The sequence below is a fragment of the Eublepharis macularius genome, chromosome 11 (genome assembly GCF_028583425.1).
Source record: "Eublepharis macularius isolate TG4126 chromosome 11, MPM_Emac_v1.0, whole genome shotgun sequence".
NCBI classification, from domain to species: domain Eukaryota; kingdom Metazoa; phylum Chordata; class Lepidosauria; order Squamata; family Eublepharidae; genus Eublepharis; species Eublepharis macularius.
This window is the reverse complement of record NC_072800.1, coordinates 90,116,320-90,259,373: the sequence shown is the minus strand read 5'-3', so window position 1 is coordinate 90,259,373 and position 143,054 is coordinate 90,116,320. Positions and strand designations below refer to the sequence as shown.

The 143,054-nt window shown below is 46.0% G+C and overlaps 4 protein-coding genes across 5 annotated transcripts; all 4 read left to right on the top strand.

Annotated features, from left to right (window-relative positions):
• The first annotated feature begins 25,227 nt into the window (after nt 1–25,227).
• Nucleotides 25,228–26,805, top strand: LOC129337928 (5-beta-cholestane-3-alpha,7-alpha-diol 12-alpha-hydroxylase-like). Its single transcript, XM_054991941.1, has one exon. It carries the CDS (start codon nt 25,228–25,230, stop codon nt 26,773–26,775), a length of 1,548 nt encoding a protein of 515 aa, XP_054847916.1. The 3' UTR covers nt 26,776–26,805.
• A 23,591-nt stretch (nt 26,806–50,396) lies between these two features.
• On the top strand, nt 50,397–62,478 carry HIGD1A (HIG1 hypoxia inducible domain family member 1A). 2 transcript variants are annotated; one of them, XM_054990764.1, is made up of 4 exons: nt 50,397–50,477; nt 55,918–56,025; nt 57,428–57,562; nt 61,462–62,478. In XM_054990764.1, exons 2-4 carry the CDS (start codon nt 55,923–55,925, stop codon nt 61,509–61,511), a joined length of 288 nt encoding a protein of 95 aa, XP_054846739.1. In that variant the 5' UTR covers nt 50,397–50,477; nt 55,918–55,922; the 3' UTR covers nt 61,512–62,478. The 2 variants fall into 2 exon arrangements, with proteins under 2 accessions (XP_054846739.1, XP_054846740.1); XM_054990765.1 differs by having other exon boundaries at nt 50,416–50,472.
• A 4,853-nt stretch (nt 62,479–67,331) lies between these two features.
• CCDC13 (coiled-coil domain containing 13) lies at nt 67,332–98,406 on the top strand. The gene is made up of 15 exons (XM_054991615.1): nt 67,332–67,640; nt 69,640–69,788; nt 75,301–75,443; nt 77,224–77,304; nt 81,436–81,546; nt 83,878–83,982; nt 84,910–85,071; nt 85,319–85,495; nt 87,009–87,203; nt 89,765–89,895; nt 91,396–91,470; nt 93,318–93,446; nt 94,383–94,537; nt 95,671–95,785; nt 97,862–98,406. The coding sequence occupies exons 1-15, from the start codon at nt 67,426–67,428 to the stop codon at nt 98,019–98,021; spliced, it is 2,103 nt and encodes a 700-aa protein (XP_054847590.1). The 5' UTR covers nt 67,332–67,425; the 3' UTR covers nt 98,022–98,406.
• A 14,913-nt stretch (nt 98,407–113,319) lies between these two features.
• On the top strand, nt 113,320–140,787 carry HHATL (hedgehog acyltransferase like). Its single transcript, XM_054991701.1, has 12 exons — nt 113,320–113,566; nt 119,945–120,086; nt 121,404–121,471; nt 124,345–124,458; nt 126,336–126,530; nt 128,941–129,150; nt 132,289–132,460; nt 133,981–134,125; nt 134,792–134,827; nt 136,260–136,461; nt 138,789–138,930; nt 140,485–140,787. Exons 2-12 carry the CDS (start codon nt 119,981–119,983, stop codon nt 140,604–140,606), a joined length of 1,512 nt encoding a protein of 503 aa, XP_054847676.1. The 5' UTR covers nt 113,320–113,566; nt 119,945–119,980; the 3' UTR covers nt 140,607–140,787.
• The last annotated feature ends 2,267 nt before the right edge of the window (nt 140,788–143,054 follow it).

Here is a 143,054-nt window from a genome sequence, read left to right as displayed (position 1 = left end):
CGACCTTCTTTGGGATCCCCCCCACTCCACTGCTTTCTTCCCTCTTGCTCTCAACATAATATTCTGACAAAATTCTTTACCAAAAAAAATTGTATACAAAGAAATCTTTTAACGTTGATGATTGATTGTTATGTTTCATGAAAAATAAAAAAATGATCAACTGTTTGCTAGAGCCCGTTGTATTTTTTCATACAACAGGCTTGGTTTCTAGTTGTTTGTAAATGTATTCTATGTAATCCACCTTAACTCTTCATGAGAGGTGGAATATAAATAATATAAATGAATAAACAAACCCCCTCCGTCCCACATCCTTAAGTCCTGATAATCACAATATTTATGACTACGGGTGCAAGATGCTCATCCATAGATGTACACACCATCTATTGCTTCTGTTTATGTAATAATAATAATTATAACATTCTATGTATATACCGGCCTTCAGGTCAACTTAACACCCACTCAGACTGGTTTACAAAGTATGTTGTTATTATCCCTACAACAAAACACCCTGTGAGGTGGGTGAGGCTCAGAGAGCTAGAAGCTGTGACTAGCCCAAGGTCACCCAGCTGGCTTCAAGTGGAGGAGCGAGGAATCAAACCCGGTTCTCCAGATTAGAGTCCCGCGCTCTTAACCACTACACCAAACTGGCTCTCCTGAAAACATGATTTTGATTTACCTTGGCATGCTCATTTAAGACTTCTTGCAACAATATTAGATAAAAGTGCCCAACTATTTCATGGTCAGATAAGAAACAGAACATTGGAGAGAAGGTGAAGAAAGGGGGAAAGGATAAGAAAAGGTAGCTTGTAGAGGGATGACAATGAGTTAATTTAATTACTAGGAAATGTATTACTTGTACATTCCACTCTTCCTCCAATGAGTTCAGAGTAACCAACACAATCTTCACAAGATTGACAACAACACTGCAGGGCAGGCTAGGCCAAAAGAGTCAAACGCTGTAACCACTACGCTGCATACTTAGTTCCATTTCTACCTTGCCCATTAATGTTATCTGGACTTTTTAAAAAAATCCCCAATACATGACAGCCATGTAGACCTTTTTTGTTTAAGGTTTATGATCTCTTTTCCTGTCCAGGGTGATCCAGAACTGGGAGGCAGAGGCAGGAAACGGGTGGGGTGGGTGGGAATGATACAATTCAATAACAATGACATTGTGGCATTATAATGTCATTAAGTTTCCTTCACACAAAAAGGCACATTTTAAGAAAGTGGGGAGAGTACGGGAGAACCAAAACAAAAATTCTGCACTATTGAAAAACCGACTCAAAAACACATTGAGAAAAACATCGGGGAATAAGCGCAGGTAGAAAATTCTAAAATAAACTTCGAAAACACTGCATTGAAATCTGAAGCATGTGGAATTCAGAAGACAACCTGAAGCGGTATGAGGCCAGAACCGATGACAATTGTCCATGCAGAAAAGGCCTTAGAAGTCTGTAACTCTCAGTCTCTCTACATGTTGTGAATTACCTGGGGACACTCAAGCGCAGGATTTTATGTGTGGTTCACGTGCTAGCTGTTCTTGCTCGGTACACGTGAATGCTACTTTCACGGGAGCTCCCTTTGTGTGACTGCATCTGCAAGTGTGTCCGGAGGGCAGAGCACCAATTCAGCTCTGTTTTCGCTGCCAGAACAAACACCGTAGGTTCCTTTGACTTGCCAATTTGCATTTCTTTAAGGTGTGAGAAAATGTCAAGATCTGCATTTCAATGTATGGATGTGGGAGGTGGGGGAAACTGGGATACTTCTAGCAGTGAAAGGATGAATGTATTCACACAGCACAAACTGAAGTGTGACTGTGCGAGGGAGTTGGAGGGGTGAACACTTGAAATGAAGTTCTCGTGAATATCCCTAGGTACTGCGTAATGTGTCAAGAGGCTGTTGTCTGCTGAGGATTCCAAGGTAAGAAAAGCAAACAAAAGCATTTCACGTGTGGCCTGCAGGTGGTGCTCACGCCTTGTTTTTAAATACACATCTAAGCAAGCGATCACTGAAACTGTCTTTGGGTGAATTCAGCACATGGATTATAATTATTAGCAGGCAGATTTATTTGTCTGAAATATTTATACCCTGGCCCTGAGGAAGTTTGTAAAAAATACTTAGGGTAGTAAAGGCAGCAACTGAAAATAACCTTGTTGCAATGGACTGATCGCTTGCGGGTAGCAGGAGAAGGGGGCTGTCACTTTCACACACCCTGCGCTGGGTTCAGCTGATCGGCTGAAGGCGGTGCGGGGTGTGTGAAACAGACAGGTGACTCTCGCGAACCAGGCAAAAAAAGTCATGGTGTTCGTGGAAAACGCGGCCCCATGAACCGTGTTTTCACAAACCACGAACCGGCCTGGTTCGTGCATTTTTTTGGTTTGTATTAGGATTCGTACCCACCTCTAAACAACACACATCTAAGCAAGTGATCACTGAAATTGTCTTTGGGTGAATTCAGCACATGGATTATAATTACTAACAGGCAGATTTATTTATCTGAAATATTTATACCCTGGCCTTGAGGAAGCTTGTAAAAAATACTTAGTGTAGTAAAGGCAGCAACTGAAAATAATCTTGTTGTAACGGACTGATCGTTGTTCATTTATGGATATTCAGAACTTCTGCGGCCAGGAGGGTGACCTACTAAAAAGGTACACCTTCAAAGAATGGTGGATTCAAGTCAGGGAATTTTCTACGGACATGGCTGACAGTTCTGTTGAGACTCTGAGTGAACTGTGGAACGTAGAGGTGACTGAGATTATGAACATGATTGCTCCTCTGTGTCCTTTCCCACAAATATAGCCACATTCAACCCTTGGAAACTTGTGTGTGTGTGGGAGGGAATGGTTACTGTGACAGTGGAAGAAGACTTGTTGCCGCAGCTGAGAGAACAACTTTTGCTAGAGCTTCACTTACAGGCTGCTTTAATGTTCCTACCACCTTTTAGATGGTGGTGATAAATTTGCAAAGCACTTTACAGATAAAACTGATAATATTTGATCCACTTTGGGCTCCATGTTAAATTGCAGGTGTCATGGAGGCTCCCAAGATTCCCACTGTTTTGGTGCCTCTGAGATAGCACCGTCTGAAAAACACGGAGATGTGAAATGCACATCTTTTAATCTGATGCTTGCCTATCATGGCAAAGGTGCACCAGATCCACTGATAGGAACATGCATTTGGCAAGAAGAGTAACTTTTATCCCATGCCCAGTTCATTTGGATCCTCTACTCCTGTATAAATTGACCGTCATTGCTGGTCTAGGACCATAATAATAAATTTGATTTGATTTGACCATCATTTGAGCTCCATGACGCAGAGGGGTAAACTGCAATACTGCAGTCCAAGCTCTGCTCACAACCTGAGTTCGATCCTGGCGGAAGCCAGGTTCAGGTAACTGGCTCAAGGTTGACTCAGCCTTCCATCCTTCCGAGGTCGGTAAAATGAGGACCCAGTTTCCTGGGAGTAAAGTGTAGATGACTGGGGAAGGCAATGGCAAACCACCCCGTAACAAAAGTCTGCCAAGAAAACGTCATGGTGCGATGTCCCCCCTGTGAGTCAGTAATGACTCAGTGCTTGCACAGGGGACTACCTCTACTTTTTGGGGACTTAATCTTTTATTGCACTGATCTGTTACTCCAGATTCCTGTCTGACTGTGTTTCAGCAGCCAGGGAGTAAGAGGAGAAACTGGTTAGGAAAGTGGTTAGATCATTGAAGAAAAATGGAATTAGAGGAGTACTAAAGGAGGATAGGTTGATTGCTGAGAAGCTAAATCAAGTCTTCTCTGTCTTCACTGCTGACAATATAGGGCAGATTGAATCATAGAATCCTAGAGTTGGAAGGGACCTCCAGAGTTGTCTAGTCCAACCCCCTGCATAATGCAGGAAATTCACAACTACCCCACCCCGACGGCCCCAGTGACCCCTGCTCCATGCCCAGAAGATGGCAAAGCAATATGTATTCCTGAACGGATGTTTTCAGGAAGGGAGGACTAGGAACTGGGATAAATAGTGGTGACAAGGGAGGAAGTTCTAGATCTTATAGGCAAATTGCAAACTAACAAATCAGTGGGACCCAATAATATCCACTCCCACCCCAAGATCCCTACTTGGTCTGCCATTGCTAGCTCCAATCTCATGTGTATATGTGAAGTTGGATCAAGATAGGTAGCCATGTTAGTCTGTCTGTAGCAGTAGAAAAGTGCAAGAGTCCAGTAGCACCTAGAAGACTAACAATATTTGTGGTAGGGTATGAGCTTTTGTGAGTCACAGCTCGCTTCTTCAGATACAGCTAGAATGTGAGTCTATCTGTCCTTGTATCTTGGAGAGTGGAGTGATTACAGAAGCTGAATGACAATAGCAGGTAAGTGACAAAAGCCAATGAATGACAATAGCAGGCATGATTGGATAGGGTGGGGTATGCAGAGGGGTGGCAGCTGTGGAGAAATCAACATTGGTATGAGACAGGAAGCCTAGGTCTTGATTCAATCCAGGTGGAGGCATTAAGCTTCATTGTCAGTTGAAGTGAGGTTGGTCAGGCTAGTCCAATCTCATCATTCCATGTGTTTTCTTTTCCAGGAGAAAATATGTCGTCCCCATGGCTCTGACCAACAAAGAGCCGGATCGCTCCTTTGTTTCAAGCCCTTTATCAAGAGCTTGCCGCAAATTTCATCAAGTCTCCCATAGGTGTATTCCTTAGCATTGATTCTCCAAACACTGGTTCCTCATAATGAGGAAGCCAGCTCTTTGTTGGGCGATGTTAGGGACTACGTGTTTTCTTTTGGAAAAGAAAACAAAAAGCAAGAAGGACTAAACTCTTGCAGTATTGATTATTTATGTACTTACCTATGATAACTACCCTGATCTGGATAGTCCAGGTGAGCCTGATCTCATCAGATCTCAGAAGCTAAGCAGGGTCAGCCTTGGTTAGTAATTGGATGGGAGACCTCCAAGGAAGACCAGGGCTGCAGAGGCAGGCAATGGCACACCACCTCTGTTAGTCTCTTGCCATGAAAACCCCAGCAGGAGTCGCCATATGTCAGCTATGACTTGAGGGCACTGTCCACCACCACCATCTATGGTAACTATATCAATTGATTACTAATGGTGATTTGAATGCACCATATCAGGTCCATGTGAATAATGTCTTTTATACGTATTTAACCTCTTATTGCCTATTTATGTATTTATGGATGCATCAATATATTTATTCACTGAGCACTTTAAATTAGCATTTGAGGAATATTTATGGAGGTTGACTATTATGGAAACTTTTAAGCTCTTAGATAAATATTAACAATTGTATAGTTCTGCCTTTGAACTGTGATTTGCGAATAAGATGTCGTGTGATCAAGTTTCTTATTGCTTGTAGTTAGATAATCACAGTGGAGTTCCCCTCCGCCTTGTTACCGCCACCAGGAGGCCGGCAACCAACCTTGTGAGGAAGCTCCCCACCCCCACACACACACACACACAAGTGAGAGCACATTCTGTGATTTACATAAGGGAAAATCAATGTGTAGAATCAGCTAATGAGCCACTGACATACAGTTGCCAGCCTCCGGGGGGGGGGGGGCTGCAAATCACCCGAAATTAAAACTAATCTTAAAACTACAGAGATCAGTTCCCCCTGGAGAAAGTGGCTCTTTTGGAGGGTGCACTCTATGGCATTAAATCCCACTGAGGTCCCGTCCTTCCCCAAGCCCCCCCCCACAGCTTTACCCCCAGATATCCAGAAATTTCCCAACCCAGAGTTGGCAGCCCTGCACTAATGTGAGAACAGGAACTTCTCAGCCATCCAAGCAATGAAATTCTTCACCTCCTGAGATCTGTTTGCCCCCCCCCCCGATAAACAGGAAGCAGAGGTCCATCAGTGGCTCTTAGCCACAAGGTATAGATGGAACTCTCTAACTAGGGCAGTGAGGCTCTGTATTCTTGGTGTTTAGGGGGACAATCAGTGGGAGGGCTCCTAGTGTCCCTTCCCCACTGGCAGACCTCCCAAGGACACCTGGTTTTTTGGCCACTGTGTGACACAGTGTTGGACTGGATGGGCCATTGGCCTGATCCAACATGGCTTCTCTTATGTTCTTATGGATACCACTGCAGTGTTGTGTGTGTGTGTGTATGTATGTTTGTATGTCTGCTGCCTTCTCATCCTTCCCAAACATGTTTAGTTTCACCCTTCTTCCAAAGAGCTCTGAGGTGGGTGACTCTCTCCTTCCTCATTTTATGACTGCAATAACTCTATTAAATATCCTATCCAGTAATATTACAAAAGAACAGGGAGAACTTTTTAAGTATATGGTTGGTGACAGCTGCGAGAGTACAGTTTTGGCATGCGCAACAGAAGATGCCCGTTGTGACTCCTCCCAAGAACCTACGCCTGGCTTCAGTGGATTAAGAGGAAGGAAAGCAAGGGCCACACATTGAGAAACTATTAAAAGCAGTAAAAAGCTTTGAGAAATAAGCAGATTAAAACAAAACAAAACCAAAAAACCTGCACAGCATCGCTTTACTTCATCTCAGGACAGCATCTGGGGTAGGAGGGGCGGATGCCCGCCTCCAGTTCCAGCCTGTGGAGAATGGATCCTCCCAGAGAGAAACAAAATAAATAGAAATGAACAGAAAAAGAGAGGGGGGGGGGAAGCAAAAGAAACTTTCCCATGAAAATATTTTATTTTCTTAGAGAACAGGATACACCTGCGAGTCTTAACACCAGAGGGCTGCGGTCTTAATTCATGGATTAATGGAGCCCTCTGCTGGCAAGCGTGGGAAGTGCGGCCAGAAATTCTGAGCCCTCCCCCCACCCTCAAACTCTAGTCCAACCTGTGTAAGGTGTCACTTGTAGCTTGGCTCTTAGATAGGAATGTGAGGGCAGCGCCCAGCGCCTCTCTTCTCTGCTAAGAGTCATTTCCTTGTCTTGTCTCCTATTGGGCTAAACAGGGCAAGATCCTCCTCCTCCTTCTTCTCTCTCCTGAATCCACTCTCTCTGCTATGTAGTTATATAGCATCTATCTCTATCTCTACTCTTTACTATCAGATATGTAGTTCCTGAATAAACTCTTTTTACACCTTAAATCAGTACTGCGTAACTACCACTGCTTAGTTACCACTCTGCCAACAGTTTTGAACTGCATAAGGGAGTGGAGATCGAACAAATGAAACTCCTCTTTCTTTCTCATGTGGCCATGAGCAAACAGAGGTTGCATCAGCTTCTAATTTGCATTTTTTCAAAAGAAAGTAGGGTTGCAAACCTCAAGGGGAAGGGGAGCTAGAGTTCTCCCAGAATTACAACTGATTACAACTGATCTCTAGACTACAGAGATTAATTGCCCTGGAGAATATGACAGTTTCAGAGGGTGGAATCTATGGCAACAGATCTCTGCTGAGCTCCCTCTTCCCAAACTCTGCCCTCCCCAGGCTCTTCCCCCAAATATCCAGGAATTTCCCAACCCAGGGTCAGCAACCCGGAAGATCAGGAGACATGTGACCTGTTTGAGCCCTCCAGTTACTCAATAGCCAGGCACAAAGAACGCCAATGACAGCCACGCCAGAGTGGTAGGTCTGACAGCAGGTCATGAGGGATTTCACAGAGGAGGGGTTACCGTTTTAATGTTAGGATCGACAGAGTAGCAGACACAGTCACAGGAATTTCTGTCCACCTGTTAGGGGATTCTGAGCCATGCTTTCTTCTGTAGCTTCTTCCTGCTTCCTGAATGGCTGCTCCAGAAACTTTTGGGCTCGGTTTCTAATGCAGCAACAGATGCTGCAGTAATAGGTTTGCCATTCCCCCGCCCTGGGTGGGGGATCCCCTACTCCCACCTCCTCCTCCCCGCCACCACTTAACTGGCCAGCTGTGGGGGTGCGCCACCTAGGGTGCCCCCCCAGTGGCTCAGCGCCCCCCCATGCCTTGCAGTGGGCCTGTTTTAGGCCAAATTGGGCCCCGTGGGGGGGGGGACGATCCAGCCCTTTGGCAAGTGGAGGCGCACTCTTGGGCCACCCTTTGACCCACGTGATGACATCACTTCCCGGATGTCCACATGATGACGTCACTTCCCCTCCTTCTGTGTGTAGAAGGAAGGGAGGTAAGAGGCAGCATCCCAGTCTCCCACCGGGAGAGTGAAGGGGCCTGGGAACCTTATGCAGTAAGAATGAAAAAGGTGGGGGAGCATGAGCTCACGAGCAACTGCTTTGGACTCTTGACTAAATGTTAGTACCCTTCAGACCTCTCTCCTAACTCAGCAAGGTTGCTTTGAAAGTTCCCTTCCTTAACAGAACAAAGGAGAAAAAGGGAGGAGGAGGAATACCAGGCCTAATGGAAAAGTTGGACCAAGGCTAGGGTTCAAGGTTAGGAAATTCTGGAGATTTGGGGGCAGAGCTGAGCCTGGAGACGGGAGGGACTTCAGCAGACTTTGAAGCCATAGAGCCCACCCTCCAAAGCAGCCATTTTCTTCAGGGGAACTGATCTCTGTAGTCTGGAGATCAGTTGTAATTCTGGGAGATCTCCAGGCACAGTGGTAGAGCACTAGTTTGTTATTCAGAAGGTCCCACGTTCTAGTTGAACAGATCAGGTAACAGGTGATGGGAAAATGTGGGGCTGGGGAGAATAGACAAGAGTGATTTTGATAGACCAATGGCATGACTCCATAGGAGGCAGCCTCATGTGTGACAGAAAGAACTACGTTAAAACAAAGTCCATGGGGTTAGAAGTGGTATTTCTCAAAGTTGGATGTTAATTGACTTCTATATGAGAGATCAAAGAGTCCAGTAGCACCTTTAAGACTAACCAATTTTATTGTAACATAAGCTTTCGAGAATCACAGTTCTCTTTGTCAGATGCATGGAGGGCCAAAAGAAACTGGTCAGATATAGAGGAGGAGAGGAGAGGGCGGGGTAGATGCAAACATCTTCTGATATGCAAATGCAAACAGCTCCTTCTGATATGGAGATCAGTTTGCTTCTGTAAAGGTTCAGAGGAGTTAGCCGTGTTAGTCTGTAGTATCAAAATCAAAAAGAGTCCAGCAGCACCTCCAAGACCATCCAATTCCACTGCAGCACAAGCCTTCGAGAACCACAGCTCTCACGGCTAACTCCTCTGAACCTTTACAGAAGCAAACTAATCTCCATATCAGAAGGAGATGTTTGCATTTACCCCGCCCTCCCTTCTCCTCCTCTATATCTGACCAGTTTCTTTTGGCCCTCCATGCATCTGACGAAGAGAACTGTGATTCTCGAAAGCTTATGCTACAATAAAATTGGTTAGTCTTAAAGGTGCTACTGGACTCTTTGATTTTACTACTACAGACGAACACGGCTAACTCCTCTGGATATATGAGAGATGCCGCAACTTGCCTTATTCTGATAGACTTTGTCATTGTAACTTGAAAAAGATTGATTCCCTGTCCCATATGATTTTGGAATGCCCTTATTATAACTTTTATCACGACTTGTGGATTGCCCCTATTTTAACTAAACTTCCTCCCACTCTATCAAAAGATAATATAGTCTCCTATCAGTTGGTGGATACAGACCCAAGGACTACACTGGCTGTGGCCCAGTATCTCTCCACCATACTTTCTTTAAAGAAATAAAGACTCCTTATCCACTGCTCAAGATCATTGGATCAAAGGTGCTTGAAAGAAAAGGAAAAGAAAGTGATGTTAATCGGATTTCATATTGCGGGAGGAGAAAGCACAGCGGCTCTCTACTGTGGCTCTCTACTGATTTTCACTTTGGCAGAGGGGTTGCTGTAAGGCCCCACGCCGGCTTTGCTGACGCAGGCGATCCGGAAGGAGCAGACCAAACCCCAGGGCAGATTCCTGGCAGTGTAGCAGCAGTTGGAGATATCACTGGCCAGCGTCTTCCACTCTCCGTCTAGGCCCATGAGAACAAGAGGAAGGGCAAGTATTCAGAACCATGTGAGACTGCGTCTATCCATGCCATCTTTTACGGATAAATGATGCAGCAGAATGCGTTTAGTCAACAGTTTCCAGAAAAGGGAAACTCTATTTGGAGCAGTGTGTGGACTATTTCGGAGATGTTTTATCAGTATTTTAGGCAGAGTTGCTATTTGGAATGGGACGTCCAAACGAAGTTCCAGATATAGGCCGTTTCCATACATACGGGTTAGGTGCTGTTGGGAAGTGTTTTTCTCCCCTGCTTCCCCTCAACACTGCGGTCAGGGATCACTCATCTCCAACGGCCAGACGGGGTCCGTAAAAATACTGGACCCCCGAGAGAGGGGTGGGGCCAGCATACACTTTCAAAATTATTTTCATGCTTGCGCAATCAGATGTGATGTTATCACTCTGCGGCTACAAGCCGGCTCCCTGTTGGGGGAACGAAGCCGTAACGTCATCTAAACCACAGCTCATTCACAGGTATAATACATCCTGTTTCCAACTTATAATTAATTTTGTATCAGAAAACTAGTAACAGTGTAAATATGTTAAATAAATTTCCTCTGGCAAGTGGTTATTGCCTAACTGGATGTAATTTCAAGTGGGAGATTTCTCTGATTTACAGTGGGACTATAGTTAATGTTCTTCCATGGCCATTTTCACACTGCTTACCAGCCATAGCACATCATGCTGAGCTCCCGGAATGACAGCGTCTTCCAGGCGTGATTTCGCATGAGAACTACCCTTCTCGTGTGAAATTGCACCAGGAAGACGCTGTCGTTCTGAGAGCTCAGCGCAATGTTCTGTGGCTGGTAAGCAGTGTGAAAACGGCCCACGTTTTGGGGAAAAAAGGGAGACAAGAATAATTTTTCAGTTGTACCACTTTGGAAACTGTATAAAAATGCACTTTATAAAATGAATTTTGTTATATAAAATGCCTCAAGCTTTTGGATAAGTAATGTACTTGTAGTTAGTTTTTCACGGCCAATTTTTTCTTTTGAGATTTTGGAAGCGAAGCGGAGCTGGCCGTGGTTAGCACTTGGATGCAAGAACATCAAGGAAACCCAGGGTTGCTAAACAGAGGCAGGCAGTGGCAAACCGCCTCTGAATGTCTCTTGCCTTGCAAAGCCGAAAGGATCACCGTGAGTCAGCTGCAACTTGTCAGAACTGTACACGCACCTAACGTTATATACCATACAAAGAGATTAAATTGCCAGTTTTAAAAAAGGGAAAAAGTTTACTAACGTTAAATGTAAATTATTTAATTATTTAATACAGAGCCAGTGAAACCCACATGGGGAAGTCAGCCGCATGGAAGCCCCAAGTCCGCTGCGCTGCCCCACCTGGATGTTGACAACCCTGGGGTCGGGTGACGATAAGTCTTCGAAAGCATAGATCAAATACAGGGTAGAGCGTAACATTACGCTGCAGTGGGTCAATTTCAGCAATAGAATTTGAATGACGAGAAGAATTATTCCTGACGTTTTTAAAGCTTCTCAACAACAAGATCACAGTAATCCTGACAACAACGCTATGAATTAGGCCAGTATTAATACTTCATAGTGGAGCGGGGGTTGAGGGGGCTTGCCTGAGTGAGTGTGGCCAGTCAGTGAGTTCATGGCAGGGGCAAGATCTGAACGAGATGCCTCCTGGATCGCAGCTCATTCAAGCTCATAGCGACTACACACATCCGAGTTCCCCGTTACCTTCCTTCCTGCACAGAACAGTGTAAGTCACAGGGGTGTGGAGTTCCACCGGCTTCCAGGCCAGCTGCACTCCATCCTCAAGGATCTCTACGATATCAGGAGATGGAGGGTTGGACGGAGCCTCTGTCAGAATGGATGCAAAATCTGTTACTGCAGGAATAAGACCTTGTCTACACTTCAGATTTAGACTGGTTTATTTATTTAAAACATTTCTTTCTTCACTGCTTTTCCACCCAAATCGGGTTCCTAAGGTGGTAAAAAATTCAGTAAAACATATAATCACACAAACACAAAAAACAATACTACGAGGGAGGAGAGCCAATACGAGTTACTGGGGATACTCCAAACCAAACAAAAAAGTCTTCAAAGTTTTGGTGCCACAACCAAGAAGGCCCTTTCTCAGGTTGGCAGCTATCTAGCATCAGATGGTGAGGGAACCCGAAGCAGGGCCTATGAAGATGACCAGAGTGAATGGGTAGGTTTATATAGCAGGCATGGCTTCCCACAAAGTACCCTGGTGCTGGGACAAGGCGCTGGGAAATCCCAACTAGAGTTTCTTTTCCTAAAGCTTCCAGGATTTAATGGAAAAATAGAGATGTTATAAAATTGGTTTATGCCAGTAGTGTGGAAAAGCCGTACAAGAAAGCTTTCTGCTCTTTTTCCCCACTGACTCAGATCAGCCATTGTGTAGTTTGATTCATTTGTGCACCAAGTTTGTAACAAAGCAAAAGCATGCCAAGAGAGATCTTTTTGATGGCGGCTCCACAGCTGTGTGTTAACTCTTTCTATTCCGGAGACTCACCAAAACTTGAGAATGAGATGCATACATTCAGAATCAACATGTGATACAGCTTTCCTGCGATTGTATCAGGGTAGGGATCCCAGGTCCCCTGGTAGGGGTGGCGGATCCCTTGCTCTTACCCTCTGCCCCCTCCATCACTCACCAGGCCAGCAGGGGTGGAAAGTTGGGGGGAACGGGCCTCCCAGGTGTGTGCTCCTGGGGTGGTGAGATGATGTCACTCATGAGTGACATCACTGTCCCAAACTGAGAGCACTCCCATGGTCTCAGTTGGGTCCATTTGAGGCCCAAATTGATCCTCTAAGAAGCACTTGTGCGACCCTGCGCCTGCACGATGACATCACTTTTCAGAAGTGATGTCATCACGGGGGGGACTTCTCACACTGGAAGAGAAGGTGAACACCCCCCCCCCACCACCACCAGGAGGATAAGGGGAGCTGGCAACCCTATATCAGGCATTTGACTGGGGCGCAGGAAACCTAGTTTGATTCCAGAGAAAGGCAATAGATTTGTACAGGCAAACTAAATCAAGACAAGAAGGGATTAGGCAGAGAGAAGATTAGACAGGATTCAAGGCAAGAAGCAGAAAAAAGTCGAATTTTAATGGGGCGTGGATTTTGAGCATTTGATGTTTCTGTATAGGGCTGGGGCTTGATTATGTTATTATCAGGGCTTTTTTTCAGCTGGAACGCGGTGGAATGGAGTTCCGGCACCTCTTGAAAATGGTCACATGGCTGGTGGCCCCAACCCCTGATCTCCAGACAGAGGGGAGTTGAGATTGCCCTTCACGCCACTGTGTGGAGGGCAATCTAACCTCCCCTCTCTCTGGAGATCAGGGGGCGGGGCCACCAGCCATGTGACCATTTTCACCAAAAGTGACTTAAACTTTAAAAAACTTGTTCCAGCTGACTTGTTCCCCCCTTGTTCCAGCTGACCCCAAGTGACATCATTGTGCAGTCCTGGGAGCATGCACACTCTTTGTGCACACACATGTGGTACCAGGGGCACTACCTCCCACCAAGAGTTTCCCCCCTGTGCTGGCAACCCACTGGGTTCCACCACCTCTTTTCTCAGAAAAAAAGCCCTGGTTATTATTACAGTCTGCTGTGTTTAATTTTAGGTGATGCTTTTCTGTTTACTTGTGATAAAGATTCTTCTATGGTTGAAGTGGCGCATACACTCCTAAACACTCAAATAAGGCACCAGGTTAATTTCCCAGTTAGTGGAGGTTTCTAGAACACAAATCTTGGCTGTGGATATAAATCAGTATGGGAAGATTCAGTTTCGTTTTCCCGGCCATGTCGGATGCTCCTCTCAGCAGGTCTGGGAGGAAACGTCTGAGCAGCCTGACCGGGCGGTTGACCCACGAGGGTGAACCCCCAGGACTCCCAGTGAGGGAGCGAGGAGTCCGGAGCGCTGCGGGAAGAGCCCCCTGAATGCAATGCAGGGGGTAAATTGCCCGTTTGCTCCAACGGAGGCCAGCAGACTGGCGCAGTGCCTCGCGTGCTGCCGGGCCATGGAGAATGGCAATAAGCAGATTTAAGGTGAAAGCCTGTAAGTAAGCGAATCCCTTCTGATTTTTAAGCGTATGCGAAGGATTGGTGGGAGCTGAAGCTAAGAAGGCATGGATTTCTTCCCCCTTTACCGAGTTTCGGAACTCAGTTGGCGTCCCCCCCCAAAGATGGCGACGAAAAAGCAGAGCCCAGCAATGAGCAAATCGGTGATGGCGACGCTACAGGGGAAGGGGGAAACTTTGGAAGAGTTGGTGAGATGAGCAGTTTTCGATGCTGTGCAGCCCTTTGTAGCGAAACTGAATGAAATGGGGCAAAAGGTTGATTCAGTGGAGAGCAAGGTGAAAGCCATTAAAGAAACAGCGACCGGAGCAGAGCAGTCTGCGCACGAGAACGCAGTACTCATGAAAGCAACAAGTAAGGAAGTGAAGCTTTTGGAGAATCAATTAATAGGATTGCAAGTGGACCGTGCCCAAACGGTACTGCGTCTTCAGAACGTAAAAGAGGAGGAAAATGAAAATTTAAAAGATGTGGTGTCTGGACTTTTGGCGACATTCGCAGAGGCAACTAAAGAAGAGTTAAAAAGCGACATCTTGGAGGTCCGGCGGACATCTTCAAAGTATGTAATGAAGCGGCAGCTGCCTCACGAGATTATTATTTTCTTTTCATCTAGGAAGACTCGGGACACCATTTTATATAATTCGTACAATGTGGACTTGGATTATTTGGGCAACAAGGTTAAAATTTTGAAGGATGTTCCATTTTTGGCTCGTAAAAGAAGATTCAAGTATAAAGGACTTGCGGCTTTCTTGAGGAAATGTGATGTGAAATATAAATGGTTGTTTCCAGAAGGCGTTTTGTTTAGTTATAAGGATCAAACTTATAAGATTACATCGGAAGCCCAGCTGACAGACTTTTTGTTCAACCATCAGGAGTTCCACCAAGATGAACGTCCAAAGTCTGAAGGGGAAAGTGAGGGGGAGGAGAGAGAGGGCACAGCTGCTCCAGCTGTGCAGAAAGAATTGAGACCGAGACGCAAGGGGGGGGGGGGGAAGAAGATCTGATCCTGAATATGGCTTGTACTGTATAAGATCTACTAATCTGATCGCATGTTAGAAAGTTAACTTTTAAGAAAAATTGCAACATGAAGGGAATACAAGAGATGTAGTGTAGTGTTTATTGTTTGTATGTTGCTTTTCCCCTTTTCCCAGCTCCCCTCCCCTTTTCCCCCCCTCTTTCTTCCCCTCGTATTTTTGTAGTTTTTTGTAGTTTTCTATGTTAGATATTAAAAAAAAATAAAAAATATAACAAAAAAAATCAGTATGGGAAGATCAGTCGCTTGGGAAAGCTAACTGGAAAAGCAGGCTCTTCAAATTAGGCCAATCATTTATTAATTACTAATTATTCAACTTGTGGCTAGTTTACCTCCTGTTATTAGTGGTTTGAAACTGCTATCTATGAATGCTTGTTGCGTCAGTCAATACTTTGATCTGCAATAGCTAACAGCCAACATTCCAAGGGCTTGCGAAATAAATCATTTTTGTGTGCAGAACAAAAAATCCACCTCAAACGATTGATAATCTGCATTGAAAGTGCATTATCCAACGTGTGCAGAATCAGCTACTGTTTCTGCCTCGTTCCCACGCAAAGGATGGAACTATTATATTCCAGATTATTTTGAATAATCTGGAAGTGCACAGGGAGAGGGCTGCCACATTCCCATCTGTAAAAGCCGGACCCAGAGGGCAATACCAATGAAAAGAATTAAAGAGATTAAAGAGATTGTATTACAAAAAGTGTTACTATCAATATATAAAGTTCAAGGTGCTACAAAAACATAATATAAGCTCAAATACAGTATTATTATATTTCTAAATATAAATATAACAGAGTACAAAATTTACAAAATGTCCACAAGTCAGCGGCAATTACAATACACTGTTAATTTCCATCGCAGGTGCTGTGTAAAGCCAGCATAGAAAACAGGTAAGTAACAGGTAAGTACTTAAAAGGAATAATTCTTCAATAATCAAAATATTTTCTTTAAATATTAAAAAAAACAAAAGAAAGATAAAGAAAATATTTTGATTACTGAAGAATTGCCCTCTGCTTCCGGCTTTTTCTAGGTTCTCTCTCTGAGGGGTGCTCCTTTAGTTTGGACATTCCCACCTGTAGCAAAGGGTCCCAAACCACCAACAAGTGCTTCTCACCGAATGGTGGAAGGAAAATGATGGCAAAATTGGGGGGGGGGGAGTGGGCAGAATCCTGATGTGCTGACATCACTTCCTGTATGCCTGGAAGTGACACCAGTGTGCTGCCAGTGACATCGTTACATTGCCAGTGAGCCCACGCCCTGATAGTAAGTCTCCCCACCAGGTGCCAGGCTCAACCTGGCAAACCTGTAATGGGTCACTCTCCAGGTAGCTTCCTGCTTCTCTTTATGTGAGGAGGAAAATTCCAGATACAGCATGTGAGCCAATGAGTTTTCTGGTGCCCCATATTCCAAAGTGGGGTGAAGGGCAGTTCCTGACTGACTTCACAGCTTCATGAGGTTGAGGGATGGTTACATCTTGGCAAAACCTTCCTGCGTGTGGGAAGCAACATATTAGCGGAAGGCAAGGCCAACATGGATTAGTGCATTTATCTGGAAGATTGGCCACACTGGTTGTTGTGGGTTTTCCGGGCTGTATTGCCGTGGTCTTGGCATTGTAGTTCCTGACGTTTCACCCGTTTCACTCTCAGAGATCTCTGTCTTTTGGTGCTACACCTCGGAAGATGCCAGCCACAGCTGCTGGCGAAACGTCAGGAACTACAATGCCAAGACCACGGCAATACAGCCCGGAAAACCCCCAACAACCATCGTTCTCCGGCCGTGAAAGCCTTCGACAATACATTGGCCACACTGCTTGCATGTTTTACTCTGTTTACACAGGCTCACACCAATTCCAAGGCCTGGGGTTCTTTCACTTTTGGGAGGAGTGCAGTTTTATGGTTTTCTATGCTAACCTCCCACCATTCTGTTCCTGGCCTAGATTGGGAGCCCTGGAGAGAAGTGGGTTTTGCCTCATGAGGGAGATGTCTTGTTCCCTCAGCATCGTGGGAAACCAATGGGGCTGTCTCTGATTGTGAGCTCTCTCCCTTGAAAGAAACAGGTACTGCACCCCTGAAAACGGATTCTTTGGATGTCTGCTGTAACTGTTCCTCACTTGCCTTCTTTTCAGCTGATGCCAAGGGGGAATCTGATGGTTCAGTAGTTAGAATCATGCCTTCTCCTCCTAGAACCGCTGTTCCCATCTTAGTAGAAAGAGGTGGCTTAGGTTTCTCAAGTGAGCTTTCCTCTTTTCCAGGTTGCTGTGTTGAAATCACAGCTTTCTCTTGCGGCTGAACGTCCACGACTGAACTTTGCTTTCCACCCCGCTGCGCCAACAATACCGGTTGCTCCTTCGTAGTTATTTTTGAGCTGTCCTTTGCAGAAGTCTTTCCAAAGCCACCTTCGGAAAGGTGAGGCTGACGAGCTGCTTCCGTGGGGCTGCCCTGGGGAATCAGTTCAGAATCTTCCTCTTCGATGTATTGCTCCTCGGCAAAGCTCGCCGCTCGTATCCTATAATCGTCCAGAGAGCGGCTTCTGGTGGAAACCTCAAAAGTAACTCGTGGCGATTTCTGGGCGATATCAAAGGAAGCTGATTTGGTCAAGGGGCCAATTCCCCCTTCTCTGCACCTTCCAGTTTCCTCTTCGCCGGATAATCCTCCTCCTCCTTCCCCCAACTGAAACTGCTCCAGAAGAGGTTCACGCAGACCGCTTAGAGAGGACTTGGAATATCCTGCTTTCCTATAGGTTCTCTTGGCTCTTTCTAAATGTTTCCGATGTTCTTTGCCTGGAGAAGAAGGTACGTTTGCAAGGCTCTCTGACGGCTGGCTGTAGAATGTGCTTTTTATGACGCTGTGTCTGGGAACGCACCCAGGGGACCTTCCTACTTCAGCTTTTTTACCTTCTTCAGGTAGCAACAAACTGTCTTTTTCCTATGGAGATGGTGGGTGAAACACTTCTGCAGAGCCTGCCTCTGGCTGTAAAGCTCTCTTGTCGCCTTTTTCCAAGGAATGGCCCCTTTGCACTTCTTTTCGCTCCGGACAGATTCCCTCCACCTCTTGAACAAAAGAACTGATGAGTGGTTCTTCACTTCCGTGCAATCGCTTATCGCCCAGTTCCCCCATCACTGGTTTGTGTATTGGAGGCTTGAGTGCTGGCAGAAGTGAGGCTTCGGGGTATTTAGTTTCTGCTGGGTGTTGCGGGAATTCTGGATAATTTGACCCATCTAGCACAGACAAATGACGTTCTGGAACGGGACCGAAGTGTCTTTTCCCCGGAGGTGCTGAAAACTCGTTGTCTGAAGATGAACCGCTGCTGCTCGTTGAACTGCTGTCTTCCACCAGGTTTCGAGAGATGCCAAGAGAAGTGTTTTTCTGAGTTTTCTCCAGGATGTCTGGGATGGGTCTCATTACCAGCACAGATTTATAGCTCATAAGAGAACGCTAAGCATTGAAGAAAATACAGATTAGATATTTGAAAACAGATATAGGGAAGCAGATACAGGGTTTTTTAAAAAAAAACACCACTGCCATTATAAAGAGCCTTGAAAAAATACTCTGCTGTTGGAAACAGAATTTTTAATCCGTACACACTACCCTAAACATCTGCAATTTTTTAAAATCGTTTCTTAGCAACTATGGAAACCGAACAGTGAATCCATGGCCATCAGGAAACAAACTCTAATCGCTGACATCTAACATCTCTTTGCACATTCTGTTTTTCAGGAGTACCTCTAACATTTAAAAAATGTACTTCTGTAAGTATAGAGAGAGCTCTGAGAGAGCTGTGACTGACCCAAGGTCACCCAGCTGGCTTCAGGTGGAGGAGTGAGGAATCAAACCCAGTTCTCCAGATTAGAGTCCTGTGCTCTTAACCACTACACCAAACTGGCTCTCTATTCCATCATAATCAGCTAGTCTATTGTAATGGCCTATTTTCATATTGGTTTGCCAGCTTTGACCTTCTCTAGATAGTCTTGTCAATCTTTATCTGTTATGATGAGGCTTCATTAGGAGACAGAAATAAACTTTTCCTTTTAAAAGATAAAGTCAAGTTTAACACAGTTAAGGCTTTAAACCTGATTCTGGGTTTCCTGACTGGGGTTTTGCTCTGTTCTTACTGATTGAGTGTCCAGCACGGGACTGTGCAGTGATGGCGGCCAGTGAGGGGAGAAGAGAGCAGGTGGAGTAAGTGAGGGGGACAGAGCTATCAGTCCTCCAATCAGCAGCCTCATTTGCCTACCACCCTTCTGAGCAGTGGTGGGGAAAAAATTAAAAATTAAACAAACAAAACCCTGCTATCTTGGTTACACTGTGAGTGTGATGTCACTTCCTGGGAAACCCGGAAGTTATGTTGCAACAAAGCCAGTGTCACCTCCCACCCTTTCTTTGCCCCACTCCAGCCTGGCAACCCAGTGGGGAGGGACAGTGAGTACATGGTAGGGTGAGGAGACGAGGAGAAAAAATGTTGGGAATAGGATTGCCAGGACCCTATACCCCTGACCAGCATACGTGAGAGACCGCCTCTCCCTGTATGTACTTCAGAGAGCTCTTAGATCTGCAGGTAAACACCTACTGGTGGTCGCTGGCCCCAGGGAGGCTCAGCTGGCCTCAACCAGGGCCAAGGCATTTTCTATCCTGGCCCCAACCTGGTGGAACTCTCTGTTGGAAGACACTCGGGCCCACCAAGATCTTGTATCTTTTTGGCGGGCCTGTAAGACGGAGATGTTCCACCAGGCATATGGTTGAGACCAGCACTGGATCCATCTAATTACCGCCTCCCTGCTGGTTTCCTGTGAGTTGGGGGGGGGAGGAGCAGATGATCCATCTCCCCCCCCCCATGCTTGAGGAGTTAAGCGTTTCACCAACCCACACCTCCACCCTTTTCTTCCCTTGTGTACAGTGGGCAGGGAAAGGAGGAATGGTGCCCCATCTAGAATGCTGATATCCATGTTTGCATTGAGATGTTATTTTATTGGTTTTAGCTATTGTACCTTATTTAAGATTGTAACCCGCCCTGAGCCTGCTTGTGGGGAGGGCGGGCTAAAAATCTAATCTAATCTAATCTAATCTAATCTAATCTAATCTAATCTAATCTAATCTAATCAATCAATCAATCAATCAATCAATCAATCAATCAATCAATCTACCGGTGGGAGGGAGGGGAGCTGGCACTTACCTTGTGCCTATAGTGTGTGTGTCTTCTCTGAGAATTGGCCCCAAGTGAAGTGCAGGAGCACTCTCACGACCAGCATAATGACATCACTTTTGGAAGTGATGTCATCACATCTGCTGGGAGCACACATGCCACACATGTTTCCAGGGTACCTGCCAGTGGTGGGCATTCTCCGGGGGTGGGGGACTTGCCACATCCCACTGATCACTCCTGGGAGGCAAACCCCTGGGAGATTGCCCACCACTGGTGGGCAACTGGGAACCCGTTGGGAAAGTGAGTGACTGAAGGGGAGAATGGGAGCCTACGGAGGGTGCCCAAACAGACAGAGCACTAGGAAGGAAAGCAGTGAGGGAATGGATTTACCATCCCTGCTAGTCTTCATGGATCCTCCTTGTATAAGATATCTAACTAGTCTTAAAGGGTGGACCTTTCTCTTTGTCACACCACTTCCAAAACTTACCACAAACCATCTGTGGGAGAGGCATTCCCTGGCACTCGGTCTTGCCCTGTGAACACAGAGAAATGTGCGGCAACTTGTTAATTTACAGAATAAATGTGTATCCCGGCATCATTCAGATGAAGATATCACCATACTGGAAAATCCCACATGCTCCACTGCATCTTTTTAATAAGGGGGAAGCTGGTAAACCTGGAATGCTGTGGTGCACAGGTGTTGCAGCCGTCAACCTTTCCCTCGTCTTTCTCCCTCATCTACTCCCCTCAGTTCCCCCCACCATCTGATTCTGCTTCCCATCACACCCTGAGAGTTCCTACAGTAGTATCACTATTGCTCTGGGCATTGCCAATGAAAATGTTCTTTAGATTAATAAATGATAAGCAAACAGTATGTATTTATTACTTTTTTTACTCTGCCCTTCTTCAAAGGCACTTAAAAGGTAGCATACATGGTTTCTCTCTTTATCCTCACAACAATTGCTTGTGGGGAGAGCGGAATATAAATTTATTTATTCGTTTGGTCGTTCGTTCATTTATGTATTTGATTTCTAGCCCACCATCCCTGCAAACGGGCTCAGTAAAATGCTCAATGAGCACTAAAACATATAGATACATTTTTAAAAAAACACACCAGAAATACATACAAACTAGCATTTCGGATGGCGGGCCCCCTCCAATTTCTCCAATCATGGTATAAAACAAAGTAGAACAGAAGGGGTGGGGTGGGACCACAGTTTATCTGGTGACTGCACTTATAGGGAGGCAGATGATTACGTTTATTTATTTAATAAATAAAATAAATAAAAAACATATAGCTGAACATATGTTGAATGTAAAATATTTTAAGTAAGCACAGGGATTATGTAGTTTATGTTCTTTGATATATATTTTGTTTTTATTTATTTCTTTATTTCTACGTATTGCTTACTGTTTACTCTTCTTTTTTCATATAAAATATTCTTTTTTCAAATAAAATATATATTTAAAAATAATAATGATAATTATGAGCAAATATAAACATACAAAGTTGCCTTATATCAAGACCGAGCGCTTAGTAGTCCACCGAGCTCACTACTGCCCCCTCCCTTGGACTGCCTATGGCTCTCCAGGGCCCCAGAGCATAAACAGATACAATGAAAATCATGCATTTTAAAGTGGGAAAGCAGTGTTTTCTTTAAAATGCTAACAGGAGATCAAGGGAGCCAGTAGTGATGAGTGAAATCAAGCTGAAGTTGACCCTGACAATTTCTCCTCAGAGGGTTTGTTAATTTCACCTCTCTACAGAGCGGACAAAGATTGCTCCTCAGAGGGTTTGTTAATTTCCTCTTTGCCTCCCAGAAGGCTCTGTCAATTATTAACAAACCCTCTGAGAAGCGATCATTGCCGCTCTGTAGAGAGGTAAAATGAACAAACCCTCTGAGGAGAGATCTTTGCCGGTTCTGTAGAGAGAGCTGAAATTCAAACTATGCTTCCCGGCTAACACTGCATCTCCCTTCACTTGACCATCCTCGTGCAATTCATCTCGTGTAGTTTAACTCTGAGTCCTGCTTGCTCTCCAATGCCTGCAAGGTAAGTTAGGCTGAGAGTTTATTTATTTAGTTTACTTATTTGTAGTCTGCCGTTCTCATTGGAACTCAAGGCAGATTACACAGGGTAAGTCAAGGCAGTCAATAGAATGGGACAACCAATGGATAATGCAATAGAATTTGGATTGTAGGAATCTGGAACCAACCAGAAATATAAACAGAATTGAAACATAACAACAAGTATTAATGTGGCATGTTAAATGAAAATTACACGATAGGTGCCTACTTACAACTACAGACTGTAGAAATTATATGCCGCAGTACAGACTTCAGTCCTCCTCAACTTGTTCGTCAAGTATCTTTTTGAACCATTTGATGATGGCATGCCTTGAATATTTCAGTTTTGCAATGTTGCTGGAAAGCCACAAGAGTGGGAGACCTTCTGACCTCATCAGGTAGGCCATTCCATAAGGAGGGCACCACAATGCAGAACAACTGGCCTGGGGTCATCTAATCAGTTTCTTGATTGCATGGAGGTCTGAAAGCAGGTCTCCCAGGTCTTGTCCAGGTATCTAACTACTTCCCCACATTGGCCTAGATGACACAGTAAGCACTCTTTAAGCTCTTGGACACAGCATGGAGTCTCGGGATGCTGGAGTAGTGTTTGGCTGTAAGTACATTTTTGCAGGTACTTGTGAGTGTAGGTCTAAGAGATAGGGCAGCTTTCTCCCCTCTGTGCGCAAATGCATGTGTGCACACATGCGCGTGCGCACACACACGCGGCTTGCACAGCATCACTGGAAACAACAGTGTACTTACTCTGCCAAGTGTTGCAGTATCTTTCTGATAAAATCCTTTCCATTTGCGCTCAGATGAACAAAATCAGGAATGTCCCATGAGATCGTCCCGTTTTGAATATTCAGTAGGGTGGCTCTGTCATTTTCTCCAGCAAATGGAGACTTGCAAGTCAAGCTAATTGTTTTAAAAGGATGAAACAAACCAAAAAAAAGCGTTTGTGAGTGTTAGCAGTTAAACCCCTCCCTCACGCTGAAAAGTGCAGTTTATGGATATGGAATATAATAAACTCCTTCCTCATATGTCAGGAGCACATGGGACCACCTAGCAAGGCAGAACAGTTCCCAGCCCAGCCAGAGCTGGAAAATTACCAGAATGCGAGTCATAGGTAATCTGGCTAGTTGACGCCCCTACGCCCCAGATAAGGACACGTATCTAAGATCAAAGAGGTCTCCCAAGAACTCCCAGTTCCTCGACCCACCTTTCCTAACCAGAGCTATTGAATAAACCTGATGGTTCTGCCCATCCAACAACTGCTAGGTCATCAAGTTCTATTTATTCCTTGTGTCTAACCATTGAGCCTCTCCTAACATTGTCCCAACCTCTGGACAAGCCATCAAGCTATTGTCTCAGAGATAAGACGTCAATTTTGCCCCAGAACATGTATAGATGGAACTCTCTGTCTGGGGCAGTGATGCTCTGTATACTTGGTGTTTGGGGGGGGGGGATCAGTGAGAGGGCTTCTTGTGTCCCTTCCCCACTGGCAGACCTCCTGAGGACACCTGAGGGGTTTTTTTTGGCCACTGCGTGACACAGAGTGTTGGACTGGATGGACCATTGGCCTGTTCCAACATGGCTTCTCTTTTGTTCTTATGTTCTTCCTTCTTGACTAGCCTCGCTCTCTGTTGAAGCCTGCCTGTTCCAGGTGACTTTTTGGATTAGACGAGTTCTTACGGATTCTTACACTGGTAGAATACTCCTGAGCAGAGTCTTGCCAGTGCGGTTGTTTATTGGTTTTATCAAGCTGCTCTTTTTATTTATTTTATTTTAATACATACTACACATTTTTACTTTCTTAAGCTGCCTTGAATACTAAATAACGAGTACTAAATATTTATTTAATCAAGGTGGGTAGCTGCGTTGGTCTGTCTGTTGCAGTGCTAAAAGAGCAAGTGTCCAGTAGCACCTATAAGACCATCAGTTGCCAGATCTGAAGAAGTGAGTTGTGACTCACGAAAGCTCCTACCCTACCACAAATGTTGTTAATCTTATAGATGCTACTGGACTCTTGCTCTTTTCTATTTATTTAATGTTTGTGTACTGTTTATTTAATATTCAATGCATTTTTATCTAAGGAACTCAGACAAATGTACATGACTTTCTTCTCCTCCATTTTATCCTTATAAGAAACCTATGAGGTAGGTTAGGCTGAGGGAGAATGACTGGAGTGGCCCAAGATCACCCAATACATTTCACAGCAGGTGGGGAATCTGAACCGTGCATTCCTTGAGCCTAGGCCAACACTCTAACCACTATACAAAACTGTTGAAAGGTGGAGTATATGTATGCTGAATAACTTAATGCTTAATGCCTCAGGAAATGCTAGGAGATTTTGTGCATAGTGCCTGGGGAGGGGGGAGTTTGGAGAAGATGTAATGTCACTTCTGGGTGACACTCTGGGAATTTCCTCTAATCTCTGTGGTAAAGACCATAGAAACATGGGAAAATTCCTACAGAGGGATTACAGAGGCCATTTTCTGCCCCCGACCCTGCTCCTCAGTTTCTTGAGGGCAGGAGATTGGGGCTAAATGCAGAGGTTTACCCACCATCGGCAGGCGTATGGCAAGCCGATACCAAAGGTGATCCTCTTACGAGGATCTTAGCAGTTGGACAGGTTCATATGGAAGCAGGCCATCCTTCAGATACCCCAGTCCCTGCAGTAGCCATATTGTGGTGGTGCCCAGTCATCTTTCCCCAAATTGTCTTTAAATTACGAATGAGAGTTGAAGAAGTGTAGTTTGCTACTCTGGTAACGCACAGTATCTTGCTTGACTTGGCACTTTCTGTCTATTCTTCCAACTGGGGACGACAGAATCCCAGGCAAACAATCAGTTGCCAGAAACTGATGGATACTTAGAACAGCCAATGCATTGTTGTGACCTGTTCTGCTACACGCGCCTATTAAATGAACACACCCAAAGCTGTGGTACAAATTATTTATAAGCCTAAAGCCGGCAGCAACTCTCATTCTTCTCCTGAACTCTGCAAGAATGGCAGCCTGGGAGACAGTGCTGTTTTCTCTGTTACTGTTCCTATTTTCTGGACTCTATTTGATGGGAGCGTTCCGCAGGCGGAGAGCTAAGGAGCCTCCCTTGGACAAAGGCTTCATTCCATGGCTGGGTTATGCGCTAGATTTCAAGCAAGACGGTCTTGGAGTTCTGCAAAGAATGCGAAAGAAGCATGGAGATATCTTCACACTTCTGATCGGAGGCCACTTCATCACTTTTGTGCTGGAGCCTCATTCTTATGGAGCCATAGTGAAAGAATCCAAAAGTAAGCTGGACTTTGACATGTTTGGATCAGAGTTCGTCTCGGCTTTGTTTCGGTTTCATCCTGCTGGAGAGGACCATAAGCTCATTCAGGCATCAAGTGTAAAATATCTCATGGGAGATGGATTAGCCGTTATGAATCAGGCCATGGTTGAGAACTTACAAACTGTGATGTTCCATAAAATGGGCTCCAAAGATGGGAACAGTTCCTGGCAAGAAGATGGAGTCTACCACTACAGCTGCAACACCATTTTCAAATCTTCTTTCCTTAGTTTTTTTGGGCATGAGTCAAATGACCACGCAGAAAAGAAAGCAAAACTGACAGATCACGAAATTAGCCAGTTTGAAATGCTCTTTGAAAAATTTCAGAAGTTTGATCACTTGGTCCCCAGCCTGGTCTATAACACACTGGCTCCTGGGAAAAGAAAGGAAGCACAGCAGCTATACCATCTCTTCTGGGATATCCTATCAGTGAATAAGATACATAAGAGATACAACGTTAGTAACTGGGTAAGTGAACAAGAACGGACGTTGGCCGAAAAAGGGATGCCAGAAAACATCAGAACAAGATTCCTCTTTCTTCTTCTCTGGACGGTTCAGACGAATACTGGCCCGGCCTCTTTTTGGGTTCTTGTGCATCTGCTAAAATGTCCTGAAGCCATGGAAGCAGCGAGGAAAGAAGTAAATGGACTGCTAAAAGAGAACGGCCCGCAAGTGAAATTAGGTGACCCGTTGATGGATCTCACTAGGAAGATGTTAACAAAGAGCCCAGTTCTGGAGAGCGTGATTGAAGAGACCCTGCGCTTGAAAGTGCAGTCGATTCTGATGAGAGCTGTGGTAAAGGATATGGACCTCAAGATGGACAATGGGAGGAAATATGCTCTCCGCAAGGGAGACAGAATTGCGCTTTCCCCGTATGTGGCCATGCATATAGATCCAGAAGTCTACCCTGAGCCTCTGACTTTCCAATATGACCGATTTCTGAACTTTGATGGATCTGTAAAGAGCTTCTACAAGAATGGAAAAAAACTAAAATACCATAACATGCCCTTTGGAATGGGGCCATCCAAATGCCCTGGACGTTTCCTTGCCGTGACTGAAATAAAAACGTTCGTTTTCCTTATGCTGGCCTACTTTGACATTGAATTGGTTAATGGAGAAGAAGAAATACCTCCAGCTGATAAGAGCCAGTTTGGCTTTGGAACAATTCTGCCAGTCCGTGACATCCAATTTAGATACCGCCTACGCTGTCAGTTAGGCACAAAATAGAAGCTTTTTTGTTGTTATAGAATGTCTATGCATCTCCCCAGCCTTAGTTTAGCTAATGAAAAACACCTTCGCCTGCATTATGTTATTGCATGTTGGGACCCACAAGGAATGGCAAGGGTAGAAAGGAGCAAACTTTATGGGGGGAATATTTCCGTCTGTCCCCATTCACTTTTCCATTTTCCTTTGCTAACTGTCCCCCTGCACTTTCTTCAATTGGCCTAAGATGGCTCTGTTCAACCATCCTTGAAACAGCCCCTTTTTACTTGTAGGGTTGCCAGCCTCCAGGATGGCCCTGGATTTCTTCTGGAATTCAGCTGATCTCCAGACTACAGAGATTGGTTTGCCCTGGAGGAAATGGCAGCTTTGGCGTGTGGCATCCCTACAAATCCCCCTCCCCAACTCCTCAGGCCCTGCCCCTAAATCTCCTGGAATTTCCTAAGTCAGAGATGGCAACTGTATCTTCTAGCGGGAGTTAGGTTTTGACTTAGCAACAAGGCATGTTTTGGATCAGCGCAGGAACCCAAGTAGCAAAAGGAAAATAGAAGGATTGTTTGTACAACTAGCCACAAAGAGACGTTTTGAATGAAACTTTTCCTTTCTCTTTATATAAATGTACTTATGGTAAGGTAAGGTAAGGTTTAATTGTTTATGGCCATAGGCCGTCACAATACAGAGTTCGAAACAATAAAGGTAGGAATTGATCATACAAGCATAAAATACAGTTATTAAAATAACAAGATAAAATACAATTAAAATAGAGCCTTAATCAATCCAAATGTTCAGACCAGTATTAAAATACAGTACAATTGTAAGCATCTGAAATGAGACCAAATAGTTACAGAGAAAATTAGTTTTCTGAAGAAGCAATCTTGGCCCTAATCTTTTTTCCGGCAAAGGCAAACAAGAATACTCTGCTAGTGACAATAAACGTACTTGCGTATTCTTTTATAATCATCAAGAATACCCCTAGTTTCAAGACAAGACGAGAAGTACAGCTCAACAAAGAACTTGTGTGGAATTTTTGTTGTGGAAGGGGGGACTATTTGGGGGATTAAGTGTTTCAGTAATTTTCTTACAGTAAGTCTGTCTGGAGATGTTTGGGGGAATTAAAAATAATTGATTTTGCAACAAGTTGTAATTGCTGAATTTATTGTTTTGTTCTGGTTAATGTGTTCATATTTGTGGGTGGATATAGGGGAAAAGGTTTAATTGTTTAAACCGGCTGCTACCATTACATAAAGTATTTGAAAAAGCTGGGTGTTACAGAAATCAAATGTCAATAAGATGAAATGCTTAATGCCTAAGAAAGAAGCTGGGGTGTTTAGCAGTTATGCATCCAGGAAGGTATCTGAGACTGGGACAAGACTTTGAGTCAATAAGAGATTTTTTTGTAAAGTTGCCAACCTCCAGGAGGACCCTGGAATTCTCCAGGAGTAACAACTAATCTCCAGGCTACAGAGATCAGTTCCCTTGGAGGAAATGGCAGAACCAGAGAGCAAATTCTTTGGTATACCACAGATTATCTCCCCAAATTCTACCCTCCAAAGGAACCCTTCCCCTCCAATCTTTATGGATTTCCCAGGCTGGAGTTGGCAACCATCTCTTTTCTGTCTCTAATCAATGCTGGGTTAAATGGAAATTGCAAGTGGGAACAGTTAAAAGGAGAAAGGTGTAGTGATGGTGAAATGCCTTGGTAATATGTTGACCATAGGCATTAATCATAACCTTTTTTTTCTAGGAAAGGGAAAACCTCTTACAATTAGAGACGGGCACAAACCAAAATTCATGATGAACCAGGACAGTTCATGGTTCGCGAACCAGCCGTTCGTCAGTTCCCATTTCTGAAGAACTGCCACGAACTTTCAGCTGATTCATTTGGTCCATTTTTTGGTTCGTCATGGCAGACAACCTGGTGCCGATCAATCAGTTTCTTAGGCAACAGGGGATGGACTTCCTGCAGACCTTCTGCTGACCCAGAAGTGACTATTTTCTGACCTGGATGTGACATTTTCACGAACCAAATGAGCCAGTTTGCAAACTGGGGGCAGGTTTGGGAAAGTTCGTGGTTCGTGAAATTTGACAAACCATATGGTTCTTTTTTTTCCAGTTCGTGCCCATCTCTACTTACAATATTTGGGAGACTGTACTTTCCTTTTGGGGGCAAAGGGTGGTGGCGTAAAATTATCCTCTGAGCAGTACATAAGGTTTTGGTGGAAGTAGGGGGCTGTGACAACAGCATGCAAATAGTCTAATATTGTGGATGTTCACTTGGGGAGGCCAATTGTGACAAGATACCTCAGTTCAAGCACCCCCTAGCACTTTGAGAAAGTGATCTTATCTGCCCCAAAAGATGCAGAAAGACTGACTGCTGAGAGTTGTCTGAAGTATCTGTGGGGTGCAGGACCTCCTTTCCTCTCTCTCTCTGGGAATTTGATGTCTCCAAATGGATCTTCTTCCCTTGTTCTCTACCTGTTCCCTACTTGTAAATAAAGCAAATGCTACACAAATATCAAAGTCACCAGAGATCTATCCTTTGAAAGGAACCAATCCCCTTGGAACAACATATATGTGATAATAATAACATTCGATTTATAACGCCCTTCAGAACACCCTCAGAGCAGTTTACAAAGTGTGCTATTTTATCTTCATGACAATCACCCTGTGAGGTGGATGGGGTTGAGAGAGTTCTGAGAGAGCTGTGACTGAACCAAAGTCACCCAGCTGGCTTCAAGCAGAGGAGTGGGGAATCAAACCTGGCTTTCCAAATTAGAGTCCTGCCACTCTTAACCACTACACCAAACTGATACTGCCCTATGTGACTGTGGGCAGTACATGACAGTAAGAACCTAAGAGGTGAATAGCTAAATCAGATAACTGGCCCAGCATCCTGTTTCCAGCAGTGGCCAGTCAAAGGCTGGAGGGCAGCCCAATGGCAAAAGATTCAAATATTAAGTTTTTGGCCAGCTCTTACTACTATGCATGGTTGAGTGTTAAACAATTGGCCATGGCATGATGCCACTGCTTCCAGGTTGCACCAGAAGTAGTGTCATCAACCGGTTATGTGATCACACGTGCACCCTGGAAAGTTCCTGTTATAGCAGGAGACTTGCTCTACCAAGCTCTTGTGTGACCGCTGGCCTATACTGCTGGTCTGGGGTGCAGAAAACACCCCCACACACACTGTACCGATCTTCGGGCCCTTGAGAGTGTGCTTGCCATGCAGGAGCGTGCATCTGGGAGGCCCGTGCCTCCCCTGCCGGCCACGTAAGCAGGGGACTGGCAACCCTATCCTACAGGGTCAGCAAGAGGTTTGGCCCCCTGGCCAGTCTCATCACCAGCCACTGAGCTACCTCCATCCATCACTTACAAGGTTACTGTGACCGAGGGAAGCTTTGGGGAGCCCTTTGATTACTTCTGTACCAACCTGAATAGTTGGCTGCTTGCCTAGCAACCTGAGAAACGATTTTAATGAATGTCAATAGAACAGCATTCCTTTCATTCACCCAGAAACACTTGCTGTAAAAGGGTCAACAGGCAAAGGCTTGGACTGTGTGTTTGGGACAACTGAACAACCGAAGGATCCATCAAGATAAGATGGAATGATGGAATGCTATATGCAGCATTGAACGTAATTTAACAATAAAGAGAATATTTAAAAAATAAGAGAGAAGCAAAGTCTGGAACTTTACAATAGAATATTTATTTATTTATTTATTTATTTATTTATTTTAAAGGATCTCAACAAGAGGGTAGTGACTTGAGCTCTGGAGCAATCTAGATTTTTACTATCTCCACCACCCCTGTGATCTTTGAAATACAGCCTGTGACAATCCAATTTCATCAGTCTCGATATGTTTTGGTTTTCATCACTTTATCACAGTGGGAACATACAGGGAGACGGCTATCTCAGGGCCAAGCTAGAAGTGACGAATTACACTTGAATGGCCAGTGGACAGACCCACATGTATTCCTCCCTAGTGATCGAGTGGAGTGCAAGTGGAGCACAAGTGAACAGGGAGGAACACATGTCAGTCTGTTCACTGGCCATTCAAGTGTAATTCATCACTTCTAGCTTGGCCCCCAAAGATCTCCTGACAAAGCAGCATACTTAACACGTAGGAATCTACAATTATAATTGAATATTTTCCCCACTGCACCAGTGTTTTTTTGCATTTTTTCCTGGACTCCATATTGGAGTGGCCCTCCTTTCCTGTTTTTTTAATATATTCAATTGCCTTGTTTCCTCCCTGCTAATCCGTTTCTGTCTGGCTCTTCCCTTCTGCCTTGAATATGACGAAGACAAAAACTCTTAGAGACAGATCAAGATGGGTAGCTGTGTTAGTCTGTCTGTAGCAGTAGAAAAGAGCAAGAGTCCAGTAGCACCTAGAAGACTAACAAAATTTCCAGAAGGGAATGAGCTTTAGTGAGTCACGGGTCACTTCTTCAGAAACTCTTGCAGCTATCTTTGCCCAGCTGTTCTACTGGCAAGACAAATGACCTTCTAAAGAGGAGCCAACAAAGAGCTGATCGAGCATTTCACCTGCTTCGTTTCCTGCCTCAGCCTATATGGTCCCAACAGCAACACAGATCAATAATTTGTTCTTTTCTCACTGGCCATTAGTTTTAGCAAAAGAAAAGCTGCATCCGCATTCATGGCAACTGCCTGAAGTGTTTTTGGTTATGCTAGCTAATTTTCTTCTTCTAGGCGCTTTCCCCATCTGTAGAAATATTGCTCTAACTACAGAGGTATGATGCCCTTAAACTGTAATTAATGTTTATTATTACCAGGGCTTTTTTTCTGGGAAAATAGGTGGTGGAACTCAGTGGTGGAGCTCAGGACTGCACAATGACGTCACTTTGGGTCAGCTGGAACAAGGGGGGAATTTTTTAAAGTTTAAATCGCCCTCTGCGAAAATGGTCATATGGCTGGTGGCCCCGCCCCCTGATCTCCAGACAGAGGGGAGTTTAGATTGCCCTCCACGCTGCTGAAGCAGCACGGAGGGCAATCTAAACTCTCCTCTGTCTGGAGATCAGGGGGCAGGGCCACCATCCATGTGACCATTTTCAAGAGGTGTTGGAACTCCATTCCACCGCGTTCCAGCTGGAAAAAAAGCCCTGATTATTACCAATAATTAAATATATTTCTTCTGCAACACTGCAACCTCCGTCTCAGGAATTTACGGAGGTATGTGACTTTTAATGGTTTCTCTTATTCTGAAGATGAAGGTTGCGATGCAGTACAAGAACTGCACCCCAATACAGAACTATTTTTATTTCCAGAATTCTTTCCGTTTTTCTTTTACCCTACCTGCTCTCAGGGACAGTACCTTCTTCTTAACAATGTACAGAAAACACTCCTCTTTATTCATTTGGTGTTCTTTACAGCAATCAAAACACTAATAGTGGAACGTCTTACCAATTTTGGATCTCTATTGTCCTTGCAATCTTGCAAATTTAACTTCTTCCTATAACTTCCTACTTTCCTCTCATACATGGCTTAAAAACATCAGTTTGAATATATTGCCAGAAAACCTGTGTTGGCCTGTGTGGATGGAACCTGGATTGAAAATGTATGGTTACTTTGAGGAATTAACACCAGCTATTGCAAATGCCCTTTAACCTTAAACAGCATGTTATTTACACGAATGCACTACCTAACATGGACAAGGTTTGACAACTCAGGGTTGGGAAATTCTTGGAGGTTTGAAGGTATTACCTGGGAAGAGCAAAGTCTGGGGGGTGGAGTTCGGCAGGGATATGATGCCATAAAACCCTTTCTATTTTCTCCAGGGAAACTGAACTCTGTAGTCTGGAGATCAGTTATAATTCGAGCACTCCAGGCCCACCTGGAGGTTGGCAACCCTAACATTGACTCTGGGAGCAGGGGAAAAGAGGAAGAATCCAGTAGCCTCAATCAGACTAACAAAATTAGTGGTAAGGTAGGAGCTTTCGTGAGCCACAGCTCACTTCTTCAGATACTCTGGAAGTAGGGCCTGTAATAAATCAAGAGGCCAACTTTGTTCCCAAATACACTCTAATAACACAATCACTGACCTAACAACACAGCCACACCACCTCAGGTTCATTTAGTTGCCCAGAATCCATCATAACATATGCCATCAAGTGTCAACAATGTCCTTTCCCTTTCTATATCAGACAAACAGGCCAGTCCCTGCACAAAACATCCGTCTCACATTTAAAATCACAATACTCAGAAACCAGAGGGAGAACAGTTTGATCTTCTAGCCATTCCACTGCTGGCAGTTCTCCTAGAGAAATTTTAAAGGGAGATGACGATTATGAGAGAATGCTGAAACTGATTTCATTCACAGATTCAGAACAATGGACTGCCACCCTCAGGGCTGAATAGGGTCGTGGGATTCTTATTTCATTGCAGAAGCGAATGTTCTGCATTTTCTACTAGAGATGGGCACGAACCAAATATGAACCAAAGTTTGTGACGAACTGGGCCGGTTCATGATTCGTGAACCGGCAGTTCGTTAGAGCCCATTTCTGATGAACCGCCACAAACATTAGGCTGGTTCTTTTGGTTCTTTTTTGGTTCATCACTGCAGACAGCCTGGCACTAATCAATCAGTTTCCTAGGCAACGGGATGGACTTCCTGCAGACCTTCTTCTGACCCGGAAGTGGCCTTCTGCTGGCCTGGAAGTAGCCTTCTGTTTGCCTGGAAGTGATGATTTGCTGACCTGGATGTGACACCTTGAGCAGAGGAGGTCTTAATGATTCTGGGAGAGGGTTGCCACGTCCAGCCTGACAACCAGTAAGAGACCAAGGGGCTGGGGACATGGGGGACACTGTTGGCAACCCCCCATATCCTGCTTCCAGGAAATATCTGGAAGTGATGTCACTCCTCTCTAGGCTCTTCTGGATGCTCCATGGTAAAACCATAGCATTTTCATTGATTTCTAGAGAGGACTGGCATCACTGGGTTTTCCTTGGGGAGTGATGTCAGTCCTTTCTAGGAAGTGCCAAAAACTTTATGGTTTACCAGAGAACTTCTGGCAATTCCTTGAGAGGTATGATGCCACTTGTGGGTTTTTCCCAGAACTGACATCATACTATGGAGTTCTCATGGAATTACAACTGATCTCCAGATGACATTGATCAGTTCCCCTAGAGAAAATGGCTGCTTTGGAGGGTAGACTATGGCACACTTTTCTACTGAACTCCGTCTCCTCCCAAAAGTCTGCCCTCCCCAGGCTACACTCCCAAATCTCCAGGAATTTCTCAACTTGTATTTGACAACCCTACACACTGTTCTGGGACCAAGCAAGGAATGGGTCTTGTACCATGCAGTGTTGCCAACCTCCAGGTGGTGGCTGGAGAGCTCCCAGAATTACAATTGATCTCCAGGCCACAGAGATCAGCTCCCCTGGAGAAAATGCCAGTGTTGGAGGGTGGACTCTATGGTATTATACCCTGCTGAGCTCCCTCCCCTCCCTAAACCCTGCCCTCTCCAAGCTCCATCCCCAAAGTTTCCAGGAATTTCCCAACATGCAGCTGGCAACCCTAGTACCATGTGAAGTGTCTGAGAGCCCCCACTGCTGCCAGAACCCAGCTGCCTGAGCCCTAGATGGCCCAGGTGTTGGGAGCCTGTTCCTCTTTCCTCCCCTCATTTGAGGGTGTGGGCTGTGGGCACGTTTGGGGGGTTGGCTAAGCACAGGGCCAAGGGCAGCTGTCCCTCTTGCCCATTGGCTAAGACTGCTCCTGGCCTTGAGTCACCAGTGAAAAAGGTGGGTGATAAATGAAACAAGCAAACAAATAAATCAAGTCAACCCACTCTTAGGGAAAGAGGGGAAAGGTTCCTCCTCCTTCTTCAGAGATTTTTTTCATTTTCATAAGGTTCAAGTCCAGTCGCTCCTTAAAGACCAACAAGATTTTCCACAGTATAAGCTTTCAAGACTTAAGCTCCGTCCCTCAGATACTTGCTCCTCTGTTGCAGACCCACACAGCTACCTGCATGAAACTATCTTCATTTTCACCACTCCTCATAGTGCAGGAGGCAACGGAGCGCCAACGTTCCAGCGGAGTATAATCAGGTGAGCCACAGCACCAGTCCCCAGCTTTGCTTCTGGTGACATCCAAAGTTTCCTCCAGTCTGGGATTTGTCCCCTGCCCTTTCTCCTTCATCAATCCAGGGGCACGCCCCTGCCCAATCACTACACACTCAAAGGCCTGCCTTAAGGATCTCCACATGGAAAGATGGTCTAAAAACACAGTATAGAGATAAATAAAATATGCCATCGAGCCATTCAGAAACAATCCCACAAAGCAACCAGACTGGGACTGGCTGCCCAATTAAAAATAAATGTATAACAACTTAGACACACACACACCCTCCGCCAAGCAAAGTCTTCCCTTCAACTATCATAGCAGTTGGTGATTCATTACCACCATTTACTGGATATTTGATCAAGCGGCAACCAAAGGAATATAATTGGGCCTTCAGGTGGCAAACAATGGGATGCCCTCCAAACTTTGAAATGATGAGAAAAAAACACCTGTTTTTATATGGAGCTCGTTCACTTGGCTGGAAGATCAGAAACAGAGCCATGTACAGCTCCACCTTTTTCCAAGGTCAAAGGACAGGAGAGTAACTAAATTCTCCCCCCAAACCTATCCTCCTTTTCTTTAATTTCTTAAAAAATTAACATTGCAATCCTATGCAGAGTTATTCCAGTATTAGCCCATAACTTGGTTAATGTATTAAATTTATTTTAATAGGGTATTGGTAAACATTCTGGCAAATGCATGTCGTTATTTTATTAGGGTTTCAGAAAGTAGTTCCTTGGAGCTCTTTAGCTGGTTGCTCTAATGTGGGATCTTGATTCCCTAGCTCTTGAACTTTTCCTTTCTAAGGGCCAAGCTACAAGTGACGAATGATACTCGAACGGCAAGTGAACAGACTCACGTGTACTCCTCCCTCCACGTGCCGAATGACACTCGAACGGCAAGTGAACAGACTCACGTGTACTCCTCCCTCCACGTGCCGAATGACACTCGAACGGCAAGTGAACAGACTCACGTGTATTCTTCCCTCCACATAGTGATCAAGTGGAGCGCAAATGAACAGGGAGGAATACACGTGAGTCTGTTCACTTGCCATTCGAGTGTCATTCGGCACTTGTAGCTTGGCTCTCTGCCCCACAAACCGAAATGTGACCTCATTTGTATCTTTCCAGTAACTACTCCCATATTTGCATCTGTGTGTGCTTGAACCCTTGAAGAAATTTTAGCAACCATAATCTCCTTCCATGAGGTTGGATATGTGGATCTGTTCCACAGATGGTAGTGCTTTCCTCCATCAAAAGACTTGCAATTAGAATTCCTAAGTAATAGCAAGCTTCCCATAAATAGACAGGGTACCACAAATTGCTCATAGTCAAACTAACAAAATGACACAATAACAAAATAACACCTGTGTTATTAAAACACCATAATGACATTTGCCACATGGATGCCATGGTCTCATCCTCCTTATTCACACCTCTTTCTCCCATATACGTCCAACTCCCCGCCTCTTAAAGCCCATAAACATTTCTTCCATGTTCAGCTACATACCTTTGAAGTGATGTTAACAATTAATGCCCAGTTTATTTTGGGAGGCAGAGTCAACGTTCATCACGCTTACAAAATGGCAAAAATTAAAATATCAGCAGGGACAGGAGCAACATGTGCGAACAACTGAATTCCAGAAAATGTGTTTGTCGTTATTTAAGAGGTGAATGCAGGCACGTGGCAGACCAGCCAACATACTGCAAGTCACTTGACCTAGTTTTAAACTTGTGTGTTGTGCCAGGATTGTTTCCTTCCCTGGTAAAGATCTGCACTGGGCCCAGGCCAGTTAAGACCTGACTCTCAGCTGAATGTTAATCCTATACCAGCATCCAGACCAGTAGGTTACAAAGAACTGCCCATGGTGTTATTGTAAAGAGCTGGGCATGCGCACTGAAGCATGCACTTTGATGCTCAGCATATGCATTGGGAATATGAGGTCCAGCAGTTCTAGGAAATGCTATCAATGGATTGACAGAGGCACCCATCTTACCCCATAATGCCTACTGGCTCTCTCAACATGTATGTGGTTCAGAGAAATTTGGAAGAAATACGTTTTTGCAAAACTATAATGTTGCAGTATTTTACCTAAATGAGCCAGATGGCTACAGGGTGGCTACATTAATCAGTTTTTTATGAAGGCTTGTCAATCAAAGTCACTCCCAAGGGCGGTATATAAATCAAATGTTGTTGTTGTTATTAAAGGAAAAAGGCAATGACAAAAAGATGAACAGCTTCTTGAGAAAGTTTCTGCCGAACAATCAGATGCAAGGCATGCAATCTAACTTGGTTGCAAGAGACCTGGATTGGGAAAGAAAATTCAGACCAAATCATCCTACCTTTTCAGTGTAACATTGGCAGGGTTGACATCCCACCTGCAAATAATCTCCTTAGTTGCCCTGCATTGTATAAAGTCCTGGGAATAGCTGTTACATATTAATAGCTAATAACGAAATAATCCATGTCCACATGCGTCAGGAGACGCGAAAAAGAAAAAGGGGAGGGGGGTTAAACTTTCCTTAGGTTGATAGCCGCTTCAAACGGTTTGGAAAAAAAAGAGTTGATCTCACCCAGCTAAGGGAAACAAATCAGGAGAGTTCGCTGCTGCAGATCTTATCTTTGCGGCGCTTGTCAGTTTCACTCACGTTTAGGGGTGTGCAAGCCAAAAATTTTCAGCTATAGCCGAAAGTAGAAAGCCGAAAGAAGATTCTCTATCGTTAAAGCCGAAAGCCGAAACAAGAATCTCTTTCGGCTTTCGGGATTCTTTCGGCATTATTTCAGCATTCTTTCGGCTTTTTTTCTATGGGAAAATGCCTCCGTCTTCCAGGACGCCTGGAGGAGGCATTTTCCCACCGAATAAGCCCAAAATTGGTGGGGACCTTCCTCTAACCCTTCTCTAACAACCACCCAAGTTTAAGACAGATTGGACTTTGGGGGGCCATGTTATGGCCCCCCAAAGCAGGTCCCCCCATCCTCCCATAAGAAAGCGAAGGAGCAGCATATTGTTAGCATGCTGCTGCTACTCTTTCTTCATTATTTCCTATGGGGAAAAAATGAAGAGGCAGGCTTCCTTTGCCAGGGGTGGCATTTTGCATGCAAAATGCCCCCTTACCCTCAGGAGCCCTTCTCCCACCCCTCCTCCCACCCCCCACCAAGGCTCAGCCTGCTCCCACTTGGGGGGGCCATTTCATGGCCTCCCCAAGTAGGTGCTCTAATCTCTACCACTGACAGCTGGGGGAGGCTTGTGTTGCCAGGGGTGGCATTTTGCATGCAAAATGCCCCCCAACCCTCTGGGGCCCTTCTCCCACCCCTCCTCCCACCCCCCACCAAGGCTCAGCCTGCTCCCACTTGGGGGGGCCATTTCATGGCCTCCCCAAGTAGATGCTCTTTTCTCTACCACTGACAGCTGGGGGAGGCTTGTCTTGCCAGGGGTGGCATTTTGCATGCAAAATGCCCCCCAGCCCTCAGGGGCCCTTCTCCCACCCCTCCTCCCACCCCCCACCAAAGGGCATGGCAGCAGTATCTTACACAAAAATAACACAACTCACTTAACATCAGAGAATCACCCCAAAATATTGCTGTCAAAAGCACTTTATTTCCTTAACTGCTTTAGGTTACACAGTAGGAAGGCACAACAGGGCATGAAAGCAGTGTACTACATAAAAATAACACAACTCACTTCACATCAGAGAATCACACAAACACAACTGCTGTCAAAAACGGTGAAGTGGGTTGTATTATTTTGTGTAGTACACTTCTATCATGCCCTTTGGTGCGCCCCCCTGCTGTGCCCACATTTGTGGCACCCCTGGGCTGTGCAGAATTGCCCAGGGAAAGAGAGTTTAGAAGTTCCCAGCATAGGGAACAAAGGGAGAGGGCTGGCCTTTGCCAGCCTGTTCCTGGGGTTATGGGTGTGGGGCAGGAGGGGGTGGATTTGGGTCTGTGAGGGGCTAATGTGGGGATTTGGGTCTGTGTGTGGCAGCTGGGGGGGAATTGGGTTTGTGTGGGGCTGTAAGGGGTGGACTTTAGGGGCTGAGAGGACCTACTTGGGGAGGCCATGAAATGGCCCCCCAAGTGGGAGCAGGCTGAGCCTTGGTGGGGGGTGGGAGGAGGGGTGGGAGAAGGGCCCCAGAGGGTTGGGGGGCATTTTGCATGCAAAATGCCACCCCTGGCAAGACAAGCCTCCCCCAGCTGTCAGTGGTAGAGATGAGAGCAGAGCACCTACTTGGGGAGGCCATGAAATGGCCCCCCCAAGTGGGAGCAGGCTGAGCCTTGGTGGGGGGTGGGAGGAGGGGTGGGAGAAGGGCCCCAGAGGGTTGGGGGGCATTTTGCATGCAAAATGCCACCCCTGGCAACACAAGCCTCCCCCAGCTGTCAGTGGTAGAGATTAGAGCACCTACTTGGGGAGGCCATGAAATGCCCCCCCCAAGTGGGAGCAGGCTGAGCCTTGGTGGGGGGTGGGAGGAGGGGTGGGAGAAGGGCCCCTGAGGGCTGGGGGGCATTTTGCATGCAAAATGCCACCCCTGGCAAAGGAAGCCTGCCTCTTCATTTTTCCCCCATAGGAAATAATGAAGAAAGAGTAGCAGCAGCATGCTAACAATATGCTGCTCCTTCGCTTTCTTATGGGAGGATGGGGGGACCTGCTTTGGGGGGCCATAACATGGCCTCCCAAAGTCCAATCTGTCTTAAACTTGGGTGGTTGTTAGAGAAGGGTTAGAGGAAGGTCCCCACCAATTTTGGGCTTATTCGGTGGGAAAATGCCTCCCCCAGACGTCCGGGAAGACGGAGGCATTTTCCCATTGAAAAGCCGAAAGAAAGCCGAAAGAATCCCGAAACGTTTCGGCTTTTTTCTTTCGGCTACCCGAAACGTTTCGGCATTCCCCGAAACGTTTCGGCATTCCCCGAAAGAAGCCGAAACACTTTTGTTTCGGCATTCTTTCGGCATTCTGAATGCCGAAACGCACATCCCTACTCACGTTGTTTCTGGAAGCTCGGGCGTTGCCAGCTAATGAGCCATTAAAGGCTTCCTCTTCGTCTTCCTGCCAAACGAGCTAGCCGGGAGTCATCAAGCTGAGCCGCCGCTCTGCCCGTGGCCCCCTGCCGTGCTCCAGCTTTCGCCCCCCTCTCGGGGGGGGGGGCTTAGAGTCTCGGATCCCCGAGACTCATGGAAGATTAGAGGATCAAGGTCCTGAGCTCTCGCTCAACGGACCTGACCATGCTGCGCCATTTCCGGAAGAAGAGTCTTTTTGGATCAGGCCAATGGTCCCTCTGTTCCAGCATCCTGTCTCACGTGGAGGCCAAGCAGTTTCTCTGGAGGGCCAACATCAGGGCACAGAGGCCAAGGCATTCTTGTTGCCTCCTAGGGCTGGAATTCAGAGGTTTGTTCCGTCTCTACACCTTTACTAGAAACTGTTGATGGACCTCTCCTCTGTGAACCAGTCTAATCCCCCCCCCCATTAAAGCCGTTCATGCTTGTGGCCATCAATATGTCCACTGGCAGTTCCACGTTTTAATTACTCAAGGAGCAAAGAAGTATTCCCTTTTGTCTTTCCCAAATCTATTGCCCATCAATTTTATTTCTAGTATTATTGGAAGGAGAAAAATGTGTCTTTCTGCACTTTCCCATGCTTAATATTAGTAACCTCTACCGTGTTCCTCTTTAATCATCTTTTTTCTAGCCTGAAAAGCCGCATACTGTAGCCTTTTCTCTTGGAAAAGGTTTTTCAGCCTCTAAATCTTCTTGCACTTTCCCCTCCAGCTCTCAACATTTTCCTTAAGATACAAGCCGAGTCTGTGTGGGTTAATTTTGCCAGTTCAGTTCCCATATTGCAGAATTATTTCGTGACCATCTCTACCAGATCTACTGCCATAAGTAATCACTCCAGCCACTATGTGGCTTTCCCCTGGCTTTCCAGAAGCGCCTATACCATGACTTTTTTTAAAAAAAAATCTGCTTTGCGGTAGGCTGTTTCCCCGTGCATACTCTCAATTCTGTTCTTGGTGTTCCCTCCTCTTCCTCCCTCTCTCACGCCTTGCCAGCGCACTGCATTGCGATTGGCTATTCTTGTCTAGCCAGCTCCTCCTCCTCCCCTCCTTTCCATTCTTCCCCACTCCACTCTTTCCTCTTTTTTAAAAAAAATTAATTGCAAGTCCAGCGCAGGATCAATGAATCGCTAGTTTGAAAGCCCAGGGGGAAGTTCTCTTTTTATTCTTTTTGCTTTGGCATAGGTGGGAATATTGTATAGGGAGCTATATAACTAGGTATCAAAAATAAAGATTTTAATATCAAGTTTAAAGAGGTACGAACGGCCACATACAAGCCGATTCCATGCCTTTCAGTTTGAATTCAGGGAAAGTGAAGAGTTATGTCTCCGGTGCAGAAGGGGCTACAGTATCCCTCAGGAATATCCCTGATTTAATCTTGGGTGGGGAGCGGGGACATATTTATTGGATCTGAGAACACCTGAGGATTCACTGGCGACTTTTCTTCAAGTTAAGCCATTTCCCCCCTAGACATTAAATTATTTTGCAGGTGTACTTGAGAACACTTTCACCTATGATACCATATAGATTCCATCCTCTGAAGCTGCCAGCCTCTCAAAGCAATATATTTTTTCCCAAGATTCTTTCTCAACATGAACAAGCTGCTTTATTTGAAACTCTTTAGAGTTAAAACACAATCAAGGGCTATGAATTCTGATCTAGGGAGATACACAGGCAACCATGGGCCGGGCTTTTTTTCAGTGGAAACACGGTGGAACAGAGTTCCGGCACCTCTTAAAAATGGCCACATGGCCGGTGGCCCCGCCCCCTGATCTCCAGACAGAGGGGAGTTTAAATTGCCCTCTGCGCCAGCCCGGAGGGCGATCTGAACTCCCCTCTGTCTGGAGATCAGGGGGCGGGGCCACCAGCCATGTGACCATTTTCGCCAAGGGCGATTTAAACTTTAAAAAACTCCAGCTGACCCAAAGTGACGTCATTGTGAGGTCCTGAGTTCCATCACCTCTTTTCCCAGAAAAAAAGCCCTGACCATTGGCCTTTTGGTAAATTAAAACGTCATTTTAAGTAAGAGTATTTTTAAAAGGCAGAGGCTGTGCTTGGTTTTTTAAAAAAAATAAATGTACTTTAAAATCAAATATGTTTAAAATTCTATCAATGCCTTTGACCAGAACCTTGAAGGTAATGCCTTTCTCATCACTTTTTTAACAAAACACCCATGTTCATCATGCGTTGCCAAGCCATTTAAAATGGCATTGGAGTAATAAACACCTTTCAAACTAATATTAAGAATATCTCCAGTAGCTCCTACCTAAAAGAAGGGGAAGTATTTAGCTTTAAGAGGAGGGGGGAAATGGGAACTGGACTCAAGGAAATGTCTATAATAAATTAGTTAAGAGATAAAAAGACTAAATTATAATTGGCAAGATTTTGGTTTCTTTCTGCTTGACGTTCTCACTAAAGGGGCCTAAGCTTACTGCGTAATCTTCTGAAGGTGTGTGAATAATAAGCACAAACAGGATCGCTAAATTTGTTTTAACTTTGACACATATTTTTTATCTCAAGTACCCATCACCATGAAGGGATTGTGCTGATCCATAAAAGGAAAAGGGGGTTGGTAACAGAGAGGAAGAAAGAGCTTTGTGGAGGGGGTGGGGTGTCAACACTCGACAACCCTGCCTGGAAGATAAACGGCTAATTTCTAGAATTCCTCAACAATGTTCTTCTCCTTGCTTCGTGTTCATGGTACCAAGGAACCCAGGAGCAATTACGCCACCTATGGCTCATTGAGAAATTCACAGGCCCCTCCAGCTCTACATGACGTTTTTTGACCTTTCACTCTGTAAAGTTTTTCTGTTTGCTTACATTCTGTTCTGTTGCATTGTTACCTACATGGGAAGTTCACCCTCTGTTCTTAAAACAAGCATAACTCCTCCAGAGGTAGGACAAATCTACGCAAATGGTTCTCATCAATATTCCCTAGGAGTTTATATACTCAGAATTAAATGCTTTAATATGATATTTTGTGCGGCACTACCAAACTTGGCCTGGGAGAATATTTGCCGAGTAATTTTTACAGTGCAGATTTTTATAGCATTGTAACAGCAGTGTTCTAAAGACCAAACTAGATATGACACGTCATCATGTGTACTTTCCCCTAGACTTAAAAAAAAAACAGTCTTAAATGGCGGTCTGTCAAAGTAGAAGTGTGTTGGGGAGGACAGGAAGTCTGCTTTTCCAACCACATCCCCTATTCAAACTTGCAGCTTCCGAAGGCTGCTTTTCATTTCTAAAAAAAGTCTAGTATTGCATGCCATCCTATCAAGGGTCTGCCTTGAACCTTAAGAGTTTATCAGAATAGATCATAAGGACGTTGGATCTACAGTGGCAGCTATAAAACACGTGATTTCATCTCTTTATGCTTTTCTTATCTATATACCAATCTTAGAGAAAAATAAATAAAGCTGGATATAAACAGAATGAGGTGTGCCTTTTTGGGTGAAAGGATAATATGGCTACAAGGATACTTTGACAAAACTGTCCAGAAATACATCTAGACTGGAAATCAAAAGATGATTTCTAAGCCAATGAAAAATAAACCAAAGTAAATTAAAAAGTAAATAAAAGCAGATAAATTCCCAATCACAGCATGAGAAATGTGATAATAAATGTCTCTGTTGATTGTGGTGCACCTCTCGGTGGCTTTTGATATCATCAGCCATAGAATTCCCGCTTGGTATGTGATAAAGATAAATAGATCAAAGAAACTGATGGGAAATTCTTGGAGATTTGGAGTGCGAAGCCTGGAGGGCGGGGTTTGGGGAGGGGAAAGACCTCAGCAGAGCAGAATGCCACATAGTCCCCCCTCCAAAGCAGCCACTTTCTCCAGAGGGAACTGTAGTCGGGAAATCAATTCTGGAGGGTCTCTAAGCTTACCTGAAGGTTGGCAAGCCTAAAAGATCACACGAAAGAGCAAAGGGACTATGTTTCCTAACGAGTTCAGAAAATAACTGGGATGGATTGGCTAGTTTTCTTTCACTGAACAGGGCTTACTTTGAGGAAACATACTTTGGACCTCGCTGTTGCAAGTGGTTGGAGGCTTTAAGAATTGTTATGGGGATATAATGCTGTGAGATCGTGTAGAACACCAGTGGAATTCTGGTTTCAGTTCTGCCTCTGGATAACAGAGGATCTATGGAGGGACAAGAAAGCTGCAGAGAGTGTAAACAACTTTGGAAAGGAAAAGCCTGAAAGCTAAGGTGGTTTTGGATGTGTTAAAGAATTGGGTTTCTAGGAAGAAATGGCTTACCTGGAATTTAAGCCTTCAATGAATGCACAGATGTTCTGAGAGACCCAGTGGAGGCGTCCCTGTCCAAGGTTAAATCAGATAATTTCCTGAGAAAGGATCATGAAAATAGGTATACAAAAACACGTATTATTACATGGGGAGGGGGAGGAATATGTAACAGCTACTCCCATAACTTTAAAGAACATGGGGCGTGTCTAATATTTGCTTCTGAAATAACAACTATACTTTGCCAATATTTCACTGCCATTTCTCCATTTTTGTTAAATGGCAAATCAGGCATTGTGCCACTCTCATAAAAGCAATAACAGCATCTTTTAAAAGGGGGAAAAACATCCTGGTGATCAACAACTTTCTTCCAGAGGCATTCCCGGTCATATTACAGACGCTCTTTTATTTATCTTCCTTCTCCATTACTGCTGGAGCATTCAATTATTCTACGAGACACATTTATAAAAGCGGCAAACAGGTTGTTACCTTGCGACACAGCAAGGCGCCTTTTCCCCAAACACTAACTGCGTAGGAATGGGACATTGTGTTGCTATCCATGCCTCCACAAGGTTGCCAGACCGCACCATCTGCCACCACTCAGCTTTCCAAAGAGGAAGAGAGCCACTGTAGGGGAGTGGCTAGATTGATGGAGTAAGCTCTGGGCAACCCACCTGCTATGGAGGTAGACTGCGTGATCTTGGGCCAGTTACACACTCTACGTCACGGGGTTTGTTGGGGAGAAAAAAATGGGCGAGAGGAGAATGATGTAAGCCACTTTGGGTGCCTATTGGAGAGAATAGCAGGGTATGAATGAAGTAAAATAAAACTAAATAATTTGTAAACGAGGGACTTACCCAGTTGCCGTGTGCCCTTCTGGGCAACAATCGCGATATTGTCCATGATGCAACAGCATCACTTCCTGTACATCCAGACGTGAAAGCATCATGTCGCCAGGTGAAGCCGTGGTATTTGGGCAAAAACCATAGAGTTTGGCACAAATACCAAAGTGGTTCTGACGTGACGACAACACGATAATGTCACTACCAGAAATGATATTATTACATTGCTGGAGTGCACACGAGAAAAGTAACATTGAAATCTTAAAGCAGAGTTACTCCCGTCTAAGTTTAGGATTTCACTGTGAGTTTCTCCCTGCTTCCTGCTGGTTGCCAGGGGCAATCTGGCAACCATGCTTGGTACAATACGTAAAATCTCTTCCTGCCCCCCCCCGCCCCGTCCCGGTCACTGAGGTCTTTTGGTCATCTGTCACGTCTCTTGGGCAAAGCTTCTTAGTTGCAGATGTTCAGATTTAATGTACTAAAAAACAACATGCTAGGACCCTCCTAAACCACTTAGATGAGGCATGCCTCTATTTCCCAACACAATTGTGTTCCCTAATTGTGTAAGCATTAGCTGAATAAAAGGCTTAGATGGCGGGGGGGGGGGAATCAATTCAGTAAGACTACATCTCTCTGCTCGCCTGGATAGCAGCTCCCAGAAGCTACATTCCAGTTGCTGATGACTTCTAAGAAAAAAAATGGAACAGAAGCAAAAGCTTGGAGATCATTTGATGGTTTCCCACTGCCACAAGGGTGGTGGGATCTTGGGACAGTGTCCTTGGATGCAAGAGGAAAGAATTCTCTCTCTGTCTCTCTTTTGCTCTTTTGTTCCAGGAAGTGGGCCAAGGTCATCAGTGAAATGATGGGAAACAAAAAGTTTTCAAGAGAAAAAAATATAAAACTTAAAAAGTTTTTCTACTTTATATTCTGGGGTCTAGTCTTGCATAGCTGTCCCCAGGGGTCATTTTGTAGAAAAAGAGCTGGATGAACTCATTAGCATAACTCATTAGCATATGCCACGCCCCCTGACAGCACCAGAAGTATGTCATTAGCATAACTGATTTACATATGCCACACCCCCTGGCATCACCTATTCTGGCTGTTTTGGACCCAATCCTGGCCATTCAGGTTCGAAATTGGGCCCAAAATGGCAAAAAGGGGCTGAAAATGGCCAAAAAGGGGCCCAAAATGGTCAGGATCAGGCCGCTGCTGAGCAGGAGAGTGATCCACCACCCGTCAGAGGCCCTAGCTGGGCCATTTTGGCCCCAATCCAGGATGAAACGGGCCCAAAGTGGCCGAGAGTCAGGTGGGCGGGGTCACCTGTCATATGACCTCTTTAAGGAACTGCCGGAACTGTGTTCCTGCACATTTCCCCTCGAAATGAACCCTGGCTGTCCCTCACATTTGAATTCAGAACTTAGCAGAGATGTACTTAGAATCTGAGTGTGCCACCTGTTGTCTTTTACCTGACTAGGGTTGGCAATAGGCTTGCTAACCTCCAGCTGGGGCCTTGAGATCTCCTGGAATTACAGTACATCTCCAGACTACAGAAATGAGTAAAGAAAACAGCTGCTTGAACCATATGGCATTATTCCTCGCTGGGTTCCCTCCCCGCCCTAAACTCTGCTCTCCCCAGGCTGCACCCCCAAATCTCCAGGAATTTCCAAACCCAGGGCTGGCAACCCTAGTTGACAAACCTGAGGCTGACCAGATTCCCAGTTTTCATACCACCACCACAACCACCCCCCCACAAGTTTCTAGACCTTCTAGATCCAAAGAGAGAAGGCAAAATGTACAGATTTCTGCCTAATTTATGCAACGAGGAAAAGCTCATTCTTTCCCTCTACCTAATAATATGAAAAAAATATGCAAAACAAATCACTCAGATTTGGAGAACATGGGAAAGTTGCCTGGAGGCTACAGGATTTGGGAAGGGGAGGGATCTCAGTGGGGTATAATGCCATAGAATTCCCCTTCCACAGCAGCCATTTTCTCCAGGGGAAATGATTTCTGTAGCTTGGAGCTCAGTTGTAATTCTGGGAGATCTCCAGCCACCATCTGGAGGTTGGTAACCCTAGAATATGGCAATCTTACAGAGATGGTGGATTAACTGGATTATTTCTTCCATGCAGGCAATGGCTGGTATTCATTTCCCTTTGAAACCAAACATAAGGGACTCATGAAGTCTCAACTTCCGTAGGCTGGAACTTGACAAGATCCAAGGAATGGAGGAAATGCAGCAGTGAGATGGCTGTAGCCAGGCAATGCAAGCTCCTGGAAGCTCCTGGAAGTCACACGTTTTGCACAGCATGGGGCCCACCAGCAACAGAGACCACCCAGCATGTACTTGCTTCAAAGCCAAGGGATGAGAGGAGGGAAGAGTGTGCAGGGATTAAGTTTTAAAAGCCCACCCATGGACTCTCTGATCTTAACATGAGCGATCCAAATCATTCCGCTCACAAGCAGGGAGGGCATACAAAGATGCCTTGCTCTGGTTTGACCTTTCCATCACCTGCACCAGGGGTCATTTTGCAGAAAAAGAGCTGGAGGAACTAATTAGTATAACTCATTAGAATAACTCATCAGTATATGCCACGCCCCTTGACATCACCAGAAGTGTGTCATTAGCATAACTGATTTGTATATGTCACACCCCCTGGCTGTTTTGGACCCAATCCTGGCCATTCAGGGCTGAAAATGGGCCCAAAATGTCAAAAAGGGGCTGAAAATGGCCGAAAAGGGGCCCAAAATGGTCAGGATCGAGCCACTGCTGAGTGGGACACTGATCCACCGTCAGAGGCCCGATCTGGGCTGTTTCGGCCCTAACCTAGGCTGAAATGGGCCCAAAATGGCCGAGAGTCAGGTGGGTGGGGCCACCTGACATGTGACCTCTTTGGGGAACTGCCAGAGCTGCGTTCTGCACCAAACAGCTGGTCAGGTTGGTACAGAAATCGTGCCTGGACTGAAGGAAGAGGTCATATAGCAACAGTGGCTGGACACAGCCGAGTTCTACTTCCCCAGGTGCCATCTCTTCCTAGGCTTCTTGACACACTGGTGGAATGTAATTTGTATGAGAATGGAAGGTCAGCTGTGGCCTGCAGAAGCAGAAGCGATCTGAATAACAGTCATTTGCAAGAAGTTTACAGTGCAAGTATGTTCATAACAAAAATGAGAATATCTAGATTTGGAAAGAAGTACAGTTGCAGATTGATTCAGCAACTCAGTCTTGCCCTCCCCCCCTCCATCCCCTGCCAAAAGGCAGATTCATAGAAGCTTCATATCTACAACTTTCCATCAGATCATGAGGGGTGGGGCTGGATGTCTGGGGTCACAGATCCCTGTTTTGGGTTGCCAGAGAGAATGCTGGTGAGCCAAAGGAGTATGTACTTTGCTAAGGAAGGACCTAAGAACAGACTGCTTCTGAGAATGTGCAAAGAGGATTTTGTCAGGGAATAAACATCTCCCAAAAATAGCAATACCCACTCAATTCATTTCATTTTCATTTCATTCCATTTGTAGCCCGCCTTCTCCACAAGCAGGCTCAGGGCAGGTCACAACAATGATAAATAATACATCACACAAGGTTAAACACATCAAATAGGGAAAAATCACATAGAATCAGTAAGTAAAAAGGCATCTAACTCAAATCCAAAAAGGCTGTAGCAAGCAGTAAGATAAGTCACTCAACTAGGAGGGCGTATTTTGGCAGCTAGAATTTCATTTCTAGATTATCTCCTGAATCAAAGAGAATTGCCAATATCTTCATTTTTAACATGCATGACATTATTACTTTTAATTAACTTTAATACTTTGATGTCACAATGAACAGTTCAATATGGGTTTCAACAACAGCTGACCTAAACAAAGTTCATGTTAGAATTTAATAAAACTTTTAAAAAAATCTAAACATCTATACTGTTATGTGTCATTGGATTGGTATTATAAATAAAAAAATATTTATAAAGATTTTCTGATTTTTAGCTCCCTCACTGCTGCTAAATTATTTAATAAATTAATTTTTATGTCATTTATAGTCCGCCTTTCTTACTGAAACTCAAGGCGGATTACATAGTGTGAGATTAGTACAATCAGTATCAAGGACATATCTATAAACAATGGAATAGGGTACAAAGACATAGCATTAGCAAAAATCCAATACAGAGTTGGAGTAAAGCTGAAACAACATAAGCAATTCTAGGACTGACATTAGACAATATAGAACTACCCAGTAGGGTCATATTTGAAGCACAGGTAGCACATAGGAGCACATACTTAACACAATAGATAGGACGTAAAGCAACATAATGGTGAAGTCTACAGTCTCTAACTCGTTAGTGAAGCATCTCCTTATAATACAGCCCTCCTATCTGAATAAAAAGCATTTTTGAGTCTACAAGAGAAAGGTAGAAAATAAATGACATAAAAATAATTCTAAATCTATTAAAAAACCTTTGCAAATTTGCGTGTATATATCCTCTTAAACTGTTTATTGAAATAATAATAATAATAATTTATTACATTTCTAACCTGCCCTTCCCGCAAGCGGGCTCAGGGCGAGGTACAGCAGTTATAAAAATATAATGTCTTTGAAGGGACTATAGGGACTCACATTGTGTAATCCGCCTTGAGCCCCAGTGAGAAGGCGGGCTAGAAAGTAAATTTAAAAAAAAGATTTATTTTACTACTGGGATAATAAAATAATAATGCAGTGGAAGTCAGTATTTTTCAATCATTTCTTTGAACTGCCACCATGACAAAAAACCCCTTATTAGGCAAGAGCCCACTTCTAAGAGGGCGGGGCTGGTGATCGATGACGTTAACGCATTCCCGCCCCTCTGATTGGTCAGGAAGAGCGATTGACTTTCAAGGGGCTGGTAAGGTCATCATGCAAAGCGTGGCCGCGAAGAGGAGCATGGGAAAATCCGAATCCGGGCGGGGCAATGACGAGAAAAAAAGACCCTGCAGACCTATAGGGAAGCGTGTTTGTAAAAGGCGCGGGCCTTGCTGGGAAATGTAGTTTTTCCTTCTTGGCGCCATTGTTCTCGCTTACAGTTGCCAACCTCCAGGTAGGGCCTGGAGTTCTCCCACATGAGTGACATTAGTTCCCTCTGGAAATAACAAATGAGGCGGCAGAGAGAAACCGCGGCCTGTAAAAATGCGCGTCTGCCCTGGTTCCTTTTTAGCGTTACACTTTTTCTGGCCTCCCGCACCCGCTTCCCCGTCACGACTTGCATAACCTCTTTTACCTCAGTTAGCCATCGGTACGTCCTGTCCCTTTGAACGTCTTTCGCGCGCCCTGACGAATCAGAGGCTACGGAATTCGGTGACGTCACGGCTAACCCGCCCTTCCCGCTTGGAAGCGACGCGTTTCGGCCAATGAGAGGCGAAGGGGCGGGGCCGGCGGCGCCTCGGCCCCGTCGCCTCAGATGCCGGCTCAATCGGAGGCGTGACGTTCGCTCGGGAGGCTTCGGCAGGAGAGCGCGCCGGTGAGGTGAGGGCAGGGCCGGGGCTGGCGAGGCCTCGAGCCTCGTTCACGAGCCTGGACTCGTCGTTCTCCTTCAGCGTAGCCCACCTCGCAGGGTTGTTATGAGGGGAACAGGGAGGAAGTGCGAGCTAGGAGCTGATTGGTGGCTTTAAAACACTTTTTTCTTTTCCTTGGCCTACCTGTCAGGGTTGTTACGAGGGAAACAAGGAGGAAGGGCGAGCTAGGAGCTGATTGGTGGCTTTAAGCCACACTTTTCCTCTCCCTGGCCTACCTGGCAGGGTTGTTGTGAGGGGAACAGGGACGGTCCAGAGATGCCTCAGAGGAGGGACTGGGATCGAAATGCACCCAAGAAGCAAGTGAGGATCGTGGTTAGAGGGTCAGGACCTGGGAGACCCAGGTTCGATCCTCTGCTCTGCCATGCGAGTTTCCTTTGGGTGACCTTGGGCCACTTACACGTGCTCAGCCTTGCCTACCTTGCAGGGTTGTTCTGATAACAAAATGGAGGAGAGATCAGCCCCTTTGGATCCCATTGTGGAGAAAGGCAGGGAATAGATACATAAAGTTAAGCCAAACTTTGGGGTGGCTGCTGCCTTGCATTTGGACGGGAGATCCATTTCTCTCCATTTCCCCTTCTTTCTGCAATATTAGTATATGATCCGTGGCACATTTAACTTATGGTTTATAGCCTTTGTCAATCTTTTGTCTCATGGCTTTCATAAGTAGTGGTTAGCATGCGGGAATAGGACCTGGGAGAGCCAGGTTCGATCCTCTGCTCTGCTGTGCATGCTTGCTTGGGTAACCTTGGGCTGCTTATACACGCTCAGCCTCGTCTACCTTGCAGGGTTGTTGTGAGAACAAAATGGAGGCGAGGAGGATGGTGTCAGCCCCTTTGGGTCCCATTGTAGAGAAAGGCAGGGAACAAATACATAAAGTTAAGCTGACCTTTGTTGGGGTGGCTGCCCTGCATTTGGACGGGAGATTTGTTTCTCTTCTCCCCTTCTTTCTGCAACTGAATATTAGTATATGCCTGGTGGCATTTTTGACTTCGTAGTCTTTGCAAATCTTTTGTCTCATGGCATTCATAAGTAGTGGTTAGCGTGCTGGAATAGGATCTGGGAGAGCAAGGTTCAAGTCCCTGCTCTGCCATGCAAGCTTGCTAGGTGAATCATTCTCTGTCTCTCCATAAATTTAGTTTGTTTTAAACAGAAAAAAAGTTTATTGCAGGTGGCCAAAGGCAGTCACTATTGACCCATTAAAACACCCAAGTAAAACATGAAATAAGAGCAACAAATGATAAAACAACAATGCTAAAGCACATAAAATTATATTAAAACACATAGCATTTTCATCAGGGCTTTTTTTCACAGTGGAATGGAGTTCTGGAACCTCTTGAAAATGGACACAGTGGCACGGAGGGCAATCTAAACTCCCCTCTGTCTGGAGATCAAGGGGAGGGGCCACCAGCCATGTGACCATTTTCGCTGAGGGTGATTTAAACTTTTAAAAACTCCCCCCTCTTTCCAGCTGACCCAAAGTAACATCATTTGTCCTGGAAGCATGTGCACATATTGCGCGCACGCACATGTGGTACCAGGGGCACCACCTCCCGTCAAGAGTTGCTCCCTGTGCTGGCAACTCACTGAGTTCCACCACCTCTTTTCCCAGAAAAAAAAGCCCCGACTTTCATTATGCGCTGGTGAAGTAGTATTAGCCATTAATTTGTTTGATTCTTTATTTCTAGCTTTTTTTAAAAAAAAAAGTGAAGCAAAATGGATTCTGCAGAGTTCAAACCTTCAAGAGTTACCCTTGAAACAAAATGACATTCTCTGCTAGGGTGTTTAGCAGACAGAATGAGGAAGAGATCAGGTGAAAGACAGGAAGGAGATCTGTGTGAGTGCCGTGAGCCTTTCTGGAGGAACGGTAGGATGAAGATGTGCTAGATAGATAGAGGAGGTGGGATAGATTTATTTATTTAACTTATATACTCCCTCTCCACCATGTCTGGTGCTCAAAGCGGTTTACAACATACATATAAAATGCAAACATTAAAATCAACGATACAACAAATGCAGTTAGTGATTGTGTCTTAGGGTCAAGCATTCAACCACGTGTGTGTGTGTAAAGATGTGCGTCTGAAGTGCGTGGAAGGGTTCTGGGAATAGAATGAGTTACAGAATGTGTAATCAGGACAACCGGTGATGATGCAATTGGAGGCCTGAAAGGGGCTGGCAGTGAGAATATGATGCAACTGAGGCGGAAGAATGAGAACTTGTCCAAAGTTGATACGTAAGGGAAGTCTCTGTGTTGTAATATCAAGTAGGTGCTTTCAAGGCTGGGACGGTGTTCCCCAAACTTCTGATAGCTGAGATTTTTTTTTTCCTTAACTGAAATTATAGATGCTGCACCTGGAAAAGTTTCTTTTTAAAGTAGCTGAGGACTCCCCCTCCCATATTTCACTGGGAATAGCAGTTCTGGGCATGTCTCCTTAGGGAAAGTACTTCTGCTGTCTAGGCAAATGATACTCTGTGACTCGGGAGTCCCGTGTGGCTCTTTGACCTGCCATTTGTGGCTCTTCTGAGCCCTGTTCTCAAATGCGGCACTTCAATCCTCCAATCCTTCTCCACAGCTTCTGAACTCCCATCCTAACACCAAAAAAGCTGCCTGGAGGAGAGCAATCTGGCCACTGAGGAGACAATACAACCACTGCTGCCATCATTCTGGTAGCCACACCAAGAGCAATCTTGCCACAACGAGGTAGGGGTGATTTCTCTCCCCTTTCTCCATGACTGGTTTGCTCTTTTCTGGGTGTGTTGGCAGTCTCACTGTTGCCTGAGCTGCTGAGCCAGAAGGCACAGAGGGAAGCCTTTCCGTCACTCCAGATACAGTATAGTTATTATTATTATATACAAAGGCTGGCTAAGGTTCAACAGTGGTGGGCAGGGAGAGCCCTACGTGCGCAGAGATACTCTGGCAATTAGAGGGTTGTACGTCTGTGTTTGGGGCGATGTGCTGGGCATACAAATGTTACGTGGCTCTTTTTGGTTGCTGGTAATTGTGAATATGGCTCTCCATGAGCTGTGGAGGGTAGTTTGGCTGGTGAATGGTCCATTCACACATGACCAATGAAGAAGCGGCAGGAGTACTTGCCAACAATGGGGGATGACTGGAAGAAGGCAAGATCAGAGCAGCGTGTCACGCAGTGACGTATTTATCAGATACTTGAGGCATACCAGAGCCTCTGAAATGTGTGGTGGACCCACATTTCCGAGCACTGATATTTGGGCATTGTCAGTTTAGGGCTACCACCTTTTGAAAACCTGGGCCGATTCCAGACGGCCCTCTGCAATCCGAAACGTTGCGCGTTGTCGCGCGTCATTGCGCGGAAAACGCAAAATATCGCGTTTTCTCGCACGAGTTTTGCGTGAGGTCGCACAAAACTCGTGCGAGAAAACGCGATATTTCGCGTTTTCCGCGCGATGACGCGCGACAACGCGCAACGTTTCGGATTGCAGAGGGCCGTCTGGAATCGGCCCTGCTCTGTGGCATGTTCCCACTGCTTGAGGCCTTTGTTGAGTTCCATAATTCCACACTCAGGAACGGTATGAAGCTTTAGCTCCCTGTCTGTATTCATGTCGTGGCTAAAAACTTGTCCTCTTCTTTGTTTAACGTACACTGGAGAATTGGAATATATGAAACAGCCAAGAGTTACTAAGATGTCATTAACGTCTGTGACTTGATGTCTTCCTAAGGCACTAGGAGATACCCCAGCGTTCAGGCTGATTTAGTGCCATGGGTAGTTTTAAAGAATAGCTTTGTTCTGTTCCTTGTTTTCCATATCCTTTGTGAAAAGTCTCTCTCTGACCTTCAGCTTTTAGTTGGACGGTCATTATTGAATACTGTCTCGACTCTCGTGAGGTTTTAGAAGCTTCCTGTAGCTTGATTAAGGGACGGGGGTCAAAATATCACAAATTCTGTTTGAAATAGTCAGCTTCCGTTTCACAGTCCCTAGATTTCGGGGGCAGCCTTTGAGGCATCTGTCTTCTTAGAATATCTTAAAATTCTTAGAGTATCTTAGAATTGGTGCCTATTTCTGCTCCTCTTGACACGTCATAGCCTAGACATTGCCAGGCCCTCAGTGGCCTCTCCTGTCCAGCCCCACCCTATCCTGGGCCTTGACATAATTCAGAAAGGCTTCTGCTGCTTGTAGGCCGAGGACTTTACAATCCTTGTTTTTTGCATATTGTGTTAAATGAGAGGCGCCCGCTCTTTAGCGGCAGAGCTGGGTCCTTCTGCTATGACCCCTCCCCACACTTCCATTGGAAGGTCTCACTATTGTGACTTGAGGGCAGATCAGCAGTGGTGCTTCACAACACACCTTGTACTTTTCATTTGCAAAGCACAATAACTGTAGTCAAAGAGTGCAGACTAGCTGTCTTGACTCGCCTGTACAAGTTATTTGAAAAGACCGGGATTGGATGAAACCAGGCCTAAAATATGCCTCGGCAAAATTTTCAGTCCATTCTTCGCTACCTTGCTCATCTGTATGCTAAAACAGCCAGTGGGAGAAGCGGGCTTGGCCTGAACCCAGGTGATGCTATAGTTCAAGGGTGGCCAAACGTGCTTAATGTAAGAGCCACATAGAATAAACATCAGATGTTTGAGAGCTGCAAGGCGTGATGCGTTGAAGTGACTTCAGAGGAAGAGGCGAGTTTGGGGGAGTGTCCTGAAACTGACATCACAGGAAGGGGTGGGGTTTTGGTGCAGTATGCTGGAAGTGCCATAATCGGAAGGGGTGGAGCTTAGGAAGAGCCGTCACCTGACCTTTGACAAAGGTGATATCACATCCTTGATAGGCTTCACCCACAAAGTACCCAGGTATTTTCTAAGTTGGACCTGGCAATCCCAACATTTTTATTGAAAATATGAAAGACGTGCAAAGAAGGAAAGGGAGGGAGGGAAAGACATGGAAGGAAAGAAGGGAAGGGAGGGAAAGAAACTAAACTAAAATAAACTGTACAGCCATGGCAATACTCAAGAGACCTCTGGGAGCCACACAATATGTCTAGAAGAGCCACATGCAAGCCGCGGTTTGGCCACCCCTGCTATAGTTTCTTCCTGATAGCAAACCCTGAAATAATGTGTGTCCCCTCTCGATCCAGAGCCAGGCTATACTAGCCTTGAAAGAAGGGCTCTTCAGCTTGGTTGGTCTGCTGTAAGAAGTACACCTCTGTGGGGTTTTGAGTTATCTTAAGCGCACAGCAGCTTGTAGCATCGATGGATTGAGAGGAAGGACATCAGACCGCTAGATGCTGAGCTAGCCTTCTAAGCATCTGAACCATAAAGCTGGATTAAGCAAGGTCTGAACGAAATGTAAAGAACTTCTGGGTTTTTCAGCAGAGGATGAATTTAGTTGTTTCTTAATGGTTTTCTTCTTCTTTTCTTGCAGTCAACATGTCATCCTCTTCAGAAACTCCTCTCCCTAGCTATGAGACAGAAGAGAGCCAGACCTCAAAGCTGATTAAAAAGTCTCGGGAGTCACCGTTTGTCCCAGTTGGTAAGTCATCCTTACAGAGTTTATTTTACAATTGCCTCTTTGAACTAGAAAAAAATACTCAAGTGCCCCAGGGCTAGGCAGTGGGTGTGAATATAATGCAGGGTTAATCCGACAGTACAAACAGGAAATTGCCTTGAAATATTACTTCCTCGTTCTATCCAGTATGGGAGCAACTGTGATTTCTTAAAGTCTGAGGCATCCAGGCCTATTCTTCAGGAAATAGCTTTAAGTTGGGGACTTGAGCGTGCTCATGTTTCTCATACATGTATCCTTGCCTAATGTACCAAGAGGGAATTGATATTGCATCTTTGTAGGACTGCTTTACCCACGCAGGGACGTAAGCTTGACGTCCTACATCCTCATTGTTGGCTGAATCTTTGAAAATGCCATTGGGGCTGAAGTGGCAAGCTTACCTCTAGCAGTCACTACACGTATATACGAATTGGCAGGGTGCGTTAGAGGATCTGAACTTTGCCTCAATCCACCTGAATGGACAAGGAAGTCATCTTGAGGAATGCTATGTAGTTCTGCTACCCAAGTTAGAAAGGGGCAGTATAATCAATCACTGGCTTATGTGATTTGTGATGTAGGATGCCAGCAGGGCTTTTTTCCTGGGAAAAGAGGTGGTGGGACTCAGGACTGCACAATGACGTCACTTTGGGTCAGCTGGAACGGGGGGGGGGTCAGTTTGGGTCAGCTGGAAGTTTAAATCACCCTCGGCGAAAATGGTCACATAGCCGGTGGCATGTGACCATTTTCAAGAGGTGCCGGAACTCCCTCCGTTCCCTGGATGCTAGTATGCCTGGGAACCTTCACTACTTTGACAGAATAACAATCAAAAGATGGGATTGCTAAGTTCTAACAAATTGGAGACAGATCCTCCACTTAAAACTATGCAGCAGACATTAAACTTGGGGGCCACAAGGTGATGCTTCTCAGATCAGATCTAATCTATGTCCTTCATGTTACCAAGATACCAAGTTACTGTAGAATACTAGGAAACATCGAGTACATTTCTGCTGATGTGTTTGACCTGTTGGCCAGGAACCAGAGAACCATCTGACTGGTTCCCCTGATTGTGGTGTGAGTGTGGGGCGGGGGGAGGGTTGTAATCTTTTGACTTGGTTTTTGAAATAGCAGTCCTTCATGCTGAGAGATATTTCAAAAGCAGTTTGTAATGGGGGTTGGGGAGGCAGGTCTTCAAAGGGGGGGGAAAGCCAAAAATTCCTGGGTCCAGGCCAACCCCTGTTGTGAACCTAAGCAACTCCTTGGATCCTAGCCATTGCTTTTACAGCTGCTTTGAATGGAGTTCAGCAGTAAAGAGTATTGCAGTATTACAGCAAAGGCATATAAACTTTATAGTCCAATCCCTGACTGGCGCTGCCTTTCTCCGCTTCTCCAGGCATTGCAGGATTTGCAGCCGTGGTGGCCTACGGGCTCTACAAACTGAAGCACAGAGGGGACACCAAAATGTCCGTCCATCTGATTCACATGCGTGTGGGAGCGCAGGGCTTCGTCGTGGGCGCAATGACCTGCGGTGCGTACCAAATGGGGAGAGTGTGTTCCGCCCTGCTGATCCTTCTGTTGGCATTTGGCCTATTAATCATTCCCACAAATCTTTGTTCCAATTTATTACGGTGTCTGCAAAAGGGGTGACTTGAACATACGGTGCACACTGAATTCCAAGATGGCAACATGATGGCAGAAATCATATGCCAGCACTGTTATTTATTTTATTTAAAATATTTTTCTGCCGCCTTTCTGTCTAGTTTGGGGTCCCCAAGGCGGCAAACAATCAAATGTGATTAAAACAGGCTTTTGAAATACATAGTATAAAAACAACTACAGTCAACAATTAAATTAAACACACACACAGGAAGGAGGGTCAGTGAGCGAAGGCCAAATGGAACAGAAAAGTCTTTACCCGCTGGTGGAATAATAGAGGGGGGCGGACAAATCTCCCTGGGGATAGAATTCCATAATTTTGTAATTAGTTTCTGCCCTTTTGTTTTGTTTTTTTCAAAAATTTTTATTGGATGGGTTAACAAAGATAAACATGATAATCAATATCGATGTATTGTCGAAGGCTTTCACGGACGGAGAACGATGGTTGTTGTGGGTTTTCCGGGCTGTATTGCCGTGGTCTTGGCATTGTAGTTCCTGACGTTTCGCCAGCAGCTGTGGCTGGCATCTTCAGAGGTGTAGCACCAAAAGACAGTGACACTGAGAGATCTCTGTCTTTTGGTGCTACACCTCTGAAGATGCCAGCCACAGCTGCTGGCGAAACGTCAGGAACTACAATGCCAAGACCACGGCAATACAGCCCGGAAAACCCACAACAACCATCATAATCAATATCATTTTCCACCCCATTACATTTTCCCCATCCTTTCCCCCCTCCCTTATCTAATGACTCCCAACAGTTTTCCATACCCAACTTAATCTAAAGAATATATACTATAAATTCTTAAAATCTATAATAATATGTATAATATATATCTGTATAATACATACTAATCTAGTCTATTTAATTGTATTAACTATATCAGTATAATACTTATCTAACTTAAAAGTATACAAAATATATAAGTATATAATAGGTACGTATACTAACTAAATATATATATATATATATAATATACTAATCCTTAAATACCTATTATCTATATTATAAATCTATTGCTTCTAGTACATCACAAAAATATTATATGTACTCCCTTTTACCTATTCAACCTTATTATTCAACCTTATTACTTCCCATATGAATACACTATCTTACTCTTAACTTTATAATACTATAATACTATAACTCTATACTAATCCAGTAAAATACAGTAAAATATACCCCCTTTTAACCTTAAGTAAAGTTCTATCTCCCCCTTAACAACTATCCAAAGACCACAATTTCCCCTTCATGTCCCACTTTTTCTCCACATATTTCTTGAATTTTTCCCAACTTAATGTATATTCCAATACTTCTTGCTCTTTCAATTTCCTCGTTAGTTTGTCCATTTCTGCCATATTCAGAACTTTCAAAATCCAGTCTTCCATAGATGGTATCTCCTGAGTCTTCCAGTTCTTGCCCTTTCGTGCGTGCCTTGTGGCTTTGTGTGCATTTTGCTTATCGGGGCAGTGTGAAGGGCTGAGCGAGCTTCCGTTGAACCCTGGGATTGCATCTTGAAAGATCTACATCTGACTAGATGTGTCTTACCGTGCTCCTGCCCTGTCAAACTCCTAGCTCTGTCTTTCACTGCAGCCTCCCTGAGAAGTTGCACTATTGTTGGGGTATCTTCCTCTTCTGTATATTCAGAGTTCTATAAAGGATACAGAGGCGAACATGGTAGCTAGACAGAAAGAGCTGTTAGAGGCAGCTCTAGTTCTTTTCAGCAAGGTGACCGACAGATCCTCAGCTAGAGCGAGCAGCGGGATTTGATCATCCCTTTCTTTTTCCTTGCCTTTCCTTCAGGAAAGTGTGCATCCCGTTGTAACAGGCTCTGCTGTCTGTGTCTTAACTGAGCTTCCACTATTCCAAAGGAAAGAGTCATCTTTTCTCTTGGATAGCGTTCAGCAATTACTTCCAGACCTGTCAAGCAAAATTGTCCTTTTGAACGGTTTGCTTCTCAGTACATTTATTTATAAAAGGTTCTTTATTGCTTTGCCGCTTCTAATCAAAGTACTCTCTACACTGCCTTGGTCAGGCCACACCTGGAGTATTGTGTGCAGTTCTGGAGGCCTCACTTCAAAAAGGATGTGGACAAAATCGAGAGGGTGCAGAGGAGAGCGACAAGAATGATCAGGGCTCTGGAGACTGAGCCCTAGGAGGAAAGACTGAGGGCCTTGGGAATGTTTCGTTTGGAGAAGAGGAGGTTGAGGGGGGACATGATTGCTCTCTTTAAGTATTTGAAAGGCTGTCATTTGGAGGAGGGCAAGGAGCTGTTCCAGTTGGCAACAGAGGGTAGGACCTGAAGCAATGGGCTTAAATTACATGCAGAAAGGTACCGGCTGGATATTAGGAAGAACTTTTTCAAGGTTAGAGTAGTTCAAAAGTAGAATCAGTGGCCTAGGGAGGTGGTGAGCTCCCATTCACTGGCAGTTTTCAAGAAGAGGCTGGATGAATACTTGTCAGAGATGCTTTAGGCTGATCCTGCACTGGGCAGGGGGTTGGCCTAGATGGTCTGTATGGCCCCTTCCAACTATGAGTCTATGATACTCAGACACCTGTTAGAATTTATTTCTTTTATTGGAAATACACCCTATTTTTTTAATGAAGCAAGTAATTAGAAAATATATAACTATTAATATAAGTCCTACAAAAATAGAACACAGAAAGGCAATCAGAATTACGTTTGCTAACATTTCCTAATTAACTCTTTAAGTTTAAAATAATCAAAGCTCTTACAAAATGCATTAAGATTTTCATAGCCTACAATGCAAAGATAAAAATCTCACCTAATCTTCATGAGATTTCTTCCAATTAGAACTCTAACCCATTATCTAGATTAACATGTTTTATAGGTTATCATATGCAAATATCTAAGATCTTTTCACTAATAGCATAAGCAAACTATGATTGGTTTAATGCTTCGTTGAATATTCATAATTTCTATTGCATAATCTTCTAATTAGCCCAAAAATGACCTTATATCCAACTTGCAAAACAAAGCTATACATTTGAGAGAAATGACAGAAAGAGTTAAGATACTAGATCACTATTGGTCCAGTCTCTGATAAAGAAACATTAATCTAGATGGAGTCCACTATTTTTAATTAGCTGTCAAAAGATTAAAGCGCACCTGTTTTGGTTACCTAACACTAAAAAAATGCATAGACAGTTCATGCAAAGTTTAAAAGTTCACCCAGAATACAAACCATTACTATGTATTAGCTTAACGTTGATTAGTATAATGTGCTTTAATCTATATTACTGCAATACCATGTAGTTGGAAGGAGTAATTGTAGTATTCTAGCGTTTCTGTCTCTTCTCAGCTGTTGGTTGGGAGCTGCTCAGCTGTAGCTTCTATATTGTTCCGGGTATTTATTTAACATACATATAGTCCACCTTTCTTACTGAGACTCAAGGTGGATTCTGTAGTGTAAGTTAATGCAATCGATGAGATGTCTAATAAGTAACAGAATAAGTTACAGAAATCTGAAACAAAGCATAAAGTATTAGATATGGTATGTTAAACAATGTAGAAAACAGTGTTACATAAGTAGAAAGTAGTGCAGTGAGATCAGGATCATACAGCAAACAGATAATACATACTACATGCAGTGGTACGGTCCCATTGTGCTCTCCGGAACCATTTTATTATAATATAGCCTTATTCATTGGAGCTGCCGTGGTGCCTTCCTTTCAGCCAGATAAAATCCACTTTGAATTTTATCCTGATTTCACTAATAACAACCCTTTTCTTTTCTCTCTTTGTCTTTCAGGTGTGCTTTATTCGATGTATCGGGAATACTTGGCCAAACCCAAACCCTAGAGAAAAGCCAACCTGTGTGTGCTGATGTTCTTATGTGCTTGAGTGATAGACGTGACACTGAGGTGGTTCAGCAATGAACACAAAACACGAGGGGGTAGTTCTAAACAATAATACATCTCATTGCTAGTGTAAGCACTTCTGTGCTGCCAGTCGAACTCCAGCTTAGGTTGTTGTGCTCAGTGTTCCCCTTTTCTCGATTGAGGCCACACACTTTTGATAGTCTGTAGATTTCACCCTGCTTCACCTTTCCTTTTCACTGTTCAGAATGGGCAGGTACTCTTTGTGGTCCAGAATTTCATTCCTTGGTGCTCTTCTGAAGGCTGTGATTGGAGTAATGAAGCAAGGAAACGGAGGGAGGTTTGCCACAGTTTATGCCGCGCTGATCAAAGAGTTACAAGAACCTCAGTCTGACTCTCACTAGCTCTGAATTCTTTAAAACCTTTTTAGCTCCTCTAAGACAAACTGTGTTGTGGGTTAGTCCCTGGATTCCCCCCCCCCCCATCTACATTATCAAGCCTTAAATAATCAATTAAATTATTTTTTTTATTTATTACACAGTAGTAATCAAATTGTGGCAGCCTGACTACTTTGGCTGGAGGAGACATTGCAGTTTCTTACAATTATTTTTGTAAATTGCACATTTTTTTGTTGGGTGTATGTTACACAGTATTTTAAAGATCTTCAAAGTTCACTCTTGAAATAATTCTAGCAGTAAAAACCTCTTGGAATGCTTTGGAATATTGGTTATGCTGAGTATTTTCTTCCACAAATCACCAAGTGATGTTTAACAACAACTAGGTGTTGATTTCTAACAGACTTGGGAATTATGTGTCTGCAGTGGAGTTTAAAATCTGTAAAAATCTCAAGTTGTTTGCATTCCTTACATCATGGTAGTGAAAATAATGTTAATTCAGTACATCTGTCTAATCCAATGACTGGTTTTATTAAATACGTTACATAAGAACAATCTTACTGTGTGACAGCAGTGATTTGTGCAGTCTTGTTGACTGATAAAAGCATGGACAGTACTAGTTATCCTCTTCTGGAAAACAATCTACGTATGTAATATCTTCTTTAGGACCCCCTTTCTGTCTGTCATATAGCAGTGCGCGAACTTTCAACTTTCCTAGAACTTTTCATCAGACCAGATGTTACAAAAATTTTAAAAGTGAGGGAAAGTAGAGTTTTAAGCAAATTTTGGGCTTGTGGTATTACAAAGACCTCTTCGTGCCAGCTGACAGGCAAGTAAGAATAAAGTTTCACGTTGCTACAGGGTCCTCTTCTGGAGCCAGTTACATCAGAGGAGAAAAGAGTAGATACAGAGCTACAGTATCATGGGGGTACTAGGACTGCAGCTAGAACAGATCTTAATAGTAAAAAATAATACCTTTGCTCTTAGTCACTTGGGAAGCCATTTCAGCAATCTATGCTTTTTTTCTCTGAAACTCAGTAGTTTAATTTCTAGCTAAATTTAATTTGCCTGTGAATGTAGTGTCTTGTAAAATGAGAGAGAAATCTTTGCTGTGTTGATTTGCAAACACTTCATGCAGAGAATGCAAGTACACCTCTTAGAACAAGAAGTCAGAATGCTAACCCATGCCTCTTGAGTGTGAACTGAGAGGCTTATTGAAGGGCGAAGAGGGGTGGATTTTTCCCAGGGCTGCTTTTGGTTTGAAAGGGAAATAACGATGTGTGGTACAGGACCAAGGCATGTAGTCTGGAATTCCTGCAAGAAATTCCTGGGAGAGCTTCACCTGTTCAACTTAGGCTGGTCCTGTCTATACCCTTTTGTTGAGAAAAGCGTAGTCAATAGTCCTGGGTTCAAGGCTGTAGCCAGTTTTCTTTGCCTTGGCAGCTGTATTTCCGAGAGAGGAGCACTGAAGAATAAGAAAAATCTTACGGCCTCTTTCATGCCTCTCGTGTAGAGGCCTGGGTGAACCTAAACATATAAAAGTGATGGTTTCAGTTTCAGCTTTTTCAGGGCTAAGAAGGTTATTCTTCAACTCCTAGGCACTTACTCATGTTTAAAGAGCAGCATTCTTAAATAAACTAAGTTAATGCCTTTGGCCGCTTGGCCATGCTCACAAACGTAATGCGTTTTTTCAAAGGATGACTTAAGCACATGATGGAGCAGGCGCCTGAACGCTCTTCCCTAAGATGGGATTGTTTAAATGGACAGAGGCAGGCCTGATGTTTGGAGCACAATTTGGACTTTTAGGGGCGCTGATCCCGTGTCATTCCTGGGGTAGACAGAGCTGAGTAGGGTTGCCAGTCTCCAGGTGGTGGCTGGAGATCCCCCGGAATTGCAACTGATCTCCAGGTGACAGATCAGTTCCCCTGGAGAAAATGGTTGTTTTGGAAGATGGACTCTATGGCATTATACCTCTCCCCTCCCCAAATCTTGCCGTCTCCAGGATCCATCCCCCAAATCTGAACTTTCCTAACCTGGACCTGACAACCCTAGAGCAGCTGAGCTACCTGGAGGTTGGCAACCCTGCTCACGATCTGGAGCTCACTTGTCATTGCAGATCTCTAGGTTCTACCTGGAGGTTGGCAACCCTGCTTATAATCGAGGCGAGTTGTCATTACAGGAGGTTGGCAACCCCAGGGCAGACAAGCTGTTTTCCCTTTCCCTGCTTAGGCCCTGCAGCGTCTCCATGGCGACGGTTGCCATGGCAACCGCGTCCTGCTCCGAGGCCTGGCGCTAGGCCTCGGCCTCCGTGGGAAGGCCTCGCCTGGCAAGACCCGGCCGGAGAGGTGAGGAGGGGCAGGGAGGGAGAGAAAGCCGGCAAGTCGCGCTCTTCTGGGGGCAGAAAAGCGAGGTGGGAAGGGTTGCCAACTCCACTGTGAGAAATTCCTGGAGATGTGTGGGCGGAGCCTAGGGAGGGCAGGGTTTAGGGAGGGGCCTCGGCAAAGTTTCATGCCATAAAATCCACCTTCCAAAGAAGCCGTTTTCTCCAGAGGAACTGATCTATGGGGCTTGTTAATCAGTTGTGATTCCAGATCTCCAGGACTCACCGGGAGGTTGGCAACCCTGCTGCTGGTCCTCTTCTTCCCCTCCCGTTCCTCCCCAGGGATGCAAGTAGGAGGAAAGAGAAGAGCCATGCTTCCTGCCCACTCCCATTTAGGACCCCCTTCTCAAAAAAGGAGCTGTGACTCCCGAAAGCTTACACTCTGGAAATCTTGCTGGTCTCTAAGGTGCCACCGCGCTCAAATCTTGCTGTTCGAGGCTACCGCTTAAAACTTCTTTTTAAAGTGTTTAAACACATTTGCAAAAAGGGAGGCTATCCAACCCCCAAATTCCACACTCTGCAATTGCCCTTCTTTTGCCGCACCCCCTTTTACTGGTGCCCATCCTTGCCCTATTCCCGTTTTGTCTTTGATAGCAGGGTTCCCAACCTCCAGTGGGGCCTGGAGACCTCCCAGGATGTCAAGTGATCTGCAGAGCTCAGTTCCCCTGAAAATGTCTGCTTTGCAGGGTGGACTCTAGGACCTTATACCCTGCTGAGCTCTCCTTCCCCTCCCCAAACCTCACCCTCCCGGGGCTGCTTCCCAAATCTCCAGGAATTTTTAACCCCAGCGTTGGCAACCCTATTTGGGGAGTGTGGGGTGAAGTCATGTGAATATTTTTTCATTGTAATGCTTAAACTCAAGGTTTTTCTTTTAAAAAAAGAGCTTAGCTTCCTCCATTCATATGTTTAGAAATTAAAAGGGCTAATACAATGCAGGCAAGAGGTGGATCCAGGAGGCCGATGCACGCCCACAGCCCCCCTGCAAACCATACATCTTATGCAGATAGCAAAATGTTGCAAGAAGTTTTTGAGCATCGAATTAGTCAATAGAATTAAGCAGTGATTTGGAGGGGCTCCTGAAAGATAAACAGAGTCATCTTGGTAAAAGCTTTCGCTAATTTTTCCGAGTGCCACGAGATTTTCTGCTGTTTTGGATGCCGCAGACTAAGGCTGAGATTATGCACATTTACTTGTGAGTAACAGGATTGACTTGTGAGTAGACATTTATAGGCTTGTGCTGTACTCTGGGTGCTCCCTTGAATCTGAAATGGGTGATTTCTGTCATCACAATAATTAGCAGTGATCTTTGGAACCAGTCAGGTTTCTGATGGACTGCGTCCCCTACTCGTTAGTTGGTTGGTTGGTTGGTTGGTTGGTTGGTTGGTTGGTTGGTTGGTTGGTTGGTTGGTTGGTTGGTTGGTTGGTTGGTTGGTTGGTTGGTTGGTTGGTTGGTTGGTTGAGACTCAAGGCAGATTACACAGTGTACATCAATGTAATCGACAGGATGAGACATCTAATAAGCAATGTGACGGAACCAGTATTTTTATCCAGCTTTTCTCCTTTTATGGAATCTGACCTTGAAAAAGACATGCGGTTGGTTGTGCATATAGATGACACCCAAAACCAAAACTTCAGAAATATTATAGAACATTTTACATAAATATTAAAAAGCAATATGGCAACCCACAGGCTTAGACCCACATAGCGAGTCTTTTAACTTCAGTGGACTTCTGTGAGCCTGCCTGTGCAGGGAGGGCGGAATAAAAATCGAAAATAAATAAGTAAGTGCTGTCAAGTCACAGCCAACTTATGTCGACCCCGTAGGGTTTTCAAAGCAAGAGACATTCAGAAGCGGTGTGCCATTGCCTTCCTCTGCGTAGTGCCCCTAGCCTTGGTGATCAGCCATCCAAGTATTAATTAAAGCTGACCATGCTTAGCTTCCAAGATCAGACAAGACCAGGCTAACTTGGGCAATACATATGCTTTGAAGTCGTAACTGACTCATGTCAACCTCAGGACCATGGAGTTTTCAAGGCAAGAGATGAATAGAGTTGGTTTGCCATTGCCTTCCTCTACATTACAACCAGAGCTGATTTTGAGGGGGAACGCGCAGGAACGCCATTCCGGTAGTTCTCCAAAAAGGTCACATGTCAGGTGGCTCCGCCCACCTGATTTTGGGCCTGTTTTGGCCTGGATTGAGGACCAAAGCAGCCCAATTCGGGCTCAAAATGGCCAGGATCCGGCCCAAAACAGCCAGGATGGGCCCCGAAACAGCCAGGATCAGGCCTCTGATGGGTGGTGGATCACTCTCCCGCTCAGCAGCAGCCCAGTCCTGACCATTTGGGGCCCCTTTTTGGCCATTTTCAGCCCCTTTTTGCCATTTTGGGCCCCTTTTTTCAGGATTGGGTCCAAAACAGCCAGGATAAGTGATGTCAGTGGGTGGGGCATATGCAAATCAGTTATGCTAATAACACACTTTCAGTGATGTCAAGGTGCGTGGCATATGCAAATGAGTTATGCTAATGAGTTCCTGCCACTCTTTTTCTACGAAATGACCCCTGGTTACAACCCCAGCCTTCCTTAGTGGTCTCTGGCTGTCCCTGCTTTAAAAGGGTATGATTCTTGTTAGGATCACACCATCAGAGTCCTCCACAACAACCTTCTATGCATCGTTTGCTAGAAAACTCTTCAGCCATTTCAGGTTCCTTGCAGTAAGGTTCGTATCAGACTTAAGATGCCTCATGAGTATCAAGTGATTTATTTGAGGAGCTCCACAAAAGCAGGGGGCTCCTCTATTCGTTTGAACGTCAGTGTATGCCCTGTAGGCACAATGGAATAATGTGTAGAAAGAACTACATCGATAGTCCTGTTCTGGCAGAGCTCCACATATTCAACAAATATCCTATGTGTGCACATGAGTGGCTGAAATGGGGCTTCTTTGTAGGAACAGGAATATGGGGCAAGCGTGATGTGGTTGAAAGTGGACAAGAGAAGCAATGTTACAGGAGTGGAGGAGGGAGGGAGAAAGTATTATTTAGGAAGCTGTTCTAGAAAACACTCTTGAGGAACGGGCGTTCTGGCCTGACCGTTGTTTTCTCCTTTGCTCCTTTTAAAAGTAAATAATGGAGTCGGACGAACAAGTGAACGAAAATCTAAAAATGCAGTTTAAGACGCTTCAGGAGCAGCAGCAGAAAAGGATGCAAAATTTGATGGAGAAAAAGAAAGAAAAGCAGCAGAGTCTCACCCAATGCGATAAGGATGGCCCAAACGAGATCTTTGGAGTCCGAGATGATCTCGCTTTATCCACGCTGGTGGCAGAGGAAGACTTCAGCAAAAGGTAAAAGGTCCCTCAACTTTTTTGATCTGGAAAACAAAGGCAGGATAGGAAGTCTCTGTATACGATTTTCAAGTCCACATTGCAGATCTGGTGCTTTGACTGCATTGACGTACCGTTGAGTTGCAGGACCTCAACGCTGCTGCCGTCCCTGTGCTAGCGCCTGCGTGGCATGAGGAGCAATTAGAAACAGATAATCGACACCACATCGCTCTGGATTTAAGATGTTCATAATATTTGACCACTTTAATCCATGTCAAAAGGGCAGACGTTTATGGTGGGAGCCTATAAAACTTACTGGCTTCGATAGTTAAGCATGAAAGGTGTTTTACTAGGCTTTGCACGTGCAAACTTGCTGGGCAATCCTAAACAGAGTTTAGAGTCCGTTCTCTGAAATTGCCGTTTTCTACAGGAGAAGTGATATCTGTAGTCTGGAGATCATGACTAATTCTGGGAGAACTCCAGGCCCTACCTTGAAATTGGTAACCCTCACAGAGTTGCACTCTTCTAAGTCAAGGGCTTTGAAGGTTATAAATCTCTTTCAGATTACACTGTAAGTTGTCGTGGCCTTGTCTGAAGTTGAAATGACTGCCTGGAGCCAAATCCGAGCATTTAATAGTATTAGTATGCCCCCGATTGACAGCTTGAAAGAAAGTTATGCAAATATCGACCCTCGCATGGACTAAGAGAGCGTAGAGGATGCTGCCACTGAACAAAGCTCCCTGTTCAACTCTTTCTACCCATAAGGGTTGAGTCAGCGTCTCTTCCTTGGGAAACACCACTAAGCTACTACAGGGTCTTCCAAAAGTAATTGAACAACCAATTAGTGCTGGTCCCATAATATTCCTAAGTTTATAAGCTCAGCTGTATTGAAGCAGACCGTTGGTCCATGTAGTCCAGCTTCCAGCTTTGCACAGTGGCCACCAGGTGCTCCCCGGCAGCCTACAAACTTGCACATTTGAGAGTCTCTGTACACGAGACATCTTACGCGAGAACGCTCAAGTAAGTGTAGGGAGATGCAATGCTACCCGGAAAGAGTAGTTTAACCTCTCTACAGAGCCGGCAAAGATCACTCCTCAGAGGGTTTGTTAATTTCCTCTTCACCTCTCCAAAGACTCTGTTGGGGGAAGAGGAAATTAAAAAAACCTCTGAGGAGCCATCTTTGCCTGCTCTGTAGAGAGGTGAACTTGACAGAGCCTTTGGCTCTATCTGTTTAAACTGCTCTTCCTAGCTAGCATTGCGTCTCTCTACACTTGAGCATTCTCGGAGTCAAAGGAAGTAGCCTGAGGAAGGTGAAAGCAGGGATTCAACCAGGGAAATAATCTGTATTTAGTCTTGTCAGAATGCTGGCTCTGTCCTTCTCGCTTCACCATCTCCACTTTAAAATGTTCACACTTGTCCCTTTGTCATGTCGTCGGCCATCACAACATCCTGCAGCAATAAGTTTGTTTATTTATATAATTAATTAATGTATACCCCGCCCTCCCCACGAATGGGCTCAGGGTGGCTCACAGCATGCATACAGTACAATAAGTTAATTATAAAAACAATAAAATCAGAAGTACAATCATTGTACAGAAGTAAAATAAGAAGAACAATCATTAAAACAGTTTCGGCGCCGTCTGTGTATAGGCCACTTAAATAAACAATCGACAGCTGCATATGAGCCATAGCATGTGAGCGTACACATGGCCAAGGGCAGTCACAGAAAAGGTGGTGGTCTTAGGTGGAAGGGTGAAAGGACACCTGCTGGTCCTCAGCCAAAGGCCCAGCAGAACATCTCCGTTTTACAGGCCCTGTGGAACTGTAACAGGTCCCGCAGGGCCCGAGTCTCCAGCGGGAGAGCGTTCCACCAGGCCGGGGCCAGGGCAGAAAAGGCCCTGACCCTGGTCGAGGCCAGAGTTCCAAATTACTTGTGGTGCATGTGAGCTACCGTTCCTTCTGAAGCCAAACCGGCAACAGCCGTACACGCTGGGTAATCATTTCTTCTCTTGTTTCCCAGATTGCTCGAGGATGAAAATGAACAGTTGCAGCAGCAGCTTCGAGAGACCTTAGATGAAAACGGCCGGCTGTACAAACTGTTGAAGGAGCGAGACTTCGAAATCAAACAGCTGCAGAAGAAAATAGAGGAAGAAAGGCTGGCCTTGATGGGTAAACTTGCTAGGTCTTCTTCTTGACCTCTTGGTGGGTTGATACAACTTCCATGGCATACAGCAGTCATGAGGTCCATACACCAGCCATAGCAAGCAGATGTTTATTTAGAAGTGAAAGATAACTCCAGTTAAGGCTTGATGTACGTCACCAAGGGCTTACATTCTCCACTGAGTAAACCCAGAGCAAATGGTGCAAAGCAATCAGTGTGATATAAGCAGGTTTCAGTTTTGTCATTTTATTTCGGTGGCAGCATTTTGTGATGGTGAGAGGTAGGTTGTAGGGGGTGGCGGAGAGTGCCCTGAAGTCATAGCTGACTTATGGTGACCCCTGGTGGGGTTTTCATGGCAAGAGACTAACAGGTTTGCCATTGCCTGCCTCCGCAACCTTGGTCTTCACTGGAGGTCTCCCATCCAATTACTAACCAAGGCCAACCTTGCTTAGCTTTTGAGATCTGATAAGATCGGGCTCACCTGGGCTATCCTAGTTGTAGGAGAAGCTGATATAATAATAACAACAACAACAACAGTCAATTTATATACTGCCCTTCAAGACAACACCCACTCAGAGCGGTTTATTATTATCCCCACGACAACAATCACCCTGTGAGGTGAGTGGTGCTGAGAGAGCTCTGAGAGAGCTGTGACTGACCCAAGGTCACCCAGCTGGCTCCAAGTGGAGGAGTGGGGAATCAAACCCGGCTCTCCAGATTAGAGTCCTGCCGCTCTTAACCGCTACACAAAACTGGCTCTCTATGCAGCTGTTGGGCACTAAGAAAGCCGTGGAGTTGCTCAGAGCAAGGCAAGTCAGTTCTTTGTCCACAAGAAGCCCAAGCCCATTAGAACATCTTGGCCTTTCAGAAGCCACTTTGGCTTCCTTTTTGAAAAGGCTTCTGTGATGTTCCCCAAGGCCAGAGAAGAGAGGCAGTGCTCTTACTTCAGGCAGCCACTCCCTTATCTCATCATCGGCCCTCTTGTGCTAATGCTACCTGACCTTACTTCCCTGTGCCACTTTCACCTGTAATCTCTTGTCTTGCGGAGCCACAGAGGTGGCCCTCTGGAGCTGACAACCTGGCGAGGTGGGTGCTAGGGAGCTGGGTCTTCAGGCTGATAGGCGCTTCCTTGGTGGGCTGTTGCCGTCTGGTCTTGACCAGCTGTGCCTCCTGCCTCGCTTGCTGCTCTCAGCTCTCCAGGTCACTCGCATCCGTCCTGGTCCTTGCTCCAGGTCTGGGGCTTTGGCACCTTCTTCCAAGCACGCCTCTGCCAGCTGCCTCCTCTGGGCTCTCCCTGCGCTATGCCGCCACCGCTGTGCCTCTCGCTCTCGCATCTTGCATGCTGCTCTCCTCGTTCCTTCTGCCGCCGCCCACCCCTTCACCGGCTGGGCATCCCGCTTTTAAAGTGTGCACCTCCCGGCGTCGACCCCACCCCTGGTGCAACTTCACAGTAAAGAATCTGGAATGAGCACTGCGTATGGACAGCCCAGAAATAATAATGATGTTGTTTCCATTTATTTATTTAATTCAATTTATATTCTGCCCTCCCCGCATCAACAGGCTCAGTGCGGATTATGACCTACAAGCCTGTCTATCTCACCTATTTAGTACACTCTTCTGCTACCTTTCCTCCAAGGACGTATCATTCCTCATTTTATCTCCCCAGCAACGCTGTCACCTATGGGTTAGACTGAGAGTGCATGACAGTCCCAAGATAATTTTCCTTTTCCTTGGCTTGGCTTGTCCGTCCCGCATTGCTGAAGGAGAGCCATTCCCCATACCTCATCTCTTTCTAACCCTTTCTATGCCTACGCTGACTATGGTCAGATTTATTTAAAGCCAATGGCCACTCCTAAAGGAACTTCTTGAACACACGTCACTGCCTTATACTGAATCAGACCTTTGGCCCACCAAAATTAGTATTGTCTACTTAGACTGGCAGCGGCTCTCCAGGGTCTCTGGCAGAGAACATCTATATCAACTACAGGGGGGGGGGGGTGTCTGGGAAAAGAGGTGGCGGAACTCTCAAGAGGGAAATGAGGAAGAAACACACGGGATTCTTTGAAATAATATTATTTTCAAGCACTATTTCCGAGTATTTTCAAGAGGTGCCAGAACTCTGTTCCACCACGTTCCTGCTGAAAAAAAGCCCTGGGTACAGCCTGATCATTTTATCTGGAGATGCCCACGACTGAACCCGGGACGTTCCACATGCCAAGCAGATGCTCTACCACTCAGTCGTGGTTCCTTCTGACTGAAGGAGGTTCTTTAGGCTTTGAAACTGGCTGAGCAGATCGATAAGATACAAGCCACTGAAAACAGATTTCCCTCAAAAAGTCTTCCCTTCTTCTCCTTTCCCTCATGAGCAACTCTGCACTCGTCCCGCTTCTTCACTGCCTCATGTCCCTTCTCCCTTTTTCACCCTAAACCAGCAGTATTCTCCACGTCCATTCCGTGGCCAGCTAGAGTCATAGCACTGGGGTAGAACTCTGAGATCTCATACCCTTTCCCTGAATTTTCAACGTTCACTGAAGAAGCAGGACTGCAGTCCTCTTATCTATGGAGATTCAAGGAAAAGCATGCAAGATTCTGCCTATCCGCTCGGAAAGATGTAAAACTTCTCTCGTCTTCCAGTATTCTAGCCAATGGCTTGGGTCCTTGAAAGCATCCCTGCAGAAGAAAGTATTTCCACTCACAGAGTGTAACTTTCTCTCCTCCCCGCTCCCTCTGCCGTTAAAAATGCCCCCCCCCCCGATGGCAGCAGGAGGGGCAAGAAAGTCATGCTCCAGGGCTGGAAATAATTTCTTCCATGGAAATGGACTGATGGATCCAATCCATTCAATATAAAAGCATTGGGCCTACAGTGTTGACACTGAGAGATGATTAAAATCATAAGCGACTGGTATTTAGATTTTTAGGTTTTTTGCACTGGTGGGTTCACCCTGGTGAATTCATAGGCCTGTGCTCCCCTGATTTTAATCATAATCACTGAGAGACCCTGAGAGATCTCTGTCTTTCGGTGCTACATCTCTGAAGATGCCAGCCACAGCTGCTGGCGAAACGTCAGGAACTACAATGCCAAGACCGCGGCCATACAGCCCGGAAAATCCACAACAACCATTGGGCCTACAGTTTTAAATTGTATAAAATGAAATTGTATTTTGAAATATCTAATACAATTACATTTTAAGCGACTGGTAGTTAGATTTTTAGGTTTTTTGCACTGGTGAGTTCACCCTGGTGAATTCATAGGCCTGTGCTCCCCTGATTTTAATCACAAATATATAAAGCTGCCTTATATCAGGTCAGACCTTCTGGCTGTGAAAAGGTCTCAAGGGACCCAGGCAGAGAATTGACTTTCCTACTGTTTGTTACCTGGCCTCATTTATCGTTGGAGATGCCGGAGTCTCATCTCCTGCGTGCAGCATGGGTGCTTTGTTGCTGAGCCACAGACCTTGGAGCACATGAAGTTTCACTGGCATCTTCTCCCCTGAAACCTGCTGAGAGAGAGAAGGAAGACCAAGGAAGGAAACGAGGAAGAGGAGAATTAAGATTAAGTTACAGAAGAGAGCTTGTTTAACAATATTGATGGATAATCCTGAAGTCTCACACCAGGTGGCACTGCTGCCCGGAACAGAAAATGATCTGTTATCTGCAGCATCCCAAAGACAAACAGTGGCCATTTCCACACGGCTTACCTTCTTCCGAAATCTTCCGAAAAACAGCGTCTTCGCATGCTGTTATCACGTGAAATCCCGTGAGAAGACGCTGTCTTCCGTGATAACAGCATCTTCTCGTGCGATTTCACGCACTAACAGCGTCTTCCTGGTGCGATTTCGCACGTAAAGATGCTGGTTTTTGGAAGTTTTCGGAAGAAGGTAAGCCGTGTGGAAACGGCCAGTATTTCTTCCAGCAAGAGCTTTCAGGAGTCCGAGCTCGCTTCTCCAGATGCTATAGCTATAATAAACTAATGTGGCTGCACCTCTGGAACAGAAAATGATGCCAGTGTTAAAGAAATATATCAGTAAATAAAAGCAGCTATAGCTTTAGTTTTTCTTTTGTCTGTCTTTGTTTGCTGATTATTATTGGTCTGTATTTTTCAGTTTAATGTCACGTTAGATACAGTACTTGAAGAAGGAACCGTGAAATCAAACCAAAGTAGCAATCGCCTGATATTAATTTCTGTATAGAATCAATCAAATGAAGTGCACCATAGTGAGACAGTCAGAGCAGAGACACAATTCTTGCAACATGCGACCGTGATTATCTGTCCATGAGGCCTTGGCTGGCTAGTTACCCATCTGCCTACATCAGACTCAAGAGTCTGGGCAGAGGTCATCGTCTATTTTATTCGCTGATGGAGTTTCTGCCATCACTCCATACACTCACATCCCTTTCAGGAATGTGTATGTGAACTTAAAATCACTAATATAAAAGGAAGGTTCCACCTTTAACCATTAAGGAATTGTTTAGGGGATGGTAGTCACAATACACAAGGATTTCTTTAAATAAGCACAGGATTTTTATTGAAATATTACAGTGAAAAAACTACATACATACATATTTATCTCATTTACAGTCCTCCTTTCTCACTGAGACTCAAGGTGGATTACACAGTATGAGATTAGCACAATCAGTATCAAATGCATTTCAATACAGTATCAAGGTCATTTCCATAAACAATGCCATAGGGTAAATAGATACAAGTTCACAAAGACATAGTATCAGCAAGAATCCAATACAGAGTCAAAAAAATACTGCAGCAGAACATAATCAATTCTAGGACTAACATTAGACAACGTGAAGCACTGGTGGTACATAGGAGTACATATTTAAAGCCGCAGATAATATGTAAGGCAACATAGTGGTGAAGTCTATGGTCCCCAACTCGTTAGTGAAGCATCCCTACAATACAGCCCTCCCATTTGAGTAAAAAGCCTTTTTGTATAGTTCGGTTTTGCATCATTTGCGGAAATCCAGGAGAGTGGGGGCTCTCCTGACCTCCTCAGGCAGGCCGTTCCACATATATGAAATGAAATCCTGCCCTCAAGTCATGGTTGACTTAAGGCAACCCCTGGTGGGGTTTTCATGGCAAGAGGCTCTCCTGGGCCGATTCCAGACGGCCCTCCCCATGCCAAAACGTCGCGCGTAAAACGCAATATTTCGCGTTTTCCGTGCGACAACGCGCGACGTTTCGGCATGGGGAGGGCCGTCTGGAATCTGCCCTGGGCTATCCAGTTCGGTGCTTACATACGTGTGTATTTTTCTATGTCTGTACTTTATTATTACTGTATTACTTTAATTTTTCATCACTTTTTGAATGCTTAAAATATGTCCATTGCTCTATATTATGTAGTTGGGCCAGACTAACCTGTGGTGGTGGCCTAGCTGAACCCGTAGAAACCCTCTGTATTCTCGTCACTGTTTATAATGCCCACTGAGTAGCTACGGGTCTGAAATCGAGACATCCCGTCTCTCATTTTCTGATTGCCCCCATGCTTCTTCCTTTTTCTTCGGCAGGAACAGGCGGCTTGACGGGAGACATTGCTGCCAGTAAAATTGTCCAGTTGGCCAAACAGAACCGTCACCTGACTGCCGAGGCCGAGAAAGAGAAAACCAAAGTGAAGCAGCTGAACAACCGGATCAAAGAGCTGGAGAAAGAAGTGAGGCCTCTCTGTCAGCCCTGGGCATGGGGCAATGCAGTGCCAGAGACCCAAGACCTGCCCGGCCCCTGCAGGAGGGATCCAACTGGCACCTCTTGGCCGAATGCCTTGATTGGATCCTGCTGTTGGGTCTTTGGCAGGCTGTGCTCCAGCCCAAGGAAGTATCGTTTGGAGTCCAGTGGCTGCTAAGCCAATACTTTTACCATATCTTGCTGTGAGCCTCATCCTTACTGATGTTACAGTCCTAACATTTAGCATTTTAGAACATTTTTGAGCGATCACAACACCATTAGGCTAGTATTTTTATGCCCACAATGTAGCACACGGAGGGAGCTGAGGATGTGAGAACAGCATCTTGCCCGAGCCATTTAATTTAGAAAGCCAGTAATGCATAGGGGTTAGAGTGTCGGGTTAGGGTCTGGAAGCCCCAGGTTCAAATCCCCACCCTGCCATGGAAGCTCACTGGGGGACCTTAGGCCAGTCACTGTCTCTCAGCCTAACTTACCTTACAGGGTTGTTGTGAGGATGAAATGAAGGAGGGAACAGCAATGTCATAAGCCATTTTGGGTCCCCACTGGGTAGAAAAAAGGAGGAGGTATAAATATCTAAACAAACGAGAAAGCAAATTAGCGTGTTGGTGGCTCAGGTGAGATTTAAACCAGAAGCTTCCCGTAGAATGGATAAGGTCCCAGGTTTAATTCTCACCAGCTCCGGTTAAATGATCTTTGATAGTGCAGTTGAGGGTTGAGAGAGGCCGCCCTCTGCCAGAGGGTTTGGAGAGCCATTACCAGCCCAAGTAGAGGATGCCAGCCTAAATTCACCAAAGATCAGCCTCTGTTTAAGGCAACCGAGTTCATTGATCTACCCAGACCCGAACTGTCCACTTGAACCAGCCGTTCATATTCAGCAAGCTCCTGACTCCCGAAATACCTTCAGTTACTCCCTTCCTTCGGTTGTTGTTGTTGTCGTTGTTGTTATTGTTGTTATTACGCTGTTCCAAGTAGCTACGGCACTACTTGGAACAGCATACATATTACGCTGATATTTGGTTCATACTTAGGTCTCCGGTGGAAACTTGTATCAGCTTAGCAAGGCCAATCAATAATAGCATGTGAGTGACCTCTGCTTATTGTTGTTTGTGTTTCATATAATTCAAATAATAACAACAACAACATTCGATTTATATACCGCCCTTCATGATGACTTAACACCCACTCAGAGCGGTTTACAAAGTATGTTATCATCCCCACAACAACACACACCCTGTAAGGTGGGTGAGGCTGAGAGAGCTCCAGAGAGCTGTGACTAGCCCAAGGTCACCCAGCTGGCTTCAAGAGGAGGAGTGGGGAATCAAACCCGGCTCTCCAGATTAGAGTCCTGGCGCTCTTAACCACTACACCAAACTGGGCAACTTTGGGGCTGGGCACGCCACCAAGGCTTCCTGCCAGCTCTCTTTCTTCCCCTGATGATGTCTCATGAATCCCAAACACTGAGTGATTCTGCACACGTTGGATAATGCACTTCCAATCCTCTTTATAGATCATTTGGAACGGATTTTTTTGTGTGCGGAACAAAAAATCCACCTCAAACGATGGATAAAGTGCATTGAAAGTGCATTATCCAACGTGTGCGGAATCAGCCACTAACTTCATGGCATCTCTTTGATACCAGTTTGCAGTTGCTTATGCAAAGGATCCTCTCCCTGCAATGTGATCTAACTGTGAAGATTAACAGAAAAAGCAGCATCTTTTTAAAGCGTGTTTGTGTACTCTCCCCCCAGTTGCATCTGTCAGTGGCCAGGCTTCAGTCGCACGGAGACAAAGACAGCCAACCTTTGCGTAAGACGGAGGAAGGACCCTTGGTAAGAAGGAATGCTTACTCTGTGAGGAACATTCTTGGGCAGAGTGCTACTTCATGGGACTGGGTCAGTGCCAGATGAGCCGTGGAGATGCCGTGAGCCCACTGCCTGGTGCCATGTCCGTCCTTAAGACTGACTGAATGGTGCCTTCTAGTGGCTCCTGTTTGGCCAGAAAGGAAGAGACAAACCTTTGAAGGCGATTGCAAGTTTTAAATGGCTGGTCAGCAATTAAGCCCATTGACTTCAGTGGACTTAGATTTGCTCAGGATGGCACTATGTTTGTGGTCAAGTTGATGGAATGAAAGTGATTTGCAGTTTGCCGGCAGAGGATTAGAGGAGGAAGGGGAGGGGAGGCGTGTGAAATCTGCTTCTGCATCCTGCTTTAGCTGCCAAAGGTATTTAATGTTCTTTTGCATCATTACAGAGTGTGCCAAATTATTCAAAAAGGCTTTTTTACTCAGATAGGAGGGCTGTATTGTAGGGAGGGGATCTCAGAGCAGAAACACAAGTGACAAAAGGCACAGATTGGACACTTGTCAGCTTCCCTCAAGTTTTGATGGGAAATGTAGGCAGCTTGGCGGAATGTTGGACAAGTGACAGTTGAAAAGTCCATTGGACACCAGTCAGAGAGCCAAGCTGCAAGACTAGGATGCCTACATTTCCCATCAAAACTTGAGGGAAGCTGACAAGTGTCCAATCTGTGCCTTTTGTCACTTGTGGTTCTGCTCTCAGATGATCTGCTAATGAGTTAGGAACCAGAGACCTCACCACTATGTTGTACTGGATTCCTGCTAATGCGATGTCTTTGTGAACTTGCATCTATTTACCCTATGGCATTGTTTATGGAAATGGCCTTGAGATTAACTGTACTGGTCTCGCGCTGCGAAATCCGCCTTGAGTCTCAGTGAGAAAGGCGGACTATAAATGACATACATAGTAATGACATAAGTAATAATGAAATAATAATGACACAAACAAATAAATAAATATGTAGCAGTTGTTAAAGTGTTGGACTAGGAACATGGAGACCCAGCTATAAATCCCCACTCACAGCAAAAAGGAGGAACCACTCAAATAGACGCTCAATGGGAGGGAATACACATGAGTGTATCTATATCCCACTCACGATAAATCCCCACTCAGCCATGAAGCTCGCTGGTTGACTTTGGGCCAGTCACTCTCAGCCCAACCCGCCTCACAGGGCCGTTGTGCTGATAAAATGGAGAACTATGTAAGCAGTTCTGAGCTCCTGAGAGGAAGGAAGGGAATAAAAATGCACTGGGACTGTTTTGCACTGACAGCAGTAAGCCTATCCTCCATAAATCTGCCAACCCTTCCTACCCTTCAAATCTGCCTTAAGCGGGTGGCTATCAGGACACCTTGTGGCAGTGAGTTCCACAAGGCAACTGCTCATCTGAAATAGCAGCTCCTTTTGTCTGTGCTGAAACTATTGCTGGAGAGAGACTTTCGTTTTCTTAAGGGATCATTGCCCTGATCTGCGTAGCCCAGACTGATTAGATCTCGGGAGCTAAGCAGGGTCGGCCCTGGATAGTACTTAGATGGGAGACCAGACCACCCAGGAAGGCAGGTAATAGCAAACCACCTCTGTGAGTCTCTTGCCTTGAAAATCCCACCAGGGGTCGCCATAAATAAGTTATGACTTATTTCTACCTCCAATGGACCATTAGAGGGAAAGCAAGAAGCAGCCAGTGGAGAGTCTCCTGCCTAAGAGATATTTTTATTGGCATAATATTGTCTTCTGGTTCCTGTGAGCTGTCATGTATGCCTCCTGCATACCTGCCATTAATATGTTTTGCTCTGTCCATGAATTGTATTCTGTATTCTGTATTGTTCATCTGAGAGAGTATAAAATGTATCCAAATGTATTCACAGGGCCAAGCTACAAGTGACGAATGACACTTGAACGGCAAGTGAACAGACTCACATGCATTCCTCCCTGTTCACTTGTGCTCCACTTGCGCTCCACTCGATCAAGTGGAGCACAAGTAGAGATGGGCACGAACAGCAATACGAACTAAAATCCCCACGAACAGCCCAATCTGCTGTTCGCGAACAAGCTGTTCGTGAGGCCCCATTCTAAACGAACAGGTGGCCGCTGCAAGCCTCGTTCATTGCTATTTGTTGCTGTTCGTCAAGCCAGACAGTCTGGCACCTGCAATCCCCTTGGCAACTTAGTCAGGGATTGTCTGAACTCTGTTTGAACTCCTGCTGTTGCCCTGGAAACCCCAGTCTAAGCCCAATTTAGCTTTATAGGAAGGTCTTCCTTTCAAGTGTGGACTGGAACTCCAAATTTGTTACAAGGGAGTAAAGACCAGGGGAGGGGGGGGCTCCCAGCTCTGGCTTTGCAGTCAGTGGAGAGGGAGGAACAGTTGCTGTTGGCCTTTTGATAGAGAGAGTGCATTGGAGCTTGAATTTTCTTTGTGTGTGGCGGGATTGGGATCTACCTCTTCAAGTTCCAGGGCTGCTGCCAGGCTCTGGGCCAAGCTATTATTTATTACTGGTACCTTTCCTGCTGCCTGCTCAGGTCAGGTTTCTGGGAGTGGTGCGGTAGGGATCTTGATGGCTGGAGGAGACCCTGCTGGCCCCCACAAACAACGAACATGTTCGTGAACAGGATCATGTTAATCAATGTTCGGTGTTCGTGGATGGCAACAAACAACGAACACCATGTTCGGGGGGGGGGGGGGTTTCTGTTCGTGCCCATGTCTAAGCGCAAGTGGAGCGCAAGTGAACAGGAAGGAATACATGTGAGTCTGTTCACTTGCCGTTCGAGTGTCATTAGTCACTTGTAGCTTAGCCCACAGATATACCCTGCTGCTGGTGGTGGGGGGGTGGGGTTCTGGTGACTGTTATCTGTAGGAAGGAATGTTCCTTCCCTTTTACAGCAAGTGTCCTTGAAGCAGCTCTGGGAGCGCAGAGCATTTGTATCTTGTTCTCAGAGACTGCAATGAATCATTCTGTAACATGTCTAGTCTAAACCAATCAGTTCCCATGTAACTCCTGGGGGTTCGCGCCAGAATGCCAACAGACCCTAAAGGGCAGGAAGTTTCTCTATAATAACAAGTGACCAAGTTTGAATAATCACTTCTGCCAATACCGGTTTCATAGTGCCTTGAACTGAATAGATCTCTAATCAGGTCTCCTTCAACCAATGCACCTGAGTGCTTGCTGTGAGGGGCTTGGGGGTCTAACTGCCAAGGACTGACATGAGCCCTTTGGGGAACCAATATTTTTTTCTGAAAAGATGGATAAAGATTGGCCACCTAGTGAGTTCGAGGCAGATGCAAGATTTGAATTGGGGACTTCTTGAACCTTAAGTCAATCTTTTAACTATTGTCCCACATCACCTTTCATCATTGTAAATGTTTGCTTTGCTTTTATCCTTTAAACTTAAAAATGAATCATATCCAGGGCTTTTTTTCAGCTGAAATGCGGTGGAACGGGGTTCCGGAACCTCTTGAAAATGGTCACATGGCTGGTGGCCCTGCCCCCTGATCTCCAGACAGAGAGGAGTTGAGATTGCCCTCCGCGCCACCAAGCAGCACGGAAGACAATCTAAACTCCCCTCTGTCTGAAGATCAGGGGGCGGGGCCACCAGCCATGTGACCATTTCCTCCGAGGGCAACCCACTGAGTTCCACCACCTCTTTTCCCAGAAAAAAAGCCCTGATCGTATCCCTCCCCTCTCCACAAAACCTAGAGTGGGTTCTGTATCCAAAAGCATAAACACTTGCTAAGCAAACTCCCCTGCTGTCAGATTTTAGAATCAGGCAAAAGCTTTGAGTGGAGTTTGGGTGGCAGTTTATGTCTCCAAAGTGGAGCTGCACAACTTGTGACCCACCAAGCCAGAAGCAGGCCACGTTTGTGTGACCAGCTAGGTTACCTGACAACCTCCCTGTCATTGCCCTCCCAGGCAGGCCGCAAAAATCAAGTTTCTGGAGTCACAATATGTCTGGCATGAGCTTACTGCTTTTGGCAGGTGGGTCGCAACCTGTGCAGACCTGTTCCGGAGCATTACACGATCTTGAGAGTTTGTTCCTATCTGCTTTTTTTTAACTGGAGGAGGGTGAGTCTGTTCTCATCAAACTGCACTCTCTTTCTCTTGAATCCCGAGAGCCCAGAGATGAAAGCCATGCAAGAAAAGTTATCAGCAGCCAACATGAAAATGTCTGAATATCGCAACCAGCTCCAGACCACAAAACAAGAGCTTAAAGTGGCGCAGAAGGTATGGATTTCTTATGACCTGAGCAGCAGTAATCAAGGTATGGGTCCGGTACACCTTTACCAAGTATGCTGAAAGGGGGTTCTTTTTCCTTTGCCGTGTTCTTTGGGCCTCCACTAAGTACGATCATGCTCTGGAAGGTATCTGTGGGTCTGAAGAATCATATAGTTTAAACATGCATGCATCTACTCCCTTTCCTCTTTCGAGTGGCAGGACTCTAATCTGGAGAGCCAGGTTTGATCCCCCACTCCTCAACTTGAAGCCAGCTGGGTGACCTTGGGTCAGTCACAGCTCTCTCAGAGCGTTCTCAGCCCCACCCACCTCACAGGGTGATTGTTATGGAGATAACAATGACATACTTTGTAAACTGCTCTGAGTGAGTGTTAAGTTGTCCTGGAGGGCGGTATGTAAATCGAATGTTACTATTATTATTCTGCCACCATCACTACAAAACAAGAAAATCTTAGCAGCAGCAGCAGTAAAATTTCTAAAAACAACTTGCACCAGATAAAAATGCAATATTGCAAAGAAGATGAATATTACAGAAACTTTGGCAGTAGGAAAAAAAATCAATCATCACCAGCAAAAGAAAGACCAGTTCACTTAAGGAGAGATCCATACATCAAATGCCAAAGAGCTGGGTCAAGAAAGACCTTTTGACCTAGCTTTTAAAATAGCGCATCTACATCAGCACTAGATGTTTTATACATGACGAGACATCTAGCTGCTCTATAGTGGAACCAAGTGGCAGGACGCGCAAGCTACAGAGCTGTCCCTCGGAAACAGCAGTCCCTTTGTTAATGATGACCTGTGGTAGTAGGAGATCATCTTCACCAGTATCGTGAGGTCAGTCAGCTCATTTTTAGATCAATAAGAGGCCATCTGGAGTGGGGGAGAGGCTAGCAGCAATGTGAAAGGAACCTCCAGAGAAAGCAGAGTGTTCCAAAGGGTCATCTGCTTTCATCTGAATAAATCGGTGATCCCCAACACTGCACCGATCTGCACGACGACATCTGGTAGTTGTTATAAATGGAATGTAGGATGATCCTTTGGGTTCCGCAAAGAACTGATCCTAGTTGCTTGCAGTGGGAGGATCTGGAGGGTGGAGACACACCGGAACAGTGTCACACAACGCTGTCCACAAACACAGATGTTCCGGATTTGGCAACCTCTCCTTGTGGCTGCACCGGGAGCAAACCCTGCCCTTTCAGTGAAGACTGAAACTATGTCTCGTAACCAAAGCCAGTGCTGATCCCCCCCCCCCAAACACCACCATGGCTGCCATTTTGTGGTTGTGTCCACTGCCATTCCTTAAAAATTCCAAAAGTGGCCATGGGCTCAGTGAGGTGGATGGCCCTTGGAACAGATACTACCAAAACCCCACATAGGATACAAATAGGAAAATGCAACCTGATACCCCAGGCAAGCCTGATCTCATCAGATCTCAGAAGCTAAGCAGGGTCGGCCTTGGTTAGTAACTGGATGGGAGACCTCCAGCGAAGACTAGGGTTGCAGAGGCAGGCAAGGGCAAGCCACCTCTGTTAGTCTCTTGCCTTGAAAACCCCAGCAGAGGTCACTGTAAGTCAGCTATGACTTGAAGGCACTGTACACCACCAGACAGCCTCCATCGCCATTAGTTTGGGATGTATTTTCATGTAGTTACCCAGCGGTAGCCCATTTGGTTTTCTTAGAGATATTCTTTGTGCTTGGGCTATGAGAGTTATGGGAGTCCAACTAGCCATTCACTTTAGTGAAACTCAGCTGTATATTAGATCAAGATGGGTAGCCGTGTAAGTCTGTCTTTAGCAATGGAAAAGAGCAAGAGTCCAGTAGCACCTATAAGACTAACAAAAGTTGTGGTGGGGTGTGAGCTTTCATGAGCCTCAGCTCACTTCTTCAGATACAGCTAGAATCAGATACAGCTCGTAACCTACCACAAATTTTGTTAGTCTTACAGGTGCTACGGGGCTCTTACTCTGAACTGTATGTTGATCCTAATAGCTAATGACAAAGACCACTTTCGAATCAGCCACCATTTTATGTCTTTTTCGAAACACGAGAGGTGTTCTGGGCTGATTTAGAGAAGTCAGAAAGCGGGGGCTCCTGGAGAAACAGAGGAGAACCACTCCTATGACCCTGGACTGGATGTCCAGGAAAACTGCGATGTCCAAGAAAAGCTCTGACGGGCCTTGTGCGACCTCTCCCAAAACACCACCGTTGAAATGGGCAGCGGGGAGCTAACTTGATCCTTACCCGTTGCTGCAACAAACACAATAAACTGGAAACCTCAAGCCCAAAATGTTTGGAATCAACACATTTGCATCTCCCTTTCAGCTTTTGGTAAGCGAAGTTGGAGAAGAGGTCAGCGTTCAAAATCTCATGGCCAACCCCGGCAGCTGGCGCGGGCGAGCTCAGCAGATTCTTATCTTGCAAGGCAAAGTAAGACAATGTTCTTTTCACCCCTCTTCCACCCAACACAGTTTGCTCGCACTCAGGCCCAAATGCCATGTGACGTTGCGAAGCCGTGATCAGACATCCCCATGTATTCATGAAGGGTAAAACAGCTACAGGCCTGCCCAGTTTGGATCGAGGCTCTGACACTGGGTTGGAGAGGATTTAACACACACACGCCCTGCTAGGGAAAAAGACAGGTACAATCCAAGTGCCTGTCTTTTTTCCCTACCAGGACTAATAGCAGCTGATAGGGTTCTATCAGGGAAATGGGCAAACGGGAGAAAGAGTTAAATCCTCCCAAATCTCCTTTTTGTCCAAATTGAATCCTCGACCCCAGTCCTAAGCGTATTTAGGTACGGTCCAAGGTGTTCACCAAGACTTTCTCCCAGATATATGCAACTACTATTGCGATCCTAAGTTTACAAAGGAGTAAATATTGAATTCAGGGAGACTTGCTTCCAAGTAAACAAGTGTGTGTGTGTGGGGGGGCGGGTTGCTGTAGCCACTGCACTTCAAGGCATTGTTCACTGTTGCGGTGTATGAAAAGGCCTTACGTGAGTTTGTAAGCTGCTTTGAGTCCCCTTTGCTTGGGGGAAAGGCAAGATATAGATATTCAAAGACATAAAACATATTTTAGAAAGCTGTACCGTTTCCTGGGATCAGTTTATTCTCACGCTCCAGCGACCATATGAGAGGCAGCTGTCCATCCTCTTCGATGCGGCTCCTTTCAGGAGCAGGAATTTGGCTTGGCATCTTTTGACCTAGGGCCAAGCTACACATGACGAATGACACTTGAACGGCAAGTGGATTGATTGGAGGGCAAGTGAACAGGGAGAAATACACTTGCTGTTCAAGTGTCATTCGTCATGTGTAGCTTGGTCCCTAGGCGTGGTTCTCCTTTTGTGGCTCTAGGTCCGGGAGCTGGAGAGCCAGCTGGGCCACAGCAAAAGCGGGACATCCTTGAGCCGCGGAGATGAAGACACTTTCAGCCTCATGGACCCAGGGAAGACATCGGCCCAGAGGAACCTGCAACGGATTCGGAGCCTGGAGAAAGAAAAGAAAGAAGCGCTGGAGGTGAGGAGGCGAGGAGGGTCAAAGGAAAGCGGGAGGTCTGTCAGATTTCAGACAAGCTGGGACGGAGGAAGGACACGGGCTCAATGTTAGTGGCCGAGAAACCCTTTTTAGAGCTCAGTCGCTCGCAGTGCGACAAATTGCCTGGCAGGCAGCGATCCCAAAACAGCGGCAGTTGTACCTTTTATTAGGATCAACCAAACTGTCACCAAGCCACTGAGTTCCACTCCCCGTGTTTCCTTAAGTGCAGAAGCTGACCAGTGAACACAGCGCCCTCCAAAAGGATCACGAGGAGGTGAGGAAGAAGTTGGACGCTTCCAAAGCGAGGAACCAAGTGTTGTCCGGCGAAGTGAAGACCCTGAAGCAGCAGATCTCAACCCTGCTGGACAAAGGAAAGCACGACAACGAACTCATCGATGCGCTGATGGTATGATCCAGTTGGTCAGATGTCTGCGGGCCGTCACATATAAACCTCCATTTTTTCCCCTCTTAGTTTCCTGCAAGCAGCAGCCCTACCAGACGGCATGATATCCCTACTCCAACATCAGTCCTGGCTCCCACCGGGTGGAACGCTCTGTCTGCTGAGACCAGGGCCCGGCAGGACCCACTATCCTTCCGCTGGGCCTGCAAGACAGAGTTGTTCCACCAGGCATATGGCTGAGGCTGGGCCTCCGCCGGCCTGAAAAAAGGGGTGTATAAAATCTTAACCCTCCCTGTGAAGGCTGTCCACCATCCTGCTTTAAATGTGTCTTAATAGAAATACACTCCTATTTTAATGATGTTTTAATGTAGATGAATTTTTATTGTATTTTAATATGTTATCTGCTCTGAGCCCGCTCGCGGGGAGGGCAGAATAGAAATTTGAAATAAATAAAAAAGAAAAGGAAGGGAAGGGAAGGGAAGGCCTTGCTATGGAGGGAAAAGCCAAGTTCGGGGGGGGGGGCGCTGCTCCCATGCTGCAAATGGGAGCGAACCCCTCCCAAAATGGGGAGGAAGTTAGGAAAATAAAAGAAGGCTGGGCGATGGAAGTTCAAAGAGGGTGTCAGTAGCTTGGGTGGGAATTGTGTCATCATCACTACAGTGATATTGGGGCCACTAACCAATAGATTCAGAGCCAAGCTACAAGTGACGCCTGACACAGGTCGGACACTTGTCAGCTTCCCTCACGTTTTGATGGGAAATGTAGGCATCCTGGTCTTGCAGCTGTAATGGAGAGCCAAGCTGCAAGACCAGGATGCCTACATTTCCCATCAAAACTTGAGGGAAGCTGACAAGTGTCCAACCTGTGTAAGGTGTCACTTGTAGCTTGGCTGTCAGGCCTTGTTGTTCTACAGTGGAAGAGCAAGATTTGAGTCTAGTAACGCCTTAAAGACTGACAAGATTTCCATGGAATAAACTTTCAAAGGAAGCTTTGTTTCTCAGAGGCTTATACCCTGGAAATCTTGGCCGTTTTCACACTACTAACCTGCTTCCGTAATGTTGCAAAATGTCACGCAAAAAACGAGGAAGATAGCGTCTTCTCGCGAGAGTTTTGCGCGACATTGGGCAAAACTCTCATGAGAAGACGCTGTCTTCCATGCTTTTTGCGCAACGTTTCGCACCGTTACAAAAGCAGGTTAGTAGTGTGAAAACGGCCCTTGTTGGTCTTTTAAAGTTCCTGGAGAGGGCGGGCTAAAAATCAAATTAATAAATAATAAAGGTGCCACCGGTAGCGAATCTTAGACAGCATGGCTGCTTATGCTGCATCACTGTGCAAGACGTGAGACATTTCCTCTCCGGGGTACATCCCAGCGAATGGATTTTTCTATCAAGACCGGCCTTTTATTCAGCTTGCCGTCCGAAAAGCAAGAGGCTTCAGGCTGCAACTCCCGCCTTTGTGCCCATTTAACGGCTCTTGCGTACAAACCAGAGCATCCCGTGTGCCTTTTCCACTTCCCCAGAGCCAGCAGAAGGAAATGCAAACCATCCTGAAGAATCTGAGCCAGCAGGAAGAGCGGAACAAGGAACGGCACCAAAACCTGGATGTCCAGGGGCAGAAGCAGAGCGGCACCATAGAGCAGCTCAGGCAGATGTTGGCCGAGCGAGAGGCTCAAGTGAGGGAGCTGGAGGAGACGGTCGGGCAGCTCATGTTGCAGGTGAAGCAAGTTGAAGGAATTAGCCAGAGAAGAGATTTTATGGGGGGCTGAGCTAGACGATGCCCAGATCGGGACAGCCCAGCAAGCCCAACCTTGTCAGATCTCAGAAGCTAAGCAGGGTCGGCCTTGGTTAGTAATTGGATGGGAGACCTCCAACAAAGACCAGTGTGTGGCAGAAGCAGGCAACGGCAAACCACCTCTGTCAGTCTCTTGCCATGAAAACCCCACCAGGGGTCGCCATGAGTTAGCTATGACTTGACAGCACTCTCCACCACCACCAAAGTAGACAATACTGACTGCCACACGTGGAGCCATACAGCAGGGCTAATGGGGCTCCCTAGCGTGGTTGGGAAAACTGAAAGGGAGGGAAAGCCTCTCCTTCCACTTCGCCTCCCTCCTGAGCCACATGGGTGCTCAGGGTTCTTGGGAAACATTAGTTCCCGATGTGACATGTATCTGCAGGTGAGAGCAAGAGACCCTGCAACCTGACTCTTGTTGCATGCGTTTGGCCCTTAGAAGACTGGAGGTGCCTAAAAGAATGTAACAATGTAAATCAGGCCCTTCCTGAGAATGATTTCGGTCCGAGGAAGAGGAGGAGGCAGGATCCTTTAAGAAAGTGAGGATAGGCATGTCTGGCAGTATGGCTCTGCGGCGTCTGTACTGGGCCCTGGCAGCTTTCCTCTGGATATGAAACAGTTGGAGGCCATTGGGGTCTGCAAAGACTCTCCAGGGACTCTTGAAAATTGTATCCAGAGGAGTTTGCCGTGTTAGTCTGTAGTTGCAAAATAGTAAGGAGTCCAGTAGCACCTTTCAGTCTAACCAACTTTACTGTAGCTTAAGCTTTTGAGAACCACAGCTCTCTTCGTCAGATGCGCATCTGATGAAGAGAACTGTGATTCTCGAAAGCTTATGCTACAGTAAAGTTGGTTAGTCTTAAAGGTGCTACTGGACTCTTGACTATTTTGAAAATTGTAGTTCATGGGGAATCAGCAGGAATGAAACGGATCTCTTCTCAGAATTTTCAGCACCTCACCGAACAAAATTTGTCAGAGGGCTATAGAGGAGTCTACAATAGTTAATCCAATATAAAAACTGATCATGGTGGTGGAGAGTGCCCTGAAGTCATAGCTGATTTATGGCAATCCCTGGTGGGGTTTTCATGGCAAGAGACTAACAGAGGTGGTTTGCCATTGCCTGCCTCTGCCACACTGGTCTTCATTCGAGGTCTCCCATCCAATTACTAACTAAGGCCAACTCTGCTTCTGAAATCTGCTGAGATCAGGCTCTCCTGGGCTATCCAGGTCAGGGCATAATAACTGATAACACACATGTAATGTAGGCATACCGCCCGAGACTGGGGGTTTGCTCACACTCCGAGTCCAGCTGACTGGGTTATTTGGGACCAGAAGTGCCACAGTTCTGTGGCATTCTCTCACAGGGGAGCAAGGGATGAATTGGGGGTTGTCGTTTTATTTCGGTTTAGCTGTCAGTGTTTTTCATCTACTAACATAAGCCTCCATGAATGACAACGAAAGGCAGGGTTAAAATGTTTTAATCAATAAATAGATTGCGATTTCAGGTCAGGAGTACATTTGTGCCTGTGAAATGGAGCATGAGGCAAAATCCTCTCTCCGCCCAGTCACGAAATGGGAGGGAAGAAAAGAGAGTGCCTGTCCTCCCACCTTAGGGTGACTGAGAGCCAGGCTACAAGTGACGCTGTACACAGGTTGGACCCTTGTCAGCTTCCCTCAAGTTTTGATGGGAAATGTAGGCGTCCTGGTCTTGCAGCTTGGCTCTCCATTTAATTGAAGTTTACAGAGCGGCAGTCTATGGGAGGGATACCATGCGGTCGGGAGGGGAGCGCAGGCGTCGGGCTTTCGCCGGGCGCCCCCCTTCCCCTTCACTGGGTGTGTGTGTGGGGATTTCTGTAAACTTCAATTAAATGGAAAGCCAAGCTGTAAGACCAGGACGCCTACATTTCCCATCAAAACTTGAGGGAAGCTGACAAGTGTCCAACCTGTGTCAGGCGTCACTTGTAGCGTGGCTCATATAGTCTCTGGTCTCTCAGTCGAACTCTCTCAATACTCAGTTCTAGTCTAGTTTGTTCAGTCATAGAGCCAAGCTACAAGTGACGCCTGACACAGGTTGGACACTTGTCGGCTTCCCTCAAGTTTTGATGGGAAATGTAGGCATCCTGGTCTTGCAGCTGTAATGGAGAGCCAAGCTGCAAGACCAGGACGCCTACATTTCCCATCAAAACTTGAGGGAAGCTGACAAGTGTCCAACCTGTGTCAGGCGTCACTTGTAGCGTGGCTCTGAGCCTCAGCTGTGTAAATTTTATCCATTATTTATCCTGCTTTCCTTCCGTGCGACTTAAGGCAGAAAATGTAGTTCTTCCCCCACCATCAGTTTCCTCACAACCTTGTGAGGTAGGTTAGGCTGAGAGACCCTGGCCCAGCAAGATCCGTGGCTAGGTGAAGACTCGAGCTTGGGTCTCCCAGGTCCTCATCTCTCAGCACAGGCTCTGCACAGGCTCTGACTTGGCTGCTGTTTTATGCCAGCATCGTCTTCATCAGCCAGAGGAAGGCAGCTCAGATTCCGCTTCTACGCTGTCTGCAGAGTCTTTGGAAGAGGAGATTTTTACTGCAGCATCCAGAAAGGGGGATTGCATTGGAAGGAACACCTCTGCACAGTAAGAGAGTACTACATTTGCTGTTTTTTGGTGCAAAACCACATATTCAAGAACTACAGTTTCTTACCAGATCCTGTTTCAGGCTGCAATAGAACAGCAAGATTTGAGCCCATTGGTACCATAAAGACCAACAAGATCTCCAGGGTATAAGCTTTTGAGAGTCAAAGTTCCCTTTGTCAGAGTCTCTCTACACGAGACACATGTTTGTCAAGTGTAGGGAGATGCAATGTTAGCCGGGAAATGTAGTTTAAAAAGAAAGAGCCGACAGAGATTGCTCCTCAGAGGGTTTGTTAATTTCATCTTTGCCTCACAACTACACATTATGAAAGCTATTTGAATACCAACACCTGGTTTTTAATCTATTTTTAATTCAACTTTAATTATTATTGGAATAATTAATTCCTGGATGTATGTGGTCATACTTAGGATTTTAATGACCACTGAGGAAGGCCGATACAGGCCGAAACGCGTCTGGTCAATTTATTTTTAGATACTGTATTATTCATGATATAGTATTTGTTTGATGTATATATATGGTCATTGGATTCTCCATCAATTTTTATGGAATGTTCAACTTTGTGTGTATTTTAGGAGTTCTGATATTTAAACTTTTATATTTATTTTATGGTGTGTGTGTACACAATTTGAAATAAATATAAAATTATTATACTTTTATAGGTTAGCTTGACCCTCTTGGTTCATTCTCCTTTTTGGGCTGAGTTTTAAAACCCTTTTCCTTTTGTTTTCTTCCGGAGCCGAGGCCAAAGGTGGAAACCCACAACTTGGAAATACGAAAAGTCTCCAAACAACCATGACAATCCAGAAAATGTATAAATATTTATAAATAGAAATTAAAGTGCAAAGTGTTCAAGTGCTGAATAAATAGACTCTAAATAACTAAACTCTCTTATACATGTAACAAATACCCATTTCAAGCAATAAATAATTTCATAGAATAAATGCAGATACAAAATCTCTCTGCTGTATTTAGTCTATGAAATTATTTATTGCTTGAGATGAATATTTGTTACATGTATAGTATTTATGAGAGTTTAGTTATTAAGAGTCTTGGAGATGTATTGTCGAAGATGCCAGCCACAGCTGCTGGCGAAACGTCAGGAACTACAATGCAAAGACCACGGCAATACAGCCCAGAAAATCCACAGCAACCATCAGTCTTGGAGACTTTTTGTATTTCCCAAGTTGTGGGTTTCCACCTTTGGCCTTGGCTTTTTGCTTGGGAAGGCTGCTATATCTATTGCCTTCCAGAGCCAGCCTTGGACCTGGAGAGGTTATAATGAGCTCAAGTTTCCCTTTGGCTTTTCACAGCTCCAGTGTATAGCAAAGCCTTTGCCAAGCTGCCAGCTCTGCCTTTTTAAACTACCCTTCCCGGCCACCATTGCATCAGAACATGGCAAGAGTGTTGCAAAGTTGTTGAAGGGTAGATAGGCTAAACATGGAAGTGGCTGCAGAAATGTAGACGATGCTTTACGTTTTCAGGATCGTGTCTCACATGGGGCACACCCTGGTAGACTCCGCTGCAACTTCATTTCCAGCCTCCATCTCTCCGGGCAGGTATGTACAAAGACCACACAGCAGGCTAGCAGCTGGGTTTAGGGCCTGGTACTTTTCAATAGTTTTATCAATGATCTGGACGAAGGGGTAAACGGGCCGCTCATTAAATTTGCTGATGATACCAAATTGGGAGGAGTGGCAAACACCCAAGAAGATAAGAGTTAAAATTCAACAAGACTTGAATACTCTGGAGAAGTGGGCGGTTGTGAACAGGATGCAATTCAAGATAGATAAGTGCACAGCATTACATCTGGGCCACAAAAATGGGAAGCCCAAATACTGGATGGGGGATACACTTCTGGGGAGTAGTGTATGCGAAAGAGATCTTGGGGTAAGAGTGGACTGTAAACTAAGTATGAGCAGTCGGTGTGATGCGATGGCAAAAAAGGTGAACTCCGTCTTGGGTTTTATCAAAAGGGCCATTGTATCGAAATCGCAGGAGGTCATAGTCCCGCTCTATACTCCCTTGGTCAGGCCACACCTGGAGTATTGTGTGCAGTTCTGGAGGCCTCACTTCAAAAAGGATGTGGAAAAAATCGAGAGGGTGCAGAGGAGAGCGACAAGGATGATCAGGGGTCTGAAGACTGAGCCCTAGGAGGAAAGACTGAGGGCCTTGGGAATGTTTAGTTTGGAGAAGAGGAGACTGAGAGGGGACATGATTGCTCTCTTTAAGTATTTGAAAGGCTGTCATTTGGAGGAGGGCAGGGAGCTGTTCCAGTTGGCAGCAGAGGGTAGGACCCGAAGCAACGGGCTTAAATTACATGCAGAAAGGTACCGGCTGGATAGTAGGGAAAACTTTTTCACGGTCAGAGTAGTTCAAAGGTGGAATCGGCTGCCTTGGGAGGTGGGGTGAGCCCCCCCTCACTGGCAGTTTTCAGGAAGAGGCTGGATGAATCTTGGTCAGGGATGCTTTAGGCTCATCCTGCATTGGGCAGGGGGTTGGACTAGCTGGTCTGTATGGCCCCTTCCAACTCGGTGAGTCTGTAAACTCTGTTGGTGACTTAGCATGGCATTCCTTCTGTCTCCCCAGTCCCCAGGTTTATCTGAGCCTTCCAATAGGTGTGGATCCTTCCAAAAATTAAACTCCCTCCCCCCTGTCACAGCCCTAGTCTTGATTGTGCCCCCCTCGCTGCTGTTTCCCAGTCATTCCTCAAGAGAAACATTGGCCAATTTCTTGCCTCCCCTTTTTTTTTTTTTTTGGACTGGCTGATCAACATTTTAAAATGTTTTGCTTTTCCTGATTAATGTATAAGATGGTTGTTTTATTTTTATTCTCCCATCCTTGTAATCTTCTTCGAACAAGTGCTGGAAAAGAGGCATATAAATCCTAACCCTTTGAAATAAACGGTCATCACCAGAAATCAACCCATAAGTCTGACATCAGAAACTAAAGGATTCAAAAACCAGTGGGGGGTACATTTTAATCTTCCAGGTCATTCAGTTGCTGACCTAAAAGTAGCAGTTATCCTGAAGAGGAATTTCAAAGGGAGATTAGAGAGACTGCTGGAATTGCAACTGATTGCGAAGCCTGGGTTGAATCTAGACCTAGGCTTCCTGTCTCATTACCAGTACTGATTTCTCCACACCCACCACCCCTCTGCATACCCCACCCTATCCAATCATGCCTGCTATTGTCATTCACCGGCTATTATCAGTCAGCTACTGTAATCACTCCACTCACCAAGATTTAAGGACAGATGGACTCACATCCTAGCTGTATCTGAAGAAGTGAGCTTTGACTCATGAAAGCTCATACCCCACCACAAATTTTGTTAGTCTTATGCTACTGGACTCTTGTTCATTTCTACAGAAGTCAACCCTGTCCCTTAACTTTTTGTCCATTTTAGGCCTGTTGGGCCTGACGACTTGGATGCGAAACCCCTGAAGGTCCAGATCGTGGAGTACAAAGCTCTCTGCCATGCTGCTGAAGCAGAGCGGGACAGGCTAGTCGAAATGGTTGGAGTCCTCCAGAAAAGGTGAGAGAAAAGGGGATCGACAGCATGCTGGGACCGAGAGCAATACCAAAAGTTGAACATGGGGTTCCCCTGGGCCTGATCCGGAAACTACAACTGGTCCAGAATGCAGTGGTGCGGATCCAACTGGTATATCCTACCAGTCACATATCACACCTGTCCTGCACCAGCTGCACTGGCTTCCGGTTGAATTCTGAATCAGGTTCAAGGTGTTGGTTCTTACCTTTAAAGCCCTGAGCGGGTTGGGACCGGCATATCTTCGGGACCGCCTCTCCCTGTATGTTCCCCGGAGACCGCTTCGATCAGCGGATGTTTACTGGTGGTCCCCGGCCCTAAGGAAGCCCGCCTCGCTTCAACCAGGTGGAACGCTCTGTCAATGGAAACCCAGGCCCAGTGGGACATACTGTTCCGCCGGGCCTGTAAGACAGAGCTGTTCCGCCAGGCGTTCAGTGGTTGAAGGGGGCGGTGTCATGTCAGCCTCCCACCTTTGGGGTGGGGGGGTTCTCCCCACCATTACACCTTAATGTATTTGGTTAATTTATTTTAACTGTTGTTCACTGCCCAGAGCCCCTGAGGATGGGCGATTAATAAATCAAAATAATAATAATAATGGAACAAAGGCAGTATGTTATGGCCGAAGGGTGACATCCAGCCTGCAGGAAATTTTTACCCAACTTTTTAAATACGGCCTACCACATTGTGACCTTGGCTAGTGGGTGGATACTCTCAAGAAATTGTTGAGCGGCTTGTTAGAGAAGTTAGCCGTGTTAGTCTGTAGTAGCAAAATAGTAAGGAGTCCAGTAGCACCTATGAGACTAACCAACTTTACTGTAGCATAAGCTTTCGAGAGCCGCAGCTCTCTTCTATTTTGTTAGAGAAGGGCATCTTCAGAACAGAAAGTACAACTGAAAAATTCTGCCCCCTTGTTTTGAATGTTAGGGTCGACGAAAGCAGCGCTAAGGTTTGGGAGACTGAGAAGAAGCTTCAAGAGCAGCAGCGCAAGGGCATCGCTCTGGAGCAGCAGTTGGAAAGACTGAGAACGGAGTCCGCGAAGAACAACAGCACACCAAAGCCCCCCTCCAAGGGCAAAGCAGGTAACGTGGCAGAGGATGTGGTGGGGAGGGGCAGCGCCCACCCCTGCTCCCCAGGGGATGTTTTGACTGCTTTTCACGGCCCAGGTGAAAGCTACAGGGTGTGCTCTGGCACACTGTAAGTAGGAAAAGTCATTGGCCAAGCCAGTTCTGGAGAGAAAGCCTCACTTCTTTGGGGCCCAGCTTGCTGACCGGGGAGCTGCAGCCCCACAGCTATTCATTCTGGCCAGATGAGAACTCTGGGAGTCCATGCATTGAGTGACCCTTCCTACCCATCCATTACAACTTTGCCTGCCCTATGATGCTCCCTGGAACAGTTCAGGGGCCGTGGATCAGTGGTAGAACATCTGCCTGGCATGCAGAAGGTCCCAGGTTCGAACCCTGGCATCTTCATCGGAAAGGATCAAGTAATAGGTGATGTGAAAGACCTCTGCCTGAGACCCTGGAGATCTGCTGCCAATCAGAGTAGACAAGAATCTGATTTGGTATAAAAGGGCTTCAGGTGTCCATATATCGTAGCTAAATGTTGCGCCTCCTGCAATCTTTCTTCCGTCTCAGATGGGTTCAGGATAAGCTGTTCGTTCTCCTTTCTGCTTTACTGTTTCATACTGGCAGCATGATTTCAGACTAAGGACCAAGCTAGAAGTGACAAATTACACTTGAATGACAAGTGAACAGACTCACATGTATTCCTCCCTGTTCACTCGCGCTCCACTTGCGCTCCGCTCGATCGAGTGGAGCGCAAGGGAACAGGGAGGAATACATGTGAGTCTGTTCACTTGCCATTCAAGTGTAATTCATCACTTCTAGCTTGGCTCTAACTCTAAATCCAGGGTGTAAGGTCACATTCATCCCCAACGCAAGAGCATTCCACAGAGTTTTTATATGTTTTGAGTCATTGCAGATGTGGAACTGAGTAGTTGCGTGGCGCTCGCATGGCCACTGATCCAGCTAGCTCACAGCTCTCCAGTGTCTCAGGCGGAGAAGGGTCTTTTGCTTCCTTTTAACTGACTGATCGGACCCAAGTCCTTCTGCACGCTAAACATCATGGCCCACCGTTGAACCGTGGCCCCTTTGACATTAGCGCCAGAATGTGGGTCGTCCGTTCCCTTTCACAGCACTCTCTGTACCGACAGGTCAGTCCCTCGGTAGCACCAAGTTCAGCTTGAATGTGGACGACAAGAAAGATCCTCCATCGGCTCAACTCTTGGAAGTACCTCTGGAGTCCCAAATAGAAGCCTTGTCCACTCGGTAGGAATGTTTTCCTCCTATTTTTCATTAATCAGTTTAAAAGAGTTCAGGTTTCTGCTTCTGAGAGATGGGGAGGAAAGCTCCAAGAAAAACGAACTATTTCTGCTAAGAGTTTCAGGCCGGATCATCATAACAGCTACAAAGGTGTGTCTGTATGGGTGTTTGGGCAAAAGGCAAAGATAAGTGGATTTTTATTCAATTCTCTTTAATGTGTTGTTTTTATTATTTTTATTTTGTGAGCCGCCTCGGGCACGTTTCCAGCGATGCAGCATGAAGATGTTCTAAAAAAATAAAGTGTGAAATTGCAAAAAGCGGTCTTGAACCAGTGATGGAGAAGCATCCAGGTGTTTATACCAGTGCAGCATTGTCAAAACTGTGGTCAACCTGATCGGGCGGGGCAGGGGGGGGATTGGTGCTCTTTCTAGTCCAGAGGAAGATATGGGGTGGGTTGTGGCAGGTACTCTTTGCCACCTGTGTGGAGCCAAGGCAAGCGGAGTGTCAGCAGCATTTTTTTTTCTGGCCTCGGCAAAGGGAGCCCTGCTGCACTGCGAGGACAGCATGTACGGCTGCAGTGTGCTGCCTGCCGTTGGTCTGGAAGGGAACGCCAAGTGGCTGTCGCCAGAGTTTGTCCTTGAAGCTCTGGTTGGAAAGAGCAGCATGGCGCATTGCTGCAAAGGAAAAGGTGGAAGTCTAGAGGGGGGTGAGCTGAGTCACTCACTACAGTAACCCCGCAGTGTTGATGGCTGGCTTTGGTGGCTCAGAAAAGGGATTAGATCAATTCAGGGTTGTCTAAACCAAAGAGAACCTCCCAGATCAGAGGTAACAATATACACCTGGTTAACAGAGATGGGGAGACGTCGCGCCTTCATGGCCCGCTTATAAGCTTTCCAAATGCATCTGCACCACAGGATTCTGGACTGAGAGCCAAGCTACAACTGACGCCTGGCACAGGTTGGACACTTGTCAGCTTCCCTCAAGTTTTGATGGGAAACGTAGGCGTCCTGGCCTTGCAGCTGTAATGGAGAGCCAAGCTGTAAAACCAGGACGCCTACATTTCCCATCTAAACTTGAGGGAAGCTGACAAGTGTCCAACCTGTGTCAGGCGTCACTTGTAGCTTGGCTCTTAGAGGATTTTTGTCTTACATTCTTCAGCGGCTGAATTCTCTGCACCAGATCCTCAACTGGTGGATTCACTCCCCTTCCGGGTAAAGAAGCGAAGCCTGGAAGCCGAACAAAACGTGACGAGTTACTAGAGTTCAACATGTGTCTGCTTACCTCAAGGTTTGATAGGAAGTGTAGGCGTCCTTGCAGCTTTAAGTTTAACGTTTACAGAGCAGCAGGGAGGGAAGTGCAGGCGTAGGGCTCTCGCCGGGCACCCCTGTTCCCCTCTGCTGGGTGTGTGGGGGGGGGTTTCAGGGCCCCTCTCCTGCCCCCCCTTCCCTGCACAGCAGACAGGGTGCCTAGCCGCTGCTAGCTGCTAGCGTGGCTTTGGGCAGGGGCCGAGCAAAGAGGTCAGCAGACAGGGTACTTGGAGCGTCGCTTCATCTTCCTCCGCCGCCCCCCGCTCGCCCGGCCCCCACAGAGTGACGCTGGGCTATGCAGCTCCGGGCTGTGCAGTGCGGCTTCGGGCAGGGGGCAGGCAAGCGGGGGGGGGAATGCAACAATGCTCCAGGCGAGCGGGGAAAAGGCGCCCGGAGCGTCGCTGCATCCGGTAAGCAGACACGTGTTGAACTCTAGTAACTTGTCACATTTAGTTCGGCTCTGGGTCTCTGCTAGTAAGTTCGGAGATTCAGACCTCTGCTGGTTTCAGCCTCTTCCACGGATGCTTTCTGAGCACCTCCACATTCTTTTGTTCTTCACCCACAGAGTCCAGGGACTTCCTTTTAATGTGCATGGAAGCTGCAGTCTTTAGAACTGCTAGCTGGCATCCAGCAGCGTAGCCGGGGGGGGGGGATACAGCCTTGCATATTGGTCAACAAAGGAGGCACAGCATGTGCCGTAGACAGCATGCTCCGTTCTTCCCTTGCATCCGTTTACATGAATTTGGGCGAGACTGACCGGGATGTGTCTCCATAGGCTGGCAGTCCAAATGGACGAGAACGCAGACTTGAAGCTCGCCTTGGAGAACATGGTGAAGAGAAAAGAGGAAGACTTCCGGATGTACCAGGAGACGATGGCCCGGGTGAAGGAGATCTTTCTGCAGGCTCTGAGGCAGCAGAAGCAGAACCAGAGCTGAGCAAGCTCCATCCAAAGTGCCCTGCTGAGGAAGGAGGAATTGTCAAGGAATTCCAGCCCTCGTTTGGGACACCAGCGTCTCATATCACCAGACCCCTGTCCTTTCCGCAGTTATCTCTATTTAAACATTATCAGGCGAGGAGTGAGAAACAGAGCTGATCTCGATTCTGTGGAGTATGCGGATGCTGCAACAAATGCCTGCCGTTCGAGAGAAGCAGACAGGTCAACTCTCATGCGTAAGGACGCGCCCAGCCTGCACCCCGAATGCAGGTTTAAAGTCTGTAAGGGCAGCCCTTGAGGTTTGTCCGGATACCATCTCCTGGACCAGTTTAGTAGCTACAGTGCTGCTTTCTTTTGAAATCTGTAAATACAGACATTTTCCGTCATGATTTTTCTCAAGTGGTTTCATTATTTTTACCAGGCTCCCTGCTTAGGGGAGACAACGCAGAAACTGGTCTTTCCATAGGACTGGCGCTCCACGTAAATATCCCACCCCGTGTCTTATGCACCAGCACACCTTTCACTCCCCTTCCCGATCCAAACGTTTTGGTTTGCCCTTGATCAGCCTGATGCTGTTATTTGCAACATTTCCAATACGTTATGGATATACTTTGGATTGTGGGTTTTTTCTTGGGCTTGGATTGATTTTGTTTTTCCTTACGCAAGCACCGTCTCAGGGTCATTATTTTCACTTTGAAAAGTGTCCACATGTGTGCAAAGGACAGCGAGGAATGCACAGAGCCCCAGTGGTTGGAGTAAAATGAATTAATATGGTTTATTAGGCACCGTGCACATACCAGTAAAGGGAATAATCCAGTCCACCATAACATGAACACCTAGTTCAGCCACAAGTTTCCCTATAATTGAAAGAATTTTGCATAGCAACCTTTTCTTCCTCTGGAGTTCTTAAAGCGGATATTTCCAGAAGAGAAACCACCAAAATATCCCCCAAAGGAAGGGGGAGAATACAGCAATACTTGAAAAGAAGCCTAGCCTCGACCGGAGCCAGGGCCTTTTCGGTCCTGGCTCCCACCTGGTGGAACGCTCTGTCTGCTGAGACCAGGGCCTGGCAGGACCTACTATCCTTCCGTTGGGCCTGCAAGATCGAGTTGTTCCGCCAGGCACATGGCTGAGGCAGGGCCTCCGCCAGCCTGAAAAAAGGGGCGTATAAAATTCTAACTCTCCCTGTGAAGGCTGCCCAACATCCTGTTTTTAAATTTGTAAGTCTGATTGCTGCCGCTGTATGAATGGAAATATGCTGATGTTTTAATATAGAAGGGATTTTTATTGTGTTGTAATAGGTTGTTATCCGCCCTGAGCCCGCCCGTGGGGAGGGCGGAATAGAAAATTGAAATAAATAAATAAAAATAAATAAATTAAGAAAGAAGGAAATCAATAAAGCAGCACTAGCAGCAAGAAGGGAAAGGGAGAGAAAACTTGCTTAAAGGTGGAATAAATTTTGAGAAACTGGGACAGAAATGTTTGACTCCAGTATGTTCACCACCATTTGTTTATGGCCACTTCCTTCTTCCTAGCAGGAATCTGACTCCACAGGCAACTCAAATACCTCCTTTGTTGCAGGAATAGTTTCAGGGGCTACCAGTGAAGCAGTGCCCAGCTCTGCCACAGCATTCCAAGCGCATCCCAGAAGGCAACGTTTCTTTGGCTGCCCACCTGAAGTCTTGACATCTTTTGTTGCTCAAAGTCATCTCACCACCATGGGGGGGGGGGAGCAGCTTGGGGTGTGTGCAACAAGTGGGGAAATTGCTGGTGGAGAAAGGGTTAGGCACCCCTTTTTGCTTCTCCGCCCCAACATTGCCGCCTCTCAAGTGATAAATAAATTGTTACATAGTCCCCAGAAACCTAATTAAAGGATTCCATGTCTGGGCTGTTAGCAGAGTCTGTCGGGTGGCATAGGAAGCGTGATTATAGGTGGTTGTGAGCTTGTTCTGCTGGCTGTTGTGTATGCAGGAATGAAAATAATAAATCATACACTTGCTTTATATTTAGAAAAGAAATGAGAGTTCTTTATTGCAGGAACTCCATACTCTGATAGGAAAGGAGGAGAGACAGATCCTAACTTCCTGTCTAGTCTAAGGATGGACAAGGATGGACATGGATGCCAAGATGAAGGGAGGAGAAGGAGAGAGGTGTTGCCTGGAACAAAGCCAGGAAGAGAAGGAGTGAAAGGGAGGAAGTCAGGAGGAGGAAATCCTGAGAATAGCAATCTGCATATCGAAGGACAGTCAGAGCAGTAAACAATAGTAAACAGAGTGCCCTGACCTCTCTATCTTTCTAACTCTTTGGTTTGTCCCCCTCTGAAACCTGAAGAGAGAGACAGCACTAGATCCTCCTCTTCCAAGATCAAGGCTGCTTTTCATTCGAAAAGTAACTGATGAGGAGTTTTCTTATGGACTTCACCCCTGGAAATGCCAGTGCCTTGGTTCAGCAAATTGATACTAGCCAATTCGTACCTGCCATTCAGTATCTGCTGGAATGGAGCATGCAGCAAAGGAGCGCACAGCTGTGCTCTTTTGGGCATCCCTCACTACTTTGAGTTCTGTCTAGCCGATTCTGTTTTTGTAAACATCTTCCCTGCAGGCAGGGAAAGGAAGGACAAAATTCTGTTATCAGATGTCATTTGAGAACAACTCCCAAACCGCCTACTCAGAGCTTAGCATTAAGACAGCCTCATGGAAATTCAGACGGTCCACGTCATAAGAGCATAGGGATCCAGCTCTCCTCCAAGGCTTGTGACCTCCTTCCACAACTGGGTGATGGAAAGGAATGATTCTCTGCTCCCAACAGTGACATATCCTCCCACTGCCTTTGATAAAGAGCTGACCCGCTTCTTTCGCACAATGTGTTTGTCCATCATCAAGGAGGCACCGCGACTGAAATGGAAACCTGCCCCGATTCTGATGGGGTCAAAGCTCCGCGATACGACTTTTCCTTATGGGTTTTAGTTGTTGTTGGGGGTTGGGGGTTCTTCTCAATGCAGCGAGATCTTGCACGCTTTGCTATTTGACAAGCTACAAATAAACATTGTATTTTGTGCAATGATCCATCGTATTCTCCCACTGTGGACCTCTGCCTGAGAAGGGTCCCGCTGTTTCGCCCACCGTAGCTCCTTGCTGAAAGTTCCCCTGTGCCAGCTGTTCAGGAAGGAGTGAAAAGGAAGCAGCAAACTGGTACAAGGTTATGAATGAAGGTGGCTCAGTCATGCCCTGAGGTGGTCCAAGGACTGCGGAACTCTGAATTGTAGCTGTGGCCAGCCCTGTTGTATGAAATTGCCTATCAGCCCTTTTCCCTCTGAAAATGAAATCCTGTCCTCAAGTCATAGTTGACTTATAGCGACCCCTGGTGGGGTTTTCATGGCAAGAGACTAACAGAGGTGGTTCGCCATTGCCTGCCTTTGCATAGCAACCCTGGTTTGCCTTGGAGGTCTCCCATCCAATTACTAACCATGGCCAACCCTGCTTAGCTTCTGAGATCTGACAAGATCAGACACCTGGGCTATCTAGGTCAGGGCCTTTTTTCTCCTTAAATACATGGAAATGAACATCTGTGTATTTACAAAGAAGTAGAGAGAAGTTTTCCACATGGGGATGGGCCTATGGAGTTTCCCCATTGCTGCTGCCAACACACTGAGGCACTAAGGGCTTTTTTTTAAAAAAAAAAAACCAGCCATTGATATATCATTATATTGTGATAACTTAGCAACAATCTGCCTCTCAGGTTCTCTGAAGTCCCAGCTTTCAGTTTTTTAAAATGTAAGTCTCTAGCCCCTTTTGTTGTAGAGATATAGGGCAAAGAGCATATCTTTGCAACAGGAGAGATTCCATTTTTACTTTTTTAAAATCAAAAGCTGGGAATTCAGAGAATGAGATAAGCAGACTGTGACAACATTGTGCTATACTACTGATTTTTCAATTGCTGATTTTTTAAAAAAAACATCCCCCCCAGCCCCTATGGCAGGGTGTGGAATGGCTACCTCAGGGACCAAAGCAGAGAAAATAGTGGCATGTTGGCAGGACCGGGAAGATCTAGACTTTCCCATCCACATGGATGTCATCTTGGTGTTGCTTCAATCTTTTCGAAACCATTCCAACAGAGTCGGGCTGTTCCCCATGTCCTTAGAGGTGCAGTTCACCCTTGGAACTGCGGTGGCTTTCCCCCAAGCAATGCACGTTATCTTATCATTGTTTTTTTTCCACTGGGTTTTCTGTGTATTTACTGGGACTGCACTTGCTCCGATGTTTTCTTTTGTTGTGGGTTTCCATTCCCCACCCCCACCCATTTTCTGGCATATGAATCAAAGGATTTCTGAAGAAACTTTCTGCTTCTCTCAATCTCCACCCAGTTCTTTCCCTGAAGCTCTTGAACGTCCTTCTTCACATTGTTTTTTTATATTTTTATTTTATTTTATTAAAGCAAAAAAAAGGGGGGGGAGTACAGAAAAGAGGGGGGGAAACATTAAATATTATGTTGTTTAATGTCCGTCCTAGAATTTATTATGTTCTTCTTCAACAATTCTTCAACCCCATATTGGATCCTTGCTAAACTTGTAAACTTGTATTCCCTGTGACATTGTTTATGGAAATGTTCTTGACACTGTATCGAAATGCCTGCCCTTGTCCTTGCTACTGATTGTACTAATCTTACACTATGTAATCCGCCTTGAGTCTCAGTGAGAAAGGTGGACTATAAATGACATAAATAAATAAATTTCTGATCAGCCACAGAAGCCTGCTTGCAACAATAGCTGCATGCAATCGTTCGTGTGCAAAGTTTAAAAAAAATTAAAGAGGGATGGGGACTTTTATTCTAAGATGACGGAAGTGCCCAATCTTCCCTCCAAAATCGCGTTTTTTGTGGGGGACTGTTTGGAGGTTTTCCTTGTGATGACTGCATGTGGAGGGTGAGTTGTTGGAGGTGACTCAGCAAAACACAGACCTAAAGCGAGAAAAAGGCGGGAACAATGGACGGTGTGGAAACGGCCTGGGTTTGAGAAAGTCCCTCAAAATTGATGGGGAAAACCCTCCACAAGGTGCACAAAAGCACTACTGTGGTGGGGGAGTAAGGAGGAGAGCCCACTTCCCAACCGTATCTGAACTGGGGCAAACACTTTGGGTTGGATAGAGACTGAACTTTCCATTAACAGGTGAGGTAATTTCCACCATTTCCAACCTTCTGCTGTAGACCCCCCTATTTGCCTCTTGTGTTTCTGAGGGGTCATCTTCCGTGATGATCAGTGGGTTCCAGTGGAAGGGGGTAGACATGAGTGGAAAATTTAATTTGGATCCAACCTCCTTGGGAGTAAGTGACCAGAGAGAGGCGGAGGGCAAGAGAAAAGCCAGGATGAAAGCAAGTTATGCATATTATTTTTTCCAAATTTCCCTTGCAAGATGAAATGTCCAGATTTGAAGGAACGGAAGAATAAACTGAATGAATATGCAACAGTGGCAAAATTAGCACCTTTTATACACAATACATCAGTTTCAGAATTTCTAGATTTTTTTTTGTTATATAGATGAAAATCAAGATTAAATTTAAATTAAAATAGGGAATGACAGAAATGCATTGGGCAATGCATAGCAATAGATATGAAGAGAGATGGGAAAGACAGAACAAAGCTATTTAAATAGAAGTGAAATATTAAAAAGTAAATTTAAGCAAGTTCTATAATGTATGGTTTGATTATACAAGATTATAGACTATGAATTTTATGTATTGTCGTATTGTCGAAGGCTTTCATGGCTGGAGAACGATGGTTGTTGGGGGTTTTCCGGGCTGTATTGCCGTGGTCTTGGCATTGTAGTTCCTGACGTTTCGCCAGCAGCTGTGGCTGGCATCTTCAGAGGTGTAGCACCAAAAGAGGTGTAGCACCAAATATGAATTTTATGTTTGTATGTTTGTAAAATGAAATCATTTTTTTTAATTCCCTTGCAAGGACTAAAGGACATTGTAAGGACAAGTTTGTGAGAATCCAGTTGTGTGCGTCTCCGTGCAGGTGTTTTCTTAATGGTGGCAGAGCCCAAATTGCAATATGCCGCAGCTTTACTTGTGAGAAATGAATGTTGTGTGAAAAATTACAGCAGCAGCAATGCAATATATCTGTTTTCATCTTTTAAACATTGGGAAGCCTAGCACGGGTGGGGCTGCAGCGTGGGCAGAGAAAGCGACCTTGGAAACATGCGTAACCCTGGCACCCCTGAAGCCTGCCAGCCTGCCTTTGAAATTGGACTCCAGGTCAGCCTGTGCTCTTTGGAGGAAGGAATGCAGCCCCTGAAAGAGTCGAGATTGGCTGTACTCGCAGCCCCCTAACCAGCAGAAGAGCCGCCAGGCCACCTATTTATACCTCCTTCTGTTAACAAGAATGGTAGCATGCTGAGAAACATGTTGGGAGCGGGGAGAGACAGGAGGCAATAAGTAAGGAATAGGGGTTGGGTTGTTTCCTCACTTTGTCTGCCCTTAAGGTCCTTGAATTGCTAGTGTTTTGAGAGAAATTAACTCCCAATATAATTGTATTCAAAACCTGCTCTTTTACAGCCCCAATCGGCCTCTGCAAGCAATGCTGCAATGTATAAATGTGTGTTGTGTGTTATGTGCCATCAAGTTGCTTCCGACCTATGGCGATCCTATGAAGGAAAGACCTCCAGAACATCGTATCATTAACAGACTTCCTCAGATCCTGCAAAATGGAGGACGTGGCTTCTTTTATTGAGTCCAGCCATCTTGCTTTGGGTCTTCCTCTTTTCCTAATGCCTTCCACTTCCCCTAGCATTATTGACTTTTTCAGAGAATCTTGTCTTCTTATGATGTGACCAAAGAACGATAGCCTTAGTTTTGTCATTTTAGCTCCTAGGGAGAATTCAGGCTAGATTTGATCCAGAACCCACTTTTTTGTCTTTTTGGCTGTCCCTGGTATCCGCAAAACTTTTCCTTGGCACCATTTCAAACGAGTCAATTTTCTTCCTGTCAGCTTTCTTTACCATCCAGCTTTCACATCCAAACATAGAGGTGGGGATTGGAATACCATAGTTTGGATTATCTTGACTTTGGTTCCCAGAGAGGCATCTTTATCTTTAAGGATCTTCTCTAGCTCCCTCACAGCTGCTCTTCCAAGTCTCAATCTCCTTCTGATTTCTTCATTGCAGTTTCCCTTTTGATTGGTGATTGAACCAAGGAATAGGAAATTTTGAACAATTCCAATTTCCTCATTGTCAACTTGAAAATTGTGTTAATTCCTCAGTAGTCTTTACTTTTGTCTTCTTGATGTTCAGCTGTAATCCAGCTTCGGCACTTTCTCCTTTAACCTTCATGTATAAATAATGTTGCAATAAAATAATGGAGGGGGCCCTGGCTCAGTGGAAGAGCGTCTGCCAGACGGACGGTGACGTGGAAGACTGGAGAGTTGCTGCCAAACCGAGTGACCTGATATGTATAAGGCAGTTTCAGGCATTCGATATTTTCTCTTCCATATTACTGGTATTGTTCCAGGCCTGAGTTCTGGGTTCTAGGGCTAATCCTTCAGTTGGGCAAAATCAGCAGCTGCCCGTACACACACTTTCTCTCAAGTAGCCCCCACCTTAGGAAATAGCCTGCCTGAGGAGATAAGGAAAACTCCCATTCGACTGGCTTCCCACAAGCTAAGCAAGACTGAATTATTCGGGAGGGCTTTCTACCCAGATTCTGGGGCTGTGTCATAAGAAGTACATCCAAGAGATAACTTGGTAAGGGACAGGAACTGTAGACTAGGCTACTGGGCACTGACGGCTGATGTAGATACACTCCCGCTGGGTAGTTTCCACGTTGTTAAAAGATGTGATTTTAATTAATTACACTTTGTTTCAGAAAAGTTTCATCTCTGTGTTCGGATTGATGAAGATGGGTAGCCGTGTTAGTCTGTCTGTAACAGTAGAAAAAAGCAAGAGACCAGTAGCACCTCTAAAACTAACAAAAGTTGTGGTAGGAAACAAGCTTTTGTGAGTCACAGTAGCTGAAGAAGTGAGCTGCCTGTGACTCGCAAAAGCTCATACTCTACCAACATTTTTGTTGGTACTGGACTCCTGCTCCTTTCAGATTTATGCTCGTTTTCAAATATTCTGCAACCATACCCTGTTGTACCTGTTCGTTGGATGTCCTAACCATTGTTCATATTGTATTTTGTTTGGTGATTGTCCTAGCGGTTGTTTATATTGAATTCACTTGCTCTGTGCAAAAAGCTTTGGGTCTCAGTGAGAAAGATGGACAAAATAAAATAAATAAACGGTAGACCCTTGCTTAAATTAAGCCCCATACTCCCAATTTATGTTGCATCTGACGAAGAGAGCTGTGGCTCTCGAAAGCTTATGCTACAATAAAGTTGGTTAGTCTTAAAGGTGCTACTGGACTCTTTCGTATTTTGCTACTGCAGACTAACACGGCTAACTCCTCTGGATCGACTCCATATTTATAACACCCTTATTCATAAAAATAATCAGAATCTTTTCTATTGAATCAAGTAATCTGATCTACCATTGATTCCTTGCTGTATTGCACTCCTGATTGTCCCACACAACAGCAATTGTATCCCAGGGGCTGTCTCTTCACAATACACTCTATTGTGCTTTCTTGGCTACAGAAGAATCAGATCTGTGTGAAAGTAGGGTTACAAACACTGTTCTTGCCGCTCCTTTCCGGTTTTCTCATGCCTTGCTTAAATTCTCCTTTCCATTTGCATCCCATTAAGATGCCTACCTGCAGAAACAATTCTGTCCCCCAAAATTTAGGAGCCGAAGGCGTTTGTTAACCTTTTGGGTTCTGGATATTGCCCCAAATGCTCTGAAAGACACCCACCCCAATTTCCTCTCCAAAATTGTGCAGGTTCTGGGAGCAGCAGTACAGCTAGACGGCACAGTTGAAAGTGGACACGGCACAGTGCTTCATCAGAAAACATCCCGCATGCAGCGTTTTTTGAAGCAAAGCAAGAACTGGGGTGGAGCAGAGCAAAGCAGGAAGAAGAAGGATTGAACCACGCCGAGAAAGGAGGACCTGTCTGGGCGATCCGAGGTACGTTTGTAACTGGCAGAACTTTGAGCAACTTGTGTTCCATGAGCCATGAATGTATTGAATCCTACTTGAGACCCTTCCTCTGTTTCTGCAGACCCAGGCAGGCAGGTTTGCAGAATCCCTGGTGGGGCTGCCTTTGAGATGGTGGTTCACAAGCCGAATAGGCTGTCATAACAGTTTTACAAACCCCTTGTTCCTAATGCCCCAATGTTCTTGTAGCCAGTGAGGCTTGACTGAGGGCATTTCGCCCTTCCCAGTTTGTACCATGCACTTGTGTGCACATCGTGCAAGTTGCAATGAGAGCCAGTTTGGTGTAGTGGTTAAGAGTGCGGGACTCTAATCTGAAGAACTGGGTTTGATTCTCTACTCCTCCACTTGAAGCCAGCTGGGTGACCTTGGGTCAGTCACAGCTCTCTCAGAGCTCTCTCAGCCCCACCCACCTCACAGGGTGATTGTTGTGGGGATAATGATAACACTGCTCTTAGGCGTTAAGTTGTCCTGAAGGGTGGTATATAAATTGAATGTTATTATTATTAGAGAGCCAGTTTGGTGCAGCTGTTAAGAGTGTGGGACTCTAATCTGGAGAGCCGGGTTCGATTCCCCACTCCTCCACTTGAAGCCAACTAGGTGACCTTGGGTCAGTCACAGCTCTCAGAGCTATCTCAGCCCCACCCACCTCACAGGGTGATTGTTGTTGTGGGAATAATAATAACGCACTTTGCAAAGCACTCTGAGTGGGCATTAAGTTGTCCTGAAGGGCAGTATATAAATCAAATGTTGTTGTTATTATTATTATTATTAATGCTGAGTCCAATGGGTTTACCCAAGCAGACTGTCAACCAGAACCCCTAAAATTTTATTTTATTTTGTTTCATTTATTAATATATTTATATTCCGCTCTCCCTGCACTGCAGGCTGAGAGCGGATCATATTGCAATGTAAAAACAGGTAGCATAATAAAACCAGATTCCATTTATAAAATTGAATTTATAAAATAAATTCAATAAAATTTATAAATTGAATTTATAAAAGCAGATCACATTGCAATGTAAAAACAGGTAGCATAATGAAACCAGATTCCATTTATAAAAACCAGCAGCACTGACATTGTCCTTCTCTCACCAAAACTCATGGGGCGGGTGGCGAACTGACAGATGTTATACGAATTGGGGAGGCAGTGTGTTTCCCTCCCCCCACAGGATAAAGCAAAGCCCAGCCATTGACTGTAAGTAAGGGTTCCTGACCTCCAGGTAGGGCTTGGAGCGATCCCAGAATTACAACTGGTATTCAGACTTCAGAGATCAGTTCCCCTGCAACAAATGTCAGCTTTGGAGGGTGGATCCTATAGCACCACTTCCCTGCTGATCCCACCCACCCCCCCTCGCCAAATGCTGCCCTTCCCGGGACCCACTCCCAAATCTCCAGGAATTTCCCAGACCAGAGGTGGCAACCTGACAGCTGTGAGTCTGCAAACTGTCTTGTCTCTTGGCCCCATCCCAGAAATGGAGCACAACTGAGCATTGCCCTCCACAGCGTAGACGTGAAAAGAGACACTAGGGCACATCTGATTTGGACTTCTCACGACCCTGGATTGCTAGTGGCAGACATTGACAGAGCAACTTCTATATGTAATCTGTTGCTTTATATGGATCCTCATCCAGAAAGGGGATCTGTCTGTGGACACATGCGTGCATTTGTGCCTTGATCGGTCAGTGCACCTGTCTGATTATTTATCCGAGATATTTCTATGCTGCACTTAAGCAATGTTCTCCAGGCAGTTTGTATCAATAAGAAAAGCAAACCACACTGTTGAGATCTAAGGAGATGAGGAGTCTGCAGAGAAGCTGGCTGTTGACAGAAGCCAGCGGGCACTTGGCCAGGCAGGCTGGAGGAAGGAGCCGGGTTCTCTCCTTCTCTTGCAATCTGCAGTCTGCAAGTTATCCCTCTGTTCTGGCAGGTTTTCTGATTTCATCTCTATGCTGACTCCTTAGCAAGCTGATTCAATGCATGTTTATGTCTGTGTGCGTCACCAAGTTGCAACCAACTTATGGGGACCCAATCAAAGGGGTCTTCAAGGCAGCTGAGGAGGGGACATGGCTTGCCATTGCCTTCCTCTAAGCAGCAACCCCCTTTGGTGGTCTCCCATTCAAGTTCCAACCCTGCTTAGCTGCCAAGATTGGGCTCTACCATGTTGAAACACTGCCTTCAGTTCCACCAAGGGTGGCGGTGGTGGAGAGTGCCTTCAAGTCATAGCTGACTTATGGCGACCCCTGGTGGGGTTTTCATGGCAAGAGACTCTCAGAGGTGGTTTGCCATTGCCTGCCTCTGCAACCCTGGTCTTCGCTGGAGGTCTCCCATCCAAGTACTAACCAAGACTGACCCTACTTAGCTTCTGAGATCTGATGAGATCAGGCTCACCTGGGCTATCCAGGTCAGGGTTCCACCAAGGGTACTCGGTCTCCAAGAAGTTAATTGCAAGCAAAATATGAGGAAGATCCCTGCCGTATTACTAGCACGCAATTCGAAGTAGCCTGACCTTGACTATGCAGAGGAGCAGGAGATAGCCGAGACAGCCACCAGCAGCAGTGAACAAAAGCAGGATAAAACTAATAGATACGGAAGTAGAAAAAATTCTACCCTGAGTTGAGAAGCAGACAAAGAAAGGAGGGAGGGTTTTGCCTCGGAAAGGCAAGGTATAAAAAGATCCTCCCTGCCGTTTTGGGGCAGGCTCAGAGCTTTTTGCTGTACTTATATTCTGTATCCCATGAATTCCTGGAATAAATATTTCCTCTTCAGTGTTGTCCAGTCTGGTGTAGTTATTGGGCAAAGCGCACCAGGTCAGTTTGGTGTAGCGGTTAAGAGCACGGGACTCTAATCTGGAGAGGCGGGTTTGATTCCCCACTCCTCCGCTTGAAGCCAGCTGGGTCACCTTGGGTCAGTCACTTAAGAGCGGCAGGACTCTAATCTGGAGAGGCGGGTTTGATTCCCCACTCCTCCACTTGAAGCCAGCTGGGTGACCTTGGGTCAGTCACTTAAGAGCGGCAGGACTCTAATCTGGAGAGGCGGGTTTGATTCCCCGCTCCTCCACTTGAAGCCAGCTGGGTGACCTTGGGTCAGTCACGGCTCTCTCGGAGCTCTCTCAGCCCACCCACCTCACAGGGTGTTTTGTTGTGGGGATAATTATAACATACTTTGTAAACCGCTCTGAGTAGGCGTTAAGTTGCCCTGAAGGGCGGTATATAAATCGAATGTTATTATTATAAATGAACTTGCAATTTGTGCAACATGCTAAATATTACAACCTTCTCCTCCAAGCCTCCTGCCTTCACCTGTTCTGATAGCCCCCCCCCCCTTCCAGGTTATGGGTGGATTATGAACGGCAGGCTGTAAACTGAAACTCAGGCTGTAAACTGAGACACCAAACAAAGAAGGAACTCCTCCATAAGGCATGTCCCTGACAACTGCTTGGCTCCTCTCTGCTAATTATTTTTCATCTAAGTGTACAGTAAATGGTGCCCGGGTTTGACTCAGCATATTTCCCCCGACTAAGCCCTGAACGGCACATCCGTTTTAGAGAAGGGGGGGCGGCTTCTTAACAGCCTGTGTTAGTTTTCAGGACTATAAAGATATGGTCTAGATCGGTTCATTTTTTAAAAAGAAGTTGGCAGTGAGAATACATAATGCAAATTAGGCGTATTAATTAGGCGCCGGAATTCATCCCACTTTTAAAATCGGCCTCTCTGCTTTTGAACGTTTTATGGGAAGCGAGCGGTCTAATAAAAGAGAATATATACAATAGAAAACGTGTACAACGGAGCACAAGCAAGAGGCCAGGGTAGTGTGTACTGTGCGGTTAGTGCTACCTTGTGCATAGTTGTGCCTGGCTTGCGTTCTCTGTTTAGATCACTTGATGAATGTCGGTTTCATGTGACTCTAGTAAAACGCATTGCAATGAAACTGATGTGTGGTCTAGCCCCCGAAAGCTTATGCTGCAGTGTATGTGTCAGCCTGCAAGGTGCCACAGGACTCTTCTTTTCTTTTTGCTAACTCAAAGACAGGGATTTCTGTGAGATTTGTGCCTTATACATTCGTCAGGAGCAGTTCAGCTCCCTGCTATTTATTTCCTTTACTGTGCCTTTCTTTCCAAAGCAATCCCGTTACTGATCCACAGCAGCGTTAGCAGAACCAATGCCTGGTTCCCGGCAATAGAATTCCCAGTCCAGGATTGTCCACTTTCCCTTTAAACGGGACTCTTTTCGGCTCTTCGACTCACTCCAGCAATGCATCAGCTTCAGTTGGCAGGAGATGAGAGCGACCAAGCCAGGAATTCTTCTCTCCCAAGAAATTGCCCCTCTGTGGCTTCTTCTCTGTCCCCAGTCCTGGCCCGTGCTGCAGAACTGAAGACTCGAGACTTTGATTCAGAGGCAAAGGAAGGATGTCAAATGTGGGATTTCCAGGGCCTCGAACCAGGAGACTATTAGAATGAGACAAAATTCCAGGGTGAGTACCTACGCTGCAAATCGATGCTCCTGTCTGAAATCGTGGGGCAGGCTTCCCCATCGCTGATCTAGGTTTCTCTTCCTATTTCTTTATTTTTCTTTTCCACAAAGGCATGGCATACAGAAATTTATCAGGTGAATTTCCCCCCCACTGCTTATCTTCCCACTAGGAAAAGCTTCCCCTTACTACATTTTCCCCTCTCCACTGCCCTTAGTGACACTCCAGGATGTCAAGGTAGCCACCCTAACGTGGGCCTAGCTGCATGGAAAGGATGGCTGAGGGGGCTGTGGCATCTTGAGGCTCGAGAGGCGGAGCCTTAGAACCTAAGAGGTGGGGCCTAGGATAATGGGGCGGGGCTTTCCAGGAGTAGAGGAGAGGATTCAGCTGGCAGAGTTCGGCCTAGGCTAGATGGCTCACGAGGGGAGCTCGATAGATCTGAAGCCGCTCGCAAAAGGTCTCCAGCCCAGCAGAAAATCGCCCGTTAGTCTCGGCCACCCCCATCCTTCCCGGACTCTCCTGGTAATCCAGAGGCTGAAGATGAAACAAGGCAGGCGGAGGCTCCTGTGACTGAAGGAGTTGTGTGGAATTTGCACAGAGGCTGTCGGTTCTGTTTCGGTGCTGCAGAGTCAGAGCCAAGCTACAAGTGATGCCTGACACAGGTTGGACACTTGTCAGCTTCTCTCAAGTTTTGATGGGAAATGTAGGCATCCAGGGCCGATTCCAGACGGCCCTCCCCATCCCAAAACGTCGCGCGTCGTCATGCATCGTCGCGCGGAAAAACGCAAAATATCGCGTTTTCTCGCGCAAGTTTTGCGCAACGTCGCGCGTCTTCGCGCGAGAAAAGGTGATATTTCGCATTTTCCACGCGACGACGCGCAACATTTCGGGATGGGGAGGGCCATCTGGAATCGGCCCTGGTCTTGCAGCTGTAATGGAGAGCCAAGCTGCAAGACCAGGACGCCTACATTTCCCATCAAAACTTGAGGGAAGCTGACAAGTGTCCAACCTGTGTAAGGCATCACTTGTAGCTTGGCTCTCAGGCTGAAGCTCTCCCTGCTGAGTTCTCCTCTTCCATGCAGAGTCTTCAGGCACCTTCCAGAGAAACATGTGCTGGAGCATCAAGAGACAAAGCCTGAAGTAGACCCCTAAGCAGACGCTGCATCTCCCCAGATTCCCTCTTTGAAACAAGTGTTAAAAGTCCCAGAGCCCTGTCCACTTTTTGTAGCCGGCTGCTGCAAGGTAGCAAAAGGGGATCTGGCCTGCTTGGCCCCTCCCAGGGCAACGCTGGATGGGGACAAAAAGCCCAGTAGAAAAGATAGGTGGGGTTGCAGCTGGCCCTTCCTCCTCCTCTGGGGCCACTTCACGGCTCAAAGGGCGTGGGCACAATCTCTGGGTTCCTGCGGCACGTCTTGTGTGGACGTGATTTACTGCACCCATGCCATCCACACGTCCTGAGAGGCAGGCAGCTCCAGCAAACGTGTTGTTCCAAGATGCCATTTGATACCACTGACCCAGAAGCCAGAGGGGAACGCAGCACTGTCCAGATAGAGATGTTGCGAGCGAACTGATCCCCAGATTGCACGGTGCCAGTTGGACGCCCCAGGGCAGCTGGCTTCCCCTGCGCCTCTGTCGTTGCCCTCAATTAACTTTGGCTGCGGCTGCCGGTGCTGCTGCCCGTGGGTTGTCTTCGGCAGCTGCTTTGACGGGCAGCTGCTGGACCGTCCCCCCTCTCTGCAGTGCTGCTCCAAAATAAAAATATCTGCAGCCTTTGGCTCTCTGCTAAACTCACACCAGGGACCTACCCAGGAGGGATACCCGCTGGCCAATGACTTCTAAGAGCCTCGGGGACAGGTGCCTTGTCTTCATGTCTTTATAAAGTTTGGACTGCCCCGGTCCCCGAAGAGAGATCACTCCCTGGGACCCCCCTCAAACCCCAGCTCCCCCTTAAGCCTGAGGCCGGCTGGTGCTGAACTCTGCCAACTGTTTCTCAAGGTCAGTGAAAGGGAAGTGCACGTTACTGAGGGTGGGTGAACTTCTTGCCCTGGAAAATGAACTAAGTTTCCCCCACGACCACCTTTCTTTCTCTTTACAACTTGGCTACGGTGCTTTTGAGTGGGACGTGCCGCCAAGTAGAATTGCATCTGCATTGAGTTGGCAGAAGAAGATACCTTTCTTGTAGAAGACCAAAAGGATCTTCGCTCGGAGCCACTCGCCTCTGGCGAAAGCATTAATCCTCAATTGCATGCGTGTCCCAGTAGCGCAGCTCTGAACCGTCTCTGGCATACCATGTGCAGGTGTACTGCAGCAAACAAGAGAGAAAAACGGGGAGCTTTCCCAAAGGCTCACATCTATGACTTTTTCTGCATTTGGGGTAATGGTGTCTGAAGGCTCCTGCCCCAGAGAAAAGGAGCCCCTGTGCTATCATATTGCACCATTGCTGCAGATAGAGCACTCGCTAAGCTAAAATTGGAAAGCACGGCTGCTTTGCAGCTGATTTGGAGCCCCCCTTCCTCCCCTGTCTCTCAACAGCTTCAGTGGCGCTGCCTTTTGCTTTTTAAGTGCTTTGCACCATTAACTTTCTCCCTGCCTCGGGGTCAGCAACTCAACTCTCCTGAAAAATGCTCCAACTAAAGCAGGCCTGAGCAAAGTTTAGCTAGGAGCATTTTCTTTAGAAGGCATGGGGAGGGGGGAGATCTTGGTTGTAAGGGTGCCTAGAACACAACAATCCAGCCAGAAGGAAAGCACAGTGAAACAGCAGCATTGATTTCTGTGGGAAAGAGCTGAGTGCTCTTGGCTCTCTCCTACTGTACGCTCTTCCGCCGTGCTGGCTGTCTCCCATTGAAATTCATGGGAGGTAGATTTCCAGGGGTGAAGCTGTCGTGACTGGCACAGGAACAGTGCCAGTGAAAATATTGGCAGCCCCCAGAACTAATTATTTGAGGGCGACACACAAAAGCCTTCTTTAAGTGTATGGTCGCACTGGTAAAACCAAAGAACTCACCTGTGGAACTCTGCACTTGCAAGAGTCTCCTTTGTACTTGGCTGATACCTGGGCCAAACAGTTCTACAGCATGCATAGCAGCCTAGGTTGAACAATATCCTGCAGGTGTATACAGTTCCCCCCCCCCCCTGCCTCTGGTGGGTTGTTTTGCTGTGCTGGTGTCCCATTTAAATTGGCCCCGAGACTTTAGCTTTTTGAAATTTGCTCGTAAGGCAAATAACTGCTAAATGTGGAATAAACAAACATTCCTTCTTTGGCCTTAAATTCAGGAAATTAATTCTTTGGTTCTATGAAAAGAATCAGAGCACTTTTTGAACCTGCTGTCTGTTGAATTGGTATGGTTTCTGGGCCCTGAGATAAAGGGGGCGGAGTGTGGGAACTAAGGGGTGGGGCTAGACAGATCATGGGTAGAGCTTGTTGATACAGGGAGGGCTTAGTGTTGGGCACAGGCGATGGCATCCAGTTGGTAAGAGGACAGAGCCTGCTAGGACCTGGCACCTAAAGTCCTTATCTCACCAAGCAGAAAAATGCTAGATTCCCATGATTTCGGCCCCTCACCCTGATATTTTAGTCCTTCCCTGGAGACCCCAAGAAAGGTGCTGAAACCTGAAAATTATAGGTCATACACCAAGATTTATTTTATTTATTTGTTTTATTTACTTTAGATTTTTATTCCACCCTCTCCATGGGTGGGCTCGGGGCAGATTACCGCAAGGTTAAAAACACATTGTATAATTTATACACCATAAAACTGTAAAAACATTTTAAAACATCCAACAACATAACATACAAAAACAGTATAATAAAGAGATGGCAGCAGTCAATGTTTGTTAATTAAAAAGCTGGATGACAGACAGCCCTAATAGGGAGGGGTCAGATCTTTCACTTCTCTTTTCGGTTGGTGGGGGTCTAGCCCAGCCTCAACCAAATGCCTGGTGGAACATCTCTGATTTCAGGCCCAGTGAAACGATAGCAAGTCCTGCCGGGCCCTGGTCTCAATAGAGTTCCACCAGGTCGGAGCCAGGAGCAAAAAGGCACTAGCTGTGGTTTAGGCCAGGTGGGCCTCCCTTGGGCCAAGGACCACCAATAGTGTTCCTTAAAGGGAGAGCTCACTAAATGTTGGTGGCTTTTCCCCTTGACTCCAAACTAGACATGGGCACGAACAGAAAAATAACCCCGAACATGGTGTTCGTTGTTTGTTGCCATCCACGAACAACGAACAACAAACATTGATGAACATGATCCTGTTCACGAACATGTTAACTGTTCATTGTTCATGGGGGCCAGCAGGCTCTCCTCCAGCCATCAAGATCCCTACTGCACCATTCCCAGAAACCCTACCTGAGCAGGCAGCAGGAAAGGTACCAATAATAAATAATAGCTTGGCCCCAGAGCCTGGCAGCAAGGGGTAGATCCCTACCGCATCACTCCCAGAAACCCTACCTGAGCAGGCAGCAGGAAAGGTACCAATAATAAATAATAGCTTGGCCCCAGAGCCTGGCAGCAGCCCTGGAACCTGAAGGGGTAGATCCCTATCCCACCTCACACAAAGAAAATTCAAGCTCCAATGCACTCACCCTGTCTCTCTAACAGCAGCTGTCTCTCCCTGAAAGCCAGAGCTGGGAGCCCTCCTCCCCCCCCTGGTCTTTTTCTCTTGTAATAAATTTGGAGTTCCAGTCCACACTTGGAAGGAAGACCTGCCTATCAAGCTAAATTGGGCTTAGATTGGGGTTTCCAGGGCAACAGCAGGAGTTCAGACAGAGTTCAGACAATCCCTGCCTGAGTTGCCATGGGAATTGATTGCAGGTGCCAGACTGTCCGGCTTGACGAACAGCAACGAAGGAGGCTTGCAACGACCACCTGTTCGTTTAGAATGGGGCCTCACGAACAGCTTGTTTGCGAACATCAGATTGGGCTGTTCGTGGCTTTTTTTAGTTTGTATTGCTGTTCATGCCCATCTCTACTCCAGAATCAAAAAGAGTCCAGTAGCACCTTTAAGACTAACCAATTTTATTGTAGCATAAGCTTTCGAGAATCAAGTTCTCTTCGTCAGATGCATGGTACCATGCATCTGACGAAGAGAACTTGATTCTCGAAAGCTTATGCTACAATAAAATTGGTTAGTCTTAAAGGTGCTACTGGACTCTTTTTGATTTTGCTACCACAGACTAACACGACTAACTCCTCTGCATCTACTCCAGAAGTCTCCGTTTTCAAAACCATTGCAGGCTGTTTGGCTTCTGTTTTTTCAGTGCCTTTTCTGGAAACCCACTTTCCTGTGGTCCCAGAAAAGGTACTGAAAAATGGAAGTCAAATAGCCTGCAACCGTTTTGAAAGCAGAGACATTTGGAGCCAAGGGGAAAAGCCGCCAGCATTTGGTGAGTGGGCCGTCACTTTGAGGATGTGTGGAAAGGGCCACAATTCAGTCTTGTGGATCCTCCACCTTAAGTAGTGAAACTCTGACACACACATCCTTCTCACCTCTCTAAGGGCCCCGAAACATACAAGGTGAACAAGGCCTTGAGATCAGAGCTCTGTTTTCCAGCAAGATTCATCATAACAGATACTTGGAGATCCAATTCAGATCAGGACTCCAGGGTGGAAGGAGAAAGGGTTAACCTTCACTCATCAAAACCAACCTTGCTTTGGTGCTGTTAGCTATGGACAGGGAAAAAAGACAGGCCCTGCTTCTTGTCCCCCCACACTTCCTTTCCCAGATTAAAAACAGTGCAGTGTGTATTGTGTATGTGTGTCTGTTTTAACTAGCAAAACCAGGCAGGATGGAAGGAGCCGTGATCCAAATTTATCTGTGCAGCAGCTGCTACTTTTTTTTTTAATGCAGGGGAAATCCAAGTCCGAATCTCCCTCATCCTAAATGCCCCTGGTTCAGGACTCAGGTGTTTAAAAAAGGAGAGCCCCCTCAGTCAGGGATCAGGTGGGCTTCCTGGAGTTTTTTTTGTAATCCATACCAGCTCACTGTAGGGTGGCCAACAACCTGGAGAGGAAAAATATATCCTGCCCCATCAACGGAGGCTTCATATGTGGAAATGGGTGAGACTTTTTGTGCCATGGAAGTAAATACCACCTGGGAAACGACATCCCAGTAAGCCGCTATTAAGGGGGCAAAACATTATTTTCCCAGGTTGTGGGCCACCCTACATCTTTGGCAAATGTCCACAAAGGGAAGATAACTGCCCGGCTCGGGTGTGGTGTTGTGAAGTTGCAGATAAAGAACTCAGAGGTGATAAGGGGGGGGGGGTTCTTCTGCCAGAAGAATGCAGTTGTGGGTTATACAAGATATCTGCAAGAGCCAGCAATGAACTCTACTGGGAGTGTGTGGCTGACAATCCACACTGTGTTTCAGGTAAAACACTCTCTCTTGCTGTCTCACAATTAGCAGCATATCCGTAGGTTGCCTGCTCTTTTTCCCTGGCTCTGCTCCTACGCCTTTAACAGCAGCCTAACGCTTATCAAACAGGTGAAAACAATGATTTGTCTTTCAGCCAAGGAAAAACTTCAGTTGGCAAACTTCTGCTTGTCCGATTGCTGATAAAAACAGAGGGATGTGTCTGGGGGGGGGGAGCAACTTTGTGTATTCAAATACAATATTGCATTTAATGGGGCAATGTTAGCAATCCTTCTAAGCATTGGATGGGTTATATACTAGTGGGGGAAAAGAAGAGTGATGGAAGAAAAAATCCAGAGGTTGGCCTGTGTGCATGTCACAGAATAGATTTTTACCACAATGGACTTTCGACCCAGTTGTGTACTAGTTTTTCCTCTATGCTCATGTATGTATACAAAATCCGCCTAGTGTAGGCTTAGCATTCCCCCTGTTTGGAGCAGGGGATCTCCTGTCCCTGACTAGGGCTCAGTTGGCTGGTGGGGGGGTGGAACGGGGGGGGGGGTCATTGTCAGAATCCCAACATGCTGACGTCACTGCCCCATGTACCCAGAAGTGACATCAGTATGTGGTCAGAGGACATCAGGAATGCCCTGGCATTTGGGGGAAACTGTGCTTAACCATAGAGTTTTCCCCAAATGCTAGAGTGTTCCCAACATCCCCCTGGAACATCCTGACATCACTCTGGGGTGCACGGAGAGTGACCTCAGCATATCAAGATGCTGACAATGTCCCCCCCCCCCCCGCATTCCTTCCATTTTTTCTCCCTACTCATCAGTTGAGCTCCTCCACAACCTTTTAAGCGCCCCCCCCTCCCTTGCAGGGCTGGATCTAGGGTTGCCGGCTCCCAGGGCAACCCAAGTCCAATCCCTCACGGGTGCGCACTGTGCGTGCATGCTCCCGGCACTGCGGGATGATGTCATTTCTGTGACGTCATCACACAGGGTGGAGTTTGCCGCCCGTGCAGTGCGCTGGCAGAGACAGCGTGCGGGGCTGGGAAGCCGCCCGCGCCATTCGCCTCCGCACAGGACAGGGGGCGGCTGGCTGCCCTTTGTCCTGTGGGGCAGGTGAATGGTGCAGGTGGCCTCGCAGCCCCCCGCATTGCCTTTTGCCTGACCCGCAGGATAGGGGGCGCCTGGCTGCCCCCAGTCCTGCGGGGCAGGCGAATGGCGCGGGCAGCCTCGCAGCCCCCCGCGCTGCCTTTTGCCTGCCCTGCAGGACAGGGGGCGCACAGCAAGCCAGCTGCCCCCTGTCCTGTGGGGCAGATGAAAGGCAGCACAGGGGGCTGGGAGGCTGCCCGCGCTGCTGCCCACATGTTCCTGGCAGCTGGCAGCTGCTCCCGGTGCCCCCTCCCTGGCGATGCTGGGGGCAGACTACCCCCCTGCCCCCCTCGATCTGGCCCTGCTCCTTTGCAGGTTGCTGGGCGGGACCTGGCAACATTAGCCTACTTAACCTATCCATAAAAGGTTATGCCGCTATAAACCTGTTTAAAGTGCCGCAAGACTCCTTTTTAACTGTGTTGATAAAGAGAATCTGCTGTTACTCAGAATATGTAATAATCTTTCTTGGGGGAACTGGTTTGGCTGCTTTTCTCTTTGATACAGGGTGCAGCCATTTTACTGCTACATATAGTGACCTTGACTCTTCGTCAAGGAATTGTGGAGACGGTAGATTGTGAACAGTCAGGATGGCATACCTAAAGGATTCTTGGCACCCTCACGAAGCAACAGTTCCCAGAATCCTTTGATTTCAAGCCAGATATGTGACAGGCAGGAATCTAACAGGGGCTGCGTTCTCCAGCAAGAGAACACAGTGATGCAAACAGAACAGTCTGTGTCATGCATTTATTAAGGGCACAAAAACGATGCCCGTGGCATGGGTTCAGAGCACAAAATAATTTGTATGAATCCCACCATGATAACCTACTAACAAGGCACTGACATGTTTCCCCTTTTTCTCTTTGCAGATCTCAAATCAGTGCTTGTGCTGGTGACACTGCGAAATGGGCATCAAAGCTGCTCTGCCCGTTTATGAGCTAGGATTGTATGCTCTTGTGGTGTTGTGTGCCATTGTTTATAGCGGGCATGACATCTTTGAAACCTCTCAAGGTAACTGAGTTAGAAGGGAGCGACGCTTTGTGTGCATCAGGACAAGAATGGAACAGGGATCCCCCCCACAAATGTGGAATCTTACAAATGTGGTCCGTTGCAGAGAAGGGGCTCTGGATTTTGCAGTTTTAAATATCAACAGTTTGTTCTGAGCCTGCCAGCAGGCCACACCCCTTAGGGACAGTTTAGGGCTGCCGTGCTAATCTGGAAATATCTTCCCTCGTTGAGCCCTGGGTTTAGGTTCGATTTATCCCTGGGATAATGGGATGATTCTTTGGACTTTGATGGGTTCTGTGTCCAAGTTACAGGATTCCAGGCAGTGTCGCCGGCTTCTCTTAGAGTTATTTATTTACTTATTTTGTTCAGCTTAGACCCCGCAAATGGGCTCAGGGTGGCTTCCAACAGTTAAAAATACAAGATGTACAGTTAAAAACAGGATATAAAGTTAAAGAAGATATACAATTCCAACAGGATATACAGTTAAAAATAACCACATTGGTCCAGATAATATGAAAAAGCTACAAGTGACACCAGACACGTGTTTTTTAACGTGTCGGGGATAGTTTTACTGGAAACTGTAGCTTTCAAAGAGTGTTTTCAAAGACATCTGCACGGGATCACTGGGGGAGAGGAAATTCTCGTGAGAAGATTCTATCTTCTGTGTTTTTTGCACTACATTTCGCGATGTTTCAGAACCAAGTAAGTAGTGTGAAAAGGGCCGAACTTGGCAATTGTTTTCTTGCAGTCTCAATGGAGAGATGAACGATCAGCTCTTCCCCTCCCCTCCCCTGCAAAGTTCCTCTCCCCCAGAGATCCTGCGCAGCTTTAGTTTTGAAAACTCTCTTTGAAAACTATAGTTCCCAAGTAAAGTTGCATACCCAACACGTTAAAAAACACACGTCTGGCATCACTTGTAGCTTAGCTTTTAGTCGTGGCTGTTTCATCGTCAAATCTTTTTCAACGTCCTGATCTTGGATCCTGCAGTAAATCTCCACCGACAGAAGGGATTCTTGGCAGGAGAACAGGATCCGCTTGCTTCCCCAACCTGCTGCAGCCCAAAATGTTGCTTCTGGGGGACCGGGGAAGCCAGAAGTTTGCAGCAGGTGGTGTTGTCAATGAAAAATGCCCCCTTCCATTAATCAAAATTTCTGCAGTTTCCAACCCAAATTCTGCCATCCGTAGATCCACCAGTCTTGATGCCACTTCTTATGTGATATGTCATCTGTAGATAATTCATATATCTTTTCCCTCTTAACCATTGACCAAGCTTCCATGGCGTCGCCAAGCTTCCTGATAGCCACACACCTTCTCTTTCAGGCAGTGTGAACCGAAAAACCTTCCGAGAGAACATAAAACCAGGATGGCATTACTTTGGCAGAAAGATGGTGAGTGATGCAAGGCTTGCCACTCTTTCGACAAATTGTGTTAAGAGGGCTCGGGTAAAGCTAGAGGGGAAATGAATGTTTGCAAATATTCAACTTTTGCTAATATTCTCTGTGGTCTGCCAAGCTTTGAGGAAGGGAAGAAGCCCAGGAGGCGAGGATTTGGGAGACTGTAATCCTTAGGTCAGGGAGCCCCGTGGCGCAGAGTGGTAAGCTGCAGTACTGCAGCCCAAGCGCTGCTTATGACCTGAGTTTGATCCCGACGGAAACCGGGTTCAGGTAGCCGGCTCAAGGTTGACTCAGCCTTCCATCCTTCTGAGGTCAGTAAAATGAGTACCCAGTTTCCTGGGGGTAAAGTGTAGATGACTGGAGAAGGCAATGGCAAAACCACCTCGTAAAAAGTCTGCCAAGAAAACATTGAGATGCAATGTCTCTCCCCACCCCACCCCCATGGGTCAGTAATGACTCGGTGCTTGCACAGGGAACAACCTTTGCCTTTTTAATTCTTAGGTCATGTCAAATTCTAGCAGCAGTCCATCAAACGCAAGCAGATATATATGCATGTAATCAATGCCAATATAATTTAGAAGTACCACAAATTTTATAGTGAATGTCTTTGGATGGGAAAAGACCAGGGTTTTGTTTTTTAGTTTTTAAAATTCCTTTATTGTTGCGATTGCAATAGATAATTCAATTTACAAGAATAACAAGACAATATAGTAATCGAATATAACAGTGTGCTAGAAGAAATTAAAATTGAAGATAGAATATACTACAATTACGTCAGAAGGAGCAGCTGGGGGACATAGGAGGGTGATAGAATGTCATGTTTGCTGAGGTAAGTCAGCAGCGGAAACCAGTGTGTGAATTTGGCTTGGGAGTCCTCAGTATCAGATTGTTTCAGACCAATTCCAGTTTTGACAGCCTCCATTGGTTGAGAACTGAGCCTTCGATCACCTCTCTTCATTTCCATCCGACTCAAGGAATTGTGCAGTGGCACAGAGGCTAGGGCGGTGGCGTCTGTCCTTCTGCCTTGCAGCAGTCTTTGAGGATTGGAATTCTCCTAGAATTAGAACTGATCTCCAGGCCACAGAGATCAGTTCCCCTGGAGAAAATGGCTAATTTTGAGGGGTGGATTCTATGGAATTATACGCAGCTGACATCTCTCCCCTCCCTCAACCCCACTGTTCTCAGGCACCACCCTAGGGTTACCATAGATCCAGAGGAGTTAGCTGTGTTACTCTGTAGTTGCAAAATAGTAAAGAGTCCAGTAGTGCCTTTAAGACTAACCAACTTCATTGTAGCATAAGCTTTCGAGAACCACAGCTCTCTTCGTCAGATGCATCTGACAATGCATCTGACAAAGAGAGCTGTGGTTCTCAAAAGCTTATGCTACAATAAAGTTTCATTTGACGACGAGAGCTGTGGTTCTCGAAAGCTTATGCTCCAATAAAGTTGCATCTGACGAAGAGAACTGTGGTTCTCAAAAGCTTATGCTACAATAAAGTTGCATCTGATGAACAGAGCTGTGGTTCTCAAAAGCCTATGCTACAGTAAAGTTGCATCTGACGAAGAGAGCTGTGGTTCTCGAAAGCTTGTGCTTTGAAATGCATCTGATGAAGAGAACTGTGGTTCTCAAAAGCTAATGCTACAATAAAGTTGCATTTGATGAAGAGAGCTGTGGTTCTTGAAAGCTTATGCTACAATAAAGTTGCATTTGATGAAGAGAACTGTGGTTCTCGAAAGCTTATGCTACAGTAAAGTTGGTTAGTTTTAAAGGTGCTACTGGACTCTTTACTATTTTGCACGTACCCATAGGCTCCTGGTGGGAGGGGGCACCCAGTACTCACTGGAGGCATGACCTTCAGGAAGTGATGTCATTGCTCTGGCTACAGGAGCACTCCCACGAAGCCTGGAAGCAAGTGATGTCGTCGCACCCCACCGGAAGGTCACCCACTGCATACTTGCTGGGGTTACCTGCCAGTAGGAGGTGATTGCTGGGCAGCTTGCCCCCTCCTGCCATTTGCCAGTAATCAGTGGGCAACAGGGCAAATCCCCAGAGATTGCCCACCACTGGCAATCATCTGGGAACCCTACGCCACCCTCAAATCTCAAGGAATTTCCTAAGCCAAAGTTGGCAACTCTCGGAGAGATAAGAAAAGACTCTGTGTTCTGTCCAGTTTCACTTGATTCGGCTAAGCTTTCAATAAAGCGGGGGGTTATGCCTAAAAGGCATCCCAGAAAATGTGGGGAGTTTCCAAGGAATTTGAAGGGTGAGAAAGGGGGCACCACGGAGGGGTTTGAGAGCCAGTGCCAAGCATTGCTGGCAGCAAAGGGGAAAGACTGATTCATGTCAGAGAGCAAATGGAAGGCCGTCCAAGGGGCTGATGGTGGGTCAACTGGAGGAGGTAGGGGCCTTGGCCCAGCACCTACCAGCACATGGGAGCAGCAGAGCAGCAAGAAAGTGGCAGGCCACAGAGGACTAAGAAGCTTAGGAAGCTAGTGGAGGAGGGGTGACACATGGTAGGTACCGAAAGGACCACCTCTTCCCATACTGTCCAGCCCACCAGTTAAGATTTGCCTCTCAAGCCCTGTTCTCTGTGTCCCCACCTTCATAGGTGAAGTGGGTGGCAACTAGAGACGGGGCATTTTCTGTGGTGGCACCTCACCTTTGGAATGCCCTCCCCCTTGAGGCTTACCAGGCACTGACTTTACTTTCTTTTAGGCACCTGTCCAAAACACTTTTTACCCAGACTTTTAATCAGGGCCTTTTATCTTACCCACTTTTTAACGGCCCCCAAATCTCCAGGAATTTCTCAACCTGGAGCTGGCAACCATTATCTGAACTTCTAAGTGACATGGTTCTGTTCTTGCAGGACACCGCCGATTTCGAATGGGCCATCTGGTTCACTTCGTTCAGAAACTTCATCATCTTTGCCCTGTCGGGTCACGTTCTGTTTGCCAAGATCTGCTCCATGACAGCTCCTCAGGTAAGCAACTTCTCCACTGTATTAGCAGCAACAGGCAGCCAGCCCTTCAACTAGCAGCATTAAGGGAATGGCGCCCCCTGCTGACTGACTTAAAAAATATAAAAACCTCATATAAAATGTGATATTCAGTGTAGGGTTGCCGGGCAGTGCATGGCAACTGATGGGCTGGGCTGTGGATGGGGATATGAGCAGGGGACAGAACAGGCTGTACTATCATGTCACTTCTGGTAAAAAAAAAATAGTGACAGAGGTAGCTCTGGTAAAAAAAATGGAAGTGAAATAGGTGGCTCTAGGAATCTACTATAGAGTTTCCAGTGATTCCTAGAGCTAACAACAATAACATTCAATTTATTTGCCACTCTTCAGGACAACTTAATGCCCACTCAGAGTGGTTTACAAAGTGTGTGACTGACCCAAGATCACCCAGCTGGTTTCAAGCAGAGGAGTGGGGAATCAAACCCAGCTCTCCAGATTAGAGCCCCATCACGCTTAACCACTACACCAAACTGTCTATCCTATATCACTAGCTACCTATGTCACTTTCAGTTTTTGTCACTTTGCATGCAGAAGGTCCGTTGTTCGATCCCCACCATAACCTGTTACAAGGATCAGGTAGGATATGATGTGAAAGACATATGCTGCCAATCAAACTAGACAATACTGGCCTTGTCAGCCCATGAGAAGGCTGCTTCATGTATTCACAGTGCTAAGATTTTCTTATAAGAACCTCATATCTATCTAGTCCAGAATCCTATTCCTTGCAGTGATCAACCAGATATCTCAGCAGGATCACAGAAGAAGCACCAAAGATTTATCCCATTGCTGCCCCCCACCCTTGGGCATTTAGAGGTATGTCATCTCTGAATGTGGAGGTTTGGCTTTAGCCATCATGGCTCATAGCCAAGGTGGGAACTCTGTGCCAAGAATTTGTCTGATCCTCTCGTAAATCCATCCAAGCCTCACCATACCCCATGGCAGTTCCATAAGTTAACTATGCACGATGTGAAGAAGGACATCTGTCTGTCCAGAATCCACTGTCCATCAATTTCAATGAGTCCCCCCAAGTTCTAATACTTGGGGACGGGGAGAAAAAGTTATCTTTCCACTTTCTCCATGCCTTGCATAATTTTATAAACCTCTACCATGTCCCCACCTGTAGAAGTCTTCTCTCTAAACTGAAAACGAAAATTTCATTGTCCGTTTCGTCGGGGCAGTTTTAACCCAGGAACCTGAAAACCGTGATCTGTGAATGACCTTTTTATTTAAAAACAGCTTAGAATAAACAAAAAAAATCACAAAAAGACAGAGATACACAGAGAGATACGTAGAAATATACATGTACAGAAAGTTCCACAGCTGTAGACCCGTATCTCTGTCATCCTAACAAGCTGACAGAACGTAAAGTGCCGTACACGTTCTCAGCACACGTTAAATAACTTTTACAAACAAAAGACGTAAAGATAGTGATAACTCTCATGGTGACTTTATCTCTCTCTCTTTTTTAATGATTTTATTTAAAAGGAGAACTAGAGTGTGGACAGTATTACAGTAACAATAAGGATAGTAAATCATGCACAATTACGGTGACTTTATCTCTTGAGCTCAGATCCAAACTGTGAGTTCACTCTTCCTGGTTTTATCTAACCACACTCTTTATTTGATTAGAACTCTATGTCTCTTGTTTAAGACAGAAAATGAAATTTGTGATCTCTGGTGTCATATGTGACAAGCATTCTTCAGGACAAAGAAAATTACATGATACAGAAATTAAGAGATTACTATAAGGCTGGCCACATCAATTTCGAAGAACAGAATGCCTTGAAGATGGCAAATGACTGGTCGAGGCGTGCAGATTAACTGTCCTTTTCTGTCCTCAGCACCGGTCCGTGGTTTACATGGTGTACGGGCTCCTGGCTGTGGTGGGCACGATGGGGGGCACCTACTTGATGATCATTCTCGCGCACTGTACGGTGCTCTACACCATTGCACTAGTTAAGCAGAGGTGGCTCTGCTTCGTAGCTGGCCTTTGCAGCTTGGCCTCCTTCAAGGTGGAGCCGTTCAGCACTTGGCAGGTATGTGCACAGACCTGAGCCGTTTTCACACATCTTTACCGTTGCGCAAAATCACACAAAACTCACAGAGCGACGGTGTCTTCGTGATGCGATTTCCCATCATGATTCCGTTTCATGACGCAATGATGTCAGAAATTGCACCATGAAGAGGGCGTCATTCCATGATTTTTGCACAATTCAGTGCAACGGTAAAGATGTGTGAAAATGTCCCTGAATTAGTGACGATAATCTCTTTCAGGGGCCAGGCTAAAACATTCTTTTAAATTAGGGATTAATCTTTAGACTGAGAGCCAAGCTACAAGTGATGTCTGACACAGGTTGGACACTTGTCAGCTTCCCTCAATTTTGATGGGAAATGTAGGCGTCCTGGTTTTACAGCTTGGCTCTCCATTACAGCTGCAAGACCAGGATGCCTACATTTCCCATCAAAACTTGAGGGAAGCTGACAAATGTCCAACATGTGTCAGGCATCACTTGTAGCTTGGCTCTGACTTTCACAGCCTGTAGCCTGTTTTATGAGCCTCTTTCTGAGATGTTAAATGTTTCACACTGTATTTGTGCTGAAGGCAAGATTTTTAAAACTGTTGTCTTAATAGTTGGTTAATTTTAAACTACTTTTATCTGTTAGGTCTGTTTGTATTGCCCTCACATGTCATGGAAGGAGAACCCATCACTGCTTATGCTCTTTTGCAAGAGTGCATGAAAAGAAGTGCAGGGGAGAATTCCCTAGCCAGGGGAATGAACAGGCTTGGGTGTCTGAGACCCTGGCAGTTTCACTGCCTCAAATGACAAAAGGCCCTAAAACAGCCAGGTAGCAGGTAGAAATTTTTTTTTATATAAAAATTTTTATTGGTGAGTACATAAAATATTACACAAATTCCCCATCTTACCTAAATTATATCAACCCCCACCCTTCCCCCCCTCCTTATAGACTTCCAACAGCTTTCCAACCCTTAGCCCATCTTATTATTTAAATTACTCTTAACTATAATTTTTCTAAATCTTATATATATTATATCACTTATTCTAAGCATATTCAAATTCTTCTATATCTCCAGTTTACTGATGTATCTAATCTACATCTCCCTGTTTAACCTATCTATTTTTAATACATTCTTCTTGATACTAATATTAGCTTAGATTGATTAATAACTAAATTTCCCCGTTAATGGTAAAGTTACTTCTCTCTCCCCTTTATAAAATCACACATTAATAATTCTCAAACTGCCACAGTCCTCCTTTCACATCCCATTTTTTTTCTAGATATTGTTTCAATTTCCCCCAGTCTGCAATATATTCTCCTGGATCCAGATCTTTCAGTTTTCTTGTCATTTTGTCCATTTCTGCCATGTACAACAATTTGTAAATCCAATCTTCTATAGTTGGTATTTCTTGCACTTTCCATTTCTGCGCGTACAAAAGTCTTGCAGGTAGCAGGTAGAAATTAATCAGCCAAAGAGTCTCCCTACATAAGACATCTGACACGTGAAGAACACGTGTTGGGAGATACAATGTTAGCTGGGACGTTTAGTTTAAAGAGACAGAGCAGATGGCAGGGTAAAGGCTTTGCTAAACACTGGGGCTGTGTGTGAAGGGGCTGTGAAATGCCAGAAGGGAAACTTCAGCCCATTAGAACCGCTCCAGGTCCAAGCTCAGCTCTGGAAGGCAGCTCCAGCCCATTTCTATTCCTCGCTGGCCTCTGTGAGACTGGAGGGGTGAAATTGACAGAGACTTTAGGGAAGCGAAGATGAAATTGACAAACCCTCTGAGGAGCGATCTCTGCTGGCTCTGTCTTTTAAAACTATGCTTCCCAGCTAACACTGCATCATGTGCTGAGGCATCTCACATAGAGAGACTCTGAGTCTTCCTTCCTGCCCATTGTCCAAGGGGGACAATTTGCCGTCTTGGCCATTTCCACACGGCTTACCTTGTTCTGGAAAACAGCAAAATCTTGCATGAAATCTCGCGAGAAGACGCTGTTATCGCACGAAATCGTGCAAGAAGATGCTGTTATCGCACAAAATCGTGCAAGAAGACGCTGTTATTACACAAAATCGTGCGAGAAGACGCTGTTATCTCACGAGAAGATACGATAACAGCGTCTTCTCGCGAGATTTCGCTCGAGATTTCGCTGTTTTCCTGAACAAGGTAAGCCGTGTGGAAACGGCCCTTGTCTAGCAGCCCACAGCTGAGGTCAGATCAGAAGAATGGGAATGTGTAGTAAGAATCAGGCATTTGCCGGGTTAATGGTGGGGAGAGGGGAATCCATGCTTAAAAGTTAAAGCTGAAATCAGGGATATTAGAAGGAAATGCACTCCAGGTGAGGTGAAGAGGTATCCTTAGCTGCCAATGGGGCTCTGAAACCAACTTTTTTCCTCGGTATATGTGGTAACTATTCTCTTTTGTCTAGAATGGGTTTGTAACAGGAACTTTTGATCTTCAAGATGTCCTCTTTTACGGAGGAACCGGCTTCAGCGTCATGCGTTGCATGAGTTTCGCTCTGGAGAACTGCGACAGGAAGGAAGGGAACTTCTCCATCTTTGCCCTGCTGAAATACAATTTCTACCTCCCCTTCTTTTTCTTCGGACCCATCATGACTTTTGACCGATTCCATGACCAGGTGAGTGCGTGCCTCCGTGAACAAGCGTGGGAAGCGATAAGAATATATTACCTGTGACATTTGTACATGCGCTCTGCCTGCTGTGACGGGTGGGGTCTCCCCAGTCTGTTGCTTTTTTAATTGATGGCTTTAACTCATATTCCGCCTCCTCAAGAATTTGAGGGGCAGATATCGACAATATTTAAAACCAACAATAAAATCATAAATAACAGACTGTTCAGTTCAACAAAACATCACCCTAAATGGCAGTTATACTTTCTTAACCTCAACCAACACACCCCACGGGGAGGAGGAAGGTAACCAGATGAACAAGGTGAACCAACCGATGGGAACCGGAGCAGAGGGGTTACATTACCCCCCCCCTCAACAGGAAATCAACCAGAAGGCTCGTCCCTGCCCCATCCTCAGCCACATGCCTGGCGGAACGTCTCTGACTTGCAAGTCCGGCGAAAGGATGATAAATCATTCTCAGCTCAGGTCTCAGCAGAAAGAGAGTTCCACCAGGCTGGTGCCAGGAAAAAGAAGGCCCTGGCTCTAGTTGATGCCAGGTGAACCTCCCTGGGGCCAGGGACCACCAGCAGCTGTTTATCAGCTGATCAAAGCGTCCTCCAGGGCACATAGGGGGAGAGGTGGTTGTCTAGCGGAGCCACATTAAGCCCATTGCCTACATTGGTTCGGGCTTCTAAGTTCTTACAGGCCCAGTTTTGGCCTGACACCCTGGGAGCAGAATGTGCAGCTCAGGTAACCCCCCGGACAGTGGTCCGCAGATATGCTGGTCCCACTCCACTGAGGGCTTTACAGATTAAAACCAAAACCATGAATCTTGAATTTGGTGTCTGCCACACCGCGGATAAAGTCACAGGTGCCCTCCTACCAGATATTTTTAAAAGAGGACATTTAAATTTGTCCCTCAAAGTTCTTAAACAGTAACCCCCTTCACCTTTCTTTAGTGATTTGGCATTGCCATTATAGCATTTGACAGAGCCTCCAGCGATTTGCACACAGCATTTCACTTTTTCCACTTTTTGTATCTGACGAAGGGAGCTTTGGCCCTCGAAAGCTCATACCCTGGAAATCTAGTTGGTCTTTAAGGTGCCACTGGGCTCCAACCTTGCTCTAGCATTTCACCAACACCCCATAGGGGAGGCCCTGATTTAAGCAGGCAGCAAACAGAAGAGGTTGCCAAACATAGAAGCCTTCTAGTCAAAATGGGATTTTAATCCAGCTAGGATCAGCTGTTCCTGACTGCTTGTGCCAAGGTATTGACTTTCTGGCTGGAAGCCACAACCGATTTACTCTCAAGAAAGCCTCTTCAAAATCACTCTGCAACAAATCAGGCTGTGGGTGGTGGGAAGTAACACAAGTTCTGAGAGGTGGAAAAATCTGGGGCACAGCTGGGAGAGGCTTTACTGCATCTCTGTTTACAAAGCTCTCCATAAACAACGTTATGCTGGGCTTTTGGTCAAGGTGAGTAGGACTCGCCCTACTCTGACGGGATGGCAAGTGTCAATCGTGCCCTTCTAGCCACAATTCAGGGAGCTGTTTTGACCAGGATTGCCCGCTCCCACCTGCTACCCCCCGCCACCACTCACCTAGCTGGCAGGGAGGAAAGGTGGAGAAACAGACCTGCTGGGGCAGCGTGATGACATCACTTCCAGGAAGTGATGTCATCACATAGGTCCCCAGAGTGCTCCCATGCTGTCCTGGCAGTGGCAGACCTCCATTTTTGGGACCCTGAAGCTTGAATTCTTATGGGGGCTCCTTCTCAACTAGCAACAATAGGGCAACATCCAACAAGATCCAAAGGGCCCTGCTGCCCTCGCAAGAACCTCAAGGCCCAAATGATGGAGAATGGGGTGGTGGGGTGGAGTTCTTGAAAATGGGCCATACAGTGAGCCCCTTAGAACTATTAAGCCGTGCACCAACAAAGGATTCGAGGATCCAGTTGCCAAAATGTAGGCTATGAATAGATTCTGGTGAGCTGGGGGCATATATGGGGTGGGGGCACAGAAAAAGTTAGAAAGGCATAAGCCTCACATATGATGACATAAAGCAACCAAACCTTTGGTGATATCAACAAAATCTTGCAGATTACAATTAAAGTGGTTTCTCAAGTCTCTTGTGACAAACCACCCTGAAACTCTGAAATTCTCTGAAGCGCTTCTGGCCAGTTCACTGCTGTTATGGCAAGCTGGTAGGAGAGCCAGGAATTCAATGAATTAAGATGAAAAATCAATAACAAAATTAGTATTTATAAGACACATTCTAGTGTTCAAAACATTTCGCATGGACAAGCTTCTCAGAAACCTTGCAACAGCCCTGCGAGGTTGGCCAGTTTTAATCATTCCCTCATATTTTAGATGAGGTATGCCTTGACCAAGGCTACATAGTAAGTTAGTTGTTGTAGATCTTCCGGGCTGTATGGCCATGGTCTTGGCATTGTAGTTCCTGACGTTTTGCCAGCAGCTGTGACTGGCATCTTCAGAGGTGTAGCACCAAAAGACAGAGATCTCTCAGTGTCAAAACACTGAGAGATCTCTGTCTTTCGGTGCTACACCTCTGAAGATGCCAGCCACAGCTGCTGGCGAAACGTCAGGAACTACAATGCCAAGACCACAGCAATACAGCCCGGAAAACCCACAACAACCATCGTTCTCCGGCCGTGAAAGCCTTCGACAATATATCACCACAGAGTAAGTTTGTGGCAGAGGAGAGATCTGAATGGGGGGCTCTTTAGTGAAGCCGTTTCCCACTCTTTGTTCATGTGGTCTGAGTTCTGGTTGGACAAATCAGGAGATCCCTGCCAGCAGCCCAATGGGCAGCTGATTACTCCATGAACGGGGCAGAAAGAGCTGGCGAGAAGGGTTGGCCGACCCTCTGCTTGCCTCCTGCTTCAGCCTTCAGAACCCAGGTGCTGGTCCTACCGTTGCGAACACCCATGGTGGTAATGCCCGGGGAGATTTATTAAAACTGTGGTCTGGGCTGGGGCCAAGCTGCTGCCGTTCCTTAAGGTTAACATTAGCTCATGAACCTTCACTCTTTCCTTCTGATGACCTTTGGCCAGACAGGTGCCGTAGCGCAGTCCACGGACCCTGAATGTCACGTGCCCCTTTCACCTCTTTGTCTGTCTGGCCACAGGTAAACGCCAGCGAGCTGCAGCGTAAACAACACGAGATGTGGTACATCCGTCTCCACGCTCTCGTCCACCTTGCAGCCATTGTGGCCGTGGATGTCTTTTTCCATTTCTTCTATATCCTGACCATTCCTTCGGACATGAAGTTTGTGAACCGCCTCTCAGACTGGGCATTGGGTAAGCAGTCACATCTGAACGCAGGCGCATTTGATTTCTTTCCCACCACGATCCACTCCCTGAAATTTCATAAATTGCTTTCATAAGCGATGCTTCAGAACGTTTACTCTGGAAAACTACCTGCAGCCCTATATATCTGAACAAAGGGCAAAGTACGGTTGAGAGATTCACCTTTTATCTTCTTTTTAAACCATTCCTTCTAGTCCTCATGGTAAAACTGAAAACCAGGGCTCATTTTGAGGGAGAACGTACAGGAACGCAGTTCCAGCAGTTCCCCAAAGAGGTCACATGACAGGTGGCCCCGCCCACCTGACTCTCAGCCATTTTGGGCCTGTTTTGGCCTGGATTGAGGCCGAAACAGCCCAGATCGGGCCTCTGACGGGTGGTGGATCATTCTCCCACTCAGCAGCGGCCCGATCCTGACCATTTTGGGCCCAATTTTGGCCCTGAATGGCCAGGATTGGATCCAAAACAGCCAAGATAGGTGATGTCAAGGGTGTGTGGCATATGCAAATCAGTTATGCTAATGACACACTTCCAGTGATGTCAAGGGGCATGGCATATGCTAATGAGTTATGCTAATGAGTTCCTCCAGCTCTTTTTCTACGAAATGACCCCTGCTGAAAACACACATATAACACCAAATTGATGCAAATAAACTGGAAGGCATAAAAGAATACATTTCTAGGGACGCATGCACAGAGGCCAGTACAGCAGAGGAAAGGTTTGCAAGATATGAAGAAGATACTGTTCTTTGTTCCCTGCCTACAGACATTTAACATTGCTGCGGCCCCTTTGAGCCTGTGGTAACTGCAGTTCTCAGCACTGTTTTGGCTGCTCTGCTGATGACTGGGTTAGTTGTACACGACAGCACCATGCGCTGAATTGAGACCAGATTGGCTTTTGGCCCTCCTGGTGCAACCACCCCAAAAGCAGAATTTTCAGTCAGATGCTGAAAGTTCTGAACAACAAAGGTATCTGTTGTCACAACCCCTGTGCATTCAATAAAGAGGGAAAAGTGAGAAGTCTGAAATGAACGTTTTACTACTGGGCATTCAAGACATACAATATAAAAATAAAAATAGATGTTCCATCTTGGCTGCTGCCAGAAAACCAGAATAAACAGATAATGGAGATTGTGGAAGCCAGTCCATGTCAAACTTCAAGCCAGTAAAGGAAGATCCTCTGGCCTCCTTGATGCCCCTCTAATCTGGCATTTAACCTGGATTGGGGTGGGTGGGGGTGAAGAGTGCCCTCAAGTCACAGCTGACTTATGGCGACCCCTGGAATGGTTTTCATGGCAAGAGACTAACAGAGGTGGTTTGCCATTGCCTGCCTCTTCAGTCCTCGTCTTCATTGGAGGTTTCCCGTCCAAGTACTAACCAAGGCCAACCCTGCTTAGTTTCTGAGATCTGACAAGATCAGGCTCACCTGGGCTGACCAGGTCAGGGCAACCTGGATTGACACATCTCATAAAATGACGCCATTGTTTCCCCACCCCTCCCTTTCTTATCTAACAGCTGGCCTGGCTTACTCCAACCTGGTGTACGACTGGGTCAAAGCTGCAGTGATGTTTGGGGTCGTCAACACAATTGCCAGACTCGATCACCTGGACCCACCTCAGCCTCCAAAATGCATCACCATGCTCTATGTCTTTGCGGAAACGTGAGTGCCCGCCCAAGTGTTGATGGACTACAGAATTATGGTGACAAGAGCTCCATCACCCACATAAGATATTGTGTATGTAGAGGGAGGCCTGATGTGTGGGAATTATCAGATCAGCGGAGCAAACTTTACACGATAAAAGTTTCAGTGGTCGGTGTTTGTAGCTGGGGTGTTTGAACATCCCCTGGTTGGGCTCATGGTCTGTTCGCTGGTTGCAAGGAACTGATTTTTCAACAGACTGTTCATCTGTTTGTGAACCTGTTTGTGGCTGTTCAGCAGGTTACTTCAACTATTTCTTCTTAACAGTGCAGTACAGGATTTTACAGTGCAGTACACTGTGTTTTATGAATGTTGTTAGCTGCCCTGAGCCCATTTGTGAGAGAGCAGGGTATAAATCAAATCAAATCAATAAATAAATATATAAAGTCTTACATTACATTCAGTGCATTCACAGAGTGAAGCATGTGAATTAAACACTACATTTGTCCAGTTTTATTTTTAAAGTGAGTACACATTAGCCCTTTCTTACAAAAAGCTGTACATAAACTTACTGTAACCTGAGAACAAGGATACTGTGTCAATGCCAGGAAGAGAGTCAGGACCCAGGACCAACTAATGAAAAAAGCCTTGATTATTTTTTAAAAAATATTCATCCGTGTCTTGCAGGCACTTCGACAGAGGAATTAACGACTGGCTTTGCAAGTAAGGCTCCTCCTCAATGTTCCTTCCCTTTTCTTGGGGGGTCTCTGGGAAGCATCTAGTTCTCAGACCAAACAGATACTGGACCTAAATGGCTTCTGATAGGGTTGCCAGGCCAGGCCAGTGGGAAATGAGGTGGGGCAGAGTTATGGGGGGAGGGTAGTTGTCAGTGACGGCATGATATCACTTCCAGGATAAATAGAAGTGACATCACTCCTGTCTAGGAATCTCTAGAAATTCTATGGTCCTACCATAGAGTTTCTGCCAATTCCTAGAAAGGTATGATGTCACCAATCACCATTTAAAAATTGTTCTTTCTCCTGCTGGCCACAGGAGTGACTCCACCATTGGAGTCCATTAGAATTTGGTGACTCTGCTAAATTTTACAACTGTGGGAAAACACCCCCACATTTTATCTAAAGTTTCTAACGTTTTTTGTGAGCGTCTCTATAGAATACGTGAAAACGCTCAACACAAGTGCATGCAAGAACACACCCAAGTCTACATGCATAAAAACACTAGGGCTAGTCCTACCTCTGTACAGATTCTCCCCCTGGCCAAGCCACATATTGTACACTTCTGAAGCCACTTTGCTCTCTTGGGAACTCTGAGAGACTTCCAGTCTGTGGTCTATCTTTCCTGTAAATTACGTTTCCACGTCTTTCCTAGCATGATTTCCTGCCAGGGTTGATGAGAATCATAGTTTGAAGCCCTACTGCTCTCATTAGCCCCAGAAAGCCCATCAAATCTGAGCATGCACCAAAAGGGGCCATTGTCCACCTGACTATACGATGACAAATGGCGCCAACTGCACAGATGCAAACACACTCAAAATATGGCTTGTTTTATATTTAAGTTTTAAGTTTGACAGCATGTTAGAAATAGTTCTATTTTGTTTGGTAGAAGTCAGAAGCATTTCCCCCAACATGTAGTCATTAATCCTCAGGCAATTAAGTTGTAGAAAAGATAAAACCTATGATTTATTGCGGTAGATTCCATTCACAGCAACATCTTGAAGTAGAAAGAGAGTCCTCGTCTAAAGAGTCACTTCCTTATACTGTGGCCGCCTTGTGCGGCATCAAGACTGGATGTGGATGTGTGGATGAGGCCTTCATGGCAAGAGATTTGAAAAATACTTTCTTTGGAAGGCCATGAGGCAAGAAAAAGGATCCCCCAAGGGAAACAGAGAAAGAAGAAGAGTCAGGGGGTGTTCCTACCTTAGACAAAGAGAAACAACTTACTTAATCAAGAGAGTAATGCATACAGAAAGACATGCAGTGCCCCCCAGCGTCCAAGGCATGCTGAGTCGCCTATTGCAACATGCAGGCTGCTCAGTTCAAGAGAAAATGGGAATTGCAAGCAGGGTCAATTTATTTTTTGAGCATATTCTTCGCAAGGATCTCGGTATCTCTGCTTTTATGTTTTTGACTCCCAGATATGTCTACGATTATATTGGTGAGAACCATGACAACATCTTGAAGGAACTCATGGCTACCGTCTCCACTTTTGCCATCACCACCCTCTGGCTCGGTCCCTGTGACATTGTTTACATTTGGTCCTTTTGCAACTGCTTTGGCCTCAATTTTGAACTCTGGGTTCAGCAGTTCTTTCAAATGAAGACGTTTGCTGAGAAGGAGGTGAGATACGCACCCTCGACACACTTTCAGTCTTGTAGGATCTGTCAGGATTAAGGAACTGTTTCACTCTGGGTCACTCTACACGTTACTTCTTTTACGAGTTCTCCCTGGAGCCACATTGGGAAGAAGGTCCAGAGGAGTTAGCCGTGTTAGTCTGAGTAAAGTTAGTAAAGAGTCCAGTAGCACCTTTAAGACTAACCAACTTTACTGTAGCATAAGCTTTCGAGAACCACAGTTCTCTTCATTAGATGCAACTTTATAGTAGCATAAGATTTTGAGAACCACAGCTCTCTAACGATGCATCTAACGAAGAGAGCTGTGGTTCTCGAAAGCTTATGCTACAATAAAGTTGCATCTGACGAAGAGAGCTGTGGTTCTCGAAAGCTTATGCTACAATAAAGTTGCATCTGATGAAGAGAGCTGTGGTTCTCGAAAGCTTATGCTACAATAAAGTTGCATCTGACGAAGAGAGCTGTGGTTCTCGAAAGCTTATGCTACAATAAAGTTGCATCTGATGAAGAGAGCTGTGGTTCTCGAAAGCTTATGCTACAATAAAGTTGCATCTGACGAAGAGAGCTGTGGTTCTCGAAAGCTTATGCTACAATAAAGTTGCATCTGATGAAGAGAGCTGTGGTTCTCGAAAGCTTATGCTACAATAAAGTTGCATCTGACGAAGAGAGCTGTGGTTCTCGAAAGCTTATGCTACAATAAAGTTGCATCTGACGAAGAGAGCTGTGGTTCTCGAAAGCTTATGCTACAATAAAGTTGCATCTGACGAAGAGAGCTGTGGTTCTCGAAAGCTTATGCTACAATAAAGTTGCATCTGACAAAGAGAGCTGTGGTTCTCGAAAGCTTATGCTACAATAAAGTTGCATCTGACGAAGAGAGCTGTGGTTCTCGAAAGCTTATGCTACAATAAAGTTGCATCTGACAAAGAGAGCTGTGGTTCTCGAAAGCTTATGCTACAATAAAGTTGCATCTGACGAAGAGAGCTGTGGTTCTTGAAAGCTTATGCTACAATAAAGTTGGTTTGTCTTAAAGGTGCTACTGGACTCTTTACCATTAGGAAGAAAAGTGAGGTAAATAAATAACAAATAAATAAACTGGCGTTCAGAATTTCAGAGGTTCCATTGAGTCTACTAGAGGAATGTACTGATTTAGTTCATTTCTATGGTGCCTTTTTATCCCTTTAAAAAAAAAACAGAAATTCCTAAAATTATCTAACCATTTAAAAAAGTTAAGACGTGAAGCTGCCGTATACTGAGCCAGAGCATTTGCCCATCAATATATTGTGCACCTTGCTTGGCAGTGGCTCTCCAGGGTATCAGGTAAGGTTGCCAACCAACAGGTTGGGGGCCTGGAGATCTCCTGGAATTACAACTGATCTCCAGGTGACAGCGATCAGTTCCTCTGGAGAAAAGGGCTACTTTGGAAGGTGGGCTCTATGGCAGAATACCCCACCAAGGTATCTTCCCTCTCCAGGTTCTTCCCCTCAAATCACCAGGAATTTTCCAGCCCAGAGTTGGCAACCCTATAAAGTCAAGGTCTTTCATATCACATATTATCTGGTCCTTTTAATTGAAGATGCTGGGACTTACATGGAAGTCTGGGGCTCTGCCACGGAGCCATATTTCCTCCCCTCCACATTGTTATAGAAATTATCCATGAGATGGAAATACATCAGGGCGTGGCCATTGTCTGTTGTATGACAATTAAAAGTTATTTCTGGCTGTGGGGATTCTCGTTGTCCAACAGAATGAGTCCAGGACTATCCAAAAGTTTTGAGAATTCTATCTATCTATCTATCTATCTATCTATCTATCTATCTATCTATCTATCTATCTATCTATCTATCTATCTATCTATCTATCTATCTATCTATCTATCTATCTATCTATCTATCTATCTATCTATAGTCTGCCTTTCTCACTGAGACTCAAGGCGGATTACGCAGTGTGAGATTTGTACAGTCAATTTCAAGGACATTTCCATAAACAATGCCATAGGGTAAACAGAGACAAGTTTAAAAGACATAGCGTTAGCAAGAATCCAATACAGAGTAGAAAAAATACTGAAGCAGAACATAATTAATTCTAGGACTAACATTAGACAACATGGAGCACTGGTGGAACACAGGAGTACATATTTAAAGCAGCAGATAATATGTAAGGGAATATAGTGATGGAGTCTACGGTCCCTAACTCATTGGCGAAGCATCTGAGACCCCATCCCTACAATACAGCCCTCCCATTTGAGTAAAAAGCCTTTTTGAATAGTTCGGTTTCGCAACTCTTCCCCCTCCTGTTTTGTGCTTCTTTTCTGGGCAGGCCAAGATGTCGGAAGCAATGTCCCGGCGGATCAGAGGTTTCTTCGGAGCAGCCAATTTTTGGGCCATCGTCCTCTACAACATTCTTGCCCTTAACAGCTTGGATTTCGCCATCCTTGTTGCTCGGAGAATTCTCCAAATAGGTAACGTTCCTCTGCACCCCCTTCATTTGACCAGCCCCTTGGGATGGCTGTGAAGTACTTTTCCTAAAGGCATACTGAGCTGGTTACTCAAATACCAAATCTGCAGAAGAGCTACAGACAAGACGTGAACTGGTTTCTTGAAATTAGCATCAGAAATTCCTCCTTGATGCCTCCTCTTCACTTCCTATGAACCACCCACGCTTCTCCTATTCCCCCATCATTAATCTCTGTTGAAGGGATTTTTTTTAAATGGTGATGTCAGAGACATCCTTGACCATTTTCTTTTGGTATTCAGACCTGGTGCCCTTTCAGTCTATCCATTTCTCTTGTTGGGTATTCGGAGTTTGCTTATTTCTTTGATATAGTTTATGTGCAAATGAGGCACACGTAATATTGAAAAACAGCACACATTTTTGTAGGGAGAAAAGAACATGCACAAAAATAAAAACTCCAGGTTCGATTTGTGCCTATTGCAAAACCCAAATGGAGATTTTCAGGAAAACCAGCAGATGAGGAATTCAAAAGTATCCCTCGTTTTCACCAGTCCCATTGCATCCTTGATATCTTCCACTTGTCCTCTTATCCCTTAATCTTAGGCCACAACCCGTTTAATCCTTCCTCCAAGGAGTTCAGAGTGGCATACATGGGTCTCCCATAGGATTGTCAGCTGGGAGCATTTGGGGAATGGCAACATTTCGGAGAGGGCAGAGACTGGGGTAAATGATGTTTTGGTATCAATGACACTCTAGGAATTTCCCCAATGTCTATGGTAACAACCATAGAGATTAGGGGAATTTTCAGAGTATAGCAGATGCTATGAGGTCCGCCCCCTTTTTGCTCTTACTGTTCCATTGAGTGAGGGCAGCTGCTGGAGCATGTGAGCTGGAGGTTGCCCAGTGCAGTGAAAAAGCTGGTTCACCCTACACTCTCCTCCTGTGTTTTATCCTTACAACAACCCTGTGAGGTAGAGCCAAGCTACAAGTGATGCCTGACACAGGTTGGACACTTGTCAGCTTCCCTCAAGTTTTGATGGGAAATGTAGGTGCCCTGGTCTTACAACTTGGCTCTCCATTTAATTGAAGTTTACAGACCCCCCCCCCCACACACACACTCAGCAGAGAGGAAGGGTGGTGCCTGGCGAGATCCTGACGCCTGCACTCCCCTCCCAACCGCATGTTCTCCCTCCCCATAGACTGCCGCTCTGTAAACTTCAATTAAATGGAGAGCCAAGCTGCAAGACCAGGACGCCTACATTTCCCATCAAAACTTGAGGGAAGCTGACAAGTGTCCAACCTGTGTCAGGCGTCACTTGTAGCTTGGCTCATAGTGTGTGAAAGTGGGACAGGCCCAAGTGCATCCTGTCACTGAGAAAGAATTATTGGCCCACATTTCCTAAGTTCCAGAGATCTGCAGCTCTTGGGGTTCCCTGGAGAGAGAGAATAATCATTGAACTACTTTAAGCCTGCGTCTAGATCTCTCTCAAGAGCACCCTGTGAAATCTCACACCACATACTGAGGCTTGGCTGACCGTATCTCCTTCCCTGTCGGTCTCAGGTTTCCCGCTCAGCACTTTCTCCATCTGGTTCATCACATACTGTGGCGTGCAGCTGATCAAGGAGAGAGAACGATTCCTAGCCATCCGGGAGGAGAAAGAAGGCAAGGAAAAGGGCGAGTAATGGAGAGAGGGAAGCCTGCCTCCAAGATGGCCGCCGTCACTCAGGGCCCTTACAGGAGGGCAAAGCCCAAGACCCCCGAGCGCTCTGTCCCCTGCCACAAAGCCATACGTCAGCCATGTACAAAAGTCACCTGTGTAATAATATCCTTCTCCCATTTAAATAAAAAAATATTTTCTATTAAGATGTCATCGCAATTGGTACCAACGTTTTTGCTGTGTGCGTTTTCGTTTCACCCTGTCTATGGCTAGGACTCAAGAGAACTTATATTTATGGCCAACTCACGAGTCACATTCTATAAACAAGTCATAGAATCATAGAGTTGGAAGGGGCCATACAGACCACCTAGTCCAACCCCCTGCCCAGTGCAGGATCAGCCTAAAGCATCTCTGACAAGTATTCATCCAGCCTCTTCTTGAAAACTGTCAGTGAAGGGGAGCTCACCACCTCCCCTTCAGTGCAGCTACATGCATGGAAAAGAGACTCACAGCAGCCCTGAGAAGGTACACTAAGCTCTCTCTTTAACACATGTGACTAGTGTATCAGCAAATCCAAAGGTGGTATTGGTGCTCAAAGGGTCTGCACATGTCAGCCTCTTGACATATGGAGAGCTCCTCTGAGCATGTCGAAAGTGCACACAAATGCAAACTGGATTTGCTGAGACGGAGGTGAGATGCTCACCCTCACAACATTTCGTCTTCTAGGATCTTTCAGACTTAAGGAACTGTTTCACTCTGAGTCACTCTACGCATTACTTCTTTTACGAGTTCTTCACGTAACCAACCCACGCTCTGCGCAGACACACACTCGCTTGGAGATTGGCTTCTATAAAAAAAACCCAGAGTGTAAATGGGCTTGGAAAGCTGTTGCCAGGGGAGGGAAAGCTTTTGCTTTCTCCCAAGCTCCCCCCCCCCCGGTGCAAAAACAATGCAGAGGGGAAACCTTTCCCCATTTCTGCTGCTCCATGTGAGGCTATCGTGTACATGTGTGGCAGCAGAAAGGGGAAAACTCCCCCCGCCACACTGTTTTTGCATGGAGAAAAAAAAGATTGGGAGAAAGGCAGGAGCACTCCTTCCCCCGGTGGCAGCTTTCTGAGCCCATTTGCACTCTCAGTTTTTTATAGGAGCCAATCCCTGAGCTGACATGTCTGTGCAAGGGATCCCAGGTGCCTGCTGGTGGCGGGCAACCTCCCGGCAGTTTGCTCGCCTGTCCACAGTTTACTGGCAACTGGTGGGAGATTGCAGGCCACCCAGCAATTGCCTACCACCAGCAGGAACCTCAAGAACAATGTCACCATGCTGGATGCTGGAGTACTCCTGCACTTTGGTTGGGTCAAAGGGGCACTCCCGTAGCCGGTGCGATGATGAAACACCCGGATGTGATGTCATTGCATTGGTACTGGGAGTGAACAGCCTCTTCCTGGGGAGCACCGGGTCCCCCTCCCACCGGAAGGATATAGGAACATGCAAGCCTAGTCTACGTGGAGCACAGGTTGACTCCGTGGAGAACTCATAAAAGAAGTAACATGTAGAGTGACCCTGTGATGGAAGCGCGATGCAGTTCTAGGACTGCCTTGCCAATCTAGAGGTCAAACTGGAAGCCAATCAGGGTCAATGAAAAGGTTTCTAAAAGCAAGATACCTAGCAGGAGCAGACTGGTTGAGAAAAGCGACTCTGTTTTGAACTGAAGGAGAGATTCGGGCCCTAAGGATGCCAAATCTGGCCCATTGCTTACCTCGAGCAGCTATGAACGATCTGGAAGCTTCACGCAAGCAAATTTCATAACCCATCTTCCTCACAATGCCGGTGACACTGAGGATATTGACAGTCACCCCTTCGGCATGACTCAGGACAAATGGATCATTCACTCCCTACTTGACGGTCCAGTCTGTACAGTTCCATGCGGCGTCAATGTGAAGGCCGTGACGACTAAATTCCACACCCCTCTCCAGGAGAACTGACGCACTCGGTTCACTCACAAAGTGTCTAAATTTAAACGGGGCAGCTGGGCCTGCTGGAATTTTGCAGAAGGGTCTAAACTGAGATGCCGACGGCGTGAGCGATCGACTGGAGAGGCTAAATAGGAGTGCAGACAAGCGGGGTTTCCATTTCATGTGTTTGGGGCCTCTCCTGCACCACAGCCTTCATTCGAAGTTAAGTTAGCATAACTAAAGGCTGATGTGACATAAGCAGTGAGTGAAGCCCCCGTTTTGGAGTTTGGAGAAGACTGCACATTCAACCTGAAATCTTAAAAAAAAAAAATGTAATACTAATTTCGTTACCACTGAAATCATTAGTCATTTCGGGGGTGGATTTTGGCCATCAAAAAAGTGCTTTAGAATCCTTTGGCTCACAGGTCAGAGCTCAGCCTATGGCATTTTTCTGTGCTAGAATTTGGGGCATGCAACCTCCAGTGCCATGGGAAGTGGTTTAGGGGTGTCAACTCCAGGTT

Coding starts and splice junctions, on each gene's coding strand:
- LOC129337928 (XM_054991941.1), top strand. CDS start 25,228: ATGGCAGCCTGGGAGACAGTGCTGTTTTCTCTGTTACTGTTCCTATTT.
- HIGD1A (XM_054990764.1), top strand. CDS start 55,923: ATGTCATCCTCTTCAGAAACTCCTCTCCCTAGCTATGAGACAGAAGAG. Junction 56,026..57,427: donor GTCACCGTTTGTCCCAGTTG/GTAAGTCATCCT, acceptor CCGCTTCTCCAG/GCATTGCAGGATTTGCAGCC. Junction 57,563..61,461: donor CGTGGGCGCAATGACCTGCG/GTGCGTACCAAA, acceptor TTTGTCTTTCAG/GTGTGCTTTATTCGATGTAT.
- CCDC13 (XM_054991615.1), top strand. CDS start 67,426: ATGGAGTCGGACGAACAAGTGAACGAAAATCTAAAAATGCAGTTTAAG. Junction 67,641..69,639: donor GAGGAAGACTTCAGCAAAAG/GTAAAAGGTCCC, acceptor CTTGTTTCCCAG/ATTGCTCGAGGATGAAAATG. Junction 81,547..83,877: donor AGCTTAAAGTGGCGCAGAAG/GTATGGATTTCT, acceptor TCTCCCTTTCAG/CTTTTGGTAAGCGAAGTTGG.
- HHATL (XM_054991701.1), top strand. CDS start 119,981: ATGGGCATCAAAGCTGCTCTGCCCGTTTATGAGCTAGGATTGTATGCT. Junction 124,459..126,335: donor GCTCCATGACAGCTCCTCAG/GTAAGCAACTTC, acceptor TTCTGTCCTCAG/CACCGGTCCGTGGTTTACAT. Junction 126,531..128,940: donor AGCCGTTCAGCACTTGGCAG/GTATGTGCACAG, acceptor TCTTTTGTCTAG/AATGGGTTTGTAACAGGAAC.